We start from the raw sequence: 132,470 nt of genomic DNA on the forward strand, positions 1-132,470 counted from the left end.
TTGTACAATTAAATCGTAGCAACTCTATAATTCTTACTTCACGAGTCACAGGAATGTAAAAGCAGTCTTTTTTAACAGGCTATCTGAGATTATTTCAGATTATGATTTTTACATAAATAGGCTAATGAAAAATTAAATGCGGGAAAATGTAATTTGGTCATTTTTGAGTACTCTATTGTATGAATTATTGTACGTACATAACTCAAAAGCTATAGAAGTTTTTAACCTAATTTCTGTTTGGGTGTGTTGAAGTACCGAACAGTCAAAGTAATGTTGCCATATCTGGGAATTAAGAATTAAGGGGGAGGGAGGAAAGATTAAAAATATTTGGTTGGAGAGTTCATAATTGAGGTAAGAAAATTCTGAAGGTGTCAATAGAACCACAATTGTCAGCACTAACTACCTTCTTAAGTTACCGGAGGCATTCCAGCCCAAAAATTCCGGCAAAATTGACATATCCAAATTTTGGGCACTGGTCGCCATATCTGGTATTTTAAAGTTAGAGTGAGGCAGGCAAGAGTTTTAGATTATTTGTTAGGAACCTTGCAGCATATCAGCTCTATAGATTCCAGAACTAAAGTAAGAAAATTCTAAAGGTGCCCATAGGAAAGCAATGGCCAGCACTATCTACCTGTTAAAGGTGCAGAGGCATTAATTCTAGAGCGCATTATCTAGTCCATAATTATTTCGTCGAAGGTTGTTAACATGCATAAACTCATTCCCTGAAACTAACGATCAGGGTTAATAGTACGGACGTTTTGCCTAACCATAATTGTAGAAAAGGCCCGCATTTGCCATACAGGGGAGGGGGAATATGTAAAATGAAAGGATGGAAGGGGGTATTACTCCTTTTGGTCGATGACAAATTAATGCCACGCTGTATCATGGGATGGGGGCGTGATTTAAATGTGTAGTATACTCCTTTGATTAAACTCAATTTACGGGTTTTTATATAATTGCAACGTAGTTATAAGACTTTTGGTAGCAATAAATTGAGACGTTGGGTATCCCTCTAACTGAACCGATTTTTGATTAGTCAACGGTCTAAATTTGTCTCGGCCAGGATATGATTAAAAGCCTAAATCGGCCAAGGAATAGCCGAGTACAATATTTTTAGACTTAAAAAATTAAAAATAAAGAGCTAAATGATTTATTGCGTCTTTCTCTTTTTATCGACAGACGCACTTGGATATATTATTTTCATAATTAATTATATGTATTTCCCATGTTAACGTCACCTTATGTGTAAATTTGGTGAGCTACATTATTGAATAGCGTTGTTAAGTTAGGATGGAAGAATTTTGTAATGAAAGCAAAAGTGGGGTAGAGGATAAGGGATGGGGTAAAACGGGTTATCATAATGTTTTATTTTCTTGACTTTAAGTTAAACTCTATCCTCCTGGTTTTAGGTTAATTTAAGGGTGTACCGCTAATGAAGTTTGTAATTACAATGTTCACGCAAATTTTAAAAAGGAATGTGAAAGTCAACTGATAAAAAAGGAAATATAACATAATAATACAAAATATATGATGCCAGCACAGTTTATTTAGTTAATTATTTAAATCACAAGCAATATCACAACAAAACGATTCAATTTATTAATTTCACATTTTAATATTCGCCGAGAGTTGTCTGATAGTGACAAATAATTATTCCAGATATTTTGCCAATATTTGTTTGCATGATCTAAATAGAATTTATTTCTACTGTTGTCACTTTTGGCATTTAGGCGGGTATTACCATTTTTTGGAATAAGAAATCTTTGATACAAAGTGAATAATAAGATCTCGGTAACCACTGAACCGATCGGATTCTACTCTTCAGGGTTTATACCCATCGGTCCTGTGGTGGTTTTACCCCAACCCCCCAAAAAACGAAAATTTCCCCCCCCCATAAAAAAAAAAAAATTCTGGGGAAACTACACTGTTAAAAATAAATTTTTTTAGCATCAGATAATACCATATACACGGTTAAAAATAATTTTTTCATTTAGTATCAATTGATACGCTGGGGAGTATTGGACCTGTAAGTATGCTGTAATTACATAATTAATATATAACACTATGTGTAACAATATAACACAATAATTATCACTATACAGAATCATTACATTTTTTAGTATCAATTCATATCTTCTAGCCACATATCATTTTCGGAAAGTATATACTTTCCGGAAGCCAATCTTTATGAGGAAGGTATTTTTAGAAAGGGGAAAATGTGTAGAAAACACCCATGTAAATTAGAAAATCCGCAGAAATCATTTTTAAAAGTTATTGGCAAACATTTGCAATGTTAATTTGCAAAATTAATTTTATGCCCTAAATGACATATTCTGAAATAAATCTTTTATGAAAGTTTATTATCTTTGAGTTTAGGACATGCTTAAGACGTAAAAAATATTTTCAGTGTTACTTTTTTCGCCCTACATGTGAAAAAAGGCATTTCTCACATTTTATTATAGAAAATTGCATATAAACAAAATAATTATTTTTTTCTACAGTCAACACAAAAATTGGCATAAAATCTTTCATTTTAAATGTAAAAGTCAGATAAAGAATCTGTTTTAGAGCAAATATAGTGCAAAAAGTAACCAAGACGTTTTAGCAAAGTATGAATATCTAATGAAATAGATACTTTTAAATTTTGATATACATATCAGATAAAAATATATAAACAAGGATGACAACATCCATAAGTAGCGAAGCACAAAATTTCGTGGATGGGAATGACCGTCATGGTTGTTTTCTTCAAACAACGGGAAATTTAATTTTGATATCTAAAACAGAAAAAATTTTGAAAATCGGATCATAAACACCAAAGATATGGGAAAAATGTAAAAAATTGAAAATAGCCAAAACCCTGCAAAAAGGCAGTCTGACCATTATTGTTGTTTTCTTCAAACGACGGGGAATTTAATTTTAACATCTTTAACTGAAAAAATTTGAAAATTGGACTAAAAACACCAAAGATATGGGGGAAAATGTAAAAAAATATAAAATAGCCAAAAACCTGCAAAAAAGGCAGTCTGACCTTCATAGTTGTTTTCTTCAAACGACGGGCAATTTGATTTTGATATCTATAACTGAAAATTTTTTGAAAATCGGTTCATAAACACCAAAGATATGGTGGAAAATGTAAAAATAGCTAAAAACCTGCAAAAAGGCAGTCTGACCGTTATTGTTGTTTTCTCCAAACGACGGAAAATTTAATTTTGATATCTTTAACTGAAAGAATTTTGAAAATCGGACCATAAACACCAAAGATATGGGGGAAAATGTGGAAAATCTAAAAATAGCCTAAAACCTGCTAAAAAGCCGTCCGACCGCCAGTGATGTTTTATAGTTAATTGTGCTCCTTAATAATGGGAATGTTGTCAAAAAATTTCAGAATTCTATCTTTTATAGGAGCTGAGTAAATCCCATTTCCCCCATAGCGTTACGGACTGACGCACTGACGGACTGACTGACTGACTGACTGACTGACGGACGGACAAAGTGAATTATAGAGTAGCTTCGCTACTAAAAAAGAGATCAAAAGCTATAAAACAAGGTATATATTTTTTTCACTCTGTCACTGAATAAAGAGCACTTGTAGGTTTGATTTTAACCAATGCAGCACTTAAACACTCATTTTTCAAGGTAAATAAACAAAATAAATGCAATTATACAATTAAGTCAGTTTAATAATACAGTAAGCCTTTTTGTAGCAATTTTTTTTTGTTGAAATTATTCTTTATTTCTATAATAAATTGTATTAAAATCTAATGATTTGAAAATTCGTAATTAAGAACTTCATTTTTACACTGTTTTGACATATAAATTACAAAGAAAAAGATTAAATCCTTCAAGTTTGAATAATACTATATATATTTACATAATAAAAACATTAAAATTGTTAAAGATTAAAAAAAAAGATAAAATAAGTAATTTTTAAAATCATTTTGTGTCGTCTTCATAAACTATTTCCACTTTTATATTTTAGTCTGGTAGAATTCATAATTATAAATAACCTTTCTTGAGCATATATATGTTTTATTGAAATTAATTATAAGAATGTAAAACATTTTTTGATTGATTTAATATTAACAATTCACCTTACATTTTGTTATTTTACTTTTTTTTGAAACTCTTTTATTCTTATTAATAATTCTATTTAACACAAAAAGCTCATAGGGAGTTGATAACCTTTATTTCTTGCTTTGTATTCGAATCAGGTATTTTATTTGACTTATTTTTTAAAAACTATACAGCATGCATGTTTGTGTCAATAATGAAGACATTACGGGTTTTTATGTACAAAAAGTTGTTTTAAAGCAAGAAAAAAAATATAATCTTTCTAGTAACTAATCTTCGTAGTTTTATGTATGTCTGTATTTTGGTTTCTAAAAAAAAGTACTATACCAACAAACATGCATGCCTGAAAATTAGTTTCAATATTCGTATTAAACAGGAAAAAGAAACTAAGTCGTCGTTATAATTATTGTTTGTCATTTTTGGTGTAAGGTTTTTTTTTAATGAAACTTTTTTGGATCTCGTGAATTCAATTTCTGCGGATTTTCTGGTTGCCAGAAATGAAATCTATGCATCTTTTTTAGCTAGATGGCATTTGTCTGGTTAAGATTGGATAAAAAATTCTTTGGTTGGTTAAATTTAATAAGTGTGTAGCATATTGATCAATACTATACATACAGATTAGTTTATTAATATAGTAATATTTCATACCCTCTAGAGTATGGATTAATACTATACAGATTAGTTTATTAATATAGTAAAATTTCATACCCTGTTGAGTATGGAGTATGGATCAATACTTTACAGATTAGTTTATTATTATAGTATCAATTCATATCTTATAGAGTATGAATCTATAGTATATATTTATACTACACAAGTGTAATTAAAACAGACACCAAGTGTGCACACCTCTCATAGAAGTGTTATAAGCAATGGCTTGGTCATTTTAGACAAAGATAAAAAGGTACCTTTTATGGTTAAATTTATAGTTTTGATTTGTATAAGTATGTTTGACCATACTTTTAATTTTTAAGGATCAGTGTAAGCCCTAAATATTTTTACATTTTAATTAATGTTAAAATACAGAATTTTAATTTATATATTACTCCCCAAAACACTAAGTAATACTCAAATCGGAGTCAATACCCATTAAAAAAATTAGGGGGGGGGGGGAGATAAAAACACTCATTTTGGAAATAATCTACCAAAAATTTACCTAATATGTAAAACTGATTTTAAATATTTCTTTACTGTATGACAATAAGGATGACAACATCTATAAGTAGCAAAGCACAAAAAATAAAAAAGTAATATGTCCTTTCATCTACAGATAAAAAAATCTCTTAGAAATATGGAAAACTTAGGGGTATAGTCTCTTTCGTTGCAACGCCTCTTAAGGGGCATTTCGTCGTATTTTCACAGTAGCTTTTAATAAGTTATTCTAAGTTAAGTTAGGTCAGGTGATTTCCCCGCAGGGTTAGGCAATTGGCCCCGCAGGAGCTATAAATAAAGGAAAAGCTACTATGAAAATATGATTAAACGCCCCTTAAGAGGCAATGTCATGAAAGAGACTATACCCAAAATTTGATTTTGATACCCTTATCTACAAAAATTTTGTATATTGGACTAAACACTGGGGGAATTGTGAAAGATACAAAAAAAAGAAATAAAGCCAAAAACGTCCTGAAAAGAAGTCTGACCTCCATGAATTTTTAATAGTTAATAATTATACTCCATAATGATGGGAATGTTAACATTAAGTTTTAGCCTTCTATCTTTAATTGCAGTTGAGAAAATCACATTTCCCCCTTAGCATTACAAACTGACAGCCATAGTGAATTATAGAGAAGCTTAAAAGTTATATCAACATATCCTACACTCTTCAAATGGCACTTTAAAAATCCGTCAATTTTTCATGAAGTGGTGTTTTTAAGGATTTATTAGGGCGGTGCGCGAAGCGCACCTAAAAATATTTACTCCCCCTTTGAACTAAAATCAATTAAAGACAACAAGACTGGCGTATTTTATCAAGTTAGGAATATTGAGTGTAGTTAGTTTTAACGGTTTTTAATGAAAATTGCCATAAAAAAAAACATATCTTTTTGTAAGGGTATGTACACAAAAAAATGATAAACTTATCCTGAAAATCATATGACATCATATATAGTTATTCATTTAGACAGACATACAGTGTTGAGAAAAAGGCTTAGATAAATATCAACGCTGTTTTTTTTTATATAAAATAACTTTTTGATTCAATATTTGATGTTTACAAATGTTTTTATAGAATTAACAACAAAATATACAATGTGATAAAAAGCAGAAACCATTTGGAAGGGTGTTGCTTCATAAGTCCTACGCTCATAAATCCTACACTCATTAGTCCTACACTCATAAGTCCTACATTCATAAGTCCTACACTGACATTAGACCTACACTTATAAGACCTACACTGACATTTGACCTACACTCGTAAGTCCTACACTGACATAAGACCTACACTCATAAGTCCTACACTCTTAACTTGAATGGAGGCCAAAATGTGTTTTAAAAAATTAACAAAATTAATGTGTAAATAAATTGACAAAAAAATCTTCCAATTGAATTGTAAAAAATCAATGAATATTTTTGTAAAAAATCAACGATTTTAATAACCCAATCATTCGATTCTTGTCCATGAGCTTAAGCAGACCTGAGAATATTGTAGAATGGAAGCAGCTTTACTGCAAGCTGTTTTCATTAGTTCAAACAGAGGAGGAGAGATACTGGTGGATAATCATCAGTACCATTACCTGAAGCAACGTGAGAGAGCAGAATTTACCTACTGGACCTGCAGGCTTGGGAAAAGTCATAAATGTCCTGCACGTGCTGTGGTGCATGGACGGTACCTTTAAGGTAATAAAATGTTTATTTTTTAAAGCTGCTTTTACAAACACCTCGCTCTCACATCAGATTAATAAAACATGCTATTCTGAAACCATTTTTACTACATATCTTTACATATCTAAACATGCTTTACCTATAACATGTATAATAGTGTATCATGTAATTTTATGTTGCAGGCTGTCCCGGCTCAATTTGCACATATGTATGTAATACTTGGATCTGGTGGAAAAGCTAATGGTAAATTGTATCCAGCTGCCTCAATGATGTTACCAAGCAAAACTGCTGCTGTCTACAAACATGCATTCCAAACGTCACCTGTTTCTATAAGTATTGACTTTGAGCAGGCAGTAATAAAGTCAGCACGAGAGTTTTTCACAAACCTTAAAACTATAGTCAACTGCCAATTTCACAGGAAGAAAAACCTCCATTTTCAGATGGGCCAGAAGGGCTGCCTACCCTTCTATCATGATAATGCAGCCTTCCAAGTAGGATTAGATTTAATTTATGCGATGGACAAACTGCCTGTTGGAGACATGATCCTTGGATGGGAAACAGTGATAGTTCCTCACTTTGAAGAACATTTCAACAGTGATGATAATGAAGAGATTGAGGACTTTCTAGGATATGTTGAACGGAGTTATGTTGGCAAACTAAATCACAGGAGTGGACAAAGAAATAAGGCAGTATTTCCTCCAGAGATTTGGAGTAACTTTCAGCGCATCCTGAATAATGAACCAACCACCAACAATGCTGTTGAAGCTTGGAACAGCACCTGGAACAAATCTGTTGGCACCAACCATAATGTGCTAAGGGTTATCAACCCTTAGAAATCAGAGGACTCCCTGGCAAGGACAAAGTTCCAGCAGGTCATTAGTGGCAACAATCCTGACCGCAATCCTTGAAGAACTGACCGTTTGTCAGCAAGGATGGCCAACCTCAAGATTGCTGCAACCAATTACAACCCTGCCTTCATGAAGGAGTACCTGTACAGCTTGTGTGGATTTGACATCTAAATATTATCCTAATAAATTCTTTCATTGTTAGATTGTTTAAGTTGTTTTATAATAAAATATATGTCATATTAGGTCTTATGAGTGTAGGTCTTATGTCAGTGTAGGTCTTATGAGTGTAGGTCTTATGTCAGTGTAGGTCTTGTGAGTGTAGGTCTTTTGTGAGTGTAGGTCTTTTGAGTGTAGGTCTTATATTAATTAGGACTTATGAGTGTAGGACTAATGAGTGTAAATCTTATGAATGTAGGTCTTATGAAGCAACACCTTTGGAAGGGTGCGAAGCGAAAATTTTTTTCTTCAAATAAGCAGGGAGGGAGGGGTTTTGGGCTATTTATTACACTAGTCCCCAATATTTCATAGAAAATTTTCTTTTTCGTTGGCTCAACAACTTTGGGGACTTTAATGGAATTTTGATTGGTTGGTTAATTAAGTTCAGTTTCCATAAGTTTCATCCACTAATTGTAATCTATATAAGGGGTAATTTTGTGTATCATCATTGGAAATGTAGAAAATTTCTTTGGTAAAAAGTTTATGTTATACAAAATATAATACTTCCTATTACCTGGTTTGTTATGTTCATTGAAAAGAGATTATAACCTAATTTCTACACTAATTAAAAAATTTGGTAGGGCTAAATGAATAATAACTGTCTGTTTTTTTTGTGTGAGTATTTCTTGATCTTTTTTTTTGGAAACTGGGATAGTTTTTTTTTTTGTAGGGAAGGGGGCAAAAAGGGGCATTTTTCAATATTTAGGGGGGGGGGCGTTTTGGTCGCTAGGGGGGGGGGTGCGATTGCCCCATGCCCCCCTTCGGTTCGCACGCCACTGGAAGAGATAGAGGAGAAGAGATAGGGATGTGGTAGAAGCTGGATAGAGGGATTAGAAGGCACGTAATCAAGTAATCCGAATCCCACCCCCTTAAAACGGACTTATTTGAAATTGGTACATATAATCAAAATGCCCCCCCCCCTAAAATTTGCAAAATGTGAAAAATGCCCCCCCCCCCCAACAAAGTGGTTTGCACGCCTTTGCGGTTTAGCGAATTCCATCCGTACAGACAGACACAAACATCACAGACTTACTTTTTTTATAACGCAATTTTTATTATTAACATATCTATAGCTGTTAACCAGATGGGCCACAAAATAAAAGTAGGTTTCGTGCTTATTTTTGTATTGAGGTTTTGTGATTCTAAAATTTTAAAAACTTTGTTCTCTTAATTTATTCTTCTACATTTCCACTGAATTATTACTTGATTATTAGAATAGTTTTATTAATAAATTTCCAAGATCATATTTGATTCTTTTAACGTTGATTTAATATAACTTATCTTGTTTCTTTCTTCTTGTTACAATTCACCCCAACAAGAGTTATCGACGATGAATATTGTATATTTACCATTAAGTATCAAAATTAATTTATTCAATTAATTAAACATACAAAATGTAATGATGGTTTAAATCTAAATGAGAAAAAAAATAATAATGATCCTTTTTATATTATATGGAAACAACAAATAGAAACTAGTTTTTCATTGGTTTCAAAGAGTACAAACTGTGTACTATTGCAACACTTTCATATTTTCCAGTTTTCACCAGTTATTCAATGATACAGTTTACATATGCTTAATATTTACAAGTTTAACTTCTTATTGCCGTTACTAATCTTCTAGGTATGACGTGGTCTAAGATTAATATTTGATTATTAATTTAATGGAATTCTAATTGAAGCTTTATTATTTTTATAATCGTTACGTCCACGATATATCGCTCTTGTTAATTAGTCTTTTTATAATTGAAGATCCATCGTATTCGATCTTTAATGTGTTTTTCTGTAAACGTTGGGTACAATTTTTGTAAAGCTTTGCAACATTATTATTTTTACGTACCTAAATCCCGTACATTTATTTAAAACCTACTTATAAATTTTAAATATCATACATTCTCCAATTTGTCTTTAGTATGGAATAAAGTATTTCATGGATGATCAGGCATTACTTTATTGACGTATGTATAATTTATTTTTTTTGTACTGGATATTGAATGAATTGTATTTTTTGTTTCACTCAGGTAGTTTGTCTGATTTATTGAGATTCTTAGTATGGATTTTTCAACTATGTTGTATCAAGATACATTTGTATTAATCTAGTGAGGTTTGTTTGTGTGAATCTTATAATTTCTGAAATTGCAGGTCTGAGAGATAGCATCTTTCAGGGAAGCGTTACAATTTTCCTAGTTGGTTTAGGCCATATATCCTAACCATACATGCAGTACTTTTCAGCTCCTCAGTTCCACTAGGTGGCCCCTCTCCTCCTTATAGAAAAATATCCTCTTATAGGTCTGCTGTTAGGTGTTAAAAAAAATTTTTGGCGCTTCGCGCCATAATAACACTAATACAACGGTAATTAATTTTTATTAGAATTAGATATTATGCTGAAGACAGTCAAAGAATCCCCTTCTTAACAATCTTAAAGCAATTTTATAGTTTTTTGTGAGAAAGAAATATTTACAATTTTTTTTAAAAACTGAATTTTGATCAATTTGATTGGTTAATTAAAATGATTGATATTTTTTACTTATTATTACTTAGGTAGTTATTTTTTAGACTTCAAGAAATATTTTTGTATAATGAATTTTAAAGGGGGATGTAACTGAAGCTTTTTTGATGCAGGGGGGGGGGGGTTCTCAGGAACCACTTGATGAACCGTGTAAATTTTTTGGACTTAAGCTTTTATGGGTATGAACATCTTATAGTTTCAAAGTCAACCCCCTACCCCCACCCCCTAGCCCCCCAGGGCTCAAAAACCCCCTAAAAATGAACCTAACCTTAATTTTCTCAGAAACCATTTGACCAATAGGGATGATTTCTTAAACTTAAGCTGTTATGGTTATAAACTAACTTCTATTTTAAAAGTTACTCCCATGCCGCCAACTTCTAGCCCTCCCTGGCTCCAAAAAACCCTAAAATGAACCTATCCTTAATTTTCTCAGAAACCATTTGACCTAAAGAGATGATTTCTTTAACTTAAGTTTTTATGGTTATAATCTAGCTTTTAGCCTAGAAGTCACCCCCCAGCCGCCAACCACTAGCCCTCTGGGGCTCCAAAAAACCCTAAAAATGAACCTAACCTTTATTTTCTCAAAAACCATTTGACCAATAGAGATGATTTCTTAAACTTAAGCTTTTATGGTTATAAACTAAATTCTAGTTTAGAAGTCACCCCCCTGCTGCCAACCCCTAGCCCTCCGGGGCTCCAAAAAACCCTAAAAATGAACCTAACCTTTATTTTCTCAGAAACCATTTGACCAATAGAGATGATTTCTTAAACTTAAGCTTTTATGGTTATAAACTAACTTCTAGTTTAGAAGTTACTCCCCTGCTGCCAACCCCTAGCCCTCCAGGGCTCAAAAAAAACCCTAAAAATGAATCTAACCTTAATTTTCTCAGAAACCATTTGATCAATAGAGATAATTGCTTAAACTTAATCTATAATGCTAATAAACTAAATTTTAAACTAAACTTAAGCTTTTATGCTTATAAACTAACTTTTAGTATAGAAGTCACCCCACCTGCGCCAACCTATAGCCCTCCGGGGCTCAAAAAAACCTAAAATTTGACCTAACCTTATTTTTTTCAGAAACTATTTAATCAAGAGAGATGATTTCTTAAACTTAAGCTTTTATGCTTATAAACTAACTTATAGTTTAGAAGTCACTCCCCTGCCGCAAACCCCTAGCCCTCCGGGGCTCAAATAACCCTACAAATGAACTTCATTTTCTTAGAAACCATTTGATCAATAGAGTTGATTTCTTAAACTTATGCTTTTATGCTTATAAACTTACTTTTAGTTTAGAAGTCAACCCCCTGCCGCCAACCCTTAGCCCTCCGGGGCTCAAAAACCCTAAAAATGAACCTAACTTTAATTTTCTCAGAAACTATTTGATCAAAAGAGATGATTTCTTAAGCTTTTATGCTTATAAACTAACTTATAGTTTAGAAGTCACCCCACTGCCGCCAACCCCTAGCCCTGCGGAGCTCAAAAAAAACCCTATAAATAACCTAACCTTAATTTTAAAAATAAGCATGTTTTAAATGGACATTTGGACTTTCTGTTAATGATTATAGAGTAGCTACGTTTTTTAAATTATACCTAAATGCTATAGAAAGGGGGTTTTTTTTAATGCAACCATCTCGTAATCAATGTATAAATGGCACTTAAAATTCGAATTTTGATCTGAAATTTTGCATGAGTAATCCTTGGTAGGTCTATTTTCCCTAAATCAAACAAAAAGTTGGAAAAGTAGCGGCTAACGGCTGGCGGCTCATCCGTTTAGCCATTTGTTGGGTATTTTCAAGCGAAATCCATCACAAAACCTCTCTCACGAAACTTTGCATGATAAGGGGGGGTTTTTTAATGCAACCATCTCGTAATCAATGTATAAATGGCACTTAAAATTCGAATTTTGATCTGAAATTTTGCATGAGTAATCCTTGGTAGGTCTATTTTCCCTAAATCAAACAAAAAGTTGGAAAAGTAGCGGCTAACGGCTGGCAGCTCATCCGTTTAGCCATTTGTTGGGTATTTTCAAGCGAAATCCATCACGAAACCTCTCTCCACATAATGCTCTTTTCCGATCCAAAACGTTTTCAAACGGTTCTAGCCGGTAGTTGCTGGTACTAGATATCTAAAAAATGTTTTTTTTTGTATCACTTCACATGATTTAAAGCAAAAATATGTTTCAAAAAGTTGATTTCTCTGTAATTTATGACAGATTTGCCCTAAAAATAGCCAAAAAACGGCTAAACTGCTGAGCCGTTAGCCGTTACTTTTTCAACTTTTTTTTCGATTTAGGGAAAATAGACCTACCAAGGATTACTCATGCAAAATTTCAGATCAAAATACGAACTTTAAGTGCCATTTATACATTGATTACGAGATGGTTGCATTAAAACCCCCCCCCTTATCATGCAAAGTTTAAAATCAATAGGACAATTATAATATGTCTAAATTAACGAAAAAAAGCTAACCCTCACAGACCAAACCTTATTAAAGAAAAGCTTTCCTTTAACAAAATTTTTAATTAACAAAGTATAGAGTCCCAACTCTTTTTCCCATAACAGCTGAAGTCCAAAATTTCTGCATTTAATAATGCGGTTCCTGAGAAAACTGAGTTTAGGTTATTCCTCTGAAAGCCTACTAAAAAAAATTTACTAGAAATTTAAGCTAAAGTATATTTTTTTAGGGGGTTTTTGAGCCCAGGGTGGCTATTGGGTGGGTGACTTCTAACATAAAATTAAGTTCATAACCATATTTCTGCCAAACAAAGTAGTTTATACACATAAAAATTTATCTCTATTGATCAAATGGTTTCTGAGAAATTAAGGTTAGGTTCATTTTTAGGGGTTTTGAGCCCCGGAGGGCTAAGGGTAGGGGGGTGACTTCTAACCTAAAAGTTAATTTATCAGCATAAAAGCTTAAGTTTAAGAAATCATATCTATTGATCAAATGGTTTCTGAGAAAATTAAGGTTAGGTTCAATTTAGGGTTTTTTGAGCCCTGAAGGGCTAGGGATTGGCGGCAGGGAGGTGACCAATTAAACTAGAAGTTAATTTATTTGCATTATAGCTTAAGTTTAAGCAATAATCTCTCTTGATTAAATAGTTTCCGAAAAAAATAAGGTTAGGTCAATTTTTAGGGTTTTTGAGCCCAAAAGGGCTAGGTGTCGGAGGCAGGCTGGTGACTTCTAAACTATAAGTTAGTTTGTAAGCATAAAAGTTTCAGTTTAAACTTTAAGAAATTTGAGAATCTGAGAAAATAAAGGTTAGGTTCATTTTATGGGTTTTTTTTTATCCCCGGAGGGCTAGGTGGTGGCGGCAGGGGGGTAGCTTTGCTTTAACAAAATTTTTAATTAACAAAGTATAGAGTCCCAACTTTTTTTTCCCATAACAACTGAAGTCCAAAATATCTGCACATTTAATAATGCTGTTCCTGAGAAAACTGAGGTTAGGTTATTCCTCTGAAATCCTACTAAAAAAAATTTACTAGAAATTTAAGCTAAAGTATATTTTTTAGGGGGTTTTTGAGCCCAGGGTGGCTATGGGGTGGTTGACTTCTAAAATAGAATTTAGTTTATAACCATATATCTGCCAAACAAAGTAGTTTATACACATAAAAAAAAATCATCTCTATTGATCAAATGGTTTCTGAGAAATTAAGGTTAGGTTCATTTTTAGGGTTTTTGAGCCCCGGAGGGCTAAGGGTTGGCGGCAGGGGGGTGACTTCTAAACCAAAAGTTAGTTTATAACCATAAAAGCTTAAGTTTGAAAAATCATCTCTATTGATCAAATGGTTTCTGAGAAAACTAAGGTTAGGTTCATTTTTAGGGTTTTTTTTTGAGCCCCGCAGGGCTAGGGGTTGGCGGCAGTGGGGTGACTTCTAAACTAGAAGTTAGTTTATTAGCTTTATAGATTAAGTTTATAGGACGCCTGCAAGAAATAACATGCTTTAACTACTGAAAGACTGCCACAAGAAGACCCAATACTTCAAATTTAAAGCCTTCAGCTTCAATAACCATAAAGTTCTAGGCATTTCAAAATAGCATTTTATGTACAATGGAATTTTTGAAAGATTTCCAATGCTCATGAAAGAAAAAACAATATTAAATTACGTCGCCTAGTCATAAAATTATAACCTTATCTTTGTCAGAAACTTTGATTGCCTGTAACTGATTACATTTTTACAATACAAACACCACATTTCATAGTCAAAATCTATAAAAAAAATTCGATTTAAATTGCATTTTTAAACGAAAATCATAGCGGAAACAAAGGGGTAAACTAATACAATCTTAGCTGTGATTGGTTGTTAAGCTGATTCAGCCTTCTGATTGGCTACAGTACATTCGGTACAACGCAAGTAAAACTTAATTTTTTAAAATTATTTTGACTATAAAAATGGGTATATTTATTGTAAAGATATAATTAGTTACTGGAAACCTAAATTTATGACAAAAATAAGCTTATAATTTTGTTTCTAGGCCACGTAGTTTAATTTCAAAGTTTTCAACATGAGCATTGCAATTCTTTCAAAATTTCCATTGTACATAAAATGTCATTTTAAAATGCCTAGAACTTTTTTGTTATAGAAGCTGAAGGCTTCAAATTTGGGGTATTTTGTCTACTTGTGGCAGTCTTTCAGCAGTTGAAGCGTGGTATTTCTTGCAGGCTTCCTTTAAGCAATTATCTCTTTTGATCAAATGGTTTCTGAGAAAATTAAGGTTAGGTTCATTTTTAGGTTTTTTTTTGAGCCCCGGAGGGCTAGGGGTTGGCGGCAGTGGGATGACTTCTAAACTAGAAGTTAGTTTATTAGCTTTTTAGATTAGGTTTAAGCAATTATCTCTATTGATCAAATGGTTTCTGAGAAAATTAAGGTTAGGTTCAATTTAGGGGTTTTTTGAGCCCCGGAGAGCTAGGGGTTGGAGGCAGGGGAGTGACCTATAAACTATAAGTTAGTTTATAAGCATAAAAGCTTAAGTTTAAGAAATCATCTCTATTGATCAAATAGTTTCTGAGAAAATAAAGGTTAGGTTCATTTTATAGGTTTTTTTTTATCCCCGGAGGGCTAGGGGTTGGCGGCAGGGGGGTGACTTCTAGACCAAAATTTTGTTTATAACCATAAAAGCTTAAGTTTAAGAAATCATCTCAATTGGTCGAATGGTTTCTGAGAAAATTAAGGTTAGGTTAATTTTTAGGGTTTTTTTGGAGCCCCGGAGGGCTAGGGATTGGCGGCAGGGGGGTGACTTCTAGACCAAAAGCTAGTTTATACCCATAAAAGCTTAAGTTAAAGAAATCATCTCTATTGGTCAAATGGTTTCTGAGAAAATAAAGGTTAGGTTCATTTTATAGGTTTTTTTTGATTCCCGGAGGGCTAGGGGTTGGCGGCAGAGGGGTGATTCTAAACCAAAATTTAGTTTATAACAATAAAAGCTTAAGTTTATGAAATCATCTCTATTGGTCGAATGGTTTCAGAGAAAATTAAGGTTAGGTTCATTTTTAGGGTTTTTTTGAGTCCCTTAGGGCTAGGGGTTGGCGGCATGGGAGTAACTTTTAAACTAGAAGTTAGTTTATAACCATAACAGCTTAAGTTTAAGAAATCATCTCTATTGGTCGAATGGTTTCTGAGAAAAATAAGGTTAGGTCAATTTCTAGGGTTTTTGAGCCCCGGAGGGCAAGGGGTTGGCGCAGGTGGGGTGACTTCTATACTAAAAGTTAGTTTATAAGCATAAAAGCTTAAGTTTAAGAAATCATCTCTATTGATTAAATGGTTTCTGAGAAAATAAAGGTTAGGTTCATTTTTATGGGTTTTTTTATCCCAGGAGGCCTAGTGGTTGGCGGCAGGGGGATAACTACAAAACTAGAAGAAGACTTTGAAACCATAAGATGATCATACCCATAAAAGCTTATAGCCTAGTTCACAAAAGACATAGGTCGGTCTATGGAAATATTAGGTCGACCTCAAGAAGCTTTAGGTTGAACGATTTTATAAAGGCATTTGTTAGTTGGACTTGTTTAGGTTGACCTACAGAATAAATCGGTTGACCTCTAAAAGTTGTTTGTGAACTGGGCATAAGTACAAAAAATTTACACGGTTCATCAAGTGGTTCCTGATAACCCCCCCCCCCCCCTGCATCAAAAAAGCTTCAGTTACGTCCCCCTTTTACTCATATTAGCAACTATTGAAGCTTCATGAAGAAATATGTAAAAAAAAATCGTAAAAAGTTAGCTTTTTTGTGTAACACAAGAGAAATAAATTGTTAAAAGTTAGCTTTTTTGTTTAACACAAGAGAGAAAAAATACATGATGTCAAGTTCTTATTTCTGTATACAAACTTTAAATGAAGATAGCTAGACTTTGAATAAAGGTAATAACACAAAATCAAAATTTTTTTTTGAAAATTAGGTTATTGTTGTTTATATCTGTAAAAAAGGGGGGAGGCGGATGTGCCACTTTTTGAAACCAAAAGTAAAACATGCATGATCTCAGCCCATAAAAGAGTTACAGCTCTAAAATTCAGCTCAGCAGTTGCTTTTGTGGAGAACAATATTGAATTGTGAAGAAACGGCGGCGGAACCGCCGCTCCCGCCGATTTTTTTGCATTTTTTCGCCAAATTAGACAGTTCTCAATCATCTGAGATAAACTTTTTCTCATAAAGTGTAAAATCTTTTAAGTGTCAAGGCAAAAGAAATTTCGGCGGGAAACAGCGGTTTTTGGAGGGAGCGGCTGTTCCGCCGCCGTTTCTTTACAGTTCCATTTTGTTCTCCACAAAAGCAACTGCTGTGCCGAATTTTAGAGCTGTAACTCTTTTATGGGCTGAGATAATGCACGTTTTACTTTTGGTTTCAAAAAGTGTCACATCCGCCTCCCCCCTTTAAAACATGCATTATAAGTGTCCTATTTTACTTATACTAGGCCTACCTAAAAATACTGGGACTCGAACTGGGCGCACCTGACGCTATATTCTTTAACACAAACTTTGTTTGCATATAAGAAATATTTACATAGACGTTGATTTTGCTAAAATATTCCTATCCTAACTAAAATTATGATAATTTATAGATTTTTTTAAAAATAGGGTAGCTTTGCTCCTCCAAAACAGCCAGACGTGCTTACCAAATGCACATTAGAAGATAACAGAAGCAAATTTAAGTTATTTCCGAGCTTAAGCAAAAAAATTACATCATTTCTTCAAATACAAGCCTAGATATTGTAGTTTACTTTTGTCTAAAGATCGCAATGTGTAGTATAGAGAACTAAAATTAAAGAGGTTGCTCCTCTTTTTTGGAGGTTGGCCCCTCCTTTTTAATGTGGTGGCCCCTCCTTTTCAAGATTATAACACCTTAAAATAGAACATAATTCTAATCTATAATACAAATTAGAACGATGTCTGTCTGTTTGTCTGTCTGTCTGTTTGTTTGTAGAGAAGGATCTCGCTAACCGCTGAACCGATCGGGTATTCCTTTACAGGGTAGCTTCTCATAGGTCCTGGGAAGGTTTATAACTATTTTCTTGGGGGGTAAGACACCCCCAACCCCCCCAAAAATAGTGGGGTCGACCCCCCCCCAAAAAAAAGTCTCCCCCCCCCCCAAATTTTTTTTTTAAAATTTTCTTTAAATCTAAAATACAAAAAATTGGTTTGATCTAACCGCTTGGGGCAAAGCCCCTAGAGGCTAGGGGCGAAGCCGCTAGTTATTTAATAAAGAATCATAATATTAAGAACTAAAATAAGAGGTTGCTCCTCTTTTTTAGAGGTTGGCCCCTCATTTTAGGGGGGTGGCCCCTCCTTTTTAATGGAGTGGCCCCACCTTTTCAGGGTTAAAACACCTCAAAATAGAACATAATTCTGATTATTTAATAAAGAATCATAATATAAAGAACTAAAATAAGAGGTTGCTCCTCTTTTTTAGAGGTTGGCCCCTCATTTTAGGGGGGTGGCCCCTCCTTTTTAGGGGATTGCCCCACCTTTTTAGGGGGGTTGCCCCTCCTTTTTAAAGGGGTGGCCCCTCCTTTTCAGGGTTATAACACCTTAAAATAGAACATAATTCTGATTATTTAATTAGGAATCATAAAAAGAACTAAAATAAGAGGTTGCTCCTCTTTTTTAGAGGTTTAGCCCTCATTTTAGGGGGGTGGCCCCTCCTTTTTAGGGGATGGCCCCTCTTTTTTTGGGGGGTGGCCCCTCCTTTTTGGGGTTGGCCCCTCCTTGCGAAGAGGTTGGCCCCTCCTTTTACTAGGGTGGCCCTTCATAAGGAGGAGAAAAGTTGGGTTCCAGTTGGGTTCCAAGAACCCAACTACTGCATGTATGATCCTAACCCTTCCCCCCCGGTCAGAGTCCAGATTGATAAAGTAACTCGTTATCAATAATATACATGATATTTTCAGAAGAGAATAAATATGGTTTTAAGTGTACGGGCAGAATCTGCCAGCGACGGCAATCGGAAGCTGACCTGGCCTCTTTTCAAGCCAGCTAATAAAGATCCAGTTCTAGGTAAATATTAACTTAAATATTTGTACAATAACCTACATTTATCAGTGGAAAAACAATGCATACATGATATTGGGTAGAAATGTGTTCAGATTTTGGTACTCCAAGGAATACTTTTTTTATTGAGTTTGCAGGAGTCTGCTTTAACTAGTTGCATTTTGAGGATAGTTTTGGTAAATTTTATTGTGTAAAAATTTCTTCCCACGTATAATGTAGAGCATTATTACCAAACATAACGTGTTCGTTATGATTATTTAAATTTCTTCTGATATATATAAAGTTAGCTTTCTAGGAATTAAACTAAATTAGGGTTGGCAATCCGAATCCGGAATCAGTTTTTTAATAGCGGATTTGGATTCTTAATTTGTATGCCAAAATTAGCGTCTTGAGTTTTTTCTTTCAACTCCGCCTTTTTGAAGGCAAAGACTATCATCATTATATATCTTTTAAAATCTGATTCGATTCTTGGAAGTGAATGATAGAGAACACAAAAAATATTAATTTTAAGACATATGTAGCACTTATTTTTTTATTTTCAAAGAAAGTCTTTAAAATATTGCTAGAATCCGAATCCGGAATCTGCGGGAATCCCTTCTTTTTAGTAGCGAAGCTACTCTATAATTCACTTTGTCCGTCAGTCCGTCCGTCCGTAATGCTATGGGGGAAATGGGATAAAAGATAGAATGCTAAAATTTTTTGACAACATTCCCATCATTAAGGAGCACAATTAACTATAAAATCTCCATGGCGACCGGCGGCTTTTTAGCAGGTTTTAGGCTATTTTTTTACTTTCTACATTTTTCCTCATACATTTGGTGTTTAAGGTCCGATTTTCAATAAATTTTCAGTTAGATATATCAAATTTAAATTTCGGCGTTTGGAGAACCAACAATGATGGTCAGACTGCCTTTTTGCAGGTTTTTGGCTATTTTTATATTTTTTACATTTTCCTCCATATCTTTAGTGTTTATGGACCGATTTTCTAAATTTTTCAGTTAAAGATACCAAAATAAAATTTCCTGTCATTTGAAGAAATCAACAATGACGATCAGACTGCCTTTTTGTAGGTTTTTGGCTATTTTTATTTTTTTTTACTTTTTCCCCCATATCTTTGGTGTTTATGGATCGATTTTCAAAAGGGGGGGGGGGGGGTAAAATGTGGTGACTCGTGCCACGGCATACCAGCAATTTTATTTTGGGTGCTACTCCCTTAGTTTTAGAGATAATTGGATGAAATCTTTTGGGCTGGGTCACTAATTACCCTAACTACAGGTATCCTAAAAAAAAAAAATTTTTTATTGCATTTCTCGCCAAATTAGGCAATTTGGAATCATTTGAGACCATGTTATTTTTTTCAACAATTTTTCCCCTTACAAGCACCCCTTGGTCATTTTTTTCAAATTCTCGTTTATCAAGGCATATCTTAAATTCAGTGCTACTCCTGTGCTTTTAAAGATATTGAAACAAAATCTTTTTAGGTATTAGGTATTTAAGTTAATGGCTTTTAGAAACAAGTGTAAGCTTGTTAAGATTTACTTTAATAAAAAATTTGAATTATGAGGCTAGAGTAACCATCTTGATGTACTAGCCTATGTCACTTGGAATATCTAAAGCCTTTGATGTTTTGACACAGGGTTTCATTAACAATTTAAGTCTAAAATGTATTTTTAGGTATTAAGGAGATGACTCCAGAGCAGACGCTTATAGAATTTATCTGTACATCTGCCAGTTTACATGGAGTTAAGAGACAGTCTATTCGTCAACTGGAATGGGACATTTTAAAGGTTATACATACATAAATGAATTAATTAATATTAAAACTTGGAATTACTGGAAGGAGGGTATATTAATGATTTTATTTAAGAATATGTTTTTGAGAGTTATTTTTTGGATTATTTTAAACGAAGGCGTGTATAAGGGGTTGTGGTGTGGATACACCCCCATTAAATGTTTCTACTCTACATCCCTCTAAAAAGCTAGTATTGTTAAAAGGTGAAAAGTAGAATCCCATATCCGCCACTGATTTTAAAATAGTGTGAAAAAAATTGTGAGCTTGGCGCGTCATTTTATTATCAAGTGTCGTTTTTTCCTTCGAGTAAGTGGACATCTAACAGCCCTTAAAAAATGCATGAAAATAATGTAATATGCAAGTTCTGTAACTGGCATTTATCTTTATTGTTTATTATAAATTAAAAATACTTTCAGTATTGCCTTATATTTAATCTATTAGGTGTTTCCCTACAACATCATGCCCGCTAATGCAGCTGCTTGGTACATGGCAAAGCGTAAGTTCTATGCCAACCAACCACAAGACAACCAGCTACTTCCATTTACCCTTAAGAAGTATCCCGAAAAGTTTAGAGTTCAAGGGATGCAGGTATGTAGTTTCTTTAAAAGTTAAGTCAATTATTAACTTTTTACGGGCAGGGGAAAAAGTAAAGCTTTAGGTTCACAACCTGATAAACCCCTGTTTTTCATATTCCATACAATGTACGGAAGAACTAAAGTTGGTGGGAGTAAAACATTTTTTGTGGTTGAGGAGCTGGATTTTTTCACCTAAGGGTTTATTATGCAACCATCTAACTTGTAATCAATAAGCAGATTGTACTTGGAAACTGAATTTAGCCTTTTTTTTGGCTTTTTAGGGAAAATTACTTAGGGACCAACATATTGAAAGATGTGTTCGATAAAAGGTTCGGGGGGGGGGGGTAAAATGTGGTGAATCTTAACATGACCTCTGCAATTTTATTTTGGGCGCTACTCCCATAGATAATTGGGTGAAATCTTTTGTTTTGTGTCGCTAATTACCCCAAGTTTTCAACATAAAAATCTGCGGCGGGACCGCGCTCCCGCCGTTCGCTGTCATTTTCCGCAGACAAAAAAATATATTGTCTCAAATGATTACAAATCACCAATTCAAAATGCAAAAAAAAAACTTTGGCTGCGGCTGAAAACTGCGGCGAACAGCGGGAGCGGCAGTCAAATCTTCTTTTAGATTTTTTTTACTTACTCATAATAAAAGATTTGGTTCCAATATCTTCACAAGCAGAAAAGAAGTACTGAATTTAAGATATACCTTGATAAACAAGAATTTTAAAATGTCTGATTCAGCGAGAAATAGAATGAAAAAGATTTGGTTCCAATATCTTTAAAGCACAGGAGAAGTACTGAATTTAAGATATACCTTTATTAACGAGAATTTGAAAAAAAAGTCCCCCCCGCAGAATTGGTCAAAAGAGGAAAAATTTTTGAAAATGGGCGGAAAATGGCTGTTAACGGCGGGAGTGGTGGTTACGCCGCCGATTGTTTTGAAAGATAACAAAACTTGGTAATTGTTGACACAACCTAAACGAGTTTTCCCAATTATCTCTAAAACTTTGGGAATAGCGCCCAAAATAAAATTGCTGGTATGTCGTGTTACAAGTCACCACATTTTACCTCCCCTCTAGGGGCGTCTAAGCTTTTTATTTTGGGGGGGGTAAAATTTTTTTAAGGGGGGGGTAATTCGGTTTTGGGGGGGTAAAATGGCACGTGAAGCGCGCCGCATATTTTTTTAACCCTCCTAACATTTTTACCCTAGGGGTAAAATTTGCTTGGGGGGTAATTACCCCCCCTGAAATCTGTTGGCAGGGGTAAAATTTGTTTACCCCCCCCGAAATTTACCCCCGGGGTAAAATTTTTTTGGGGGGGGTAAGTTAAATTTTATCAAAAATTTAGTATTAAAAATGCGCGCAAAGCGTACCAAAATTTTTTTGTTAGAGATTTTCTATTTTGGGGGGGTATTTACCCCCCCAAAATTGTTTGGGTGGGGTAAATACCCCCTCCTAAATAGTTGAGGTATTTACCCCCCCAAAATTGTTTGGGGGGGGTAAATACCCTTCCTAAATGGTTGAGGTATTTACCCCCCCAAAATTTTTGGGGGGGGTAAATACCCCCTCCTAAATGGTTGAGGGTGCCTACGGCACCTCAAGGGTAGGGGTAAATTTTAAATGGGGGGGGTAAAATGAAAAAAAATTTTGGGGGTGCCTACGGCACCCCCAAATTCGTTTGGGGGGGGGGTAATCGCCCCATTACCCCCCCCCCCCCCTTGGACGCCTATGCTCCCCTCCCCCCCTTTATGTTAAATAACTCAAATAAACTTCACAACTTTTCTAGTACCATCGGCTAAAACCATCTGGCAGTGGCTATTAAAAGTCTAAATTAGGATTTTTAGACATGGCTTGTGATGTGTCTAGGGATATTTTTTAAACGGTTGAGATCAAAAACCCTATGCAACATAGTGGGGGCCCAACCATTCCATATGTAGGTCTATGGGTAGGTTTACATAAGTGCTGAGCTCAAATACTCCCATAAGTTATGGTTCATCCATTTAGCAGCTGGCTAATAGCCGCAGCTCAGCTATTTTATGGGATTATTAAATATCCAAAGCATTGCATTAAAATTTCGGTAGATTTACTTATATTGACATGTTAATTGTTAAAAAAAGGCTAATAGTTGAGCTGCGTTATAACCTAGCTGCTATATAGATAGGACTCTAATGTTAATGATGGTTTTGTTTAGCTTAGAAGTCATAACTACGCATCACTTAGGTTTTAACTTTTCATAGCTATGGCAAATTTTTGGCTGGTTTTATCAGTCGAGCAGCTGGTACTAGGAATAATGTGCATAGGTATTTTCTTATGAATTAATGCAAAAACATCTTAAACTTTTAAACTTCATTAATAAAGTAAGGTTTTGCCCTGCCTGGGAATTTAGATCTACCAAGGCCGGATCAGTCCACCTAAATTTCAAGAAATTCCATGGATTTACTACCCCCCCCCCCCTCTCTCCTCATCCTCATAAATTTTCTTTCAATTCGGATGAATTTTAGGTTCTATGAAATCTTTTTATAAGAGATATTTATCTGTGGCTCGTTCTAGGTTGATTTTTTGGAGAAGTACAACCAGCAAGTAGCCAGATCAAAGCTTAATTATATGGTTCACTATGGCCTCAATGCTTATTTCTCCCATAAGGTAAATTTTAACGCAACATGTATCTTGATTAAAAGCAACTGCTAATGCCTGATTGCTTAGTTTCATATTTTATCTAACTAAACTGCTAAAATTGCGCGTACACATTGATCTGCCGAATGGTTAACGCCTACATATATTATTAAATAAATGAAAATTTGTTCATACTTTTCCAGTATGTCTTCAAAACCGATTCATATCCGCTGGATTATAACTTGTTCTCAGCCATACTAAAAAACTATATCGTATTATATAAAAATTTACAATAATATTTGAATCATTTTTGACAGCCCGTGCCTTCGGCATCTTGGGGCTAATGAAACCATGCCTAATCCTGTGGGATGCCTTATCTTAAATATTCATTACTACAAAGTACATATTGCCTTTTTATGTGTTAAATAAAAAACATTAGTCATAGTTTAAATGCTAGAATTTAAATACCTCACCTCTTTCCCTTTTTTATTATGCAAAATTACCCCCCCCCCCACTCGTTCCTTACCTCCACTGCAAGAAAAAAATCATCTTTTGTTTTTAATAAACAGTATAGAATTTATGCTCATTAAAGCATCATGTATTTTTATTTATCTAACTGAAGATTGTTCTTGACATGAAACACTGTGTATTGGACTTATCAAATAAAAATAACATGTTTAATTAAACTGTGTTGATCACTCTATGTTATAAGCTCTATTAAGTGATTAAATATCGAGCACTCTAGTTATTCTTGTGATCATTTATACACATTGCTCCTCATAATTCTGGGTGGAGCTCTCTTATCAACAAGAAACTTATCAAGCACAGTAACAACAATGGCCATGGACAGGATCATCCTTGATTATTCTTTAAAGAATATACCTGTTCCCTCAAGGTTTAAGTACGAGAAGGAAGTAGCTTTTAGACTGCAGAACTTTGCCAAAAATCTTTCTTTTAACCACTGGGCCAGATGCACAAACCAAACAAATATACATAAACCTTCTTTTGGCCTTAAATCAAACTTTTCTATTCCATTGTATAAGGAGGCCTTCGAATTAAAACCATTCAAAGAAGACCTTGTTAAGTTAATTTCAAACATAAAATATCGTCCACAAACAAATGAGTTTCAAAAACGCCTCAAAAATGACTGCAATATAATAAGAAACTCACCCGACATAATAGTTAGTGCAGACAAAACAGCTAATTTATACAAGATGAATTTAGCCCAGTATAAGAACCAACTTCTGAACAACATAACTAAGGATTACAAGAAAGTAAATATAAATGAGGTGAACAACACTAACCTAGAGGCAAAAACTTTAGCCAATAAATTTGATGTGGCTAAAAAAGCTGAAATTCTTTCAGACACTTCAAGCTTTATAACAATCAAAGACCATAAAGAAGACTTTCCTGGTCGTATCAAATGCAGACTTATTAATCCTTCAAAAACTGAGATTGGAAAAATAAGCAAACACATCCTGGCAAAAGTCAACAAAGAAATCAAAGCCAAAACCGGTTCAAACCAATGGTCTAGCACAAAAGAGGCTCTAAATTGGTTTAAAGAACTAAACAACAAACAAAGCCTTACATTCTTTCAATTTGATATTGAATCATTCTATCCAAGTATTTCAAAAGAAACCCTCTTAAAAGCAATTAATTTTGCTAAACAACATACCTGTATCAACCAAGATGAAGTAGATATCATCATGCATTCTAGACAAACATTCTTATTTTCTGATGGTGAAGCATGGGTTAAAAAGAAAAACGAAAAATTTGATGTTGCTATGGGCAGTTATGATTCAGCAGAGGTTGCTGAACTTGTTGGCCTTTTCCTTCTCAATGGCCTAGAAAACCTCATACCCCAACAATATATTGGCCTATACAGGGATGATGGACTAGCAGTGACAAATTTGAGTGGCCCAGGCGCCGAAAGTTTGAAGAAAAAAGTCACCCAACATTTTAAATCACTTGGCTTTCAAATAACCACAAACATTTGCATAAAAGTTGTGAATTTTTTAGACACAACTTTAAACCTTAACAATGGAACACACAAACCATTCAGGAAAGAAACAAATCCTCCATGTTACATTAACACAAAGTCATGTCACCCTGCTAATGTAATCAAACAACTTCCCAATATGATAGAAAACAGAATTTCTGAGCTATCAAGTAATCAAACGATTTTTGAATCAGAGAAAGCCAAGTATGAAAAAGCTTTAAAAGCCTCAGGTTACAAGCATACTTTAACATACAAACAACAACAACAAAATCGAAACACTTTGCCAAAGAACAGAAAAAGGAAAGTAATTTGGTTCAATCCTCCATACAACTCTGCAGTAAAAACTAACATTGCCAAGGAGTTCTTAAAGCTAGTTGACAAACACTTCCCAAAAAACTCACCACTTCATAAATACTACAACAGAAACACATTGAAAGTTTCATATTCAACAATGGCTAACATGGGAAGTATAATCCAAAGCCATAACAAAAAACTACTGGGTGAATCAAACCTACCTACAGAAAAGGGTTGCAACTGTAGGAATCCACAAGATTGCCCACTGGATGGAAAATGCCTTACAGAAAGTTTAGTATACAAAGCCCTTGTCACAGATGAAACAAATCAAACTAAATACCAATATATAGGGCTGTCATCTGGACCTTTTAAAAACAGATACTACAAACACTTACACTCATTTAGACACAACAACAATGGCACCAAGCTTTCTGACTGCATTTCAAAGCTTAAAGGACAGAACAAGCCACACAGCCTAAAATGGTCAATAAAAGCCCTTGCAACGACTTACAACCAAAACTTCAAGAAATGCCAATTATGCCTGACAGAATGTGTTTCCATTGCCCATGCTTCAAAATCAACCACAACATCACTCAACATGAGAAATGAAGTCTTCAACCACTGCATACATCGAAAAAAGTACTTACTGGACCAAACTTAACCTTATATGGCCATATCAAAGCAATTTTTTTATATATATCATGCATAATATTCATTACTACAAAGTACATATTGCCTTTTTATGTGTTAAATAAAAAACATTAGTCATAGTTTAAATGCTAGAATTTAAATACCTCACCTCTTTCCCTTTTTTATTATGCAAAATTACCCCCCCCCCACTCGTTCCTTACCTCCACTGCAAGAAAAAAATCATCTTTTGTTTTTAATAAACAGTATAGAATTTATGCTCATTAAAGCATCATGTATTTTTATTTATCTAACTGAAGATTGTTCTTGACATGAAACACTGTGTATTGGACTTATCAAATAAAAATAACATGTTTAATTAAACTGTGTTGATCACTCTATCTAATAGACTTTAGTAATATTCCAGGTTGATGAATATGGAGTTTACTTTTTTGATCCTAACTACTACGAGAAGACTGAACCTTTCCATAGCTCTCTTGAACTTTGTGCTAAGGGTAGAAGGTAATTTTTAAGAAATTATCTCTTCTATAAAAGCGAAGCTTAACCTACTTATTAGGCTACTTTATATTCTTGCATTTAACTCTTTATCATAGATATTTCGTGTACAACATAATACTTCATGGTTCTAAGAAATTCATTTTCTAAAAATAAAGTATGGAATGTTTATAAGAAAAATCAGATTCTAGGTGGTTATATGTATAGACAAAAAGATAGAAATAAATCATATTTAGGGTCAACATGCTTGGACACTATTTTGGCTGGAATGAAGGATTTATATTCAAACAGCATTCATCATCTCTGGCTTCCATCACCAGAAATAAAAATATTAAGGTAAGGAATTAGTAAAAGGGGATGTAACTGGATTGGTGGGGGGAGGGGGGGGGGGGAACCAATCAATGAACCGTGCACCTTTTTTGGGAATTAAGCTTTTTTTGGGTCTAAACTAACTTTTAGTTTTAAAGTCATCCTCTTAGCCCTGCTGGGGCCTAAAACCCCCCTTAAACTGAACCTTTTCTTAACTATCTTACAAACCATTTTTCACTGAAGCAGATTTGGACAAAGGCTATTAGAGGTATGAGCTTTAGTTCAAGCAAGAAGCCACACTCCGGCCCCTACCCTTTAGCCCTCCGGGGCTCTATAGAACCCTAAAAAATTGCCTAACCTTAGCTATATTTAGAACTACTTAATTAGCCGTGCAAAGGGGGGGGGGAAATGTGGTGACTCGTCACACGACATACCAGCAATTTTATTTTGGGTGCTACTCCCTTAGTTTTAGAGATAATTGGATGAAATCTTTTGGGCTGGGTCACTAATTACCCCAACTACTGGTATCTTTAAAAAAAAAACGGCGGCGGGACCGCCGCCCGCCGCCGTTTTCCGCCGCCACCAAAAAAAAATTTTTATTGCATTTCTCGCCGAATTAGGCAATTTGGAATCATTTGTGACCATGTTATTTTTTTCAACAATTTTTCCCCTTACAAGCACCCCTTTTTTTAAATTATCGTTTATCAAGGTATATCTTAAATTCAGTGCTACTCCTGTTCTTTTAAAGATATTGAAACAAAATCTTTTTAGGTATGTCAGTAAAAAAATATTTGAATAAAAAATGGCGGCGGGACCGCCGCTCCCGCCGTCCGCCGCCGTTTTCCGCCGCCACCAAAATGTTTTTTATTGCATTTCTCGCCGAATTAGGCAATTTGGAATCATTTGAGACCATGTTATTTTTTTCAAAAATTTTTCCCCTTAAAAGCAATTCTGCGGGGGGACTTCATTTTTTTCAAATTCTCGTTTATCAAGGTATATCTTAAATATAGTAATTCTCCTGTGATTTTGAAGATATCAGTTGTGTATATTCTGCACAAGATTTATTTTTTCCCCTGCTACAAATTTTTTTTATTTTTCTTCCCCCCCTAGTTTTTTCTCACCAAGTAGGGAGAAAATGGAAAAATATTTAAAGAACTCTATATTTTATTTATTTTATCCCTCCTACCACACATTTTTAAAAGTTTTTTTTTACCAAGGAGGGGGGGAAATGGAAAAAATGTTTTCAGTATTCTTAATTTTTTCATTTTTTTTCCCTCCAACCACTTATTTTTTTATTTCCCCCCCCCCCCCCTGAGCAGGGGATCCCATGTAGAATATACACCCCTGGAAGATATTTAAACAAAATCTTTTTAGGTTAATAAGTAAAAAAAATTTGAATTAAGAAAACGGCGGCGGGACCGCCGTCCGCCGCCATTTTCCGCAGTGACCGCCGTTTTCCGCCGCCACCTAAAATTTTTCGCTGAATTAGGCAATTTGGAATCATTTGAGACAATGTTATTTTTTTCAAAAATTTTTCCCCTTACAAGCACCCCTGCGGGGGGACTTAGTCATTTTTTTAAAATTCTCGTTTATCAAGGTATATCTTAAATATTCTTGGGTTAATCTATTTTACTGATCCACCTACAAAAGATTTTGTTCCAATATCTTCAAAAGCACAGTTGAAGCACTGAATAAAGATTTACCTAAGAAAACAAGAATTTTAAAACATGATTGATGACAGGTTATATATATGGCCTAAAAATTTAGAAAAAAAATTACATAGATTTGAAGGAAAAATTTTGGGCAGCGGCGGAAAACGGCGGTGAAAAGTGGAGGTGGATGTTTTTTTTATGTTAATATTATTTTAATGACCCTTCAAAAAGATTTTGTCCCGCCGCCGTTCTTTGTTTTAGTATTTTTTTACTGAGCCATAAAAAAAGATTTGTTATAATATCTAAAAAAGCAAAGGAGAAGCCATGAATTTAAGATATACCATGATAAACGAGAATTTGAAAAAAAAGTTCTCCCGCAGGGTTAAGGGGAAAATTTTTGAAAAAAAAAACATGGTCTCAAATGATTCTAAATCGCCTAATTCGGCGAGAAATACAATAAAAAAAATTTTGGGTGGCGGCGGTGAACGGCGGAATTAAAGAATATAAATCATGTAAAGGGGGGAGGCGGATGTGCCACTTTTTGAAACCAAAAGTAAAACGTGCATGATCTCAGCCCACAAAAGAGTTACAGCTCTAAAATTCTGCACAAGCAGTTGCTTTTGTGGTGAACAATATGGAACTGAAGAAACAGCGGTGGAACTGCCGCTCTCGCCAAAAACTGCTGTTTCCCGCCGAAATTTTTTGCTTTATCTCACCATAATAGACAATTTTCAATCATCTGAGTTAAACTTTTTTTCATAAAGATTTCACTTTACACTTGCAATTATTTTAATACTGATATGTTTGAAATATTACAAGTGTCGCGTGAAAATATAAGGGAAATTTTTATGAATAAAAAAGTTTATCTTAGATGATTGAGAACTGTCTAATTTGGTGAAAAAAGGGGGGAAAATATTCGGCGGCAAACGAAGGTTTTCAGTGGGAGTGGCGGTTCCGCCGCCGTTTTTTCACAGCTCCATATTGTTCTCTACAAAAGCAACTACTGTGCCGAATTTTAGAGTTGTAACTCTATTATCATGCACAAAAGGAAGTGTCGCCACAATCGAATGCTTTTAAAACTGAGTTTTCTTACATTTACTATATTAAAAATTTTAATTTTCTTTAATGATTAGAAATTAAATACTTTAATATAATGTAAATAGCAACATGAAATGAAAAAATGAATTTATTTTTATTAAAGTAAAATAATGGGTCTCATCGTTCTGGCCAATGGATCCAAGAATCATTTAAACATTTGATCCTTGGAAAACTTGAGCTGATTTATAGACATCTATTTAATATAGATCTGACATTGATCTTGAAGCAATAAAGCAGGCTGTTTTGTAAATATTAAAAATTGGAAGAATCTATTAAATAAAAGTTATCGCAAATATACATAGTAAATAAGATATCCATTTATTTTAAATGTTCAGGTGATGACCAATGCTGTTGGAGTTGTAATCTCTGTTGCGAAGAATGGCCAATATGGATTCCTTAAATTTGGCAGTGGTGAAAAGGCCATTTTTAATACCAAGGCTCTCTTCAAGTTAGTTTGAATTATTATGATCTTGAAAAAGCGGGATGAAATAATTCTATTTTATCAAATACAATTTTTTTAAAAATATTTTTAAAAAATTAAAGGAGACAATGCACGATGAGACCAAGTGTTTCTAAGCACCTTCCAGCACTGATCCTTAGTATTTTTTGTAAATATATTTGGTTTATCAACTAAAGTTAGGTTTCACTCTGGTTTTATGTGAGATTTTCTTAGAAATGTTAAGCTTTTTAGGTGCAATATCATTTAATGCTTTGTTAAGTTCAACAAAAATAAATTACACGGCAAAAAATCTTTAAATGTTGTAAATTGCAAAATTACATTAATTAAACTGTTTATAATATTACAACTTACCAACACTTTATCTAAATATACATTTTATATCTAAATAGTACTATTGTCAAAGCTTTTGAAACAACAGTTTGAACTCAACAAAACCTTTGATATTTAATTAAATGCTTGAAATTTAATTTTTCATATAAAACCATAGTGAAACTTAAATTTTAAATCCATAAACCTAGTATGTTAACTAAAAAATACTAGGGATCAAAGCTGGAAATCACTTGGTCTTGTTTGTATTGTCCCCTTTAACCCTAAGGAAGCTTTTATCCTAAGATAGAACTTTCTAGCAGAATGTTCATTCAGACAATTGGGACGAATTCAATTAGTATTTTTGTTTGTTAATAATTTATTATTTAGGAAGTGTGGTTCTAGTACAGACCCCTTAAAGCTAATTATAAATTGAAACAAATATTTTTTTCTCTTTAGGGATGGATATCCGTACACTGGTGATCCTCAACGACTTCCTGCTATCTATTTTGATGCATATCAGGTTTTGCTAGAAATATTTTGGTCGTTTTAGGGAATTATTTTATTCTTTTTACAAAGTTCTTTCTAATCAATTCCTTCCTTACGTATTTCAGGTCCCAGATTGTAAGAAGGCAGATGATGGATTATGTAACTGGTTTGCTACAGCTGTCTGGATTGGTAAGAGGCCAGCAGCTAAGTTTTACTGCACTCTGGCGGATTTTAGGCTAACTCCAGGTAAAAAATTTGTCTATTTCCGATCCCATTGAGCTGTTCTTTGCTACAAATTCTTGATCGACCTTTTAGCTCATATAAACTTTATTTTCCAATTTGTTACATCCATTATTTTCTTTATAGCTATGTTGAATCCAGCTGACCAGGGTAATAAGCAGAATACAGAAGAAAGGAGACTTAGACAGCCTTCCAGCAGCATGATGATTGGACAGGTGAGCAAAGTTTATCAGTAAAACCTGAATTTAGGTCATTATGATTTTGAATACTGAGAAGATTATTTAATGCATCTCACAAAGCCCATATACGTGTCCATTTTGTCAATCATTGACCAAAACAATTAGATATGGTAAAAGTGTAGAATATTAAAGCAGTTTGACGCTTAATTTTTGATAATGCTCCGCACAATTTGAATGCCGACAAATTTAAGCAGTCCTAATTAGATGAAAAAGTTTCCCTATTCCGTTTATTACGGAAAAACAGACCGACCTTTCTAATTATACAGGAGCCTCTAGTAAAAAGAAAGGCGCAAATTCTCCGACTATTTTTTCTTAATATATGCTTTTAATTTTCAGGTTGTAGAAATTCGCCGTAATGGAGCTGTTGTATCCGTAAGAGATGACAGCAAGGAAAGAGTCTTCATCCCAGGATGGAGCAAGCAGAATCATACCAGGTATGTCTATTATCTATTTTAGCAGGTATTATTAAGCTTTCATATTTAATACCTAATTAGATTTTAAAAATTTCTGACTTTTTTTAGACATGGTCAGTGGTTGACTACTCTGACTGGAGATAGTATTGGAATGAGGGATCTAATTGCCTACTATCTGGATACAAATATTACTATGCCAGGATTTACTGCTGTAGGCAAGAACATCATGGTTCTCAAGGAATACGAGGTATTTAATGTTTGAATTAATGAGTTTATACAGGGGAGTCTGAAAATGTAATGTTCTATTGATTAATTTAAGAGTTGTATATTAATGCAGCTGATAAATCTTATTGAGCGTTAATGACAAATATATATATTAGGAGGTTGAGAACACAAAACGTCGTCGCAGTGGTGGATCAATGAGCCTCAGTTCTGGAGCTAGGTAAACTATAAATTTTTTTTTTGTGAAACTAAAAAAGGATTTTAGTTGAAAAATATTTTTTTAGGTATGATACAGAGACTGGCTTGAGTACTGACAATACGGACTATGATAGTACTTCCTCAACTGATGAGTCTGAAGGGGAGGAAGTAGGTTTTTACTTTAATTATCCTCAAACTAATTAACTAAGTTTCAAATGCATAGTTCTGGAAAGTAATTTTTCTGAACTATTCTAAATCTATCAGTTAGGTCTCGATCGACTTCAAAGAGGGGTGGGTAATAATATATCCCTTATGCTTAGAATTAAAATGTACAAGGTGAATTGTTTTATTTGGATTAATTTTAATACAAACTTTGGTCTTGAGAAAAGCAGGCACTTTTAAAACCTATTTAAGTCTTTTATTTTTGCTAAATTCATTACCTGTTTTTAAAAAACAGGTAGACAATGAAAGTAACTTCATTGATATTGAAGGTAACTGATGGTGAGCTGGAGTGGTTGGAGAAGGATGTTGATGAGCTTATTAGTGCCGAGAGAGCTCCAGATATGGTAACTTTTCTTGTCAGGACTCGCGAAGAGTTGGCACAAGTTAGAGCTGCAATTGCTAAGAAGGTATTTTGAATGTTTTTACCTTTTTTATTGAATTAAAAACTCGTTAAATATGAATAGTTATTTTTTGACATTTCAGTCTCCTAAATCTACCCGTGAGAGAAAGGACAGTGGTCTGGGCAGCAAACCGACAACTCCAGTGCACATGAAAACTCTGCAGGTTAAAATGACTTATTTTGTCTTCTATGTAGTAGTACTTAAAACTGAAATAATTTTGTTTTATTTCTTAGCGAATCAGTCCTGTGAAGAAAGCATTTTCAAGGACAAAGGCTGCCTTAGCTACTATTAATGAAGAATATAGGTATATTACGATTAAATAATTTAAGGGACAATGACAATGCAGTTTTTTTGACAAAAGTTTTTAGATGAATGAATGATACTTATGTTTCCCCTATTCTCCTGGGGGCTTAAAACTCAAAGGTCCCACCCTTATTTAACATCTTTGTTAAAACCAAATTTTTTTCATATGATTAAGGGGGGGGATTAATGTAACTATCTTGTAATCAATGTATAAATGGCATTTAGAATTCTAATTTTTATCTGTAATTTTGCATGAGTAATCCTTGGTAGGTTTATCTTCCCTAAATCGAACAAAAAGTTGAAAATAACTTAATGGTTCAGCCGTTTAGCCATTTATTTGGCTATTTTCAGGGCAAATCTGTCATAAATTTTTGAAACATATTTTTGCTTTAAATCATGTGAAATGATACATAAAACCATTTATTAGATTTTTAGCACCAGCAACTACCGGCTAAAACTGTTTAAAAACGTTATGGAGCAGCAAAGAGTATTATATGGATTGGTTTTGTGATGGATTTGCCTTAAAAATAGCCAAAAATTGGCTAAATGGCTAAACCGCCAGCCATTAGCAGTTACTATTCCAACCTTTTGTTCAATTTAGGGAAAATAGACCTATCAATGATAACTCCTGCAAAATTTCAGATCTAAAATCGAATTCTTATTGCTTTTACACATTAATTATGAGATGGTTGTATCAAACCCCCCCCCCCCCTTTTTAATGATGATTTGCCATGGAATTGGGCTTTATTTTTTTATTTTACAAAATAGGAAACCTTTTTTTCTATTAGAAGCAGTGATGATGAGGATTACGAGACAGGGGATGAGATTCTTAGCTTTGATGGAGGTGCTGCTAGAACGAAGGTAGACTCTATTTTCTTAATGCACAATTATCTGAAATACATTACTATACACTTTGGCGTACAATATTTCCATAGTCTTGTTTTAATATAAGCATTTTTAACTGATTTAACTTTTTTCTTCTAGGATAAAAAAAGAAATAAGAAAATTTCTTACTCTGATAGTGTCGATATCGAAAAAGCTTTAAGAAAGAAGGTATGTTAAACCTCTACATTAAAAAGTAGATGCGACACAAGGACTCTGATAGGAAATTGACAACTTATTCATACGTACTGTAATAAATCAATCATTACTTGGACTAATTTAACCAAATTAGGTTTTTTTTAAGTTTTTGATAATTCATACAACCCCCTTAAGTAATTAAAAATAAAATACAATTTTAAAATTTATTTACTGTGTAAATATGCATAAATATGACGTTTTTACTGACAATTATGTTTATTTTTACTCGAAGCATATTTCTTGTATACAATAAAATGATTATAACTTTCGTTCTATTTAAGATAAATTGATGAAATAAAAAGTACATTCAATTTTATTAAGCTGAAAAGTCGCTTATTGATTTTAAGAAATAATATACCCCTTTGAGTGGGGGAGGGGGGGGGGCATTGAGTATCGAAATAAGAAACTAATGTAAATTTCTTTTCTACGGTGGGTTTTAATGATTCATATAGCAGCCAAACTGTTTTAGGCAATACCCATTTGTCTGTCTGTCCCTCTGTCTGTCCTTTTGTCTGTCTGTCCCTCTGTCTGTCCTTTTGTCTGTCTGTCCCACCACTTGTCTATCTGTCTAACTGCCTCTCTTTTGGATTTCAATGAATCATCTAGCATAGCCGAATTGTAATTTGTTAATGCCTCAAAGACTGTCTGTTACTATTTACCTGTCTGTCTGTCTGTCCCTCTGTCGGACCATTCACAGGTTCTCTATTGGATTTTATCTAATTAATTGTCTATTTTAGTAAAACTTTGATAATTCTTCTTGCCCATCTGTATCTGCTGAGTTTCTACTCTTGGTCTAACAGACTTATTCACTTAATTTATAAAAAATTAGATATATCTAATAATATGGTGGTATCTTGTACCAAGAGATACACAAATAACCTTGTGTTGAAAAAAAACTAATAAAAAATGATTCAATTTCTTTTATGAAGAAAAGTGTAATACATGTTCTCTTTCTACATCAAAAATATTTTTCAAATTTATAGGTAATATCAGGTTATATTCCATTAATTTATTAACAACTAAATTTTTTTACACCCCACTTATGACTTTTAACAGCCCCCTTTAACTAAAATCAAGGGTGATTTTATTAAGATTTTACCAAAACTACTTTACATAAGAAATTTATTACATTTTAAATTTTTTTATATAAAGAGGATTGGGATATCTCCCTCCCAACATTAACTTTAAAAACTATTGTAAAATACATTAAAAGTTATAAACATATATCTATCAATATCATTAAAGGAATTAACTCAAGTTTAAGGGGGGGGGGGGGCTTAATGCAACCATCTCGTAATCAATGCACAAATTGCACTTAGAATTCGAATTTCGTTACAAAACTTGGCATGAGTAATCCTTGGTACATCTATTTTCCCAAAATGGAACATAAAGTTGGAAAAGTGACTGCTAACAGCTGGCAGCTCAGTCATTTAGCCGTTTTTGGGCTATATTCAGGGCGAAACTATCATTAATTGCATAGGAATCAACTTTTTGAAACCTATTTTGCTTTAAATATCTATTTTTATAATTTCTTCTCCAGCTGCTAGAACTGGCTGAAAATGGCTGGGAGTGGCTAAGAGTATGCACACCCTGCCTTAACCAAATAAAGGATAAACAAAAATTACCATGAAAACGGACAATGCAGCGTTCAAATAGGACCTAGAGACAAGTAGAATCCATTGAGCATAAATCCTAGCTGTTCCTTCTTGCCAGATATTTCAATTTTAAGATTTAAAGTGAAAATCACTAAATTTGCCAAATATAAAAGGCACATCTACTTTTAATACAGGAAGATGAGATACTTTTTTTTGTAAATCATGCTTCTGAGACACTTTATATATCAAATAAAATCTTAGTAATGTAAAATAAATAAAGCAGTTGTGATTTGACTTGAATCTGGTTAACTTGTCTTTGTGTTTTACTTGTTTTCTTAATCATCTCAAACATGAGGACAAAGAATTCTCTTCACAATTTGTATACTCAAAGAATAGAGATGTCTAGTGACACCCTCTGTAAATCAGTCAATAGGATGACAGGGGAAGAACAATCTTGCTATGTTATTGGTAGAGATTAGGGTTGGGCCGGATAACCGGCCAAATTACCAGATATTCAAGTAGTAAAAAAAAATTTCTTCAGAAATCTTATATAAATTTACATAAAGTTAAACTTATTCAGAAAAAATGTTCTTCTAGCTTCAATAATAAGAAAATTATAGCCATTTAAGATTTTAAAAAGCAGAGATTTTTGGTGTAAAGTATAAAGAATTATAGAGCCGGATATCCGGCCGGATAGTTTCAATATCCGGTATCCGGCCGGATATTGAAAATGGCCGGATATCCGGACGGATATCCGGCCACACCGGATATCCGGCCCAACCCTAGTAGAGATGTGTACAGATTTTGGCTCAAAAGGGCAAAATGTTTCCATTTTGTTTGCATAATGAGTCACCTATAAATAGATGCATTCCCTAGGTTAAAGCTTTGCTTGAGTAAATCATATCTTGTAAAAAAGTATTCTCTCATATAATGTGAAACATATGATAAAACATATAGTAATTCACCTACGAATAGTTTTATTTCTTAGGATAAAGTTAGCTTTCTATAGATTATTTTGTAGAAATATTTTGTTGCTGTATTATTTGAATGGCGTGTACATAATAAATAAAAAAAAGTGTTTGTAAGCTAGAATTTTTAAAAAAAGTTTGACTGATTATGGGTCCAGTTGAATCATCTAGATATACTATATCTATTGGTCTAAGATATGATTATACATATTATTTGGTTCCTCAACTGTATGATTATCCAGGCTTCATATATTTAATATTGTGTTTTGAAGTATTTATATAATAATATAAATTCAATCTGTTTCTTTTAGAAGGTTTTCTAAATTAATATTGTTTAACATAATGGAAGACTAAGGGAGGGGGGGGTTAATGCAACCATCTTGTAATAAAGGTATAAATGGCACTTAGTATTCAAATTTTGATCTGAAATTTTGCATGAGTAATCCTTGGTAGGTCTATTTTCCCAAAATCAAACAAAAGGTTGAAAAAGTAATGGCTAACAGCTCCGCCGTTTAGCTGTTTTTTGGCTATTTTTCGGGCAAATCTGTCATCAGTTACATAGGAATCAACTTTTTGAAACATATTTTTGCTTTAAATCATGTGAAATGATACAAAAAGACAGTTTTTAGATTTCTAGTGCCAGCAAATTCTAGCTAGAACCATTTGAAAATGTTTTGGAGTGGAAAAGAGTATTATGTGTAGATAGGTTTCATGATGAATTTCCCTTGAAAATAGCCCAAAATGGCTAAACAGCTGAGCCGCCAGCCATTAGCTGCTACTTTTCCAACTTTTTGTTCGATTTAGGGAAATAGACCTACCAAGGATTACTCATGCAAAATTTCAGATCATAATTCGAATTCTTAGTGCCATTTATAAATTGATTATGATTTGGTTGCATTAACCCCCCCCCCCCCCCCCCCATATGATTGTACCAAACATACCTTTGCTCCTTATAAATTAAAGTATGTCTACAACTCTGTTGCAATAAGGTTTCCTTCAAATTATTGTTTTTTCTATTATGGTATCTTCTGCTTTGAGCTGTTGTATAGCTTTATACTTAATTAAAACTTGATGCCTTGGTGGAACCTAAGGTCTGTGCTGAGTGGGAATATGATCATAACTATAGATGGAGGAAGGGATTACCTTAGTTCTCAAGACATCCAAAAATTCATTTCCCTGTTCTAACTGTTTGGTACCAATCAGAGATTTTGAAGATTAACTCCTTATGGTTGATGAATATAAGCCAAGACCTGAAGATCTCAAGCTTGCTAAACATAGTGCTAAATCCTAAGCTTCCCTGTAAGCAAGGACTAGGACAAGGTATATCTAGATGGTTAAACAGAACCCATAATCTTATTTATAGAATGCTAACTCTATCCTAAGAAATACAGCAATAACACAATATTCATAGTTGACTTATTACTATATATTAGGATATATTTCACATTATATGCGGAATTATATTTTTACAGGATATGATGTACCCAAGCAAAGCTTTATCCTAAGGAATGCTTCTATTTATAGGTGACACATTATGACAACAAAATGAAAACATTTAGCCCTTTTGATCCAACTCCTGTACACATCTCTACCAATAACATAGCCAGATTGTTCATCCAGTGTCATTCTATTGACTGATTTACAGAGGGTGTCTCTAGACATCTCTATTCTTAGTGTATACACATTGTGTAAAGAATAATATGCCCTAATGTTTGAGATGATAAAGAAAACAAGTAAAACACAAAGACAAGTTAACCAGATTCAAGTCAAATCACAACTGCATCATTGATTTTACATGATTAAGATTTATTTGATATAAAAAGTGTCTAAGGATGATTTACAAAAAAAAAGTGTCTTATCTTCCTGTATTAACAGTAGAGTTGCCTTGTATATATGGCAAATTTAGTGATTTTCACTTTAAATATTAAAATTGAAATATCTGGCAAGAAGGAACAGCTAGGATTTTATGCTCAATGGATTCTACTTGTCTCTAGGTCCTATTTGAACGCTGCATTGTCTGTTTTCATGGTAATTTTTGTTTATCCTTTATTTGGTTATGGCAGGGTGTGTATGAAGAGTATATAGGGCTTGTGACATGTCTAGGGGTAGGTTTTTATTGGTACTGAGCTCAAAAATACTACTATAAATAGTGGGGGTCCATCCATTTGGCAGCTGGGGCTGTTACAGAGACTGTTAAAAACCTACCTAGAGACACGTCACAAGCCCTATCTACTCATTCTACTCTTAGCCGCTCCCAGCTGAGCTGCGACAATTAGCAAGCTGCCAAATGAATTTTTGTGGTATTTTTGAACTCAGCACCCATAAATACCTACCCTTAAATACATCAAAAGCCCTATCTACTTATCATACTCTTGGCAACTCCCAGCTGTTTTCAGCCAGTTCTAGCTGGGAAGTGGGTGGAACTGAAAATTAAAATATGGTTATTGGTATAATTTAACATACATTAAAGCAAAAGTATGTTTTTGAAAAAACCTACCTTTACATGTCACATCTTCCAAATTTAAAATTGCATACATAAATAATACAATATTTGAGGCCATAATTTACTATAAATATGAACACTATCTGTGTAAAAACTTTGAGGGAAACTCCAAATAAAATTAATCAGACTTTGGGTACTGGCTTGAAGGGAATGTGCAAGAATTTAGCAGTTTCTGACTGACTTTAGTTACTAGCGTTTAAAATGCTGCTGACTTGTTAGTTTTGTTTATTGCAGACAAGTATCAATAAACTTAATTTGTTTTGATGTGGCTGGTTTTAACAATTTTTTTCTCTCCAGATATATAACATTTCATAGATAAAAATTTTATTGTGATATTTGTTTAATAATAATCTAAGAATCCAATTAAATTTTGGGTTATGGGGCTATGGGTTGAATGGGTTTGAGGGAGATTTTTCTAGTTATTAATTACTGAATGGTTATGTCAGTCTGATGTGCTGGTACTATAATTTTTAAATGAAAGACTTTTTTGGAACTTTCTTTTTATTTTATTGTTTTCTGTATTGTTTTAACTCTCCCTTTAAAATTTCCTCCATATTTTCTGGATTAATCTGGATTTTTAGGTCTTTTAGCAAATACTCTCGAATTAATTCCCCATTGTCCCCTCCCTGGGTCTAAATCCATCCTGATTAGGTCTTAGCTTTTCATTAACCTTCTTTATTCTATTAAGAAGAATCTTACTAAGGATACGGCCAGGTTCTGAAAGAAGCATCATCCCTCTGTAGTTTCCACATTGGGTCAAGTCTTCTTTTTAGGCCAGTATTGAGATATGTCCTGTCTTCAAGTCCTCTGGGCATAACTCATCATTCCATAACTTAGTGATCAAAGGTAGGAATGCCTCATCAGATGAATCTAGGTCTGCTTTTATGACACCAGCTGGGTTGTTATCAGGTCCAGTAGCCTTGTTATTTTTCAAACTTTTAATGGCATCTTTGATTTTCAATAGATTTGGCGCTCTACAGTCAATGTCAAGTGTATCTGAGGGTGGAATCTCGGTTTCTTCCTCTGGGACTGGAAGATTCAGCAGTTCAGTGAAGAACTCTCTCCATCTATTTAGAATATTTTTATCAGTTTAAAGGAGTGTACCATCCTTGTCCCTGATGTGTTATCCTGATTTGTGTACTTTACCTGCAATGCTCTTAGTAATCTTATACATCTTTCATTCTATATTGATTAGCAGCATTATCTGCTTGCATAGCAAGGTTTTTCAAGTGTTCTTTTTTTGTTAATTCTGACACTTCTTTGGGATTCCCTGCTGAGCATCTTATACAGGTCTTTATCTTCTGGAGAGTTTCTAGAGTGTTTGACTTACCTCTCTTCTTTGATCCATGAGATAAATGGATCTTTGTGTGATCCACGGCATTTGGTTAGCCTTTTTGAAACCTATTTTTTCTTGGCTAGTATTATTATATACTTTTTTGATACCTTGCCAAATTCTTCAACTCCATCCAGAGTCAGCAACTCAAAACGGTTTTTTAGAGTGAGCCTAAAATTGTGTAGCATTTCAGAGTTTTGAAGAGTTGTTAAATTATATTTCTTCCTGGGGTTAGTGTCCTGCTTTTTAAATCTAAGCCAAACTTTTGAAGATAAAAGATAATGGTCTGAATTAACATCAGGTCCTCTTTCAACCCTGATATCAAGGAGAGAACCTTTAAAACGTCTATATATACAGATGTGGTCTATCTGGTTGAAGGTTCTTTGATCTGGTGATCTACAAGTGGCTGTATAAATCCTTTTGTGTTTAAAGATGGTTCCACCAATGACAAGTTTGGTGATAAACTTTTAAGTTTTTGTACTGATAACATTGTCATTTTCCTAGCCTAAGCCTAGGCCATATATGCCCATGACTTCTTCTAAATTTTCATTATTACTCCTCACTTGAGCATTGAAATCTCCTAGGAGCATGGTCAGGTCCTTATCTTTATGGCGATTCTTAAATACAGAGTCAAGCTGGTTTAATAAATCGTTTTTGACCTCTGCATCTGCTTGTTCTGTATGAGCATATGCTACTACAATTCCCAGTTTGATGATTTTATCTGAGGTTTTGAAATAAGCCTCCATTATTCTAGGATTATGGGGTTGTTAACTGATCATGGCCTGCTCTGCTTGCTTGGTCAGCATAAGAGCCATCTCTTGGTTATGTCTAGATCCTCATTCATATGGCCAGAGTATAGTATTTTCAAGCCAGAATGATGTTTAAACTCCAATGTTTGTCCACCTTAATTCGGTAATAGCCAGGATATCAACCTTGGCCTTTAGCATATCTCGGTAAATGTTTTGTCTGACCTGACTGAAACCTTGTCCGACCTATAAATTTATGTATGACAACTAAAAATGCACTTAACCACTGCGGGCCACCCACCTAGCCTGCTGGGGTCTTAAATCTATAATAATGTTCTAATAGATAGACACAGTTTATTCCAGAAAAAATCCTAAAAAAACAAGTAAGGTTCTTGGTTAAGTAAAATGCACTTAAGACTTGCAGGCAACCCACCTAGCCCGCTGGGGCTAGCTTCAGATTAGTCTGATGCTTTTATTAGCTGTAAATTTGAGTTTCTTGACCTTAACCTATAGTTGGATGTATGACAATACATACTTTTTAATAAAATGCATTTAATCCCTGAGGGACACGCACCTAACCCGCTGGGGTCTGTCTTCGACTTGCTGGATCATCTGAAATTAGGTCCTCATGAATGGACAGTTTATTTGAAAAAAACCTATAAAAAATATAAAATGTAAGTTGTTAGGTTAGGTAAAATGCACTTAAGCCCTGTGGGCTACATATCTAGCCCGCTGGAGTTAGCTTCAGATTAGTCTAATGCTTATTTCAGCTATGAATTTGAGTTCTTTGACCTAAACAACAACACATATATATTGGGGAAAATGCATTTAATCCCTGCAGGCCACCCACCTAGCCCGCTGGGGTCGGTCTTCGACTTGCTGAATCATCTGAAATAAGGTCCTCATGAATGGACAGTTTATTCAAGAAAAAAAAACTGTATAAATATAAGTAAGTTTCTAGGTTAGGTTAGGTAAATGCTCTTAAGCCCTGCAGAAAACCAACCTAGCCCGGGGGGGGTTAGCTTCAGGTCAGTCTAATGCTAATTTTCGCACAGAATTTGAGTTTCTTGACCTAAATAACCTATAGTTTGATATATAACAAGATATATATTAGAAAAAATGCACTTAACTCCTGCGGGCCACCAACCTAGCCCGCTGGGGCTAGCTTCAGATTAGTCTAATGCTTATTTTAGTTCTGAATTTGAGTTCCTTGGCCTAAAAAACCTATAATTTGATGTATCCCAACAAATATATTGAGAAAAATGATCTTAACCCCTGCGGGCCACCCACCTAGCCCCCTGGGGTCGGTCTCCGACTTGCTGAATCATCTTAAATGTCCGTATGAATAGATACAGTGTATTTAAGTTAAAACCCTAAGAAAAAACAATTTAAGGCAAGTTTCCACATCAAAATAGACCAAAAAAGCCTAAGAACTTCTTTTCCGCATGGTTTTTCTTACCTAACCTAACCTAACCTAAAAATAAATATTTTTGGATTTTTTTGCCATTTAGATGTAATACCTATAGGACAAGGCTTATATACGAAGTTTGAAGGGTCAAGCTCAATATTTAGACCATTTTGCTTACGGTTTAAGAGCTTATGTCATCACGCCCCGCCCCCCCCCCCCTTACGTAGGAATTAACTTTTAAAAACATATTTTTGGTTTTATTCATGTTAAATGATAGCAATAACCATTTTAAATTTCTAGTACCAACAGCCACCAGCTAGAACCGTTTGATAAAGTTTTGAAGTGGCAAAGAATTTTATGTGGAGATAGGTTTCGTGACTAATTTGCTATGAAGATAGCCCAAAAATGGCAAAACGGATGAGCTGCCAGCCGTTAGCCGTTACTTTTTCAACTTTTTGTTTGATTTAGGGAAAATAAACCTACCAAGAGATGGTTTCATTAAAAAAACCTTTTAAGTCAGTCAAAAATTGCAGTTTCAGAAGCCTTTTAATGATTTCTGGAAGACCTTTAGGGTTAGGACCTGGAACCTGAAAACGACTTTATTTAAGGATTTACTTCTTCAGGATATTTTGGTAATGAAAAATGCATGCTTTTAATTAAAACCTATATTTTTTTTAAAAAATCCCAGAATCTATTTCAATAATAAAGAATATAAACACTCAAAATTTACTATTTAATTTAAACTTTACATCTACTGGACTGTTTTTCTTAATTTTCTGAGTGATCGCTTTTATGGATGTCTGTCACCATGTTGCACATATAATTATAGTTTACACTGGCTTAGATAGCTTTTAAAAGCAGACTAGACTGTTGTATTGAAAGTATTCTTTAAATTCTAGCATATGTTGCTTCTAGTTTTCACAAAATTCTAAATTATTGATTTAGTAGTCTAGGATTTGTTGCATCTACTGTTTGACAATATCTATGGTTTGATGTAATACTGTTAAATCGTTCACTTGCTATCATATTACTTGCTTAATACGCACTAATTCTGGCAGGTTAGCTGAAAATATTTTTGGCTTATTTTATTATTAAAATATAAGTTCAGTTTGCCTTTATGAGTTTTGTTTTAGTAGTTTATTTTTCCCTAGGACGTAGAAGTTAGAGTACAGCCCACCTGGGTAAGAGCAATTTCTATGCCAGAAGAGTATGACGAAGCTACTGGAATGTTCAGCCCTGTCGACAAGCAAGTCTTTTTTTTTTTTTTTTTTTTTTTTTTTTTTTTTGCATCTAGATAAAATTTTAATATCTTATCTTCAGATTTAACTTTCATTTTTACAGGTATTACAGAGAGACTAGAGATAATGATTATGTTGCTCCATTTGGATTAGAATATACAGAGAAAGAAGTCGTTGATGGTTGTGTCAAATATCATTTTGAAGAATTATCTGATGTCGAGGTTATATGAACTTTTAGAATAGTTTAAACTTACTTATCAAAGTATATAGGACTTCATATGTAAACATATTTTTTTCTAGTTTTATCCTTTTACAAAAAAAATGTATTTCTGTCTGTAGGCTAAACCGATATTTTCTCATTACATTGTAGCTGCTCAATTTCATATATCTTGAGAAAGTTAAACTCTTTTGGTGGATAGTAAAACTAAACTTAAGAGTAATTAAAAAAAATATTTAAAACAGAGTTAGGCTAATTAACAACTTCTTATATTAACTTAGTCATTGAACCCTCATAATTTGGTGCGAAATAGAAATAAGATGCAGGATTAAAGTTATTAGGGCAAATTTTTGTTATAAATAACAGAAAAAGTTGGGGTTTTATTGCAACCATCTCGTAATCGGTGCCTAAATGGCATTTAGAATCCGAATTTTGTATGAAACTTTACAGGAGTAATACTAAATAAATTCCTAATTTAAGTAGATTATTTGTTGCGTGACTCAAGCCGCCTCCCCCCCCCCCCTAGCCTACCCCTCTTATATTAAATTAAGTCAAAATTGTCAAATCTTCTTTTTTCTCAATTATAATAAAGTATGCCCTTGTAAAATTGATTTTACTTTGTACTAAATAAATTGTCTGTTGTCTTCTATCCCCAGGTATCTTAACTTAATTTATTTATGTAGGAGAATGAGGAGGGTGAGGAGGTTGAAGAGGAAAATTTGGATGAAGAACTGAAGGCTCTTTTGGAGGAATCTACATCTGATATTCCTCAAGATCTTTTAGATGGAAAGCACAGATTCAGGTTATTATTTTTTTTAGAAATTTTATATATTTGGTTAGTTTATGATTTTAATAAAAGGGTAATGCATCCATCCCATTTTAATGTGCAAATGGCACCTAGAATCCTAATTTTAAGCTATGAGTAATTCATGGTAGGTTTATTAATCTTAAATTGAACAAAAATATGAAAAGTAATTGTCAACGGGTGTGGCTCAGCTGTTATTTTACAATTTTAAGGCAAATCCGTCACAATTCTACACATAATACTCTTTGCTTTTCAGTTTTTTTCTTGCGTACAAGCGGCTGGTACTAGAAATCTAAAAATATGTTTATTGGTATTGCTACGTAAATTATAGCATAAATGTTTTTCAAAGGTGATTATTACGTAATTAATGGATGAGCTATTAGCCGTTACTTTTCCAACTTTTTGTTAGATTAAGGGAAAAAACCTGAGGATTACTAATGCGAATAATTAGTTTGAAGCTATACTGAGAATATTTCTTACAGCCCTGAGAGTTCAGAGGAAGGAAACGAGACTGACCCTAAGGGATCTCTAGAATCTGATACTAAAGAAGAGAAATCTGAAACTGATGATTCTAAAAGTTCTGAGCAATCTAGGGTGAGTATCTATAAAGTCTGTTAGTCTTTTTATATGTTCTATCATAACATTACACATATTTGGCCATAACTCGGTCAAATAGGCCCTTTTCGATCTAAGATACTGAAACAGTTTATTTACAATCCTAATTATCAGTTTTTTTTTTTTTTAATTTCGTGGAAGACTAATGAATATACTAAGGATTTTTTAAAAGAAAATTTCTATGATTCTACACATAAGGTATATTTTAGTATGGCTCTGCTAGAACAGTTTGAATTCCAGTGGATATTTGTTTCAATCTCATACTTGAAAATGATACTTTTATATCTTGCATTATTGGATAATTAGAATTAATATTTCCTACCTTATCCTAGCACAAAGTGATTATTTTTGGCTTATTTTCCATAGTTATGTGTTTTAAGACTTTAAAAAACCAGTAGAATTATTAATTGCTTCTTTAAAAAAACTAAATCCTATAAAATTAATCAAATGTTTTGTTTTTGTTAAACAGACAATAATTCATTTAATATATCCTAGTAAAATTAAAACTATAGTGGATATTTTTTTAAAAATCTCTCCTCCCTCATTGCCATTCAGGGCTCCAAATAATTTTAAATTTGAAAAATTACATATTGTCAAAGAAAGTAGTTTTTTCTTTCAACTCTTGCTTTTTGAAGGCAAAGATTATCATTATATATTAAGCTATAAAAATTGGAAAGAATTTTAATGAATATAATAGATTTGAAATCTGCATAAAATTTTAAGGATTTTTTATAAAATTCGTTTTTTATATAATTCATTATTTAAAAGCGCAAATCCAATTTAAGTTAATAAATTTTGACCAATAGGATAGGTGGATTGGAAACTACCTGCGCTCTAATTGGTTGAATGGTGTAAGTAAGTCACTTAAGCTTCTCCAATCAGGGCGCAGATAGTTTTTAATCCACCAATCACAGATGTCAAAATTATTGAACCTTATTTGTATTTGCGCCTTAAGATAAATAATTATACAAAAAACGAATTTATAAAATTTCCTTAAAATTTTATGCAGATTTCAAATCTAATATATACATTAAAATTCTTTCCAATTTTTTATAGCTTATTATATATAAAATCTTTTAATATCTGGTTCGATTCTCGAAAGTGAATTATAGTAAAGACCAAGAACATTTATTTTTAGGACATATAAATCACTTAATTTTTTTAAAAAGCTTTTTAAAATACTGCTAGAATCCGGAATCCGCCAAAATTAAGAATCTGGAATCCGCAAGAAATCTGCCACTTTTTTTGACGGATTCTTTTAAGAATCCGGAATCCGAATCTGGCCCAAAAATTCGACGGATTGCTATCATTAATATAATTACACTAAAAATTGAAAGAAGAGTAAAGTTTGTTTCAGGTTATTTAGTGAATAGTTATTTACTAGAAGGAACAGCTCTGATCTTTTTCTCAACTTATTTTAACTACCACTAGTTTCTATTTTAACGCCCAATTGTCCGAATGTTTGGGATATTTTTTTTAATCTAAAGATTGGTTAAGGAAGGGTGTGATAGGAAACTACTTTTTTATGCATATTTTACTTTATCTCATGCTAAATGATATAAATTACCATTTTTTCATTTTCTAGTACCAGCCACTACCGGCTAGAACCGGCAGTAAGCTGCTGGAAGAGGCCAAGAGTATGCTGTGTAGATAGAACTTGTGACATCTCTATGGCCAAACAGCTGAGCTGCCAGCCGTTAGTCGTTACGTTTCCATCTTTTAGATCAATTAGGGGAAAATAGACACATGCCAAGTTTCGTAACGAAATTCTGATTTTAAGTGCTATTTGAGCATTGATCACGAAATGGTTTCATTAACTCAATCCCCCTCCTAAAAAAAAAATTTTAAGGTGTTCAGAGAAAGAAAGATTTGGTATGATTATTTCTACCTAAAGTTCATAGAGAATTTGCAGGTTATTTTAATTAAGTTTTTTTAAGAAGGAATTTATTGCACCATATTTTATGTCCTCTGCAAGTGATTCTTGCGGCTGCTTAAATAACTACCCGCCTCCACTCCATTTACTCCTCTTCTCTCCTACTTGATGAACCAACTGAATAAATGAGGTCCATATTATCAAGCTAAACTACTAATTTTCCCTGTCCATAATCTACGAATATCCTATACAAATTTCATTAGGATCGGTTTAATATTTTTGTAAATATAGCTTCATAGTTCAATTTTATTATTCTAAATCCCAAAATGAATACTTAAAATTAATTCTTTGCAGCGCATTAATTGTTTTGGTTAGGTTGACGAGCTAGAAACTGAAGATTATTCAGAATACTACCCAGCTGCAGTCATAACTGATCCAGATTTAGATTATGATGAGGTGTCCTCCGATTGGGAAATTGATGCAGAAGAGATAAAAGGATTGCAGGTTCGAATTACATATCAAAAATACAATATTTGTTAAACCAAAGCTTATATTAGTTTGATTCTTAGTGCCATTGCGCATTCCGACTGAGGTTAAAATAGCTTTTTTATGTAGTTCAAATTTTTTTCGTGAGAATATTATCAAAAATTTCTAAAATCTTTAACGTTTGTGTTTTGTAGGAAGATTTGAAACAAGAAGTTTTTAAATTTGCTAATTATGTTCCGATCTGGGTACATGTCGAATCTGTTCAGGTTTGTTAATAATTAAAGTAGGCAGTTAAAAGTTCATAGAATGTTTCCGAGCTTATTATATTATTACAGAGTGTTTTATAGATCTAGTCCTTTAAGCTTAAAATTTTCAAAGCTTATAATTAAATTTTAAAACAGTTGTTGCCAGAACAGTGCACTCTACGTCGTTAAAAACGAAAACTATTTTGCTGTACAGTTATTTTTTTTCGACTTTTACTTGGTATGCTACCCTGTTAAACCTAATTTAACAACCTTTTTAAAAAGGGGGGGGGGGGTGTTAATGCAACCATCTCGTAATCAATGATTAAATGGCACTTAGAATTCGAATTTCGATCTGAAATTTTTCATCTGTAATCCTTGGTAGGTCTATTTTCCCTAAATCGAACAAAAAGTTTGAAAAGTAACGGCTGGCGGCTCAGCCGTTTTTTGCCTATTTTCAGGGCAAGTTCATCACTAATTACGTATGAATAAACTTTTAATACATATTTTTGGTTTAATTCTTGTTAAATGATAGCAATAACCATTTTTAAATTTTTTCTAGTACCAACAGCTACCGGCTAGAACCGTTTGATAAGGTTTTTGAGCGACAAAAAGTATTGTGTGGAGATAGGTTTCGTGACTATATGGCAAAAATTGGCAAAACGGCTAAGCCGTTAACCGTTACTTATCCGACTTTTTGGTCGATTTAGGGAAAATAGACCTACCAAGGATTATTCATGCAAAATTTCAGATCGAAATTCGAAATTTAAGTGCCATTTAATCACTGATTACAAGATGGTTGCATTAACCCCCCCCCCCCTTTAGTCAAGAAAAGATGTGGCTAAACAGTTACTTGAAGACAAGCAGAAATTGTTGACGGAAAAAGCTGCAAATGATACTAAAAAGCTAGCAGACGAGGCTGCAGCAGCTACTGATAGTGAAAGTGCTTTAAAGGCTAAATTAGAAGAGGTTGATCTTGAACCGTTGTCTTTAAAGGTTAATTTTCTTTTTATTAAATTTGTTTCCACAAGGCAAAAGGTATTATAATTTTAATTAAGCCGTTGCTACAAAAATCTAAAAGACCCAACTCGACAAAAGATTGTTTGATTAGTTAATTTATCCTTAGAGTTTGAACCTTAGACTCCCTGGAGTATGCCGATACACTTATGTATAGCCACGAGAGCTAGCTCAAGCTCTACGTAAAAACTTTACATTATTATTTTTTAACAGTTGGGTACGAATTAAAAAGCGTAGTAACTCTAAGTGTGGGGGGAAGGGATGGCACATTTGCGTAAACGGTGAGTATAGGCTGTATCTTTGGAATGAGAGGATAGGTTATTAGGGATAAAATTGTTCTTATATGATAACTTCTTCTAAGTTGTAAGATTTTTTGGATAGGCTTTCAGGTTCAGGTGCTGCAGGACTTCTGGTGGTCTCTGGACAGGTAAAAATCTAAAATAAAGACTTGGGTCATTGTCAGGGTGGCCACTGTGTACTATATGTACTATATTGTCAAAATTTCTGTACTATATGGACTAAATGTACTATATGAGTTGAAATTTTGGTACTAAGAAAAATTTTTATTATTTTAAAACTAATTAAGAATGATAATACCTATTGTTTGTAATATTACATTGTACTTACAAAATAAAATTTGTAGAAATAGTATTTATTTTAACTGTTTTTTATATTATTATTATGAGTATTATTTATTCTTTCTTTGACATTACAATTAATCTACTCAGGATAAAAATTCATCAACATACTAAAAAAGAGAAAAGTGATTTGGGTATGTAAAATAAAATTATAAACCTAAGCAAGCTAACATAAGCTCTGAGATATGCAATGACTCTTAAAATCACCTTTATCATACATATTTTTGATTCAATGATTTTTATTTCTTATCTATAATACAAAGTAGAACAATGTCTGTCTGTCTGTCCGTCTGAAGCTTAAGATCTCAGTAACCACTGAACTGATCGGATTCTACTCTTCAGGGTATATACCTATTGGTCCTGCAGTGGTTTTAAGCTATTTTCTTGGGGGGTGGGACACCCCCAACCCCCCAAAGAACAAAAAATCCCCCCCCCCATTTTTTTTACAAATTTTACGAATTTTATGAATTTTACGAATTTAATCGCAAAATGTTTTCCTGCTGGGTAGGTGCGAAAATTTGTGATCCGTTCTGCTGGGTAAGTAATAGAAGATTTAATTATACCTTTTGGGGCAAAGCCCCTAGGGGCGAGATCACTAGTATTATATAAAACTCTTGTTCTTTTTTTTGGGATTGCTTTAGCGGCTCAATACATAATCTAAATTTTTAATTGGTGCTTTTCTGTATACTAGCGGGTACGCACCTAGAAGCCTCTAGGGGCACTTAAGGTTGGAGGGAAAAAGTCGACATCATCCCATTTTAAATTTGAGTTTTAGAAGGGTAAAAAAATAATTTTTTGGGGGGGAGGAGGGTGAAGACACCCTCCCCAAAAATAATTAAAAACGTTCTTAAGACCTATAAGAAGCTTCACTGTAAAGAACAATATCGGTTCAGCGATTAGCGAGATCCTTTGTGACAGACAAAAAACCGCTTACAGACAAAGAACGCTTATAATGATTGCTAGATGACCAAATTAGGTTAAGTAAAGAATGCTCGGCTGGGTTAAGGTAGGACATTAGAGTTGTTAATATAGTATACCGTCTCAAAATACCTAAAATGTAGGCGCATTATTTTAACCCATTTCTGTTATGATATTACAATTGACACCAAAAAAAGTGTTCTGGTAGCTTTTTTCAGCTTTTTTTATGTCAATTTTGATTTTAATAAAAAAAATATTTTTTTTTTTATGGCTTTATATAAATTCCTGAATTTTCGCTTTGAAGAGTATATTAAAGAATTTAAATAAAAAACCTGTTTTTAAGATTTTGATCATGCATAGCAAGGGCTATCCTCAAAAGACTGACATTTTTGGACGTTTTAGCAAAATCGGAAATTTTGACAGTTATTTAAGGATAACTTTTCAAGGGTCAACATTTTTATAAACAGTTTTTTAATTCTTAATCTGCTCTTCAGGAAGGTAATTAAAGCCATACTTTAAAAGAAGAAAAAATTTTCTCCCTCAGAGGGAACTCTTCCCCTTTTTATGGAAATCAAAACTGACATTTTTCTGAAAAAAATCGACCAGAACACTTTTTTGGGTATCAATGGTCATTATATCTTAAAAGGAATTGGTTGGAACAGCACGCCTATTTAATTATAAAAATTGGTAATTCTTAGTCGATGAAATGTATAAGCTTTGATTAATACCTTTCTGTGCGACATCTTTAATCAAGCAATAAATGTTCATTTTTAGGACTTTTTTTGAAAAAAAGTCTTCTAGTGTTCGGTTCTTCCACCAATAAAAAAAATGTTTAATGCTCCCTCATCATTTGTATCACCTTTTTAAAAGCGAAGCTTTTTTATAATTAGGGTCGGCCCGTCCGTCTGTTACAGTAAGCTTTTTTTGGTTAATTGAAACAGGTTAGAATTGTCCTATCAGGTACTACTTTGAAAGCGCAGCAACTCTATAGGCGTTACCAGAATGTCCCTACGTCTATTTAAATCCTGCTGATTATTTACGTTTTTGACAACAAATTTTTGTATGTTAAAATTATCAGATTCATCTGATTTTTGGTATACTGATTTCTATTGCAACAAGCTTATGCATTATAAGCAAAGCATCTCTATAATAAAGTCCTAAAAACGTCAGTATGTCCTTAAACAGTTTTGCAACAAATTTACTTATTTTGTTTAGATATTTGCATTAATATTTAGTTTCTTCAGCTCTGACACTCAACAAGTGTTAATGTTCGTGTGTCCTTCCATTTCAGTGCTTCACTTTTAAGAATGTTGTCATCCTTGTTTTACCCTAAAATATTCGTACTTAAAAAGTTTGTGTGTTTTTTACACTTAAATGTACTTAATATAGAAGTAGATGCTCAAGTCTAAGTTTTTAAAATCTGCAAAAAAAACTATTTTTATGGCTTTTTTGGGCTTTTGTACCATCCCAATTTTAAACAGTTTTACAAAATTTCAATTCAAGTGTGTTGATATATACCTGAAATTTACCAAAAAAATGGGGGCAGTCTCAATTATAACATATGAAGGTGTAGCAAGTAATCTTCCAAATACAAAATTGTCAAATTGCATACATATATAATAGGATTGGGCCGGATACTTTTTGGACTAATACTGGATATCTGGCTGATTTATAATGCCGGATATTTGGCAAATGTATGTTATTTGGCCGGATATCCAGTAATTCGACTGGATATCCGGTTATTTGGCCGATGTTCTTTCATTCGGCCAGATATCCAGTAATTTGCCAAATAACGATTATCTGTCATTAGAAATCAACGGGATAGCCGGTATCGGCCCAACCCTATTATATATGTATGCAATTGTTTCTTCTTTACAGTAAAGTTTCTGATAGATCTAGGGAATGTTTCAGTTATTACCACTTAAATAAAGTTAGAGGAACGACTCTTCTCTCAGGTGCCCAAGAGTCCTTTAGGCGCGTTACCGCTAGAAAGTACTATAGAGAAGCTCTTGTGAAAATTAGATAATTGTTAATATTATCTTTTTTTGTGTCATTATTCATTGTTTATCTCTGTTAATTTTGTATTGACTTAATGGAAAGAGATGTTCGGTGCTTTCCCTCTAAAGTGTCTTTTGATCACTGAAACCCCTCCCTCCTCATATTAACTTGCAAGGGTCCCTGGTACCCAATATAAACTATCCTAACCTGACCTTATATAATTAAGAAACAAACTAGAAAGTATCTCTTCCTTTTTTCAAGGTCGGGAGATGGGGGGGGGGGGGGGGTATGTGCTCAACTTGGCACTTGGGAAACTGGCAATAATTTGCATTAAACTTACGTCTTCAATATATTAAACTAAAGCTATAAAGCAGAAGTACCGATTGCAGAGTTGCTACACTTTGTAAACCCTTATTGTTACAGGAATCTTCAACCAAAGTTTTCAATCAAAAAAATTCAACTTGCTTAGATTAAATAAAAGAGCTAACCTTTACAGACTCATATTATTGAAAAGATTTGCATTTAATAAGTATCAGAAATAGATTGGATAAAATAGGCAGTTTATTACACTAGTCCCAAAAGTTTGAAAATAACCTTTTCTTATTCGTAGACTTAATAACTTTGGGGACTTTCAATAAATTTTGATGGATTGGTTTATTAATTTGAGTGTTCATCGTTTCTACCACTAATTTTAATCTACAGAATGGGTTAATTTTGTGTATTTGTATTGGAAGTATAATAGTGTGATGCGTTTGTGAACTCGCACCTTTATCCCTTTTGTTTTCCTTATCATTAATGGCAGTTTAGAAAGTGCCCAAGTTTAAATAAAGTTCAAAATTGAACGTTGTAATCAAAACAACGCTTGCGCAAACCAAAACAAAGCTAGCGCAGCCATCTTTAATCTTTCTTTCAAGATGTGCGGAATATCTGTGTGATAAAGAAACCATGTATAGTCAAAATTGTGGTGTTATCCGTACTGAAAAATACCTTTGAGTGCTTCCCGGCTTGACAAGATCAATGACCTCTGTAAGAATTCTTTCTTTAAGCATTTATAATAGAGTGGAGTGATTTTTTTTAAGACGGCAAATTAATCTTTTCATTTTCACTAAAATTAGACCAAGTAATTAATTTATTTTCGTACCAGAATATTTTAATAGTAGTCTATGATGATTTTATTTATGAATTTCAAACTCGCATTCAATTTTGATTAATTTTAAGCAAAAAATAACCCTAGCTTCTTTATACATTTTGAAATATAATTTCGAAGTCACGCAACCTTTTATAAGGAATAGATGTTTGTTCCAAATAAGAAAAAGATTTATTTTCTTTTACAAGATTTATTTTATAATGTATTTAACATTTTGATATTTGATTATTAATTTTGTTATTTTCTATTTCAGCATGACCGTTTTCATACAATAAATTGTATTAGTAACTATGCTGGTTTTGATTCTTGTGGGAAGTAGCAGGTTTCGTACGTTTGTACGTAAAGATCTGGTAAACGGCCAGCCAAATGCTGTTAAACTGAAACAGTATTATTAATGGGGATGTACATCAATTCATTAGCCATAGTCTTAGATCCTTCAGTAACATGTTATTTCTTGTTCTGTAATAAAAATGTAAGTGTTCCAGTTACTATTAGACTTTGGGTACAGACTGACCCTTTTTTGTTGATTACATAGTGGTTGAAACGTTTGATCACTAAACCTAATGAACCAACCAATTAAAATTCAATTAAAGTTTCCAAATTTAATGAGCCAAAAAATAAAAAATTTATTATAAACCTTCCGGGACTAGTGTATTAAACAGCCCAATGTCTCCTTCCTCCCTAGTTTGACTTGTGATACACTCTTCTATAGTTCAGGAAGGTAGGGGACATTGAGCTGTTTATTAAATTAGTCCCCAAAGTGTTATAATGGTGTTTTCTTACATTTGGGTTAAAACATTGGGGAAATTCAGTAAATTTTATTTGGTTTATGTATTAAGTTGAGTGTTTAAAAGTTTCAACTTCTAGTCTTAATCTACAGAAGGGATATTTTTTTGTATCATTATTGGGGATGTACATCAATTTATTAGACATTGTCTTATCCCTTTAGATTCTTGAATAACATGTTATTTCTTGTTATGTAATAAAAAAAAAGTGTTATAGTTATTGTTAGACTTTGGGTACATGGATCTAGATAGAGAAGACAATGTCTGATAAATGAACGTGTATACCCCATGATTATACACAAACTTACTCTTTCTGTTGATTACAATAGGTGGTTGGAACGGCTTATTAAACCAATTAACAGCCCATTGTGCTCTGCCTCCCTAGTTATTATTAGACTTTTGGTTCACTTTGGTATAATTCAGAGATGGAGGGGAAATTGGACTGTTTATTTCACTTGTCCCTAAAGTTTTATAATTATTTTTCTAATCCATTAGGCTAACAACTTTTGAGAATTTTATTGAATTTTGATTACTTGGTTTATCAAGTTAATTGTATAAACGTTTCAACCGCTAAGTTTAATTTACAGAAGGGATAGTTATGATTATCAAATAAATTTCATACTTATGTAATAGAGGTGGCCGGATACTGGATATTCGGATGATTTATAATGCAACATATTTGGTATCCAGCAAATTACCGGATATCCGGCCGAATAACCAGATATCTGGCCAAATTACCGGATATTTGCTAGATATCTGGCCAGATGTCGGATATCCGGCATTATAAATCAGCCTGATATCCAATATCCGTCCAAAAAAGTATCCGGTCCAACCCTATCATATATGTATGCAATTTGACAATTTTGTATTTGGAAGATTACTTGCTACACCTTCATATGTTATAATTGAGCTTGCCCCACTTTTTTTGGTAAATTTCAGGTATATATATCAACACTTAAATCGAAATTTTGTAAAAAAATTTAAAATTGGGATTGTACAAAAGCTCCAAAAAAGCCATAAAAACTTTGCAGTGCTTGTACCGTCGCAATATTTGCATTACAGAAAAAATATTTTGCATGGGTCATTTTTATGCATAAATCAACCATATTTTGGCTGGGGGCAAAACTTTTAACAAAATTTTTCAAATCCGGGACGGGGAACTCTATGGTATGACGAGACATAATTATATGTTTTGTGATTTCTTTCTGAATTAAGGGGGGGGGGGTTCAATGCAACCATCTCGTAATCAGTTAGCAAATGGTACTTAGAATTCGAATTTTGATCTCAACTTTTGCATGAGTAATCTTTGGTAGGTCTATTTTCCCTATATCGAACAAAAAGTTGGAAAAGTAACGGCTGGCGGCTCAGCCGTTTAGCCTTTTTTTTGCCTATTTTCAGGGTAAATCCATAATCAATTACGTAGGAATAAACTTTTTAAAACATATTTTTGGTTTAATTCATGTTAAATGATAGCAATAACCAGTTTTAAAACTTCAAGTACTAACAGCTACCGTCTAGAACCGTTTGATAGCGTTTTGGAGTGGCAAAGAGTATTATGTGGAGACAGGTTTCGTGACTAATTTCCACTGCATAGATACAAAAAAAATGGCAAAACGGCTTAGCTGCCAGCCGTTAGCCGTTACTTTTCCAACTTTTTGTTCGATTTAGGGAAAATAGACCTACCAAGAAATACTCGTGCAAAATTTCAGATGGATATTTAAATATGATAAATAATATCAGTTTATAGCATTATCAAGAGAATCTAAACTTTTTTGGGGGGAGGGGGGAGTGTTCCACCCCCAATAAATTGCTTGAAACCATACTCAGACCAGTACATATATTCCTAGATGGGTACCGCCCAATCTGCTTTCTTTTATTACCCATCCTCTCAGTTCAAAGATAAAGCCTATACGCAAATGTATCAAAACTTGAACGTCTGTACGTCCATTTAAAACCTACTTTTTAAATTATTGATTAAATTTATTTTCTAGAATATTGAAGAAGCAGCTAAACAAGTCATTGACTCAAAAGATGCAGCAGATTCTTCTGATGCTAAGCCCTTGAGAAAGTTATCTGTAAGTAATAATTTTAAATAGACTTTAAATCTTTTATTTTGAAAGTTTTATCAAAAGTTTACAAAGATTATACTTATGTGATTTTTGAAATGTATTTTTGTTATTTTCTCATTAACTAGGTTATTTTTATTTAAAAATAGAGTTGTTACATTTGTACTCAATGATAATTTTTTTTAGGCCAAAGGAAGTCCTAAGAAAAAGTCTCCAAAAAAAGAAGGTAGTAAATCTGAAGTTAGTCCTCAAAAAGAAAATTCACCAAAATCCTCTTGTGGCACTAACTAAAGTAAGCCAAGCTCAAGTCTAAAACCTTAAAAATTGATTTTTTGTAGTTTTTTTTTTAAAGGAGCATAATAAATGTTTGTATATCGTATTGGTAACCTAATAATATTGTAATAATATGGCACCTAGTAATGTTTTTGAAATTCTTAAAGCATTTATTTGCTTAGGAATTTGTATAATATAAAAGAACTTTATTCAAGTTTTTAATCCTCGTGTTCTACTGTCTGAATTGTTAAGGAAAATAAATAACAATTATAACAATCGTAAAAATTATAAATAAAATCTTTGTTATTTTTTTTAAGTTGTTCTATGTTTTCACCAGTTTATCATCTATTGTGATGTTTGTTTGTAAAATACTTAATTTTATTTTAGTTGTAAGTCATTACGTATATGTATCCTAGAATAAGATCAAATAAAGTATTATTTTTAAAAATTGTTGCTAGGCTTACTTTATGTCCTTCCTTATATACTTTTTGTATCCATAAATGTTTTTTAAGACATAAAACATTTTTTACAGTTGATAGTTAAATGGACTCTTACAAGAAAATTAAATTTAGATTTTTAAAAAGCTAACCTGAAACTATCTCTCTGTTCAATTTTAGGCATTTGTTATTTTAGCATCGTGATCTAAGTCTGTTGTAATTTTTGACCTCCTTTAAGTGAATCTTTTGGTCATTTTATTTGTGCTCCTTTATTGAGTTTTGGCTGCTATTTTTGCCGCCCTAATCGCTGCTATCTCTGTACATCGCGTTACGTCGCTGGTATATAGCGTTACATCGCTTGACAATACATGCTGCCCTCCTCCTTCACAGCTATCTTTAACATTTAAGCGAAATAAAAAAAAACGCGCTCCAAGCGGTTAATGGATACTAAAAATAGAATTTTAATTTCTAAATTATACCATTATAAATGTAAATATAATGGAGGGATAAAGTAAAGAGCAAAAATATTTTTTGACTAAAAAGAAGCATATTATCATACCAAAATACTAAAATATCCTCTGATATGAAATATAGGTGTTTAAGTCCCTTTTAGGTTCTAGGTATGGTCCTGCAGGTTCTGATCCTCCAGGTCTCTAGAAATTTTTAAAAGGCTTCTGTGGCCGCAATTTTTGATTTTAAATTTTAAACTTGAGCCTTTCTTACATGTCTACATAACGCATTAAAATTTCATAAGGTTGCGGCGGCTGCTGACGCTGAAATTTATATTTTGATATTTTTAATTTAAAATATACATAAAGATTTTCTAAAAAATTACAGCTGTTTGAAATTTTTTAAGTAACAAATGCCTAAAAATGAAGGTTGTTAAATAAAAGGGTGAAGGAAATGAAAATTGACCTAAACTTATAAAAGCTCGGAAATTTATTATCAAACAGCGGATTTGCACAAAAAATTGTAGCTTTCTAGCTTTAATAGGAACTGAGAAGTGTTCAAAAATTAAAAGCCAACAAATTAGAAAACACTATTATAACTTTTGCTACTAGTGTAATGAACAGTCCAATGTCCTCTTTCCCTTGTAGGGGGAATGCTTTGGCCCAAAAAAAAACAATTGTAATTTATTACCATGCACATAAGGTTGGTTGTCTGTTGAATGTTACATAACAGAATATCAAACAGTGGGCATTATAGCACCCCATTACATTAAAATGATGCCTTTTTTGATCATCTAAAATCAAAGAAGAATCCCGCCCCAATTAGGTAATATTTTGCTACTAAAAACTTAAACGCAGATGTATTTATGTTAAAGGGACTGTAAACGAAAAAATTTCTCATCAGATTATCAAACTTAACAGTATTTTATTTACATTTTCTCAAAGTTAGATCAAAACGGGCTTTCATTTTTTTAATGGCTTTTTCCTCCGATATAGTCCAAGATTAGGGAAAAAATTTTGTTCTATATAAATGTGCAGTTAATTGTCTTTTTTTACCTTCTATAGCTAAAACTAAACCTTTTGACATAATTCTCGATTTTTCCTAACAATAAAGCCTACTTTTACCATAATCTTTTCTTTAAACTAATGCATGTATAGTTACTTAGAAATTGATAAAATAAGCAATATTTTTTATTGAAAACCAAATACAATAACATAGCTAGAAACAGGTTTTTTTAGTATCCAAGTAACTTTAGATGGCCTATCTCTCGCCCACTTTTAATTACAAAGAAAGCTAGTCGGTGTTTTTAGTAAGTAATAAATGTAAAATGGGTAATAAAATTTAAATATATATGCAATCGTTTTTTGTAGATTTATTATTTTGGAAGTAATTTAGATTTTTTAAAAAATAATTAAGTCGGTTAAAAGGTACTAAAAAGCAACAAAATAAAAGAAGTAAATTGCTAGTATGAACAAAAATAGTAAGATCTTTAATTTGACACCTTACTTTTTAAATTCTGTTGAGTAATTATTAAAAAAAACAAGGATGACAACATCCATAAGTAGCGAAGCACAAAAAATCATGGATGGAAATACGTAAAAGTAGATTTAAAGTTTATTTATTAAAATCAGGAATAGATTTATTGGAGAAAATAAACACAAAACCTTGTTTTATTTTGTATAACGATGTCGGTCAAAGTAAAAGATGCTCATAACAATGGGAAAAATTATTTTGATACTGATATCCCAAAATGCATCAGAGATATGGAAAAATAAGGGAAAATTTAAAAATAGCCAAAAACCTGCAAAAATGCAGTCTGACCGTCATGGTTGTTTTCTCTAAACAACAGGGAAATTTGAGTTTGATATGTATAACTGAAAAAATTTTGGAAATCGGACCATAAATACAAAAGATATGGAGAAAAAACAAAAATAGCCTAAAACCTGCTGAAAGCCAGTCTGACCGTTATAGTTGTTTTCTTTAAAGGACAGAAAATTTAATTTTGATATGTTTAACTGAAAAAATTTTGGAAATCGGACCATAAATACAAAAGATATGGAGAAAAAACAAAAATAGCCTAAAACCTGCTGAAAGCCAGTCTGACTGTCATAGTTGTTTTCTTTAAAGGACAGAAAATTTAATTTTGATATGTATAACTGAAAAAATTTTGGAAATCGGACCATAAACACCAAAGATATGGAGAAAAATGTGAAAAATACAAAAATAGCCTAAAACCTGCTTAAAGGCAGTCTGACTCTCATAGTTGTTTTCTTTAAACGACAGGAAATTTAATTTTGATATCTATAACTGAAAAAATTTTGAAAATCGGACCATAAACACTGAAGATATGGAGAAAAATGTAAAAAATACAAAAATAGCCTAAAACCTGCTTAATACTTAATTGTGCTCTTTAATGATGGGAATGTTGTCAAAAAATTTCAGCATTCTATCTTTTATAGGAGCTGAGTAAATCCCATTTCCCCCATAGCGTTACGGACTGACTGACTGACGGACTGACTGACGGACAAAGTGAATTATAGAGTAGCTTCGCTACTAAAAAATTTTTAAACCTCGGTTTAATCAAAACTTTAAACAAAAATAATTTCTTACACAAGCATAAAAAATATATGTTTATATATGACTTTAGAATGAAAATAGTTATTTCTCGCATCGTATTATAAACGGCTTTCCGCGGATATAGAATGTACAATCATAAGATTAAAACATGATTGTACATTTTTATATTCGTAGAAAGCTGGATATAATACGATGCTAGACATGGTTTTTTCGTATGGCTGAGAACCGGTTCCTATCCACCGGATTCGAATGAATACGAGAAAAAATATTACAAATCCAATCTAAGCAAAATTGAAAAAGTTTTATAAAACTATAATAAAAAAAGTTTAATTTAAAAATCATAATTTTTGGCTTTACAGGATTGACTTGAACAAAACCTAAACAAATGTACATACACTGTAATAGATATTTTTAACTGCATTGTTTTGAAGTTTATAAACAGACTGAAGCATATTTGTTCATAATTTTTTATTCTTAACATGTTATATAAGTATCACTATTTTTATTGTAGTATCTATTGTATATACTGTATAAACAATATCTTTTTTTTGTCAACTCTATTGGTTAAGTTTTGAAGGAAAGCTTCCTAAATTGTCAATTTTTGACATTTTTGATTGGCTAGTTTAATCGTTACAATTAAGTGTGGTAATAAGCAGCAGACGGACGGGTATTTTACAGAGTTGCTACGCAGTGGCTTATCAAGTCAAGCCTTCTGCACTAATCCTATTATATCACCATTCACCTCATGACCGCAGATGACCCCGTCGGCAGCGGTCAGATTGGACTGGCTAAATAGGGGAGGGGCACAGACACTTAGCAACCCCGCGCCCCTCAGGCAACTATTCAACCAGGAGATGGTGCCTTCCCTTTTACTGCAGCTTACCCCACAGATGTCTACCGCCTCGGGCTACGCCCTTGTCTCCCACACCCCCTTCAAACCTAACTCATTGTTATAATCTATTTTGTATATATATAGTAACCACCCATTGTAAATGTATTCAGTTTAAATATAATTTCTGTATGAGTAAATCCTGCTAGTTTGTTTTGGTAGAATACTTCAAGGCTAGGGGCTTGTTGGATTCGAACTCGCAACCGGTGAGCTGAAACGCTTCGGCTTACCACAACTTGGTGTCAGCGTGTTTCAATCGAGCCCTACAGAAACTAGCCAATTCTACCTCTGATTGGACCCTTTTGCAAGTAAGGGGACAGTCAGCTGCCAACTGAGAAGCCAACTGACCCGCGAGACGGCCTTTTTAGGTCGATTTTCCATCATTTTGAACGCATTATGTAGGCCTCTGGCCTACGGCAAGCAGATTTAGCCTGCTAAAAGCGCCAGTTTACGGCGTTTTTTCCGTACCGTGTGGGAGTAGCGCTAGGTGCGCAGCCACGGTAATCGGATAATTTAGCTCAGACGGCTACAGAACTGAGTCTAAATTGGCAAGTGTAGCTGGGACAAGCCCCAGGACACCCAGGCCAACCCTACGAGACGGACAGCTGAGTGCTGGTCTCCCTGAGAAGGCAATGTGTGGCTGCGAAGCTTCAGCACACAAGTAAGGCCTACCTAGGGATAGCAGAATTTGAGCCAAAGGTACGGCAGGACGGGACATTCCCTGCCGTTACCTCCCAGGATTCGAACCCGAGGCGCTGCAGGAAGGGCCATTCCCTGCCGCCATCTTTCGGGATTCGAACCAGCGGCGCTGCAGGACGGGACATTCCCTGCCGCCGCCAGCCATCGACCCTTGCAGGACGGACATTCCCTGCTGCCATCGCTTCCAGAATCACACCTAGAGCTCCTAGTGATAACTACACATAAGTGTTTATAAATGTCAACCAAGTGATAAAAAGAAATATAAAATTGTTGACCCAGTGATAATTGATAAGCTCTAGTGATTCGAAGCTACAGTATAAGCCACCACCAGCGGTCTACACACACCATGGCACACTGGTCCGGAGGGGTCAACAATTCAATTTTTCCTACCCATCAATTTAGACAAAAGTTGACCTGCCAGCCTTCAAAGACATCCTGGGCCACCTATATTTTAAATATCAACCCATGTTGATAATATGTTTTTTGAAATAATTTGGGGCCAAAGCTGCAGAACTCTAAAATCTAAGAACGTATTATTGCATTGTTAAATTGGCTATACTTGCTTAAATCTGATAAAATCAAATATCCGCATGTTGGAAATTGTCCAACTAAAATAAGTCCTATATAAGTTCAAAAATTATTTATAACACAAAAAATGGTACAAAATGCAAAAATGTGTTTTTTTTCTTAGTTTTTAAGATAAGGGTAAGTTTGGCAAAATTTTCTTATTGAGTACTCTCTGAGCTTTTCGCATGTTTATTAAAGAGAATTTGTTGGTATTGCAATTAGCTTCTTATTTCACGATATATATGGCATCCGGTTTTGTTCGTTTTTGCATTATCTTAAAAACTAATAGATCGATTAAATTTCATCGATGTTGTAATTTAGAATTATTCCGACGCACGTAGAGGGGGGAAGGATCTATTTTTGCGGAGTAATATCTAATAAACAAAATGAAAACATACGAAATAGCTAAATAGTATAAAAATCTGTTATATTTCATGTAGGTTAGTTAAAATAAATTTTTAAATGTCAATTTTATTGTTTTATATTCATATAATTGATATTATTCTTTCAGCCTACTCTTTATGTTTCTTCGTGTGTGTGTGTGTGTGTGTGTGTGTGTTTCGCGCCTTGTTATTTCGTAGCGTAGAGTGAGGAGAAACAAGAATACACACACACACACATTCAAACACACAAACAAATGCATATCCTTATAAAAATATGCCATAATTTTATTAGCCTCTAGTAAGATGAAATAACAATGATTTAAAATATTTTCTAAATGGATAAAATCAAGAAAATTTAGATAAAATAATCAAGATATTAAAAATTAAAAACGCGCAAATTTGAAATTTGAAGCTGGTGAAAAACTGGTTATACTTACAAAAATTTTTACTTCACATGATATTTAGCCAATGCAATTGTCTACAAAAAAGTATTTCAGAGTCTTCTTGATTTGACAACTCCTTCCCGCCCTAAATGTCCAATAAAACCTCGGGAACGGCAAAAATCAGACTTTAAAGGTCAATTTAGCAATGGGCGTGCAGCGTATGTTGGTTCCAGACAACACCCAAATCCTGACTGCTAATGAGGAAGGGCAACCCCTTCAGGTAATTGGAAAATTATATGAATTATATATGGCAGTCTCACACACTCTTATACTCCATCTGTACCACGTGACTGTGGTACGGAATCTCTCACACCCTCTGAACTTAGGAGGGTACTTTCTCAAGGAGTTCGGAACTAGGCTCTGTTTCGACATGCAACCCCCCTGCTTGTGGGTGCGTGGGGAGTTTATCCCACTCCGTGGCGTCCCCATAGACCGGGAGACAGCCGAGAGAGAGTTGAGTTACGAGGGGCCTCTGCCAGGCCCACTGCCAGAGCAGCCGCGTGTAGTCGAGAAAGGCACGCACTGGGTGGATGCTGCGCTGAACGCCCACAGGGGGACCAACCTGCTAGCCATGGGAGTGCCCCCAGTGCCCAAGGTGCCTCTGGAGAGCCTGCCAACGACGTTTCCCGAGATTTCCAGCCCTCCAGAGCCTATCTTCTCCGCCGATACCTTTATCAACGGCCAGCCATGTCCACCTGGCCCCCTCTACCTGGGGCCCCCAGCAATCCAACCGGCCAAGTCCGAGCCCAGGCCCGTCAAGTCGCGGTCTGATGCACTCGGAGCCTCGCCCAGCCCCCAGGAGTCAGCCTCTCCCGGTGCCGTGCCCGTCAAGTCGTGGCCGGACGCCCTCAGAGCCATGCATGGCTCCGATGCCTCAGCCTCTCCCGGCGCCGAGCCCGTTAAGTCGCGGCCGAACGCCCCCGGAGCCAAGGCTGGCCCCGACAACCCAACCTCTCCTAGCGCCAAGCCCGTCAAATCGTGGCCGAGCGCCCTCGGAGCCACGCATGGCTCCGACACCTCAGCCCCTCCCGGCGCCGAGCCCGTCAAATCGCGGCCGTTGGCTCCCGGAGCCAAAGCTGACCCAGTGCCAGCCACTTACAGGCTAAGTGCTGTCACTCCAACCAATGGCCAACCACCCCAATTCCGTACGGCCAAGCAGGTGGTCTTACCTGGACGCGGCGTCATGGCTGTCCCTGTTGAGCTAGTGGGACACCGCACCAAGGATGCCATCCAGCTGTCTGCCCCAGAACAGAGGTTTGGGGAGTATCTTGTCATACCAGAAGGCCTGTATGCGCACAGGCCTGGCTCCGCCAGCGTGTTCCGAGTGCTGGTGGTAAATGAGGGGGAGATGCCTCTCCTGCTGAACGCCGGCCTCCCCGTGGCTGGGGAGCTGGTGAAGCCCGACATTCTGGAGGTCTCCGACAAGCCTCCCCCTCGCATCCATTCGTTCCAAGAGCCTGTTGAGCCCCCAGATATGCAGCAGCTGTGGGCAGCCCTTGAGATGGAGGAGAACGAATTTCTGCGCAAGGACCCCCTGCTCAAGAAGGAGGTCTGGACCCTGCTGTCAGAGTACAGGGACGTCTTCTCCAACTCTACCCCAGGCTGCACTGACGTAGTAGAGCTACAGTTGCGCCTCAAGCCAGGGACCCAGCCGATCTGCCAGAGATTTCGTGATCTGAACCCGCGGCAGGAGGCTGAGCTGGAAAAACAACTGGACACATGGTTGCAAGAAGGAGTCATAGAGCCTTCGGACTCAGCCTGGAGCAGCCCCCTGGTGCCTATCAAGAAGAAGGACGGGAGCACCCGCTGGGCTGTCGACTACAGGGCCCTCAACAAGTGTCTTGAGCTAGACAGCTACCCCTTGCCCAGGATCCAGCAGCTGGTAGAACGAGCTGGGGGACACCGCGTCTACAGTGCCTTAGACGCAGTGGCTGCGTACTACACCATCCGAGTGTCCGAGGATAGCCGGCCCTGCACCGCCTTCACCACCCCCAGAGGCTTGTACCAATGGAAAAGGATGCCCTTTGGCCTAGCTACCGCACCATCTGTCTACTCCAGATTTATTGCAGGGGTCCTGAACCCATTGGGCACGGCCAACCTCCAGTCATATCTTGATGACGTCCTGACCTTTCACCAAGACACCTGGGCCCACCTGGCTAGGCTCCGGGAGGTCTTGGAAGCCCACCGCAGGGGAGGAATCCGCCTCAAGCCAGCCAAGACCAAGCTGTTCCGAGCCAAGGTAGACTATCTGGGTCACACCCTCAGCCGTGAGGGGATAGCCATGCAAGAGGACTATATTGACCGCATCCTTGACTGGCCGGCCCCCATCACCCCCAAGGACCTGCTGGCGCTCCTGGGGTTCTTTGGCTACTACCGTTTGTTCATCCCCGAGTATGCCGACCTCACCTACGAGATGAATCGGCAGAAAACGGCCAGGACACTGACCTGGACAGCCGAGATGGAAGCCCAGCTGGTGCAGCTCAAGGACAAGTTTCGCCAAGCCCCCATCCGAGCGCCACCCAGGTTTGACTTACCAGCCGTGTTCCAGCTCACCACAGACTTCAGCAGCTGTGCCATCTCTGCCATACTCAGCCAATGCCAGGACGGCAAGGAGAGGCTCATTGCCGCCGTGGGGCGCAAGACAACCGACCCCGAGACCCGCTATCCGTCCTGGAAGGGAGAGATGGCCGCCATCATGTATGGGATCCGGAAATTTCACGGCATCTTGTCCTACTGTAGCTTCCAGATCAACACTGATACACTGAACACATCCACAGGGATGGTGGCCCGCTGGCAGGAGGAGCTAGCGGCCCTAGACTTCACTGTCTGCCATCGTCCTGGCACCCAGAACACCAATGCTGACGCCCTCAGCTGCCGGGAGGATGACAATATGCCGGCAGCGTCCGCCGAAGAATTAGCAGAACAGGCTGAATACCTCCACCACCTTTGCCAGCTAGGGGAGCCCGCAGCTGGCAGACCCTCCGCAGCACGGCTGGATCCAGCCCGAGTCTTAAAAGCCCAGACCCAGGATCCTCTCCTGCTCCGTGTCCGCCAGTGGGTAGCCGACGGAAAGGCCCCAACTAAGGCTGAGCTACGAGGCAAGGACCGGAACGAGCAGCAGTATGCCAGCCGCTTCGCAGCCCTGGGACTCGACGAGCATGGCTGCCTCACCACCACCGACCAGACCCTGACAGGGGAGAGGACAAGATACCTACTGCCTTCGGCCCTCCAGCAGGACGCGTTCTTCCTGGCCCATGGAGCCCCCATGGCTGGGCACTTTGGGATGGACGCCACTATCGCCCGCGTCGCCATGCATTTCTGGTGGCCCAACCTGTCCCCTGACGTCCGCCTGATGGTCCAGACTTGCCCTGAGTGTGTACAGAAGGTCACCAAGGAGAGGCTGAAGTTAGGAATACACGTGCCCTCCCGACAGGGGTATCCACAGCAAGTCCTGTACATTGACCTGGTGGGGCCCCTACCAGAGACGCCAGCCGGGAACTGCTACATCCTCACCTGTCAGGATGGGTTCAGCCGGTTTGTCAGCCTCTACGCCATCCCCAACAAGCGCACCCTCACGGTGGCTGAAACCCTACTGCACCGCCACCTGGCCACGTTCGGATGCCCCCTGAAGATCCACTCCAACAATGGGATGGAGTTCACTGGCCAGGTATTCAAGGAACTGGCCTCCAAGCTCGAGATTGGCCTGACACATCCACCGCCCTACAACCCGCAGTCCAACCGGGTTGAGAGGTTCCATCGGACGCTCAACACAGGCATGCGGCTGTTCCTGGATAGAGATGACAACAACTGGGAGCCACATTTGCCTGCTATCGCCTTCGCCTACAACACCAAGGCCTGCTGATCCACGGGCGTGACCCCTTTTCTGGCCTACTTTGGGAGAGAGGCCAAGCTGCCGGTGGACTTGGTACTCCGGCTGCCAGACACTGAATATGCTTCAGTCCCACGCTACCACGCCGTGTACGACGCAATCCAGCAGCGAGAGGAGGGAACCATCCGAAGGAGCGCGGCCGCTTACGAAGGCACGGCCAAATACGAAGTTGGAGACCTGGTCTGGTATCTGGCCCCCCACCTGGTGCCAGGGAAGTCAGCCAAGATTACCAAGAGATGGACTGGCCCCTGGAAGGTAGTGAGACGGGCCACGGACGTCCACTACGTCATCAGACCCGCCTCTCCAACAGCCAAGATCTCGGAAATCACCGCGCATGTCGGCCGACTGCGCAAATACACAGGAGATATCACCGCCCAGCAGATTCCAACGGACATCCAAGGCGATCTGGACGGCGACGAGGACGCCACTGAGCTGCCGGCCGGAGCTGCGGCGTTGCCAGCTAGTGAACCAGGACAGTTTCCAGTGTACCAGCCGGCAGCCGCCGCCCCACAGCTTAGCGGCCAGGATCGTGACCCGGTAGAAGAGAACCTGCAGCACCAACCCAACGAACCACCGCTGGCGCCGCCAGCCCCAGAACCACCTAGGGATGCAGTCTGGAACCCTGATGCGGACATGGAGCCCTTGCCTGCCAGCAGCGAGCCTACAGGAGAAGAAGCGGCCACTGAGATGGAAGTGGCGGCCCCAGAGGGTGAAGCCGAAGCGATGTGTCCCCTCCAGATGACAGCCATCCCCATCCGGGTGGGAGCTAAGAGGCCGAGCAACCTGGACAAGGTGGGCGCCCCTATGGAATTCTACGCGCCTTCCTCCATCGTTGTTCCCCCCTTGGGAGCCTCTAGAGTGAGCCTAGGCCTCCCTGTTCAGTTGCCAGCCGAGACAGAGCTAGTCCTGCAAACAAGGCCAAATTTCCAACGACGGGGCCTGGCTCGCCAACCCTCAGCTGGAAGCCAACCGGGAGTTGACAATGCTGATATCCAACCACAGTCAGACCGAGCAGCGAGTATCCCGCGGAGCCTGTATAGCCAGGGCTGTCCTGCACCGAGCTGTGCCCCAGGAAGAGGTTGTTGTTCGCAGGCAGAGGCTGCCGTATCCCCAGGTTCAAGGCCTGGTGGCTCGGGAGCCCCGCAGCCCTTGAAGGGGAAGTTGTGGTAATACGGCAGCAGACGGACGGGTATTTTACAGAGTTGCTACGCAGTGGCTTATCAAGTCAAGCCTTCTGCACTAATCCTATTATATCACCATTCACCTCATGACCGCAGATGACCCCGTCGGCAGCGGTCAGATTGGACTGGCTAAATAGGGGAGGGGCACGGACACTTAGCAACCCCGCGCCCCTCAGGCAACTATTCAACCGGGAGATGGTGCCTTCCCTTTTACTGCAGCTTACCCCACAGATGTCTACCGCCGCGGGCTACGCCCTTGTCTCCCACACCCACTTCAAACCTAACTCATTGGTATAATCTATTTTGTATATATATAGTAACCACCCATTGTAAATGTATTCAGTTTAAATATAATTTCTGTATGAGTAAATCCTGCTAGTTTGTTTTGGTAGAATACTTCAAGGCTAGGGGCTCGTTGGATTCGAACTCGCAACCGGGGTGTCAGACAAGGATGCCTTCTCTCTCCCTTCCTTTTCCTCCTTGTCATTGACTAAATCATGAAGAACTGTGAAAGCAATGATGGGATTTGCTGGCAGTTATTTGGCAATCCCAAATATTTGGGAGATCTGGACTTTGCTGATGATATTGGTTTTTTTAACAAGCAATAGAAGTCAAATGCAAAGAAGGACTAACATGATATCTGAAACTTCCAAGAAAGTTGGACTTGAAATAAATGTTCCAAAAACTAAAATACTCAAATTAAATGCAAACTCCCAAGAACCAATAACTATTGGAAACCAATTGAATGGTAACTGCTTTGAGTATCTTGGAAGTAAAATTGATGAAGCTGGAGGCACTTTGACAGATGTTAAAGCTAGAATTAACAAATCTAGAACAGCCTTTGCCAGCTTGAACAAATTTGGAATTCCAACAACATCTCCATAAAGACCAAGTTAAGACTTTTTAAGTCAAATATTCTTTCTGTCTTGCTGTATGGGGCCGAAACTTGGTTCCTAAACACAGCTGTAATCTCCGAGCTACAGACATATGTCAACAAATGTCTTAGGAGAATCCACAAGATCACACTTTTCCTCAACAGTTTAGCGGATTTAAGACCAACACGCAACAAGCGGTCAATGGATCCTATAAATAGACATATTTGCAAAATCAAAACTGGTTTTAGCTAAATTGTATCTGCTCCTTCTTCCGGATTATAGAATTTTTAAGAATTTGACTAAAAATGTGTGATAATTTGACTTTAAAATAGCATTTGATGTAAAATGTATATGACCTCTAACACATGAAAGCAGTAGTTGTTTTAAAAACTTTTTTTGTAGATTAATTATAACTCATGAAAATGTCGACGGCGGTACCTTCTGGTTTTAATTAATGCTTTTTTTCTTCAATTTACCTTGAAATCTTAAACTTAGAAAGTAAAAACAGTAATGAAAAATCAACATATTATTTAACTAAACAATTATGACAACATCCATAAAAGCGAAGCACTGAAACGGTAGGACAAACGGACATTAACACTTATATAGTGTCAGAACTGAATAATCAGAAAATAAATGTATAAGAGTCGAAGCAAAATTGTAAGTAAATTTGTTGAAAACTGCTTGATTCAGGATAATGTTTATGGACATACTTACATTTTTATGACTTGATTATGCTTGCCATGCTTTCTAAATCGTACCTAATTACTAAAGGAATTACCATGCAAAGTTTGAAATTAACGAAAAAAGCTATCCGTTTATGAAGGACGTACGGACGGACCGACCCTAATTAAAAATGTAATTATGTCCTTAAACATTAACTTGTTTTTAAACAGTTTTTAAAAAATTTACTCATAATTTTGTTTAGACTTTAATAAATTTATATTCTGATTATTCAGTTCTGAAACTTTACAATTGATAATGTTCGTTTGTCCTACGGTTTCATAGCTTGGTTTTATGGATGTTTTCATCCTTGTTAATATAGAAACAATAAGCAATTTAACACTCGAATTTTGTATGAAAGACACAATAGTATAAGTTATCAAACACATAAACAATAGATTGTTGAAGAAATTAGGCATTTAATTGATTATATCAAAGGAAAGTTATTAATAAGTATAGTCTAATTAGTTAAAAACTTAATAGTTCATTATACATTAAATGGTTTTACTATTAAGTAAATTTGTTGCAAAATACAACATACTGTTTAAGGACATTCCTACATTTTGAGGACTTTATTATAGATGTGCCTCGTTTATAACGTTGTACCTTGTTGTAGTATTTATTACAAAAAGGTTTAAAACTTTTTGTAGAATTGCTATGCTTTCTAAATCGTACCTTACTACTAAAGGAATAACCATGCCAAATATGAAATCAATAGGACAATTATAAAAGGCCTAAATTAATGATAAGAGCTATCCGTTATGGACAGACAGACCAACCCTTAATAAGAAAAGCTTTACTATTAAAATCAAGCATCAGAAAAAGTCTGTTTTTTTTTAAATCATAATTATAGATCCACAACGACCAAAATCTTTGACCTATGTAGATTATGATCACATTTGAAAAAGGTTTTGCCATGTCTTAAATAAGATACAAAATTAAATAAAAATTGTTTTCAATTGCTAAATAATCTTTAATACACCAGACATTAATTTGATGTTAAATTAAAATATACTATATATATCTCTATATAAAAAAATAGCGATTGTGTCTGGTGTATTAAAGATTATTTAGCAATTTAAAACAATTTTTATTTAATTTTGTATCTTATTTAAGACATGGCAAAACCTTTTTCAAATGTGATCATAATCTACATAGGTCAAAGATTTTGGTCGTTGTGGATCTATAATTATGATTTTAAAAAAAAACAGACTTTTTCTGATGCTTGATTTTAATAGTAAAGCTTTTCTTATTAAGGGTTGGTCTGTCTGTCCATAACGGATAGCTCTTATCATTAATTTAGGCCTTTTATAATTGTCCTATTGATTTCATACTTGGCATGGTTATTCCTTTAGTAGTAAGGTACGATTTAGAAAGCATAGCAATTCTACAAAAAGTTTTAAACCTTTTTGTAATAAATACTACAACAAGGTACAACGTTATAAACGAGGCACATCTATAATAAAGTCCTCAAAATGTAGGAATGTCCTTAAACAGTATGTTGTATTTTGCAACAAATTTACTTAATAGTAAAACCATTTAATGTATAATGAACTATTAAGTTTTTAACTAATTAGACTATACTTATTAATAACTTTCCTTTGATATAATCAATTAAATGCCTAATTTCTTCAACAATCTATTGTTTATGTGTTTGATAACTTATACTATTGTGTCTTTCATACAAAATTCGAGTGTTAAATTGCTTATTGTTTCTATATTAACAAGGATGAAAACATCCATAAAACCAAGCTATGAAACCGTAGGACAAACGAACATTATCAATTGTAAAGTTTCAGAACTGAATAATCAGAATATAAATTTATTAAAGTCTAAACAAAATTATGAGTAAATTTTTTAAAAACTGTTTAAAAACAAGTTAATGTTTAAGGACATAATTACATTTTTAATTAGGGTCGGTCCGTCCGTACGTCCTTCATAAACGGATAGCTTTTTTCGTTAATTTCAAACTTTGCATGGTAATTCCTTTAGTAATTAGGTACGATTTAGAAAGCATGGCAAGCATAATCAAGTCATAAAAATGTAAGTATGTCCATAAACATTATCCTGAATCAAGCAGTTTTCAACAAATTTACTTACAATTTTGCTTCGACTCTTATACATTTATTTTCTGATTATTCAGTTCTGACACTATATAAGTGTTAATGTCCGTTTGTCCTACCGTTTCAGTGCTTCGCTTTTATGGATGTTGTCATAATTGTTTAGTTAAATAATATGTTGATTTTTCATTACTGTTTTTACTTTCTAAGTTTAAGATTTCAAGGTAAATTGAAGAAAAAAAGCATTAATTAAAACCAGAAGGTACCGCCGTCGACATTTTCATGAGTTATAATTAATCTACAAAAAAAGTTTTTAAAACAACTACTGCTTTCATGTGTTAGAGGTCATATACATTTTACATCAAATGCTATTTTAAAGTCAAATTATCACACATTTTTAGTCAAATTCTTAAAAATTCTATAATCCGGAAGAAGGAGCAGATACAATTTAGCTAAAACCAGTTTTGATTTTGCAAATATGTCTATTTATAGGATCCATTGACCGCTTGTTGCGTGTTGGTCTTAAATCCGCTAAACTGTTGAGGAAAAGTGTGATCTTGTGGATTCTCCTAAGACATTTGTTGACATATGTCTGTAGCTCGGAGATTACAGCTGTGTTTAGGAACCAAGTTTCGGCCCCATACAGCAAGACAGAAAGAATATTTGACTTAAAAAGTCTTAACTTGGTCTTTATGGAGATGTTGTTGGAATTCCAAATTTGTTCAAGCTGGCAAAGGCTGTTCTAGATTTGTTAATTCTAGCTTTAACATCTGTCAAAGTGCCTCCAGCTTCATCAATTTTACTTCCAAGATACTCAAAGCAGTTACCATTCAATTGGTTTCCAATAGTTATTGGTTCTTGGGAGTTTGCATTTAATTTGAGTATTTTAGTTTTTGGAACATTTATTTCAAGTCCAACTTTCTTGGAAGTTTCAGATATCATGTTAGTCCTTCTTTGCATTTGACTTCTATTGCTTGTTAAAAAAACCAATATCATCAGCAAAGTCCAGATCTCCCAAATATTTGGGATTGCCAAATAACTGCCAGCAAATCCCATCATTGCTTTCACAGTTCTTCATGATTTAGTCAATGACAAGGAGGAAAAGGAAGGGAGAGAGAAGGCATCCTTGTCTGACACCTGTTACAATCTCAAAAAAGGTTAATAGTTTACCTTCATACATAACATTTCCACCTCTTTTATGATAGATAGCTTTAATACTATTGATTATCTTTTCTGGAATGCCATATGACATCTTTCATTCTATTTTGATTAGCAGCATTTTCTGCTTGCAAGACAAGGTTTTCCAAGTGTTCTTTTTTGTCAATTTTGACACTTTTTTGGATTTCCCTGCTGAGCCTCTTATACAGGTCTTTATCTTCTGGAGAGTTTCTGGAGAGTCTTACCTCTCTTCTTTAATCCATAAGATTAATGGATCTTTGAGTGATTTACGGCTTTTGGTTAGCATTTTTGAAACCTAATTTTTCTTGGCTAGTATAAACTTTTTTGATATCTTGCCAAATATCTTCAACTTCATCCTTCTCTTGAAGAGTCAGCAACTCAAATCTATTCTTTAGAGTGAGCTTAAACTCTTGTAACTTTTCAGAATTTTAAAGGGTTGTTAAATTATATTTCTTTTTGGGGTAAGGATTTGTGTCCTGCTTTTTAAATCTAAGCCGAACTTAAGAAGATAGAAGATAATGGTCTGAATTAACATCAGGTCCTCTTTTAACCCTGACATCAAGGAGAGAACCTTTAAAGCGTCTAGATATACATATGTGGTATATCTGTTTAAAAAGTTCTTTGATCTGGTGATCTCCAGGTGGCAGTATGAATCTTTTTGTGTTTAAAGATGGTTCTACAAATAACAAGTTTGTTTTCTGTACAAAAACTTACAAGTCTATCACCAATGTCATTTTCCTTGCCATTTCTTAAGCCTAGGCTATATCTGCCCATGACTTCTTCTAAATTTTCATTATTACTCCCCACTTGAGCATTGAAATCTCCTAGGAGCATAGTCAGATCCTTTTCTTTATGACTATTTTTAAATACAGAGTCAAGTTGGTCATAAAATTCGTTTTTAACCTCTGTATCTGCTTGTTCTGTAGGAGCATATGCTACTATAATTCTCAGTTTGATGTTTTTAGCTGAGGATTTGAAATAAGCCTCCATAATTCTAGGACCATGGGGTTGCAAACTGATCATGGCCTGCTCTGCTTGCTTGGTCAACATAAGAGCCACCTCTTGATTATGGCCAGGATCATCATTCATATGACCTAAGTATATTTTTAAGCCAGAATGATGTTTAAACTCTCCATTGTTTGTCCATTTTGATTCGGTGATAGCCAGGATGTCAAACTTGGCTTTTAGCATTTTTTTGGCAAAAGTTTTCTGTCTGGCCTGACTGAAACATTGTCCGAACATTTCAGGTGCAAATTTTTGCTAGTCTGCGGGAATTTAGAATCATCCGCCTGACTGGTCCGTTAGCGGTTTCCCATCCAAACATCATATTGTTGTTTCCAACCTCTACTTCGTTCCCGAGCCCAAAGTTAAACTGGTCATTACTTTGTGCGGGTTGAACATAAGCAGGTTTTTTCTAGGGAAGGATTGTTAGCCCCACTAAAACCCCCTGGACTGGGGAAAATGACCAGAATTCAGTCTGGCATCTACTCTGGGACCTTTCCACCAATAGAAATAGAAGAATAGAAGCATATTCTGAACCCTTTTTTCGTCAAATCTAAGAAGGAACATTTCTAGCAGACAAAAGTATTGTTTACTTTCGACTCAAGCTGATGTGGATTCTTAAGAAATTATAGACTCGCTACTCGATAGTGAGGCAAAATTATTTTTGTGAAAAATCACCCAAAAGCACATTAAAAATCTACAAAAATTAAACAAAATCATATGTTAATAACCCTTTAAGATTTTATTTAATTTTTGTAAATTTTTTTATTCGATTTTGGAGGATTTTTCACAAAAATAATTTTGCCTCACCAGCGAGTAGCCAGCCTAACTTTTTTTTAAGAATCCACCTCGTTACTAAGCTTTCAAATTTAAACGAAATTTTTGGGCAATTAATTCTGATTCCGCAAAGCTTTCTACTAAGAAAATGTACTGTTTACAGCTGACTTTTATGTATGTATGAAATGAAAAAAAAAACATGCCTTCGTAGCAAAATGTGTACACAATTTCAACCAATGAGATCCAATGTAAATTCCGATGCGATTCTCCTATTGGCTCAATCAGACATTCCCTCTCTTTCTTAGTACCTTTATTTTTCCACCACAGTAGGACTCTTCTGGTGTAGCTATTATAAATTTTAGCATAGCAGGAATATTTGAAAAAAAAAAAATTTTGAACCTAAAAAAAGTATAATGAAAACATTTGACATAATTTTTAAACTTCTTTAAGGAATATATATTTTTTACATTTATAGAGGTTAAAAAGCAGCTTGTCTTTTTTTAATATAATAAAAATTATCCTAAAAATTAATATAAATTAAAATTTAAAGTAAAAAAAAAATTATGACTAAAAAACAACTTTACAACTATTTATTTTAAATGCACTGGAAAAAAAATGGAATTAAAAAGAAATATTTTCATGGTATCTGCAATTCTTTTGTCAAAATACACATTATGTGAAAAAAAAATTAAAATGTAATGTAAATTTAAACTTATTATTTCATAATTTGATAACTTTTTTTCTTAATATAAATTTAGTGCATTACAGAATAACTAAAAAACTCTCTTTTGCAAAATTTAAGGTTATCGCATTATTTTAATTACTTTAAAGGGTACACCGACAAACGTCCTAATACGACAAACGTTTTAATGCGACAAACCTCCTAAACGACAAACATCCTAAACAACAAACGTCCTAATGCGACATCTCTTATGTAAAACGTCCTAATTTTTTTTCTTAAAAATAAATTTTCCAAATTTAATTTTGAAATGTTCTAAAATAAAAGGAAATAGATATATATTTTTTTAATTTAGAAAATTAATGCATGGTTATATTGGGTTCAAAACCATTCCTTTTGTGATAACCAACACAGACTTTGGAAAAACTGTCGGACAGATTTGTAAAAATTTATTCTATGGTTAAAGTTATTTGATTAAAAAAATACTTTTTCCTGTGTTTTATCGCCATTTTGAATTTGATATTGTTAAATATTTTTATAATTAGAGGATTTTGTCCTTCAACTGGAAGATTTTTTTATTTCATAATTTTTGAAAAATTTTAGGACGTTTTACTAAAGAGATGTCGCATTAGGACGTTTGTCCTTTTAGGACGTTTGTCGTTTAGGAGGTTTGTCGTTTAGGAGGTTTGTCGCATTAGGACGTTTGTCGCGGTAGGACGTTTGTCAGTGTACCCTTAAAAGACAGCTAATATTATACTTTATGGCATCTGCAACAAAAGTTTTTTTGTTTTGTTTTGTTTTTAACCTAACCTATATGTTTAATGTACATTAATTTATTTATAGTTAAGAATATTGTGGGTTTTACAAAAAGTAGATTTTTTTCAAATTTTTATTTACAATATTTAGGTAAGGTTAGGTTCGGTTATAGGCAAGGAAGCCGAGCAATTGCGGCTAGGCAGGCCAGGAAGCTGAGCGCTGCGGTCATGTATTGATTATGTAATACATTATTAATAAATTTAATGTTTATTTAACAATATATATGTAATGGTCTTTTGTAGGCGTTGGTCTTTTGTAGAATTGGTCTTTTGTAGGCGTTAATCTTTTGTAGAGTTAGTCTTTTGTAGGCGTTGGTCTTTCGTAGAGTTTGTCTTTTGTAGCAACGCCCTTTTAAATTCCTGTTAAGATTAAAATTGGCTATGGAAACACTATTATTAATCAATAAACCACAATAAACTAAAGAAGTTGTATCAACTTTTTTGCTTTTTATTTAAGATAGCTAGCCGGTTCTTTCAGTAAGTAGTAGATGTAAAAATTTTCATAGAATTCAGATATGCAATCGGTTTTTTTGTAGACCTCTTATTTTTTAAGTAATTTAAGTTTTTAAAAAAATAATTAAGTCGGTTTTAAGGTACTAAAACGCAACAAAATAAAAGAAGAAAATAGCCAGTATGAACAAAAATAGTAAGATCTTTAATTTGACATCTTACTTTTAAAATTCTGTTGAGTAATTGTTGAAAAAATCTATTTTTTAACCTTGGTTTAATCAAAACATTAAACCTAAATATTTTCTCATACAAACATAAAAATATGGGTTCATATTTACCATTAGAATGAGAAAAATAATATGAATCCATTCTAAGCAAAATTGAAAAAGTTAAAAAAAATTGTAATAAAAAATAGAAAAAATAAAAAGTTTTTTTTAAGAATTGTAACTACTAAACTAGCCAATTACGAATCGCAAAAATTGAAGAATCGGGAAGCTTAACCTATAAAAGTAACCTATAAAATTGCCAGAAAAAAAAGGAGAACGTTCATACAATATATACAATAGATACTACAATAAATATAGTGATATTAAAGAACATGTAAAGAATGAAAAATTATGAAAAAATATGCATCAGTCTGTTTATAAACTTCAAAACAATGCAGTTAAAAATACATTATTGTTTCTTGTGTTTAAAAAATATCTGCTACATTGCATTGTCTTTTGTTTAGGTTTAGTTCAAGCTAACCCTTTAAAGCCGAAAATTATAATTCTTAAAATAAACTTATTTTTTTTTATTATAGTTTTATAAAACTTTTTCAATTTTGCTTAGAATAGATTCGTAATATTTTTCTGATTCTAAAGGTATATATAAACCCATGTTTTTTATGTCTGTTTGAGAAAATATTTAGGTCTAAAGTTTTTATTAAACCGAGGTTAAAAAAATAGTTTTTTTCAAAATTTACTCAACAGAATTTTAAAAGTAAGGTGTCAAATTTAAGATTCATACTAGCCATTTTCTTCTTATATTTTGTTGCGTTTTAGTACCTTAAAACCGACTTAATTATTTTTTAAAAAAACTTAAATTACTTTTAAAAAAAGAGGTCTACAAAAAAACCGATTGCATATCTGAATTCTATGAAAAATTTTACATCTACTACTTACTGAAAGAACCGGCTAGCTATCTTAAATAAAAAGCAAAAAAGTTGATACAACTTCTTTCAAAATTATTATTAAAACATTCTTAGAATATGTAGGAAAAGTCATACTTTTAAAGGAATAAGACAATGATAAAAAATTTAGTGTTCATCCCCCCCCAAAAAAATTATCTTTTTGTTTAATATTTATGGTTAAAACTTTTGAACTTTTAACTTAATTAAATAATAAATTTAAATCCACTTAAGTCCCCAAACATGATAATTTAACAAAAAATCCTTATTATAAAACTTTTAAAACTAATAAAATAAACAGTTTATTGTCCTCGGAAAAGTTGAAATCTGTGCTAAACGTGATTTTTTTATTAAAGACAAATAAGATAAAAGGCTGAAACCTCTAGATAAAATAATTATCATTATAAGGCATAGATAACTTTAAAACATACTTGCCAGTCTGACTGCTTTTTAGCAGGTTTTTAGGCAATTTATATATATTTTTCCATTTACCTTATTTAAGGGGCGTCGTAGCTCAGTGATACCTCACTGAGTTACGTGATAAGAGTTCGAGTTCTAGTTTCCATGTGGCGTAACTCGAATTTCTCAGTTATAAACATCCACACGACTTCCCCTGGTTGTGTAAGAATTATTTAAAAAGTTTGGATACTTAATAGTCACGTACATAATATCAGTACTAATCTTAATTTAGGCTCCTCTGCGGTAAACGTCATTCAATACGGTGACTTAATTTGGGACACCTGCCATGAGATAACGGGTCAAGTAATAATATGCTTAAACAAGTAGCTTTTTAGCCTCAGTGGCTATTTAAAAGTGTTTTGTCCTTCTGCATGACTATTTAGGTCCAAACCCTAAGAGACTATGGCTTTTCAATCAATTAACCTTTTTAAAGAATAAGAAATTTTTCAACCAATAATTTAAATCTGTGGAAGGAGTAATTTTGTTCATTATCATTAAGGATGGATTACACTTTTCGTTCATTATCTTATCCCATTAGATCTTTTTTAATTCTTTTTTTTTATTATATTTATGGATATTATCTAATTATCAAAATAGACATGTTAGAAAAGTCCTATAGATTTCAAACTTTGCATTATAATTTCTCTAACAAGTACGTACAATTTAGAAAGAATAAAAACTCAATAATTATACCAGAAAGTCCAGAATATCTGCTAAATTTAAACATATTGATATCTATAATACAAAGTAGCTTGATGTCTGTCCGTCTGACCGTCTGTCCGTCTGTCTGTCCGTCTGTCTGTTCGTCTGTCCGTATGTCTGTCTGTCTGTCCCTTAAAATCTTGGTAACCACTGAACCAATCGGATTCTACTCTTCAGGGTTTATACCTATTAATCCTGTAATGGTTTTAGGCTATTTTTTGGGGGGGTTGGATACCCTCAACCCCCTAAAAAACTAGAAAAAAACACCCTCAAAAAAAATTTATTTACATTTTTTGTAAAATCTCAGTAACTGCTAAACAAATTGGGCTTTACTCTTCTAGAAATACTGGTCCTCTGGTGGTTTTTAGCTATTTTCTTGGGTGGTGGGAACCCCCTCCTCCCCCCCCCCCCAAAAAAAATATTTTTTTTACAAATTTTAATTTTTGTGTATACGGCAAGCAACCTGGATTAAATTTTTACAAATTTAAATTTTTGTGCATAAAACGCACAACATGGGTTTAATTTTACCACAGAGTAATTAAACAAAGAGTATTTTTTTAAATATTTCTATTTAGGAGGGTTAACTTCCCATTACTTCATAAAGCGAAGCCCCTAGCATGGCAAAGCCGCTAGTTTTTTATACAGTATGATTATCCTATTTATCTGAGTTTTAAAATAATGACAACAAGGAACAAGTTATTATAAGCAAGGTATTTAAATACTTAAATCCTATAAATAAAAGAATGCCTATACTGTATTTACCACTTTTGCAACAAATTTTTGTACAATTTTGTTAAAAAATTTATGTCCTGCTGTTTAAGTTCTGATACATTTTGTCCTTTCATCCTTTTGGTTTTAGCTTTTATGGATGTTATCAGCCTTGATATGATTATATTTAATAAGATTGTAAACTTTTATCCTAATATAAAAGTAGCAGTTTGTTTCTCTGTGCATGCGTAATAAATTATCTTATCATTGATCCAATTTAGTTACCCTTTGCAGTGAATTTTCTTACAGGTTCTTGTCCTTTTTTTTACTTCTTTAAGCTACGTTCTCATATTTTTTATTTGGAGCATGAGGGGAAAAATGTTTGAAATTTTTATATGAATTTATAAATTGTATCACCTGGAGAGAAAATAAAAGATTTTGCGTATAAGAATGCATAGGGAGCGGCACAAAAAATCTCTAAAACGGATCAAGAATTGTTTAGTGGCGAACATATTCTATGTGAAGGTAAAGTTTAGTATGTTTTGTTATAGCGGGAGTACAATTAAGCGAAGGATAAAATTGATCGCAATTTAAAAAAATTAAAAATGCGTAAATGTAACACAGAAAATTTTTATTAGATCTAAATTTTATTTTATTGTAGAAAGTTATATTAAATCTCTAACATTTTTATTGATTTCCTTGTTTTAACGTAGAAGAATGTTAAAGACTTTAGATGCATCATGTATAGAGAAGTGGACAAATTTAGTCGGTACTGCATATATAAGGGGAGTGGGACAAAACACCTAATTTAAAAATACCTAATTTAAAAATGCCTAATTTTATAAATGTCTTATGTGACAAAACCCCTAATTTATAAATACCTAATTTAAAAATGTCTAATTTAAAAATATCTATAATCATTACCAGAATGTCCGTACGTCCATTTTAAACATGTTGATTTTTTTTACATTTTTAACAACAAATTTGTATGTGACCTAATTATTTGATTGGTCCGATTTTTGGTATACTGATTTCTGGGACAACAAAGTACAATATCAAAAGCGAAGCAACTCTAGTCCTAAAAATGTAAGTATGTCCATAATCATTATCCTGTATCAAGCAGGTTTTCAACAAATTTACTTACAATTTTGCTTTGACTCTTATACATTCGTATTTTGATTATTTAGTTCTGACATTAAACAAGTGTTAATGTCCGTTTGTCCTACCGTTTCAGAGCTTCGCTTTTATGAATGTTGTCATCCTTGTTAAATCATTTTTAAATTAGGTGTTTTGTCCCCACTCCATATAAGGCATGAAAACTTACAAAACAGGAGTAAATTTCACAATTTAATTGTTTAGTCTAATGTAGAAAAATTGTTCGATTTAAAAAAAATTCTCCTATTAAGGAAAAAATCATTGTTTTTTACATACCAAAAATGCTTAATTTAAGTATATTTTAAGGTTTTTTTTAACACTTAATAATTTTTACTCTTAACTTAGGCTAAAATAGATTCTTTTAAAAAATACATTTGCTACTCGATGGTGAGGCAAATTATTTTTGTAAAAAATAATATAAAAGTTTATAAAAAATCTACAAAATTTTTTTACAAAATTATATGTTAAGAACCATTTTATGATTTTATTGGTTTTTTAATGCGATTTTAAAGAATCTTTCACAAAAAAAATTTTTGCTTCAGCGAGTAGCTAGCTAATTTTTTTTAAGGAATGTGTCCCTGTTAAAAACTTTTTCATTATTGACGGAATTTTTTTTATTAGAAGTAAGTTTAAATTAGTAATGCTTTGTACTAAGAAATGATATTGTTTACAGCTGACTTTTATCTATGTATTAAATAAAATAAAAACTTGCGTTTGTAATAAAATGTTTATACAATTTTAACTAATGAGATTTAATGTAGGTTTGATTAGATTCTTTTAATAGCTTAATCAGACTTGTATTCTCTTGTGTTATTTTTTTATTCAGAAACCTTAAGAAAAAAAGATTTTAGAGGCTTAAAGCGAGGCGGCTAGAATTATATAAAGAAATTTTTACAAACATTTAATTAAGCAGTATTAAAACTTTTTATTTTTTATTTCCTAATTTTTAATAAAATTTTTTTTTTACTTTGGCATTATTTGCTTATCAATTAGGGTTATTTACTTATTTAAACAGTTTAAAATTAGAAAATAATTACTATTAAAAAAAATAAAACTGCGCTTTTTTTTCTTATAAAATTTGTTACCATTTTTTAAATAAAACGGATATTGTTTTAACGATTAAATACAATATAGTTTTCCAATATGACAAAAGTTCTAAATTATGATGATACAAAAATTTTTTAGTATACAATTTTTAGGTACACAATGCACTTATTTTGTGTGTCTTAATAATGTCTTTTTTATATAAAAAAAAGCAATGTAAAGTAAAAAATAATAGTAATAAAATTATTTTTTTACTTATGTTTCTATAAAAATATAAGTTCTTTACAAACAGTCGTTAGGTTTAGTTATTTTAGGTCATATTAAGTTAACATGCAGTGTCAGCATTTTCGGCATAATTTAAAGTAGGTTTGTTTATGTAATATTAGTAATATCTTTAAATTTAAAGCAGGAGATAGGCTTTGTTTAGTAAGTTTATCTTAAGTATTTAAGGTCAGACCTAGTTAAATAATTAGGTTTGTTTAATTATTAATAAGTTTGTTAAATTAATTTAATGTTTTTGAAGAAATAAAGGAAGTATATTATGTTTAATTAGCTAAAGTAGCTTGATTTACTGCATGACATAAATCTGTTAGTTATTTAAGTCTGTTAGGTTTTATGTTTTTTTGGTGGAAAAATGTTTTAAATATTTTATAAAACTTTATAGTTTTTGATCTTTAAAAACAAACTGATTTTCTGAAGTAAATTACTTTAGAGATTAAAAAAAACACTATGAATAATTTTAGCTATTATCTAGAGTTGACAGACTAAACTAATTAAAAGAACTTTAATTTTGTAGTTTTAATTTTTGTTCGAAAAAAATATCAAATAAATTCTAAATTTTAATTCTTTGTAATAAGATTTATCCAAATATTATTAAGCTAATAGTATTTTTACATTTTTTTATATAACAAAATTTTTTTTCTTTTAAAATATCTTTTCTTTCTATAAACTTTGTTTTATTCAAGTTTAAAATTTGTCAAAAACTATCTTCTTATTCAAAGTAGAAGCCCTAAAAAGCTAAAGAAATTAAAAAAAAAAAAAGGTTTTAAAATATATAAATACATAAAAAAAGTTATAAAAAGTTAAAAAAAAAGTTGTAAAAGTTATCAAATGTTATGAAATACTAAAAATATCTAAAAAAAATAAAAACAAATTTAAAAACTTCTTCCTTGAAACAATAGACTTATATTTTTTTCAAATCTTAAAAAGAACATTTTAAACAAACGATATTATTGGAGTAGGGACAAAACACCTAATTTAAAAATGCCGAACTAAAAACACCTAAGTTTAAAAATACCTAATGTTAAAAACACCTACGATAAAAACACTTAATTTATAACTGCCTAATTTAAAAACGCCTAACTAAAAATGCCTAACTAAAAATACCTAATTTTAAAAATGTCTAATTTTAAAAAAATTTAATCTAATTCTAAACTAGCGCCTAATTTAACAATGCCTAATTCTAAAATTTTAGGTATTTTTTTCACTAAAATACTTAAAATTTTGATAACATTAATCCAATTGGCTAATTGTTCTTGCTGAAGGATCTCGCTAGTTAGAATTGTCCTATCAAACTTATTAAACTTCGCATGGTGACTCCTAATATTAGTTAGGTACAATTTCAAAAGCGTAGCAAATCTATAAAAATAACCAGAATGTCTGTACGTCTACTTTTAACATGACAATTTTTAACTGTTAGAAGGAACACATACACATTTAGAAAAAATGCACAGCTTTATTATTTCATAATAATCATTGTATATATTTTTTCAGTAAATCCCATAATATTAAAGTACTAAGCTTTTTTTGTTTGTAGCGAAGGATCTTGCGAAACCTGGGTATTGTTTTAAGGTATTTTATGCCCTTTTATATCCCTTCGAATATAGAGATCCTAGATGTTAGGATCGCAGACGCAAGTTTTATATAGAGTGGATTACCATTGATGAGGTAAATCTGTATCTTCCTCCAAAAATTTCAGCGAAGCTTTTCTTTAATCAGGGTCGGCCCGTCCGTTTATATGTACGTTTCTGCTTCTGTAACATTAGCTTTTTTGTTAATTTAGGCATGTTAGAAATGTTTTATTGATTTCTAAAGTAGTTCTGTACGATTTAGAAAGCGTATTAACCCTATAATCATTACCAGAATGTCCGTACGTTTATTTGAAAATGTTGATGTTTAACTTGTATTTTAAGCAAAGCATCTCTATAATCAATTTTTAACATTGTCAGTATACCTTTAATCAGTATTTTATATTCGAGAACTTTTTAGGAACAAATTTACGTTTAATTTTGTCAAAACTTAATCATTTATATTTTACATGTTCATGCTATACAAAAGTTAATGTTTATCTGTAACCCAGTAACAGAACTTTACTTTTATTGATGTTGTCATCCTTGTTTAAATATAAATTATTTGGCTGTTAGATAAAAATCAAATCTGGATGCTTCTTAGTATAACAATATAGTACCTTCAAAACCAGCCAAGAATTTCACGTTTTCCCTTAATACTGTTTCTAACGGAAAAATGTACTGACGGACGATCGTACCATTTACAGAATAGCTTTGCTTTAAAAAAAAGGTAACTGTAAGATTAAATATGTGTGTTATTAAATTATATCAATTTTAAGTAGTTTGACTTCATAATAATATTTAATTTATATTAATAAAACTTCACAGTGCAGTGTCTGTTTTCTAATCTGAATTTCTAATTTGAGGCTACGAGGTGCAAAGAGTTTGAAACTAATCAGGAAATATGAATACTTCAATTTAATCAGGGCCTAAATAACTTTTAACACCTCGTAGCCCCAAGTTAGAAAAACCTTAAAATGTAAAAATACATGTTATTTTAAGATGCAATTTGAGGTGTTCTTAGATTTTAAATACAGATTTATGACAATTTTTCTTATTTTTTTTTGCATTTTAAAGTAGAAACATCTTCTATATCAACAAAATATTGTTACACATCATTTAATTATATTTTTACACTAATTTATTCTAGGAAAAAGTAGAAAAAGCAATGTATGATGATTTAAATAAAAAAAATTTACTTTTTACAAATATTTCTTTGACCACGTTCAGCAAAACGGCTGTATTTTGCCTATTTTTGTAGCATATCAAAAAATCGATTATTTAGCAATTTTTAAATAGTAATACTAGCTTTTAGGACATTCAATTTAAAATTAAGGAAATTTTAAAAATAATTCAAAATTTTGTAAATGTCTAAAGTGACAAAACACCTAATTTGTACAAGCCAAAAATATTTAAGGTAAAACTGTCGATTAAAATTAAATCTTTATAATTTTTGTTAGTAAAAACACAAACCTATACAATTTTTTGACATTTTAAACATATTTACACTTGCGTTACATTTTTATTAGTGGTCTAATCAATACAAAACAAACAAACAAAATCAGCTGAAAGAAAGAGTTAAAAATTTTGAATACAAAAAAGAGGAAATTGTGGTAAAATTGTTGTTTTTATTACTTATTTTCCTTAAAAATAATAACAACAAAAAGTTAATTGTATATTTTAGAAATTTTAGCATTAAAAATACCTATTACACTCAAAAGACGTGAAAACAATACTTAGAATTTTGATGTAAAGAAAGAAGTTGATTATTTGTATGATATTTTTATAAGAGAACCAAACGATTAAGAATGTCTTTAATAATTGTATAATTTTAATATACCCCAAAAAACTGTCTTATTATTGCTGCGCATAGGCGTCCAAGGGGGGGGTAATGGGCCATTTGGCACCCCCAAAATTTTTTGAATAATACCCCCCCCCCCCCAAAAAAAAATTACCCCGATTTTGGGGGGGGGGTATATACCCTCCCTTAAACCATTTTGGGGGGGGTAATTACCTTTCCCCCCCAAAAAATAAATGTTCTTTAAAAAAAAATTTTTTTGGGGGGTATTTACCCCCCCCAAATTGAATGTTCTTTAAAAAAAAAATTTTTTGAGGGGTATTTACCCCCCCCAAATTGAATGTTCTTAAAACTAAAAATTTTTTTTTGGGGGGGGGATCTATGATTCAATTGTAAAGCACTGAAGATTCCATAAAATAGATACCTAACTAAATTAAATATTTCATTTAATAATGAAAAAGAATTTCTATAGGCGATTTCTTTTGGGAGGATGTCAGGGTGTCTCAAAACTAGTTATAAAACTTACCAGGACCTATAAGACGCTTCACTTTAAAGTATAATCATATTGGTTCATTGGTTAGTGAGTTAATTATTGTATTTTTATGTTCTAAAGAATGAGATACTACTATATATTTGAATAGTAGTGGCGCCCTTAGCATCTATGAACTCGTGTTTTCTAAAGGGTAAAAAGAGAGGAGAAAAATAGCCTAAAACCACTCAAAGGATTGACCTATAATAGTGTGGAACCATCATGGGATCTATGTGAAGCTTTCCTAAAAAGGAGAACTCAGTATTAAAAGTAATGAAATCTGAAGCTATAGTCAAATAAACCTTACTTACTACTTTATGTTATAGGATAGTACTTAAAAAGTAACTTAATAGATTAGGTAGGTGCTTTTTTTAACATAATTAAATCACCCCCCCCAAAAATTTTACCCCCGGGGTAAATTAGTTTGGGGGGGGTAATTACCCCCCCCAACAGATTTAAGGGGAGTATTTACCCCCCCCCCCCCCCAACAGACTTTAGGGGGGGTAATTACCCCCCCCAATCAAATTTTACCCCCGGGGTAAAAATTTGGGGGGGGGGTAAAAAAAAATTTCAGTGCGCTTCGCGCGCCATTTTACCCCCCCCCCCCAAACACGAATTACCCCCCCCCCCCTAAAATTTTTTACCCCCCCCAAAAAAAAAAACTTGGACGCCCCTGTTGCTGCGCTACTTTAAAATATGTTTATCCTTGTTTATTTGCTGTAAGAGGGCTAAAAATTTGTATTAATTAAATTTAGTAACAAATCTAAGAAAGTTTTTTATTTTTTTTCATGTTTGTCTGTAAATATCTTTGCAACCACTTAACTGATTGAGTTCTCCATTTAAAGAAGCCTAACGTAATTTTTAAGGCTATAACAAATGTCATATATATGTAGTTTTTTGGTTAGTTTTAGGCTACTTTACCTAATCTGTCTGTTTGTCCTTTTTTTAGTAACAATGGCCAAACCAATAGCTTTAGAGAAAGAAAAAGACATAGAAAGAGAGAGATACATTATAAAAGAAAGAAAACAGAAAAAAAAGACATTGACATAAATAGTTAGATAATGCCAATACAAAAATTAACAGAATATTAATAATTTGTCTGTTTGTGTATACTAAAAGATCTTTCTAACTGGTAATTTTGCTTTTTTATAAGCCCTGGGAAGATTTTCATCTATAAAACATTGGTTAAAATAGATTTTTTGGAACATTAAAATCTATTTAAAAATTATCGTTCTATATTGTACGATCCCAATATATTACACAAATTTATAAATCGTTCAATAGTGCTTGAACCGAATCGTTTATTATAGTATAATAATTAAGTATAAAAAATGCATTTTAAAATACCTATGTCATGTATTATACTCTAGTCATGTATTAAAAAACCATTTTTAATAAAAGCTATCTTTTTTGGTTAAAAAATATTGTGTAAATCAATTTTTTTTCAAAGCGAGACAATTATAGTAAATCTTTCATTTTATCATTGCATTTTTATAATATACATAGAAAAAAATATAAGCAACATGCCTTAAGTATTAAAACAAAGAAAAAAGATAATTTTTATTTTACAGATCTTAAAAGTTTTAAAAACAGTTATTAAAAATTTGGTCATTATTAAATTGGAGTTTAAACTGACACTCCAAAAATAAAAATTTTTGAAATTAAAAGCACATTAAAGCTTTTAAAGAAACATCAATAAAAATATTTTTTGCAGTTTAAAACTTTACAGTTTTTGTGTCGTAATAAATTTTGCATTACAGAAAAAATTTTAGCAAAAGAATTTTTTTTGCATTAATAAACCACATTTTGGCTAAGAGCAAAAATTTTTTGAATATTTTTTCAAAAAGGGAATATTTTATTGATAAAAAAGCAGTGTTTACTCTAATCATGTGTTATAAAACTATTTCTAATAAAAGCTATCTTTTTTTAGTTAAAAAATATAATGTAAATCAATAATTTTTAATGGCGATACAATTACAGCATATTTTCTTTTTTTTTTTGCATTTAAAATATGAGCAACATGCCCAAAGTATTGAAACAAGAAAAAAGGTAATTTTTATTTTCCAGATCCTAAAAGTTTTAAAAACAGTTTAAAAAAGTAATAACAATTACCCAAAGTTTTTGAGCCATCAAACACAAAATTGAAGACCAGTCTAATTTACAGTCCAAGATTCCCTCCCCCTATAATATTCAATATTTCTTTCTGTGTTACAATTTATTAAAGCTTTGTATAAACATGCAAAGGAGGGAGGGGACATTGGACTGGAAATTATACTTGTCCAAAAAACTTATCTGTTGTTTGTTGGCTTAAAAACTTTTTTTTGGTTTGTACAAACCAAGTGTCCTAACCGCCCAACTAAAAAGTAAAACCTACAAAAAAATATTTATTGTAATTAAGGTGCTTGAATAAATTTATCATCCGTTGTCCTAGATTCCTTGTAAGATCGAAAATTTAGTCTATAATGAAAATAAGGATAGTTCAATCCATTAAAGGTAGAAAGTGGACCATAAGCTGTTTTATACACTAGTTTCCATAGATTTATGATAATGTTTTCATATTCGTTGGCCTAACAACTTTGGGGATTGGTTGATTTATTAACTTGAGTGTCCAAAAGTTTCAATCACTAATTGTAATGGAAGATTTCTGTTCTATCATTTGGGATGTAAATTAATATATTGGCCTTTGTCTTATCCCTTTAAGTCCCTGCATTTAAGCAATAATAAATAAGTGCAAGCCCATAATCTTAAGCTACTAAAGACACAATTTAGTTAATTTTGATTTCGTCTTTTGTCACATCCCTTTCAACAATCCATACAATTCTCAACTCTGATGGGCCTTCACGTGGTGGTGGGCATATTGTCATATTTAAAACAAATTGTTTTGCATATTAGTAGAAGACCATACATATTTAAATAGAATTTTGTTTGATGAAGATAAATATAAATGGGAAGATTAAGTAATAAACTAAGGTTCCGAATATTCTATCATTTTGACGAAGGTGATGATGCACTATCTTATCATATAAAGTAGGAGCGTTCTTTGTCTATCCCGAAGGATCTCGCTAACCACTGAACCTATATTAGTCTCCTTTACAATGAAACTTCTTATAGGTCCTGGGAAGGTTTTAAACTATTTTTGAGAAGGGTATCTTCACGCCCCCTAAAACAAAAAATATTTTTTTACTCTTTTGAAACTCAAATTCAAAATAGGCTGAGGTTATTTTTTCCCCCTCCTACCCCTAGATGCTTCTATGACAGATGATAAAACTTTGGTGTTTATAATCTAATTTAAAAAAAATTTTTTGTTATAGATATTTAAATTAAATTTCTTGCTGTTTAATGAAACATCTATGAAGGTTAGACTGCCTATTAGCAGGTTTTTGGCTATTTTTGTATTTTTACAGATTTCTTCATATCTTTGCTGATTATAGTTTGATTTTCAAAATTTTTGTAGATAAGTATATCAATTAATTTTCCAGTTGTTTTAAAAAAAATCCATGGTGATTGGACTGCATTTGAGCAGGTTTTTGGCTATTTTTACATATTTCCATATTCTTTGGTGTTTTTGGTCCAATTTTCAAACTTTTTTAAGATGACATAATAATTTTTCCAATTGTTCTGAGCATCCAGTATGTAATTTACTTTGAGCATTTGTATGTCAGTCATTATACAAAATAAAAAAAAGTTTTGTGTTTATTTTCTTCAATTAATTCAATCTATTCTTGATTTTAAAGAATACTCTTTCTTTCTACTTGTAGGTATTCCCATCTACAATTTTTGTGGTTCGCTACTTACAGATATTGTCATCCTTGTTCAATTTTTTACTTGCACTTCTGTATTTCTTCTTGTAAGTCTGTGTGTAAATCCCATATGTCTGGACTAGCTAAATGTCCGTATGTTCATATGTTTATCTGTATGTCCGAAAATCTGTCTGCATTTCTGTATGTCAGACTGTTGTCAGTCTGTCTGTCTGTCTGTCTATATGTTCAACCATCTCTCTGTCCATCTGACTATCTGTCTATTACTCTATCCATTTTTCTGTCTGTCTATCCATCTATCTTGAAGTCTTTCTAAATGTCCATCTGTTTGCTTTTCCATCTGTCTGTCCATCTATCTATTTGTCCATCTGTCTGTCCATCTATCTATTTGTATTTGATCTGTTTTTCTGTCTGTCTGTTAGTCTTCTGTCAAGATTAATTATTTTTTAAGTAGTGCAACAATAACAATTTACAGCTTTGTAAACAAAGATAATTATATCAATAAGCAGCACAAAAAAAGCATTGTATACTTTTTAAACAAGAATAATTATTTTATAAGTAGTACAAAATAACATTCTAAAGAATGATTATTTTATAAGTAGCGCAGCAATACCAAAGTATACAATAAGTAGCACAAAATAACATTCTATACTTTCTTAAACAAGAACAATTATTTTATAAGTAGTGCAGCAATACCAAGCTATACCTTCCAATACAAGAATAATTAGAATATAAGTAGGGCAACATAACAAGCATACCTTCTTAAACAAGAATATTAACCCTAATAAATTGGGGGTTTTACTATCTGTTTTACTATCTGTTTGACAGTCTATCTAAATGTCTGTTAATATGTTTGTCTATATTTACATCTGCCTGTTTGACTGTCTGTTTTTCTTTCTGTGAAAGGTAAATAAATATTTTTTTAATGTTTAGAATAAAAGGCATCAAGTTTTCAACTCCACAAATTTAAAATATTTTTTCAATGCTCTCATGTCATTTTGTCTAATCTTTGGGACATTATGTTGTTCATTATGTTTTTTAGAGTGGGTTCATATTGGAAATATATCTGACACCAAAGCAGGAACTTACATTTTAAAGCAAAAATATTTCAAAAGATGCGTATGATGCTTTTTTCTAATAGAATTTGGTGCCTTAAGGTTGGTTTTAAAAAACTTATTTACTTAAAAACAACATCTTAATACGGCCAATTACACTAAAAATTTCATTTAAAATTCCCTCACTGAAAACAATTATTAAGTTTTTTTTTGTATACTTAAGAAATATGACCTTAAAAATTGCTCATGTTCGTAAATATCCACCCCTTATTTATTCCTATAATCCTTTAATTTGATTAAAAGGTTAAGATAAAAACTCATAATTTATCCATAATTTGTAGTTAAATGCTTTAATAAAAAAAAATTTAAACTTCAATAACTTTTTTGTCTTTAGAGATTTTTTTGTTAAATAAAAAGGTTTTTTTTTACTATAACCTACGTTACTAAAGAAGATTCTTTTACAGCAAATGCATCACAATCAAGAAATGTGAAAAAATGACAAATTGCAGTTTCTTAAAAATGCTTTTGTGAAGAGCTAAAAAGCATTTCACCTTTAATAGTTATTTATCATATTTTCGTAATATTGTGAATGCTAGAAAGGATATTAAAATTATTTCAACAATTTTGGTCATGTGATCAAAATTTGAATTTTCCTTCTACTATTGCCCCCTCTGGGGGCGAAGTAGGTGGAAATTTGAATTTTTGTCACTTGACCTTAATATTGGTGAAATAATTTTGAATGACCTTTCTTGTATAAGCAATATTAATAAAATATGATACTTGGTTTTGTCTCATTCTCTATCTTTTTCTTCAATTCAAAAAAGTCTATCAAAAAATTTACATCATCTAAGGGTGAACAATAAATATCTCTGTCTATTTTTCTCTATATTTCTTCCCCCTCCCCCCTCCCTCACTTTTCTGTCTATTTCCTTCTCTCTCTCCTCCTCTTTTGTACGTTCATTTATACAATAGAGATAACCTAGAGACAGCACAAGGGAATTTTGTTTACATTATGTATCAGCTATAAATTGTTGAATATCTTAGGTTAAAGCTTTCCTTGGGTGAAATATTTGAAGAAAATATTTCTTCCATCATATAATGTGAAGCGTATGACACAACATATAATAAGTTAGTTATAAATAATTTAATTTCTTATAATAAAGTTATCTTTCTAAAAATTATATCATTGCAAAATTTAGTTGCAAATAATGTTGCCTATAGGGCTGTATTTCATATACAACAAGTGAAAAAAATGGGGTCAGATTTACCATCTATGTCTAATGTTTATACCCACATCAAATATTAAATTATAACAATGTACAGTAGAGTGGATCAATTTTGGACATTTAATTTGTAATCAACATCTACAGTTTAAACGTCATATAAGAAACCTAAATATAAAAAATTGATTTTGTCCTTGAGGGGAAATGGGGGGAAGGTGTTTCCATGCATTAAAAATTTTAGAAGTTTATTCTGGAGGTGCAACTTTTTTTCTTTCAAAGTATTGCTTTATGCATCTTTTTGAATTTTTCTTGTTGATTAATATAAGAATATCAAATTGGTTTTAAAAAATATTCATCCAAGCATGAAAAATCTTAAATTAAATGTAAAATCTCTTAATTTTTTAAATTTATTTATGGATTTTTCTCGCTAGGATCAATAGTTTTAAAAACAGATTTTTTATTCTTATTCTACTCTTCAAGACAAAATTGGGAAGGTGCATAAAGCTATACTTTGAAAGAAAAATAATTGTCCCCCCCCCCCCAAAAAAAAAAAAAAAAATTCTCCCCACAAGTGTCTTTCTTAAAGTTTACATGCATCAGCGAGCCTCCCCATTATTCAAAATATTTTCTTTTCATTTTTTGGTCTCTTATATGATGTTCAGACAGAAAGTGTAGTAGCACATTTAAAATTAGAAAATCATTAAAAATCAAGCCACTTTAATGTACAGCATTTATTTCTTGAATTCCACAGTACAAAATTATTCCTGTATTTAAATTTAACATATCATATAGGAAAAAATATTCTTGTATTTAAAATTAAAAATCATGTTGGAATTTTTTTTACAATTTTTAAATTTTTTAATAATGTACAGCAAATTATTTCCTTTTTATCTCATGTTTTGAAATTTATAAGATAGTTAGAATAAATTACAGAAATAATGAAAGATTTAAAGAAGAGAGCGTCAGGGGGGGGGTCAAGGGGGGTTTCCCCCCTCAGGAGAGGGGGGGTTGAGGGGGGTCTCCCCCCTCAGAAAAAGCTTGGGCTTAAATCTTCAACAAATAAAGAAAACAAAATTATTTTAAAAATTTCTTTTTTATGTTAAACAGTTAGGGAGTTGAATCCATTTTTATAGAAGCAGAAATATAATCTATGATTATGGTTTGGACCCTCTAAAACTGTAATCTACCCTTCCACTTTCCCCTCTCTTAATGAAGATATCTTCAACGCCGATACGATTTTTGAAATATAAGATTCCACTTTTGTCTCTCTTGTTGAAGATATCTTCACCAAGAGAGGCAAAAGTGGAATCTTAAATTTCAAAAATCGTATCAGCGTTGAAGATATCTTCACCAAGAGAGGGGAAAGTGGAATCTTAAATTTCAAAAATCGTATCGGCGTTGAAGATATCTTCACCAAGAGAAGGGAAAGTAGAATCTTACATTTCAAAAATCGTATCGACGTTGAAGATATCTTCACCAAGAGAGGGGAAAGTGGAAAGGTAGATTACAGTTTTAGAGGGTCCAAACCATAATCATAGATTATATTTCTGCTTCTATAAAAATGGATTCAACTCCCTAACTGTTAAATATTATTATTTTTGTGACACTTAATTTTGAATGACAAAAAATGTTGAAATAAATATTACCCACTGTATGAAATGTTAAATTAGAAATCAATAATGATGTTGGAAAATTTATTCTCATTTTATTTTCTGAAAAAAGGAATTGACAAAAAATAATAATTTTTATTCCAAACTTTTAAAACAGCATGCCTATTTCTTATTGGTTGACACTCGAATTAAAAAAAAATAATGAATATTATTTCAAGACCAGAAATAAATTTGAAATAAATAATTTTCTTTCCCCTATATTTTTTATTCCAAAATGCCAAGAATTAATTTTGAAATAAAATAATTTTCTTTCCAATATTTTTATTCCTTTTCCTTATTGGACGTCATTTTGTGTCCAATAAGAGACTAGTGTTTAATTATTTTAAAGCTTATTACAGCATTTATTTTGAATATGATAATAGCAACATTCTCACATTAAATGTGATAAAACTCATTAAGGTACTTTTCTTTTACCTTTTTCTAAATTAATATTGAAATTCTACGATTTTTTTATACATAAAAGAAGAGTTATTTTAATTTTTCTTGCACAACATTTTTACATAAAGCATTTTTGGAAACTATGTACCTATCATCAAGGCCGTATTTTTAGAGATAATGAAAAACACCTTTAATAAATTTGATTTACTTTTTTACAGAGAATAAGGACATATAATTGTTTTTTCTGTATTCCTTCTAGTTGTGTCAAAAAAACGGAAAACGTAGTTTTTTCTGAAACACCGTGTATAACTACAATACACCTCTGGATGAATTTGATTCATCTTAAGTCTAAAAACTGTTGGTTACCACACATTTAATTAAATAGCTATTTGTGAATTGTCATAAGCTCTAGTTTTTGGATATGTAAGAACAATTTCTGAGCTAAGTTTAGTATAGGAGCTACATAGTAAAATGTTCCACCTTACTAAAAACTTTTAAACTTTTTTCTCACATTTTCAATGTAGCTTCTAAATTACAAATAGCTGAAAAAACTAGTATTTAAAGCACAATAATAATCAAAATGTTTTAAAGTTTTCTTATAAAAGTTTTACCCTAAATTAAAATACTTTTCTTGAAATTTATTCAGGTTTATAAACAAACAGGCATTGGAATATTATTTGTTTTTATATTTGATGTATTTTATTAGTATTTATTGTTATTAAATGTTGATAAAAATTCTTGAATGTTTAATTGTAAATTGTTAAGAAATATTTTTATGGAATCCTATTTAGTACATTTGAATATATTCAGTCTGTTGTTAGAGTGGTTTTGCTAGACTCCTATAGACTTCATTTCATCAGAAACATTAAATTAATTTGTATCAACTTAAATAAATTTTCATCAGAGTCTTTTGTATTATAAATAAATATATAAAATAATTTTTAAAAATGTTTAAGCAAGTTTTTGTGAGGTTTTAGTAGCTCAAAAGAAAGGTATGTAAACATAAGATTGCTGGTGTTTAAGCACATATTTTACAATAAAAAGGTTAAATTAAAGAAAGCATAAAATAAATAAATGGATGATTTAAGTAAGTACTTAATTCCAAAAATATTTTTTTTTGCAGTTAAAAACTTTACAGTTTTTGTGTCGTAATAAATTTTGCATTACAGAAAAAAATTTTAGCAAAAGAATTTTTTTTGCATAAATAAACCACATTTTGGCTAAAAGCAAAAATTTTTGAATATTATTCCAAAAAGGAATATTTTATTGATAAAAAAGCAGTGTTTACTCTGGTCATGTGTTATAAAACTATTTCTGATAAAAGCTATCTTTTTTGGTTAAAAAATATAATGTCAATCAAAAATTTTTTATGGCGATACAATTATAGCATATCTTTTTTTTATTGCATTTAAAATATAAGCAACATGTTTAAAATATTAAAACATAGAAAAAAGATATTTTTTATTTTCCAGATCCTAAAAGTTTTAAAAACAGTTTAAAAAAGTAATAACAATACCTTTATTTTTGCATAATAAATCTTTCTTGTTCTTAAACTAAGAGCTGCGTGATTTTAACCATTTTTATCTATTGAAAGTCAGATTCTTTGTGCATACTTTTTACTGTAGTATTTTCACAATAAAAAAAGCATTTTTTTGTAATTTTTAAAATAAAAATTTTTAAAATATTTTCAACTTACATACATATTTTTAAAATAAATTAATCCGTCAGATAAAAAATATAGAATTTGTAGAGGCATTATAATAGGCATTATTGGTAAAAAGGCGTTGATTTTATAAAATAACTTTACAATATTTTTATTTAAGTAATTTAATTTACTTAATTTTATGTGTAATATAGGAAACATAAATCACATCTATTTGAAATTCCTTTTGACAAAAAAACTTACTTCACATAAAATTTTGTAAATTCAATTACCTAAATTAAAGTATATTATAAATTAACACTATCTTATTATAAATGCTTATTAACACCTCAGGAAACATCTAAAATTCCGTTTTTAGTAGTGAAATACGGCAAAAAAATTCGCTAGAGGCAGTTGATGTATAAAAAAAACAAATGATGTGCTGTAAAAAGTTTTATACAAAAAAAAAATACTCTATGGTTCTAAAAAAAAGACAAAAAACACCATAAAAAAAAACTTACACAAAGTGTTTTAAAAGTGTAAAAAATAGTAAAATAGGCAAAAATGTTTGTTGTTAGTCAAAATCTGAATCTATATAATAGTTTAAGGCAACTTAAAAATAAAAAAGATCAGAAAAAATTAAAAAAACTATAAAAATTTAAATCTTGTCAGAAAACACTATAATCTAACATACTTATATATACTTTGTAAACTAATTTGAAAAAAATTACTTTTACAACACGTAAGCGTAGACGTTCAAGAAGGTGGGAGGAAGGTAAAATTTCTTAGGTGTCTGAATGTGCCTACGCCAAATTCATTTGCGTTTACTAAAGTCAAAAAATGACATTCTAATTTATGATTTTTGTGACTTTAAATACAAATTCATATTGTTCTTTTTCTAGAAAATAATTTCTACTTTGAAAATTATTGTAAAAATTTTAAACTTAAAAATCACATAAAAAATGCCTTTTTTTATTAATTTAAGTTGATTAATAAATTTTAAAATTATCTTTTTGACCTAATAAAAAAGACTGAAAGTTTTTTATTTAAAATCTGAGACCTTATGCAGAAAAATCTTTTTTTTTTCGTAAATAATGACCCAAATGTTATGTAGAATTAACAACTGAACATGCTATTTTTCATTGTTACACTGCTAATTTGTAAAATATAATATTCATAATTTTGCAATATTTTTTAGACCAAAAATATAACAATGGGAATCCTAAATTTATTTTTTTTAAAGAAAACTTTTTCCTTTTTGACATCATTTTCTTTCAAAGATAAAGATTTTAAATTTAAACAATCATTTTAGTAACTATAGACAGAAAAACCCATAAGAATCTACACTGTTAGGTAAAACCTGATCGTTTTAGCAGTTAGCGAGATCCTTTGGTACAAACACACATACAAACAAACATACAAACATCCTGTTACTTTAGTATAATGATTCATAAAATCTATTGTAATCATATTATATTAGTAGACACTACTTTACTATAGTTATAAAGAAAATATAGCGTAGATAGTTAACAAACATGCAGTGTTAAATATATAAACAGAATATATAAACATTAACATATCTTTATTTAAAAGGAACATAGAGTGTAGATGGTTGATAAAAAGACTTGTCTACTCTAGACATTATATACCTATGACAATAGAGACACAACTTCTACAATTAGTTAAAAAAAAGGTTATTTATAAAAAATGAAGTAGCAAAATCGTTTTAAAAATAATATCAACTAGTGATTGAAATAAAAAAAAATTACCAATTAATGTTTCATGTTTTAAAATAATTAAATAATTCTTTAATAATTAAGCGATATCATATGTTTTGAGTGGGATCTTTTGAAAAAAAACATGACATCCAAAAAAGTAAAAATTGACTTTTATCTATCCTAGGAATTAATAATAGCTGTAAGTAGACAGCTAGAAAAAAATTTTTTATAACTATTAATTTTTGGCAGATTTATGTCATTTTTAAAAAAGTTAATGAAAAATTTCTTTTCAGCTTTGATGATTTTCTAGATTTTATACATAATTTTTTTAAAGCAACAAAAAATACATTTATGTTCATCTTATGAAAATAATTTTTGATTTAGGTACTTTTTAGATACCTGTACTAATGTCTAATTAAAGAAAATTAAAAAACAAATTTTTTTTTGGTAATGTAAATTGACATTTTGTGAGAAAATTTCACCAAAAATATTAAGATTTTTAACCCAAAAAAATTGCATTGAAGAAATATTTACATAGACGTTGATTATGTTAAAATATTCCTTTCCTAGCTAAAGTTTTTTTTAAAAATAGGGTATCTTTGCTTCTCTAAAACAGCAAGACGTACTTATCAAATGCACTTTAGAAAATAACAGGAGCAAAATTTAAGTTAATTTTGAGTAAAAAAGAAAAGAAATTACATCATTTTTTCAAATACAAGTTTATTTATTAAAGTTTATTTTTGCCTACTTCTAATATCCCGATGTTTGTTAAAAGATCCCACTGTGTTATGCCAGGGCAGAAAAGATTTTAACAATCCTATTTTATAAAGTAGTAGGCCTTTTTTTTGTCTGTAGCAATGGATTTTACTAACCGCTCAATTAATATGTTCTTCTATACAATAAAGCTTTTTTTAGGTCCAGGAAAGGTTTTTAACTATTTTTGGGGAAGGTACCACTACCTTTTAAAGAGAAATTGTCCCTAGATATTACGACTTTCTCAAAATTTTTTACCTTTTTTAAAATTGAAAGTGGGGTTGAATTCTTGAAGTCTAAAAATTTGTATGTGGTTTCCCTAATTAACAAAAAATATTCTAATTTTTTATGTTTAACATTATCTACTCCATTTACCCTTTTATTGAGCAACCTTTTACAAAGATTAATTAAGATAGAAAATGTTTCCTTTAAAATAAATAAAAATAAAAATTAGAGTCTTACATATCTATGATCTAAAGAAATAAGACAATGGTAGGTAAACTAATGTACATCTTCAATGGTAATAAACAAAATTGCCCCTTCTATAAATTACAATTAGTTGTTGAAATGTTTGGACACTCAACTAATAAACCAACCAATCAAATTCAAAACCCTTGTTATGCCTACAAATAAGAAAAAACTATTATAAAATTTTGTGGACTAGTATAATAAACAGTCCATTGTTCCCTTCCTCCCTGCTTAAATATACACACAGAAAATGAGTACGAAATTTACTCATCTGTAATTATTAGAAATCTCAAAATATAAATTTCAGCGACGGCAGTCGGCAGGAAAATAGCGACAGATTTTAATGAAATTTTAGTTAGTCGTTTTTATAGTTAACTTGCATTCTAATTTATTATTTCTGTGCCTTAAAATACAAATTTATATTGTTCTTTTTCTAGAAAAAAATTTATATATCAAAAATTATTGTAAAAATTTTAAACTTAAAAATCACATAAAAAATGCCTTTTTTTTTATTAATTTAAGTTGTTTTATAAATTTAAAAATCATCTTTTTGACCTAATGAAAAAGACCAAAGTTTTTTTTTAAAAATCCGAGACTTCATGCAGAAAAATGATTTTTTTTTCGTGAATAATGACCGAAATATAATATAGAATTAACAACTGAACATGCTATTTTTCATTGTTACACTGCTTAGTAAAATATAATATTCATAATTTTGCAATATTTTTTAGATCAAAAATATAACGATGGAATCCTAAATTCATTTTTAAAAAAAAAATCTTTTCCTTTTTGACATCATTTATCCTTCAAAGATAAATGATCTACTAAATACTGTCTATTTATATATTTTTAAAAGCGAAGCTTTTCTATAATTAGGGTCGGTCCGTCCGTCCGTCCGTACGTCCGTCCGTCCGAGATAGATAGCTTTTATTCGTTAATTTATGCATGTTAGAATTGTCCTATCGATTTCAAACTTTGCATGATGATTCCTGTAGTAGTTGGGCACGATTTAGAAAGCGTAGCAACTCTATAATCATTACCAGAATGTCCGTACGTCCATTTTAAAAATGTTGATTTTTCTACTTTTTTAACAAAAAATTTTCAAGTGTTTAAATTATCCGTTTGATCTGATTTTTGGTATATTGATTCATGAAACAACAACGAACAATATTATAAGCGAAGCAACTCTATAATCAAGTCCAAAAATGTAAGTATGTCCATAAACATTATCCTGCTTCAAGCAGTTTTTTTCAACAAATCTACTTACAATTTTGCTTCTACTCTAATACTTTTAAATTCTTATTATTCAGTTCAGATACCATACAAGTGTTAATGTCCGTTTGTCCTACCGTTTCAGTGCTTCGCTTTTATGGATGTTGTCATCCTTGTTTTTTCTTTAACTTAAGAAACAGCATAATATAAAATCATTGTTTTAGATTTACATCATTTTTTAATTTATTGTTCAATAAATTTTTGTAAAAAAATATTTTTAAAATCTTATAAACATAAAAATGTTTCGCTTTTTATCTCAAAAGTGTAGGTAGTTTTTTTACAGCAAACCTATAAAACATCAAGTTTGTTTAACTAATAATTTTTGTAAAAAGTTGTATTTTTAACGAATACAAATCAGAAAAATTTTAAATTTATTTTACGTTTAATAACTAAAAAATAATTAAAATTCAACAAAGTGGCTAAGAAACAAATTTTGAATGTTTTTTGTTATAAATTTAGCCTGCTAGTAAATAATAAAAAATAAAAAAAACAAGGATGACAACATCCATAAGTAGCGAAGCACAAAAAATCGTAGATGGGAATACGTACAGGTAGATTTAAAAGGTTTTTACTAAAATCAAGAATAGATTTATTTGTAAAATAAATATGAAACCTTGTTTTATTTTGTATGATGACGATGGTCAAAGTAAATTATATTAAAGATGCTTATAACAATGGGAAAAATATTTTTGATACTGATATCCCATAAAAGTTTGAAAATTGGATCAAAATAAACAAAGATATTGGGAAATATGTAAAACATGTATGAGTAAATCCCATTTCCCCCATAGCGTTACGGACTGACTGACGGACTGACGGACGGACAAAGCGAATTATAGAGTAGCTTCGCTACTAAAAATTTTGACAATCAAATTCTTTTAAAATTAAGTTTAACTTAAGTTGAAAGTACAGTTACTTTTAAAGTCTACAAAAACCATAATCAGCTGAAAAACTAATGACAGCTAAATTTGTATTAAATTTATTTGTTTTTGTTAGTAGCGAAGCTACTCTATAATTCACTTTGTCCGTCCGTCCGTCAGTCAGTCCGTCAGTCAGTCCGTCAGTCCGTAACGCTATGGGGGAAATGGGATTTACTCAGCTCCTAAAAAGGTAGAATGCTGAAATTTTTTGAAAACATTCCCATTATTAAGGAGCACAATTGACTATAAAACATCATTTGCGGTCGGACTGATTTTTAGCAAGTTTTAGGCTATTTTTATATTTTTCACATTTTTTTCCATATCTTTAGTGTATGGTCCGATTTTCAAAATTTTTTCAGTTATAGATATCAAAATTAAATTTCCCATCTTTAAAGAAGACAACCATGACGGCCAGACTGCCATTTCAGCAGGTTTTAGGCTGTTTTTTTTTTTATATTTTTAACATTTTTCTCCATATCTTCAGTGTTTATAGTCCGATTTTCAAAATTTTTCAGTTATAGATATCAAAATTAAATTTCCCGCCTTTAAAGGAAATAACCATGACGGCCAGACTGCCTTTTTGGCAGGTTTTAGGCTATTTATAAATATATTTGACACTTTTTTCCATATCTTCAGTGTATATGGTCCGATTTTCCAAATTTTTAAAGTTTTTAAGGATTTAAAAATTAAATTTTTTGTCGTTTTAAGAAAACAACCATAGCGGCCAGACTGCCTTTTATCAGGTTTTTGGCTATTTTTATATGTTTTATATATTTCCCAAGATCTTTGTTTATTTTGATCCAATTTTCAAACTTTTATGGCATACCAGTATCAAAATAATTTTTCCCATTGTTATGAGCATCTTTAATATAATTTACTTTGACCATCGTCATCATACAAAATAAAACAAGGTTTCATATTTATTTTATCCAATAAATCTATTCTTGATTTTAGTAAAAACCTTTTAAATCTACCTGTACGTATTCCCATCTACGATTTTTTGTGCTTCGCTACTTATGGATGTTGTCATCCTTGTTAAAATTTAACGCTTACAAACGCTCTTTCAACTAATTTTTGAAAAAAAACGATGTTTTTTTAAATTTTTTTTTTATTCAAGCGACTTTTTTAATTATTGTAAAATCTAATTTGAACAATAAAAATTATTTAACAATAAATTGTAATGATGTAATTATTATCAATAAAAGATGTGTGTTAATTTTTTTACTTTCATTTTTTTGATTTTTGTTGATCTTATAATGGAATTTGAGGATTGTGCTGTTTTTGTGTAAAGATTATTTTTTTTTTTAGTCATAAATTCCAATTTTTTTGTTTTGCTCTAGTGGCGTGCACAGGAAAGTTGCAATCAAACCCGGTTTGGCGCAAGTAAAGAAACCGTTCGGCATAGGTAACCGTTTTTGGCGTTTTTTGGTGCTTTCCCCCGGCATTCAAGATCGGTTTTGTCCTAAATACCCGGTTTTTTGGCCCAAAAAATTAAAAATGTAATTTTTGAACGTCCAAAGTGAGTTGTAGAGTAGCTAATACCACGATACGATCTGCAATTGAAAACTACATAACCTCATGTAATTGATAGAGCTACAATTAAGATACAAAACGATTTATATCAAATTTAGTGTTTTGTTTATAAATTCCACCCTTTTCAGTTAAAAAAGCCCGTTTCCTAGAAGTTTTAAGATTTAATATTATATGTGGACGTGTATCTTTACTTGCGCCGAGTTGAACAATAAAAATGGCGGGTATCTTTACTTAAGCCGAGCCGGGCCTAAATAGAACGTAAAAAACGATAAAAAAAATCATATAAAAAAAATAATTTGAATAAAACGAATTTACTAATAAATGTAGTAAATCACTAACTTTACTTCATAAACAAAAAAGTTAGGAGAGGTATTTAAAATTACCTCGTTTTTCTTGGTTTTTAAATTTTGTTAAGCTATACCGGCAAACGGAAGTAAGCAAAACTGCCTGCTTCAGGGGGAAAAAAAACAGGGTAGTAGAGGGGGCTTCATACTGAGAATGATGCAATTCTGAAACTAAGAACCGGTTTTTTTCGGCAATTTCTGGAACCGGGCGTTAAAGTTGCGATATAAACGCTGTCTTAAAATTTCTTACTTCTTGTTTAAACAGCAAATGTCCATTACACAGTTTTTAATATTAAACAATCTTAAGTAAGATAAAAAACATGATGTTTTTTTTTAAATTAAAATAGTTAGGAATTTAAAGTGGGTATAAACACTAAATATAGACAGTCCTTTTGACCCTATTTTTTTGTCAAACCTAAAAAAAACATTGTTTGTATAATAAAAGGGCCTTACGGGCAACAACATTTGCAACAAAATTTTGCAACTATATATTTTTAGAAAAAAAAACTTTATTATAAAAAAATAAACTATGTTTTGTCACATGCTTCACACTTTATATAAAGAAAATGTGTCTTTAAACAGTAAATGTTGAACAAAATTAATGTCAATAATTGATCCACTCTATTGTACAATATTTTATTAAGCCTGCTTTTTTTTTAATAAGTCCACAACACAGTTTTTAAAATTAAAAAATCTTTAGTAAGATAAAAAACATGATGTTTTAATTATAAAATGATTTAGGAATTTAAACACTAGACATTTTAATCCTATTTTTTTGTCAAATTTAAAAAAACAAGGATGACAACATCCATAAAGCCAGGCACTGAAACGGTAGGACAAACGGACATTAATATTTGTTTAATTTATAAATTGAATAATCAGAATATAAATTGTAAAAGTCAAAGCAAAATTGTAAGTAAATTTGTTGAAAAACTGTTTGATACAGAATAATGTTTATGGACATACTTACATTTTTAAGACTTAAATATAGAGTTGCTTTGCTTATAGTATTTTTTTTTTATTGTCTTAGGAATCAATACACCAAAAATCAGATTAAACGAATAATTAGATCACATACAAACTTGTTGTTAAAAAAGTAGAAAAATTAATTTGTTTAAAATAGACGTACGGACATTCTGGTAATCTTTCTAAATCGTATCTAACTATTATTGCAAAGTTTAAAATCAATAGAACAATTCTAACATGCCTAAATTAACAAATAAAAGGTATCTATCTCGGCCCTAATTATAGAAAAGCTTTGCTTTTTTAAAACTATTGTTTGTATAAAAAACGGACAACAATATTTGCAACAAAATTTTGCAACGATATAATTTTTAGAAAAAAAACTATGTTTTGTCACATGTTTCACATTATATGATAAAAAAAATTTTACTTTTATTAATACATTAAAGAAAAGTTTTAACCTTAGATACGCTACAACTTATAATTGACTTCAAATATATACAAAATGCATTTGTGCTGTCTCTAGGTTATCTCTATTGTAAAAATAATTATAATTTTGGTTTTTGAAGAATATATTAATTAAAATAAAATTTTAAAATGAATCGTTATTATCACATTTCATATTTTTTAAAAAAGAATTCTTATTAAGTAATAGTTATTTATAGGAAATTAAAAATGTTTACTTACATTAGATTAAAAAAAGCAAAATTTAAAAAAATTTATAATATTTTAAAGTTAAAGTAAAAATAATGAGAAAAAATAAAGGATATTCAAAGTTATTTTATCAATCTAATTGTTAGGTGACAAAAAAATTATACTTTCACTTTAAGAAAACAATAGCAGAAAAAAATTAAAAATTTTAAACAAATGACTAAATAAGGACTAACTGTAGACTTATTTAAATCTTGATATTAAATTGAAAAAAAAAACATTCTACAATAAATTCTTATAAGCCTAAATTACTAAATTAGGGAAAAAATTTTCCAGTTTTAACAAAATTTTAAGTTTAATGCAATATAAAGAATGTTCGAAAGGCAAGAAATGCCAAGAATAAGAGAAAAATTAAACAGTGTTTGTTCTTGAAAATCTTGTGCAAATTAAGGAATTAACAGGTCTTTGTAATACTTGTAAAACATATTTTTAAAACATAATTTTAACAAGGATGACAACATCCATAAAAGCAAAGCTCTGAAATGGTACGACAAACGGACAATAACACTTGTATAATGTCAGAACTGAATAATCAGAATGCGAATGTATAAGAGTCAAAGCAAAATTGTAAGTAAATTTGTTGAAAAACTGCTTGATACAGGATAATGATTATGGACATACTTACATTTTTAGGACTTTACTATAGAGTTGCTTCGCTTATAATATTGTACTTTGTTGTCCCAGGAATCAGTATTTTAAAAATCAGACAAATTGGATAATTAGGTCACATACAAATTTGTTGTTAAAAATGTAAAAAAAAATCAACATGTTTAAAATGGACGTACGGACAATCTAGTAATGCTTATAGAGTTGCTACGCTTTCTAACTAGTACCTAACTATTACAGGAATCACCATGCAAAATTTGAAATCGATAGACAATTCTAACATGCCTAAATTAACGAAAAAAGCTATTTAAAAAAGTAAAAAAATCAACATGTTTAAAATGAACGTACGGACATTTTGGTAATGATTATAGAGTTGCTACGCTTTCTACCGTACCTAACCGTAAGGAATCACCATGCAAAATTTTAAATCAATAGGACAATTCTAACATGTCTAAATAAACGAAAAAAGCTATCCGTGACGGACGGACGGACGGACGTACGGACGGACCGACCCTAATTATAGAAAAGCTTCGCTTTTAATTATGAGTTATAAATTCAAAGTATTGTGTCTATCAAAAGCAAAAATGATCTAAAAATAGTGATGGTCCGTTCGCCCATTTATATAGTTTTTTACCTGTTAGAATGTTAGAATTGTTTTATTGATTTTAAACTTTGCATGGTGATTTTTTTAGTACTTAAGTATTTATTTAGAAAATGTAGCAGCTGTATAATCGTTATAATCGAAAATGTCCGTACTCAGTTTTTTAACAAATTTATTCCAATTTTGTTTTAATATTTAAAATATTTACATATATTATAATTATTAGTTTGTTCGTCCGAGTGACCTATTCCAGTATAAGAATCTGAATTTTTTTGAAATTTTTATATACTTTGAAAATTGTTTTAAATTTTGAATGTTATATTAGTTAATTAAATGTATTTCTATACAAAAAAAAACAAATATTATTGTGGCTTTAAAATAACTTTATATAAAATAAATGAATAAAACTTGTTAAAATGATGTTAGATTTTTGAAAAATAGAGGTTTTTATTAGGTATAAAATAAAAAATATATGAAAAAAATTAGGCTATGCACTTATGATTTAAATAAAGACGTAAGGTATTTAGGTATAAATAAATGATAACCTGTCGAATTTTTAGAGTATTTCTCTTTTTGGTTAAAAAACCTACATTTTACTAGTGTATCGTAAATTTGTATTTCAAGTATTTACATACGAAAAAAGTTTTTTTAACAAGATATGACAAGAAATTTCTTTTATCTTTGTCCCTAAAGTAACAGAAAAAAAAGTCGTTTTAGATCACTTAATTAAAATTAAACAAAATAATAATTGTAAAAAGCCTTAAACATTTATTAATAGTACAAAAATACAAAAAATAATAAAAACCTCTTTTAACTTTAAATAATGTACAAAATTTTACATCTCTTAGCAGATTCATAAGGATATTTATTCTTCAGCTTGCGTGGTCTTTAGCTGCCAGGAAAATGCACATAAGAATTTTATTTTTGACTTTTTCTGTGTTTTAGTCGGCTAAAACTATTTAAATTGTTGTAGTTAAGCTAAAAATAATTGGTAATTAAACATAAAAAAGTAGCGTGATGTATTTTGTCTGTTTGTTTGTCCGTTGTTCCCTAAGAATTCTATAACCACTTTAAGAAATAAACTTACTAGACTTTTGGTAATTTAAGGCTATTTTCTTTATAAATAAGACCATTTTTAACCCACAAAAAAACAAAAAATTCCCTTTTTTATATTTTAAAGAATTTTTGCGAAATTTTGTAAATTTGCATTTTTTTTATTTTTTATTTATTCGCATTTTTTTGTGCATTTGGTTCTTAAACTAAAAGCTCTGTGAGTTTTACTATTTTAAATCTATTTTAAGTCAGATTTTTTGCGCATTTTTTCACTTAAGTGTTTTACAAAAAAAAAAATTTTCGTGTCATTTAAGTTTATAAAATTTACATTAATTTTCAACTTAAATACATATATTAAAATTTATATATTAAAATAATCCCTCAGATAAAAAAATATTGAATTTGTAGAAGTTTTAATAAGCATTATTGGTAAGAAAGCGTTAAATTAAAAAAATAACTCTAAATGATTTTTTTTAGGTAATTTAATTTACTAAGTTTCATTTTGAGTAAAGTTTTTTGTGCAAGTAACTGTTTTTGTCAAGTTGGATTTTAAATGTTAAAACAAGAAAATGAAGTGAATAAAATCCTAATAATTGATAAAACATAAATAATAAAAAAAACATAGATCACATCTATTTGAAATTCCTTTTGACAAAAATAAGTTGGATAAACAAAAAAATTTTACTCTACATAAAATTTTATAAATTAAATTACCTAAATTAAAGTATATTAAAAATCAACGCTATCCTACCATAAATGCTTATTAAAACCTTAAAAAACATCCAAAATTCCGATTTTGGTAGTAAATTACGACAAAAAGGTTTGCCGTAAGCAGTTAATGCATAAAAAAAAACAAATAATGTGCTTAGAAAAGTTATACAAAAATAAAAATTGCTCTATGGTTCTAGAAGGGGCAAAAACCACCATTTTTGGAAAATACACACGCAAAGTGAAAAATTTTAAACTATATGAAGTAGACTGGAAATTTTAATTTTGTAAATAATAATTCAAATTTTCTAGATCAAAAATATAACAACGGAAACCCTAAATTTATTTTTAAAAAGGAAACTTTTTCCTTTTTGACATCATTTTTTCTTAATTTAAAGATAAAAATTTTAAATTTAAAATATCATTTTAGTAGTTATAGACAGAAGAACCCATAAAAATCTACATTGTTAAGGAAAACCTGATCCGTTTAGCAGTGATCTCTTGGCACAGACACACAGACAAACATCTTGTCACTTTAGTATAATGATTCACAAAATTTATTTCACAAAATCTATTGTCAATCATATTATATTAGTAGACACTAACTTAATATAGTTATATAGGAAAAGTGGGGTTATATCATTTACTTTCCCCCCTCAAGAGCTAATAGAAGCCTCCAAGGGCGTACCCGCTAGTAAAATTATAAGATATTATAAATTAATTTATTCTATATAATGAAAGAATGTTGCTATTTTCACATTCAAAATAATTGCTGGAATAAGCCTGAAAATATTTAAACACTAGTCTCTCATTGCACATGAAATGACGTTTAATAAGAAAAAGGAACAAAAATATTGGAAAGAAAATTATTTTTTCAAAATAAATTCTTTTTATTTTGGAATAAAAAATATATGGGAATAGTTATTTATCTTATTTTCGTAATATTTATAAATGTTTGAAACTTTTTTTACTAATTTATTTTTGCTTCGATTTTATCAAGTGATCTAGCAAGATGCTTCTCTCTCTCTTTCTCTGTCCCCATACATTTTTGGGACAGAGAAGGAAGAAATTTTTTGTTATATCATGTGATTTAAATGTAAGAAATAATTTTTTTAAATCTCTTTCCGTATGTTAAATATTACGTAAATTACAATAGCACCACGGGGCTAAAAAAACTAGTTTTATTCTTATAATTGTACATTCTATATCCGCAAAAAAACCGTTTATAATACGATACGAGAAATAACTATTCCAAAATTTATAACAGCATGCCTATTTCTTATTGGTTGACACTAGAATTGAAAAAAATAATATATATTATTTTATGACTAGAAAAAAATTATTTTCTTTCTCATATTATTATTCCTTTTTCTTATTGAACGTCATTTCATGTCCGATGAGAGACTAGTGGTTAAATTATTTTAAGGCTTATTTCAGCATTTATTTTAAATGTGATAATAGCAACATTATCTCACTAGATGAGATAAAGAAAATTATTTTTTTAAATTTATTTATAGTCAAAAAATAATATATAGTATTTTTTTTTCAATTCTAGTGTCAAACAATAAGATATAAGCATGCTAATATAAAAGTTTGAAATAAAAAATTATTTTTTTTTTGTCAAATCCTTTTTAAAGAATATAAAATAAGAATAAAACTTTCAACATTATGATTGATTTTAAATTTAACATTTCATACAGTAATATTTATTTTAACATTTTTTTGGCATTTAAAAACAAGTGTCATAAACATAACACAAAAAAAAAAATTTTAAATAATTTTTTTGTTGAAAACTTGAGCCAATGCTGTTTTAAGGGGATAGATTCCCCTAAACCCCTCTTTTTCTGATTTATTCTAATTATCTTATTTATTTTAAAACATACCTTTTTTAACTGTGTAGGCATTAGAAGATAAAAAAAGAAATAATTTGCTGTACATTATTAAAAAATTAAATAATTGTAATAGTTTTTTCTCGCATCTTCTCAAAAACGGCTTTTCGCGGATATAAAATGTACAATTATAAGATTAAAACCATCTCAGGGCTAAAAAAAACTGATTGTACATTTTTATATTCGTAGAAAACTGGTTATAATGCGATGCTAGACATAGTTTTTTGCATGGATAAGGACCGGTTTCTATTCACCGGATTCGAATGAATACGAGAATAGTTATTTCTCGCATCGTATTATAAACAGCTTTTTGCGGATATAGAATGTAAAATTATAAGATTAAAACCATATAATTTTTAGAAAGCTAACTTTATTATAAGAAATTAAATTATTTATACCTAACCTATTATATGTTGTGTCATGTGTTTCACATGGAAGAAATATTTTCTTTAAATATTTCACCTAAAGAAAGCTTTTACAATTTATAGCTGACTCATGATTGGGTTTTAAATATTGCCACGGTCGTAGCGGTCATGCGTTTTGCGTCATATTGGCTCGTTTTTCGCTGATTTTTCTTCATAAGATAAAAGCGATGCTTGCAAAATTATTTAATTCGCTAAAATATAAAAATAATTTTTAATCTAAATTGCGAAATCTGGGATCTGAAATTTGCGCCACCCTTCTTAACTGAAAGTGGAGAAGAACCGGTTATAATAATGACTTTAGATTAAACTTTACTCTGACTCATAATGTAAATAACCGTACAAAAGAGGAGGAAAGAGAGAGAGCAGACAGAGAAGTGAAGGAGGGGGGAAAGGGAAGAAAAAGAGAAAAAAATAGACATAGATATTCAGGTGGAATTTGATCCACTGACAAGAGTTCCAGGATTTATTGTAACCGGTTCCTACCCCATCCCCTATCCTCTACCCCACTTTTGCTTTCATTACAAAATTCTTCCATCCAAACTTAACATCGCTACTCAATAATGTAGCTCACCAAATTTACACATAAACTGACATTAAAATGCAAAATACATATCATTCATTATGAAAATGATATATCCAAGTGCGTCTGTCGATAAAAGAGAAAGACGCAATCACTCATTTAGCTCTTTATTTTTAATTTTTTGAGTTTAAAACTATTGTACTCAGCTAGTCCTTGGCTGATTTAGGCTTTTAATTATATCCTGGCTGAGACAAATTTAGATCCGTTGACTAATCAAAAATCGGTTCAGTTAGAGGGATACCCAACGTCTCATTTTATTGCTACCCATGTCTTATAACTACGTTGTAATAATATGTAACCCCCTAAATTGAGCTTAGATAAATGTGTACTATATATATTTAAATCACGCCCCTACCGCGTGGGTTAGTTTGGCAATCCTTTGTCAACAACCGATATTCAGTGGTAACCCTTAGATGATGAAAAATTTTTTAATAGACTTTTTTGAATTTAACAAAAAGATAAAAAATGAGACAAAACTAAGTATTGTATTATATTAATATTGTTTATGCAACAAAGGTTATTTAAAATTATTTTACTAATATTAAGGTCATGACAAAAATTTAAATTTCCACATACTTCGCCCCTAAAGGGAGCAACAGTAGAAATAAAATTAAAAATTTGATCACATGACCAAAAATTGCTGAATATTTTAATATCCTTTTCTCATTCATCAATATTACGAAATCAGTAAAATCCAGAAAGAAAATTTAAAAAAATTATAAAAAAAAGTCTAAATCTTTATTTAAACTGTTTTTAACCTATTTTTGAAAGGTACATATATCAAAAATATACTGACATCTGTAGAATCAAATTGCAGAGCTAAAAATGAAAGTAATAGCCCACATCGATTTTTATTAGAATTTTAAAGTGTATTTTTTACTATAGATGAAGTAATTTTCACTGAATCGAAAATTGTCTTTTCTTTTTGGATAAAATTTTTGCTTCAAAGCATTTTTTTTTATAATATTATAAAAAGATAATGATAGTAAAAAATAGCTCCTTTGATTTTATATCTATAATTATTCATTAAAAGTAAAAGATGTAGGATATATCTTTTGAATTTACATAAAAACTATGTGAATTTAGCATTATAACCAATAACAAAGCTAGAAATCTTTAAATTTTAGATATAGTATTTTCACAAATAAAACTTATTTCAAATATTATAGAATAATTTTTTTTTAATTTAAATAAAAAAATGAAAACTATACACATTAAACTGTTTTTGACCTATTAAAACATATATCAAAAATATACTATGACACCAGTAGAATCAAACTGCAGAGCCTAAATTTTTTGGGGGGAGGGGGGTAAAGACATTTAGCAGTTTAGCAGTTAGGGAGATCCTTCGGGACAGACAAAAACGCTTACTACTTTATATAATAGGATAGTATTCTGGCATAGAGTAAAGTTAGGCCTTTTGATTTCATCTAAATTAATTTATTATATATATATATAATTATTATATTTTGAACAAGAAGCTTTTCTCACATGTCTACATAACGTATTAAAATTTCATAAAGATCCGCCGCCGTTTTCCTGCCAACCGCCGACTGCAGCGACTGGCAGCTGCTAAGTACAGCTGTGGCCGCTGAAATTTATATTTTGATATTTATAAAGGTCGGAAATTCATTACCTCGACTGATTAAGGTGCAGCAAGGGTTAAAGAGTACCTGCTATCCACTGAAAATGATATTAATTTAATCCAAAGACTAAACCTACAAAACACTACATAAAACAAAATGTTAAACAGTATCTATTAGGTTTTGATACAAATTAAACTTTTTAAATTTTGTCCAACTAGTCATTGTGTTTTGTACTTTAGCATTATTGTCTTTACTGCGCAAGTCAAAGATTTCTTCAAATTTCCCAGAAATATTTAGGGTTTTCATTTCTATTCCTCCTTATTCTATGTAAAAGAACTAACTTTACTGTATACTAGCATACAATATCTATGAAACAAGACACTTTAAAAGATGAGTATTTTACCCACAAAGGAAAGAAACATCACAATTCAGTAAAATTTATTTAATCCATTTTAAAAAATAAACTTTAAATTCAAAATAAAAATCGATGTGGGCAATTGTTCTCATTTTTGGCTTTGCAGTATGATTCTACAGGTGTCAGAGTATATTTTTGATATACTTTTCAAAAACAGGTTGAAAACAGTTTAACAACCCATATAGAACTACTAAATTCACAGGTTTCAATATGATCAATAGACTCTGAAAACATTAGTTTATAGACAATATACATTGTGCTGGGCTCTAAGCGCTTCTTCAGTCTTTAAAGTCATGTCTTCATGAAAATCCCCATACTCGCTAATCCTTACATCAAAAAGGCAACAACGACGACCTTTCCTCAAAGTCTCCTCCCCAAAAACACGGCATCCAAGATGTGTTGTGTCGGCTCCAAGAAATTCTATAAATTTCTATCTCTTCCGGAACCTGCACAAGTTAAATATGATTTTAGTGATCGAAACAAAATGCATGTTTGCTACTAAAGATCTCCTATACGGCTGTTCTGCTTACATGGAATTAAAACCAGGTACGATTATAATTATGTGGACTTATTTAAAGCCAGTTATAGAGCAGTTTTCCTTAAATAAAACAAGTAACTGATTTTAAAACATTTATTGAAAATTAATTGTGTTATATTATGTATTAACAATCATATCATGTTATAATGTATTGATCTTGTAACTATGGATGTATTTTGTTCTTTATTACATAAGAATATTGAAGAATTCTGTAATTTATGTGGATTATGCGAATATCTTCATTATCATAATTTATTGCATTTATATGCATTCATCTAATAAGTAGTATATTTTCAGATGTTCGGTTTTCATCGCAAATAAACAATTTACAAACATCTGTGTTATCTCCTTTGAACAGTCAGTATTGGGACAATTGTGTAACAGCAACAAAATGCGTAATAAGATCTTGTACGACAAAACAATAAAAACCTACCACTGCACTGGTTGTGTGAGCTGGATAACAACTGAAGCAAACACAAGCCAACAGTGATAAAACCTCAGGGTCGAGATCTAATTGATTTTCTTTTGAAGTTGCAGCATGATGGACAAAGAAGATCACGTTGAACTGCAGAAGCTTTGTGACCAGGATTACAGGCTGATTAGTGGTATGAATGTAGCGACCAAATCAGCTCAATCTATACTTGAAGGCCATGAGGGACTGGATGTTGTTCCTGGTGTTAAGATGGAGCGCATCGCTGAGCTACACGTAGAATTGGAAGGTGTAGTCCGAAGTCTTCTCTGATAGGCATTTGGAAGCTCCTATTTGAGTTGTACAAGCCAGGAGTTCTTCGGCTACTGAGGCTGTATCAGACTTGGGTAGATAATCCAATGATTACCTCAAGGAAGTGCTCCACCTGCCGTATCAGGACTTCAATGCATGTCTTATCAAGCTTAGACGGGTTGTGCGGTTAGAACCCGCATATTCTACAAGGAACTGGTTCTCCTTGTTGTTTATCATCATTTTTGCTAAGAAATTACTGTCAAGTGTTCAGGATGCAATTAAAGGGACTGTGAACGTAAATTTTTCTCATCTTAATATCAAATCTTAACATTATCTCATTCATAATATCTCACAGATAGAGCAAAACGCGCTTTTGTTTGCTTAAAAAATGGCTTTTTCAGACGATTTCTATAAGGTAAAGGGAAAGGAAGAAATTTTCCGTATTATATAAAATGTGCATTAAATTGCTTTTTTCTCCCATTATAGCTAAAATTAAACTTTTTCACATAGTTCTGGATTTTTCCTAACGGTTAAGCTGACTTTTAACATAATCCTTGCTTTAAACCAATGTAAAGTTACTTAGAAATTGATAAAATAAGCAATATTTTTTATTGGAAACCAAATACAATAACAAAGCTAGAAACAGGTTATTTTATATGTATCCAATTAACTTTAGATGGCCCATCTCTCGCCCACCTTTAATTACAAATTTGTAAATAATAAAGACGCAATATTTCTTTATAAACAGTCTAAAAAAAGTGTAAACTCATTCTCGAAAGTGGGTTATTTATTGACCAACACAATAAAAAAGGATATTATTATTTTAAATAACCTATGAGATTCAACCCTTTGTAGACAGTGAGGTATTTTTTTGTCAATAATACGAATTCAAAATAGGTCTTTATTACCTAATTACTATATTATAAAAAATCTAATTAGCAATTTTATATCATAAAATAAATCCTTAACAGTAAGTAAATTGTTTCAACTATATATGACAAGTTAAATATCACTACAAACATTATAAGAAACAAAAACGTTCAGGTTTTCCCTGTTTTTTCCCTTTTCCCTCCCAAAATACCATAAAATTAAGGCATTATTCCTGGATATTTTTGTTAATAGGACGTTTTTGGTTGATCAGTGTAGTGAAATGTGCTTAGAAAATGTTAAGATTTGATAATCAGATGAGAAATATTTACGTTCACACTCCCTTTAATGCAGAGGTTGAATCATGAGAGAACCCAGATATAGTCAAGTTGACTGCTGTGTTGAATCAGAACCATCATGACAAAGAGAAATGATGAAGCTGCATTGTCAAAGCGTAGGAAGCCAACCATCCCAAGTGATGAGAATAACGTCGGTAGCGATGGTGGAGGCAGACTTGGTTTCAGCTGTGCTCTGGAAGGTTGTGCTAGGTTGCACTGTCTATATAAGCGCCCAAGATTCTTGGGGATGACTGTTAATCGGATACAAGTTGTGCAGACTAATAGGTTTTGTCTGTTGTGTCTCCAAGCAGGGCATCAAGTGGCAAGATGTTCACAAAGGAAAGTGATGGGATTATGCAAGTATTGAGGGTGCAGTGAACATCACTCTATTTTTCTACACAGTATGAGTGATCTGGTAATGGTGAGGATGCTACACAAATTGTCTGGAATGCCATCGTCACCACATACAACATTATGTCAGCAAGTGCAGATTATGGACCTGAAAGGTCAACGAGTTTCAGTCAGGTTAGCGTATGATGAGGGATCGAAGATGATCTTGATCTCAGAAACACTGTGTCACAAGTGTCGGGTAATTCTTATGGAAAGGAAGTCCAGTGTCCTTATGTCGGATGGAAGGGAGAGAGATTACTGCACTGCCAAGGTGACTTTGGTAGACAGAGATGCGATTGAGGCTGTGGTAGTACCGAGAATTACTTGCTGACTGGGAGTGATGGGATTGGAACCACGGGCTACTGATGGTGGTATTGGACGTGATCCCAGAGAGTTTGAAGAGATGTCGGAACCCCTGGACCTGTTGTTGGGTCAGAGTTGGCATGCTTGTTCCCTACGGCGGATGTAATGGTAGGGAGGTTTCAATTATATTGTACAACTTTGAGAGGGCAGCACTACTGGGGGGAGCATAGCTGCCGGCAAGGAAGTGGATAGGACGTCAGGGGTTTTCTAGCGGCGTGGACAAGAAGGTATTGCGGAACAGTTGCAGCTATTGTTCCGGATGCGTGAACTGCAAAGACATAGCAGGTGACATGATCTCCTCAGAAATAAGGTCGCAGCTAGGGGACAGTTCAGTTGTTCCGTTTGTGGATCCAACATCTGCTAGAGACAAGCGGGGAACGAGCTGACGACAAGGCTAAGCTAGCAGGCCTTCGGGTAACAGAGGAGACGGCGGCGCCAGAGCCTGGTGTTGATGGAATCTTGCCATGGATGACGCCCCCTTCTTGTCAAGAAGAACTGACTGCGTTGATGATGAGTTCGCAGCAAGGGTTTCTTAGAACACAGAACCTGTGATGTCGTGTAAGACTGTGATGTATGTGGACAACATTGTGTGCAAGCTCCGCAGTTGGAAGGATGGGATTCATCACACACAGCATTTTTGAGTTGATTGTTGAGCAGAGCGGAGAGCTAGGATTGGTCTGGAGATTGGAGGAGGATAAGCGCTTTAGCTGGGTATATGAACTCTTATGCTTGTTGCGAATACCCTTGGAAGCAGGCGAGGAAAGTGGCAAGGACAACATCGGTGTGGATAGTGTCAGCCAAAGAGTTCATGATGCTCATGACCCTGCTTAAGACTCTGGAGATAGAATGGCGGGAGGCAAAAAGGTAATCATGAAGGCGTGTTTATTTCAAAGGGTAAGGAGGATGCGTTATGTACCAAGAATATGGTGCTTGGAGAGGCTGTCTATGGAGAAAAGCGCAGGACCATATAGGACCTGTGGGAGGAGATGGATATTCTCCAGTTGCAGGATGTATCTGTCCTCTTGTCACAGTGGTATAAGCGTAGAGAATGGGATGATTGTCAACCCCATTATCTATGAGCGCAGCTGAGGGTGGCTAAAGTGATAGCTGGTCAGCTTTCCAGAATTCTGTGCATGTTGAAGCGAGGAAGGACACCTGATGCCCTAGTTTGGTATCAGGTGAGGAAGGTTTTGGGAGCCCCTTCTGATCGGAGAGTGTATTCTGTCCGCAAGAATTTCTTGTGAAGGATACAGGGGCCAGGAGGACGCCAGAGGATTGTCCAATGTTCAGGATCAGATGACTCCATCAGCAGCAGAGTTTTTCGCGGTTGACAGCTATCATTCGCAGAGTCTTGTTACGCTGAATTCGGTAGGGCAGGATGCTGTTACAAGTGGAGAAGTCCACAGGCCTGAGAGCTTTATCGTATCAGAAGATGTTAATCGTAAGGAGAATGTAGCTGCAACTGTATCCTCCAGAATCTGAACCGTGCGCATGCAGTTCCAGATCAGCAGGACTGTGGTGGCATATGAGGAGTGGAAGCTATGATCTAGAGACCGATTTCTCGTCAAACCTGTAAGAATTAAAATAGATGCCGTATTAAAGACCCTTGTAAAACATTAATGGTGAACTTTATATTAAATATTATGCACACAATCATTCATGAGTAAATATGCTAAAATAGTGAAACTTTGTATCCCCAACTCAATTTGGATGCAAATTAAAATAAAGATTAAAATGTGTCATCATAAGAAAAAGGTCACTTAAGGGGGGGGGGGGGGGGTAATGCAACCATCTTGTAATCAGTGAACAAATGGAACTTAGAATTCGAATTTTGATCTGGAATTTTGCATAAGTAATCCTTGGTAGGTCTATTTTCCCTAAATTGAACAAAAAGTTGGAAAAGTAACGGTTAACGGCTGGGGGCTCAGCAGTTTAGCTATTTTTAAAACTATTTTCAAGGGAAATCATCACAAAACCTATCTCCTCATAATACTCTATGCTGCTCCAAAACGTTTTCAAACGGTTCTAGCCGCTAGTTGCTGGTACTAGAAATCTAAAAAAAATTTTTTGTATCATTTCACATGATTTAAAGCAAAAATATGTTTCAAAAAGTTGATTCCTACATAATTTATGGCAGATTTGCCCTAAAAATAGCCACAAAACAGCTAAACGGCTGAGCCGTTAGCCATTACTTTTTCAACTTTTTGTTCGATTTAGGGAAAATAGGCCTACCAAGGATTACTCATGCAAAATTTCAGATCTAAATTCGAATTGTAAGTGCCATTTGCTCACTGATTACGAGATGGTTGCATTAAAAAAACCCCCTTAAAGGAAGCCTGCAAGAAATACCATGCTTTAACTGCTGAATGACTGCCACAAGCAGACCCAATACCCCAAATTTGAAGCCTTCAGCTTCTATAACGAAAAAGTTCTAGGTATTTTAAAATGACATTTTATGTACAATGAAAATTTTGAAAGAATTGCAATGCTCATGTTGAAAACTTTGAAATCAAACTACGTAGCCTAGAAACAAAATTATAAGCTTATTTTTGTCATAAATTTAGGTTTTCAGTAACTAATTATATTTTTACAATAAAAATACCCATTTTTATAGTCAAAATCATTAAAAATTAAGTTCAACTTGTGTTGTACCAAGTGTACTGTAGCCAATCAGAAGGCTGAATCAGCTTAACAACCAATCACAGATAAGATTGTATTAGTTTCCCCCTTTGTTTCCGCTATGATTTTTGTTTAAAAATGCAATTTAAATTGAATTTTTTTCATAGATTTTGACTATAAAATGTGATGTTTTTATTGTAAAAATGTAATCAGTTACCAGCAATCTAAGTTTCTGAAAAAGATAAGGTTATGATTTTGTGTCTAGGCGACGTAATTTAATATTGTTTTTTTCTTTTATGAGTATTAGAAATCTTTCAAAAATGTCATTGTACATAAAATGCTATTTTGAAATGCCTAGAATTTTTTTGTTATTGAAGCTAAAGGGTTTAAATTTTGGGTATTGGGTCTACTTGTGGCAGTCTTTCAGCAGTTAAAGCAAGGTATTTCTTACAGGCGTCCCTTAATTAATAAATTAAACCAAAGTTACCTAGCCATGTTGAGCCTCCTGGATCTTATTGAGAACTGGGTATTGATTTAAAGGACGCCTGCAAAAAATACCACGCTTTGACTGCTGAAATACTGCCACAAGTAGACCAAATACCCCAAATTTGAAGCCTGTAACTGATTACATTTTTACAATAAAAACACCACATTTCATAGTCAAAATTTATGAAAAAAAATTTGTTTAAATTGCAATTGTAAACGAAAATCATAGCGGAAACAAAGGGGAAAACTAACACAAGCAGAACTGTGATTGGTTGCTTAGCTAATTCAGCCTTCTGATTGGCTACAGTACAATCGGTACAATGCAAGTTAAACTTAATTTTTTGTAATGATTTTGACTATAAAAATTGGTATTTTTATTGGAAAAATATAATTAGTTACAGGCAACCTAAATTTATGACAAAAATAAGCTTATAATTTTGTTTCTAGGCTACATAGTTTAATTTCAAAATTTCTAACATTAGCATTGTAATTCTTTCAAAATTTTCATTGTACATAAAATGTCATTTTAAAATGCCTATAACTATTTTGTTATAGAAGCTGAAGGCTTCAAATTTGGGGTATTGGGTCTACTTGTGGCAGTCTTTTAGCAGTTAAAGCGTGGTATTTCTTGCAGGCTTCCTTTAAAATTAAGCTGCCTTGCAGTCCATGACTGTAGTGTTAATTTCTAAGAAAGCCTTTGGATTTTGCAAGCTGTTTTTTGTCAATAGATAAATTATGCATATTTAAGTATGTTATCGGAAAATATGATAATATTTTGCAAAAGAAAGTTACGTCCTTGAAATTGTTATATCATAAGCAAGAATTAGAATTTAATGCACTTTTGAAATTATAATTGTTCTTATACAGTTGCAGTAATTTATGTTTAATGTATTAATGAAATGGTTCCACGGATGTAAAACTAACCATGTAGCTATTTCACATCGTTATGTACTTAAAGGAAGCCTGCAAGAAATACCACGCTTTGACTGCTGAAAGACTGCTACAAATAGACCCATTACCCCAAATTTGAAACCTTCAGCTTCTATAACAAAAAAGTTCTAGGCATTTTAAAATGACATTTTATATACAATGAAAATTTTGAAAGAATTACAATGCTAATGTTAGAAATTTTGAAATTAAACTACGTGGCCTAGAAACAAAATTATAAGCTTATTTTTGTGATAAATTCAGGTTGCCCGTAACTAATTATATTTTTACAATAAAAATACCCATTTTTATAGTCAAAATCATTAAAAAAAATTAAGTTTAACTTGCGTTGTACCGAGTGTACTGTAGCCAATCAGAAGGCTGAATCAGGTTAACAACCAATCACAGCTGAGCTTTTATCTGTTTCCCTCTTTGTGTCCGCTATGATTTTTGTTCACAAATGCAATTTAAATCGAATTTTTTTCATAGATTTTGACTATGAAATGTGGTGTTTTTATTGTAAAAATGTAATCAGTTACCTGCAATCTAAGTTTCTGATAGAGATAAGGTTATAATTTAGTGTCTAGGCGACGTAATTTAATATTGTTTTTTCTTTTATGAGCATTGGAAATCTTTCAAAACATTCAGTGTACATAAAATGCTATTTTGAAATGCCCAGAACTTTTTTGTTATTTAAGCTAAAGGCTTCAAATTTGGGGTATTGGGTCTACTTGTGGCAGTCTTTCAGCAGTTAAAGCGTGGTAGTTCTTGCAGGCGTCCTTTAATAGAAAAGGTTTGATAATATCTTTTTGAAATCTTTTTTAAGTCGTTGATAAAAGATATTCAATTTGAGCAGATGGAATTTCTTCTAGTTTTGAGTAATCAAAACAAGCACAAACAATTTGCAATTGTAACAGCAATTTTACGGATATGGCCATTATGCGAATAACTAAATTACTAAATACTGGTTGAAATTTTGCTTCATATTCGTTGGATATTCCTGAATTTTAAACTGAAATTTTGTTAACCTATTTGTATTAACTTGTTATTATTGTTTGTTAGTTACCTATGTAATTATATACCTGTTCGTAGTAATCCGGCCTAAATAATAGCCTTGTTAATTGTCGAGTATTTAAACATTCCGGCATTCCGTTGAGGCATGAATAGTTGTATTTAGTAGATCGCATCCCAATTCCTTGTCTCCTGCAGATCTTGAGCCCTTGAATGAGCATCGGGCCATGTGCTTCCGTCAATACAAGCTAGGGTATTCACGTATGGGCCTTTTCATCTGTTTTCATGGGGGGGAGTGTGCAGGGCTTTAAGCGCTCCTTCAGTCCTTTAAACTGTTTTTAACCTATTTTTAAAACGTATATAAAAAATATGCTATGAAACTAGTAGAATGAGACTGCAGAGCCTAAATTTGAATTAAATCCCCAATAAACTTTTTTGGGGGGATTTAAATATTAATTTTTATTGTTGCCGTGATCATTTTGATCCGAGCAAAAGGTCTTTTTTTTATTTGGGTAAAATTCGTAGCCGTTAGAGTGTTTTGCTTCATAAATATTGTATTCTGGTATAGAGTAAAATTAGGCCTTATGATTTTACTATAAAAATTCACTAAAAAGTTAATTCTTTATAATATATCAATGAATTAACATTAACATGTTTGTGTTCTCTCACTTATTTTAAAAACATAAAAAATGGCTGTAAAGGGTTAAATGACAACAAATGTTTATGCAATACAACAAATTTATTTTTGTCACATATACAAATGTGTTATTAAATAAGATTATTCAAACTTATCTTTTAAAATAATTTTAAAAAGTATGTATCTTTTATATGTACGGTTTTCATTCTTTTCATTTTATTTAAATAAAAAATATTTAACTACATTGGAAATAAGTCACTTTGTGAAAACACTCTTTTTTTGAATTGTAAAGAATTATATAAAACAAGGCTTCTTATTGGTTAGATTTCAGAATTATTTGTTTTATTGTAAGTGTTAGATTTTTCAATGAAATTAATTGTTTTGGGAAAAAAAATTATTTCCAATGGACAGAGTAAGGTTTTTTTATTGTATCAATATAAAGTGAATTATATAAAAATGTTCTGTAAGCCACAATATTACCCGAAGTAAAAAAAAAGCTTTTGCTTCGGTCAAAATGATTACAGCAACACTAAAAATTAATTTTTAAATCCACCCAAAAAAGTTTACTGGGGACTTAATTCAAATTTGGGCTCTGCAGTCTAATTCTATAGGTGTCCTAGTATATTTTTGACCCCCCATTCAAAAATAGGTTAAAAACAGTTTAAGTTGTGTTTTAATGAAAATCCCCTAACTCGCTAATCCTTACATCAAAAAGGCAACGACGACAACCTTTCCTCAAAGTCTCCTCCCCAAAAACGCAGCATCCGAAATGTGTTGTGTCAGCTCCAACACACCCTGCCTTAACCAAATAAAAGATAAACAAAAATTACCATGAAATGGACAATGCAGCGTTCAAATAGGACCTAAAGGCAAGTAGAATCCATTCGGAATGAAATCTTAGCTGCTCCTTCTTAGCAGATATTCCAATTTTAAGATTTGAGGTGAAAATTACTAAATTCGCCTACTATACAAGGCAAGTCTACCTTTAATTCAGGAAGATTAGATACTTTTTTCTGTAAATTGTGCTCATGAGGACACTTTTTAAATCAAATAAAATCTTATTAATGTAAAATCAATGAACCAGTTGTTATTTGAATTGAATCTGGTTAACTTGTCTTTGTATTTTACTTGTTTTCTTAAACATTAGGGCATAGAATTCTTTAGACAATGTGTATAGACTTAGAATAGATATACCTAGAGAACACCTCTGTAAATCAGTTAATAAGATAACACTGGAAGACAAATCTGGCTATGTTATTTGTGAGATGTGTACAGATTTTGGCTCAAAGGAGCATAAAATTTTCAATTTGTCTGCACAATCTAGTCACCTATAAATAGTTACATTTCTTAATACAAAGCTTTGGGTTGGTCATATCTTGTAAAATGTATTATCTCATATAATGTGAAACATATGATAAAACATGTATAGTAAGCCAAATATGAATAGTTGAATTTCTTAGGATAAAGTTAGCTTTCTATAAATTATTTTGTTAAAATATTTCATTGTTGCATTATTCAATTGGATTGTACATAACACACAAAATAACAAAGGTGTTGTATGCTAGATTTTTTTTATTTTGACAGACTATGGGTCCTGTTTGACCATCTAGATATACTAGATCTATTGGTCTAAGATATGATTATACAGGTTATTTGATTCCTTGTCTTTATGATAATCCAGGCTTCATTTAATCTAATATTGTGTTTTGAAGTATTTCTATAATATAAAACTACTAGGTGATAATTTGGAATCAATCTGTTTCTTTTAGAAGATTTTGATAAACATAATGGAAGATTTATTATAATTGTACCAAATGTACCTTTGATCCCTATGAATTAAAGTATGTCTACTACTCTGTTGCTGTAAGGTTTCCTTCAAGCTATTGTTTCTTCTTTCATTTTCTCTTCTACTTTAAACTGTTTTTAAACTATTTTTAAAAGGTATATTAAAAATATACTTTGACATCTGTAGAATCATACTGCAAAGCCAAAAATGAGAACAATTGCCCACATCAATTTTTATTAGGATTTTAATGTTTATTTTTTACTATGGATTAAATAATTTTTACTGAATCGTGATGTTTCTTCCCTTTGTAGGTAAAATACTCAGCTTATACAGTGTCTTGCTTCATAAATATTGTATGCTAGTATACAGTTAAGTTAGGTCTTTTGATTTTATCTATTAATACTAATTAAAAATTAATTCTTTACAATATATCAATGAAGTAACATAAAAATGTTTCATGTCTATTATACATTAAAACACATAAAAATTGGCTGTAAAGGGTTAAATAAATTAAGATGATAACAAATGTTTATGCAATACAACAAATTTATTTTTGTCACATATACAAATATGATATAAAATAAGATTATTCAAACATATTTTTAAAAATATTTTTAAAAAGTATGTATCTTTTATGAGTAGGGTTTTCATTCTTGTCATTTTTATTAAATAAAATTATTTAACTACATTTGAAATAAGTCCCTTTGTGAAAACACTCTTTCGGAAATTCTAATTTCTAATTGGTTTAAATTCAGCATTATGTTTTTTATTGTATTATGTCAGATTTTTCAATGAAATTCATTGTTTTAGAAAAAAAAATATTTCCATTGAACAGAGTAATGTTTTTTTTATTTTATCAGTATAAAGTGAATTATATAAAATTGTTCACTAAGTTACAATATTACACGAAGTAAAAAAAGACCTTTTGATCTGGTAAAAATGACCAGAGCAACAGTAAAAATTAATTTTTAAATTCCCCAAAAAAAGTTTATTGGGGACTTAATTCAAATTTGGGCTCTGCAGTCTGACTCTATAGGTGTCCTAGTATATTTTTGACCCCCCATTCAAAAATAGTTTAAAAACAGTTTAAGCTGTTGTAAAGCTTTAAACTTAAAGGGCGAATATAGGTTCAATATGATATGAGCTTATATGAAAGGTGCCATTACATACTTTTAAAATAACTATGCTAAATTTGAAAATTCAAAAAAATTCTTAAAGGACGCCTGCAAGAAATACCACGCTTTAACTGCAGAAAGACTGCCACAAGTAGACCCAATACCCCAAATTTAAAGCCTTCAGCTTCAATAACAAAAAAGTTCTAGGCATTTCAAAATAGCATTTTATGTACAGTGAAATTTTTGAAAGATTTCCAATGCTCATAAAAGAAAAAAGCAATATCAAATTACGTCGCCTAGACACAAAATTATAACCTTATCTTTGTCAGAAACTTAGATTGCCGGTAACTGATTACATTTTTACAATAAAAACACCACATTTCATAGTCAAAATCTATGAAAAAAATCGATTTAGATTGCATTTTTAAACGAAAATCATAGCGGAAACAAAGGGGAAAACGAATATAAGCTCAGCTGTGATTGGTTGTTAAGCTGATTCAGCCTTCTGATTGGCTACAGTACACTCGGTACTATGCAAGTTAAACTTAATTTTTTTTTAATGATTTTGACTATAAAAATGAGTATTTTTATTGTAAAAATATAATTAGTTACTGGAAACCTAAATTTATGACAAAAATAAGCTTATAATTTTGTTTCTAGGCCATGTAGTTTAATTTCAAAGTTTTCAACATGAGCATTGCAATTCTTTCAAAATTTCCATTGTACATAAAATGTCATTTTAAAATGCCTAGAACTTTTTTGTTATAGAAGCTGAAGGCTTCAAATTTGGGGTATTTGGTCTACTTGTGGCAGTCTTTCAGCAGTTAAAGCGTGGTATTTCTTGCAGGCTTCCTTTAAGTAGATTTTACAATTTTTGCTTTCACTTCAACATATGATAAATCAGATAGTCAACAATATCGTTTTTTTTAACCATTATAAGACCTTTTTTTCACTTTTTTTCTTAAATTAATTTGATTATTATATTGGCATGTATCTTATATGATAATTTAAATGTTTATTTGTTTTAATTATATATTATTTTATTATTTTTTAATTTCCGTCAAAATATTTTATGCAAGAGTGCCTCAAATATAGTGTCAAGGGTAAATAATATGTTTTAAAATTTATTTTCTCTATGAGGATTTGTGATTAATTCCTTATGAAATATTCACCCTAATTACGATACGTAACACGAACACACACACACAAACCTGATGCAACTTTTAGCAAAAAAAATAATATTTTAATTTTGAAATATTTTTTTTAAATTAGTGGTTCAGCCCTTACTTTTTCAATGTACTTTTACAAAATTATTAAATGATAAATTTATTTGATCAAAAGTAAAAGTTGCAGCATCCAATGTCTGTCAAATCCTTTCCTCTTCATTATGACTATGATTGAACAGAAGCTTTATAATTCAACCCTCAGACACAGCCTTGTGTGATGCAGTGTTGTTTGGATTTCTTAGGGAACTACATTGGTTACGCAAAATGACGTAATTCTTTCGACGAATTGGATCGGTTTTTGGCTAGAAACAGACTTATACAGTTAAATATGTCAATGTCTTTGAGTTATTTATAATCTATATAATGGCACCTTTGAAATAAGCTCATATTATATCAAACCTATATTCGCCCTTTAATAAAAACTTGCTGCCTTGGTGGAACCTAAGGTTTGTGCTGAGTTAGAATATGATTATAACTATTGATGGAGGAGAAGGATTCTTCTTACCTTAATTCTTCAGACATCCATTTCCCTGTTCTGACTGTTTGGTACCAATCAGAGATTTTGAAGATTAACTTCTTAAGGTTGATGAAAATAAGCCAAGAACTTTTGGTCTGTTACACTAAGTTCACTGAAGATCTCAAGCTTGCTAAACATAGTGCCATATCCTAAGCTTCCCTATAAGCAAGGATTGGTACAAGGGGTTTGTACCAAACAGTATAGTATATCTAGATGGTCAAACTGCACCCAAATTCTGATTTATAGAAGGCTAAGAAATACAACAATAATAAAATATTCATAGTTCACTTATTATTATATATCCTTTGTCTATATTTCACATTACATGCGGTAATACACTCAAAGGACGCCTGCAAGAAATATCATGCTTTAACTACTGAAAGACTGCCACAAGTAGACCCAATACCCCAAATTAAAAGCCTTCAGCTTCAATAACAAAAAAGTTCTAGGCATTTCAAAATAGCATTTCATGTACACTGAAAATTTTGAAAGATTTACAATGCTCATAAAAGAAAAAACAATATTAAATTACGTTGCCTAGACATAAGATTATAACCTTATCTTTGGCAGAAATTAAGATTGCCAGTAACTGACTACATATTTACAATAAAAACAACACATTTCATAGTCAAAATCTATGAAAAAAATTCGATTTAAATTGCATTTGTAAACGAAAATCATAGCGGAAACAAAGGGGAAAACTAAAACAAGATCAGCTGTGATCAGTTGCTTAGCTGATTCAGCCTTCTGATTGGCTACAGTACACTCTGTACAACGCAAGTTAAACTTAATTTTTTTTAATGATTTTGACTATAAAAATGGGTATTTTTATTGTAAAAATATAATTAGTTACTGGCAACCGAAACTTATGGCAAAAATAAGCTTATAATTTTGTTTCTAGGCCACGTAGTTTAATTTCAAAATTTCTAACATTAGCATTGAGATTCTTTCAAAATTTCCATTGTACATAAAATGTCATTTTAAAATGCCTAGAACTTTTTTGTTATAGAAGCTAAAGGCTTCAAATTTGGGGTATTGGGTCTACTTGTGGCAGTCTTTCAGCAGTTAAAGCATGGTATTTCTTGCAGGCTTCCTTTAAATAGGATATAATTTACCCAAGCAATACTTTATCCTAAGAAATGCAACTATTTATAGGTGACTCATGTGCAAACAAAATGAAAACTTTTTGCTCCTTTGAGCCAAAATCTATACACATCTCTACCAATAACAAAGCCAGATTGTTCTTCCAGTGTTATCTTATTAAACTGTTTTAAAACTATTTTTGACAGGTATATCTAAAATATACTTTGACACCTGTAGAATCATACTGCAAAGCCAAAAATGAGAACAATTGCCCACATTCATTTTTATTAGGATTTTAAAGTTTATTTTTTACTATGGATTAAATAATTTTACTGAATCATGATGTTTCTTTCCTTTGTAGGTAAAATACTCAGCTTTTAGAGTGTCTTGCTTCGTAAATAATGTATGCTAGTATACAGTAAAGTTAGGTCTTTTGATTTTATCTATCAATACTAATTAAAAATTAATTCTTTACAATATATCAATGAATTAAGATAAAAATGTTTCATGTCTATTATACATTAAAACACATAAAAATTGGCTGTAAATGGTTAAATAAATTAAGATGACAACAAATGTTTATGCAATACAACAAATTTATTTTTGTCACATATTCAAATATGATATAAAATAAGATTATTCAAACATATTTTTTGAAATATTTTTAAAAAGTATGTATCTTTTATGAGTAGGGTTTTCATTCTTTTCATTTTTATTAAATAAAATTATTTAACTATGTTTGAAATAAGTCACTTTGTGAAAACACTCTTTCGGAAATTATAAAGAATTAAAATGAAAGAAGATTTCTTATTGGTTTAAATTCAGCATTATGTTTTTTATTGTATTATGTCAGATTTTTCAATGAAATTTATTGTTTTAGAAAAAAAAATTATTTCCATTGAACAGAGTTATGTTTTTTTTATTGTATCAGTATAAAGTGAATCATATAAAATTGTTCACTAAGTTACAATATTACACAAAGTAAAAAAAGACCTTTTGATCTGGTAAAAATGACCAGAGCAACAGTAAAAATTAATTTTTAAATCCCCCCAAAAAAGTTTTATTGCGGACCTAATTCAAATTTGGGCTCTGCAGTCTGATTCTATATGTGTCCTAGTATATTTTTGACCCCCCATTCAAAAATAGTTTAAAAACAGTTTAACTGATTTACAGAGGTGTTCTCTATATATATCTATTCTTTATACACATTGTGTAAAGAATTCTATGTTCTAATGTTTGAGATGAGTGATTTGTATGATGAGCTAGATAGTATCCTAGCTAGTTGTGATGAGTGACATGAAATTTAAAACAAACTATGATTAATTTTTGCCATACAACTTAGTTAGTGATGCTTCTGACAATATTTGTGATAGGTGTGTTGATGCTCTGAATGAGTTAAATGCACAATGGTTATACATAATATCACAGACTCTCAAAAACAACCCAAGACAGTAAAAACAACAGCTGTCAAAGTGCAAATGTAATGCTAATACCTTTAAAAGTTTTGGTGACAATATAAATTAATTTTGTGACAGTTAGGCTAACATTGAATTTGGTAAAGACCCATCTGTGAAGTCTTCTCGTGTATCAGGAAAGGGTACACGATGACATACACATCAATTCCCACACACAAAACTACAGGAAGGAAAAGGATTAGGATGAAATTACATTACACACTGACGACTTTCATATCAGATCATTAATATGGCACAGGAAATTACGAATAGGTACTTATGACAATATCATACGATTAAATAATTAGATTACAACAGTTCAATTTCAATTCCATGAATATCCCAAAATTTGAAGCAAAGTTTATCCAGTAAACTTAGTCAATTGCTTGAGGGTGCTCTTCGCGAAATATGGAGGCATGACCTCTGAATTGTTCTTGCATGTTTTTAGTTCAAAACGAGAAAAAAATTTGCACATTTTAACTGAACGTTTAGTATAATCAACACATAATTCAACTTGACATTTTTAAAATTCAGAGTGGGATTGTCATTACTTTAAGAATAATTAACATTCTTCATTCAAGAAATCCCAAGTAGTCCCAATACCCCAAATTTAAACTGTTTTTAACCTATTTTTTTAACCTGTTTAATCGTTTGTTGTCATCTTACACTATCTAACACTTTACAGCCAATTTTTATGTGTTTTAAATAAGTGATAGAAAACAAGCACATTAATGTTAATTCATTGATATATTGTAAAGAATTAAGTTTTTAATAAATTAATTTAGATGAAATCAAAAGGCCTAACTTTACTCTATACCAGAATACTATATTTATGAAGCAAAACACTCTAAAAGCTACGAATTTTACCCAAATAAAAAAAGACCTTTTGCTCTGATCAAAAAGGACCACAGCAACAGTAAAAATTAATTTTTAAATCCCCTCAAAAAAGTTTATTGGGGACTTAATTCAAATTTAAGCTCTGCAGTTTGATTCTACTGGTGTCATAGTATATTTTTGATATATGTTTTAAAAATAGGTTAAAAACAGTTTAAAGCCGTCAGGTTCAATAACAAAAAAGTTCTAGGCATTTCAAAATAGCATTTTATGTACAATGAAAATTTTGAAAGATTTCCAATGCTCATAAAAGAAAAAACAATATTAAATTACATTGCACAGACACAAAATTATAACCTTATCTTTGTCAGAAACTTAGATTGCCGGTAACTGATTACATTTTTACAATAAAACACCATATTTCATAGTCAAAATCTATGAAAAAAATTCTATTTAAATTGCATTTCTAAACAAAAATCATAGTGGAAACAAAGGGGGAAACTAATACAAGCTCAGCTGTGATTGGTTGCTAAGCTGATTAAGCTTTCTGTTTTTATGATTTTGACTATAAAAATGGGTATTTTTATTGTAAAAATATAATTAGTTACTAGCAACCAAAATTTATTGCAAAAATAAGCTTATAATTTTGTTTCTAGGCCATGTAGTTTAATTTCAAAACTTCTAACATTAGCACTGAAATTCTTTCAAAATTTTCATTGTACTTAAAATGTCATTTTAAAATGCCTAGAACTTTTTTGTTATAGAAGCTGAAGGCTTCAAATTTGTGGTTTTGGGTCTACTTGTGGCAGTCTTTCAGCAGTTAAAGCGTATATCACAACCACCTCAGCAATCAATTGCTTTTATAAAAATAAACTTTTAGTCATGTTATCATACTATTGCAAAATAAGATACTGAATTCTACCATACAGAGTTCATAACACAGCATACTTTTGTATTCAATCTCTCTGCTTATTCCAGTTTGTCACTTCCATCATCATCCTGATCTGGGCGTGTTGTCGGAACAACTGATGAGGTACTCGCTCCATCACCAGGCTCTGACGCCCTCCCATCAATCTCTTCAAAACTTCAATCTCTGCAGCCAACCGATTACGTGTCGCCATCATGGCTTGGAAATCCTTGCAACTCTTGCAGTGCAATTGCCCAATCTCTGGTAAGGTTGCCCTGACTGCCAACCCTTTACCTCCTGCTCTTCCAAGGGTGGTCCAAGTCCCAACTCCTGTATGATAATTAACCCAAAATACTTGATTTTGCATTCCACCATGACCTTCTTCTTGGTTAAAAGGCACAATCTTTCCCGCAACTCCACAGCGGTTATGGCCGTGATTTATTTTTGCCAGCCTAGGCCAAATTATCGGTGGTTCAGGGCATTGAGGAATGCTTTCTGCGGAAACTCTTCTCTTAGAAGCGGTGTTTTTAGACAGTTTGAGATCCCCTTCCATCTTTGATACCCCTTGGTCTCCTTCTACTGCAGCAGCATACTTAACGCTTTCTTAATCTTTAGCAAGTGGTTCTGGTCCTCCAGAGGTTTTCTTGTTCTCCATATCATCAACCTGCATATGATCTTCTATTGCGGGCTCAACCTGCATAGCAGTTCCTTCCATAACATCTAGCCGTTTTGTAAACATCATTTCCAAGGTCCTCAGCACCTACCTTGTCCAATCAAACTGTCCGACGTCTCAAGGACACCAGAACCGGCATAGGGCCCTAATTCCTTTCTTATCTCTAGATACCGATCCTTCTTGAGAGACAACGTATTCCACTTCTTTTACTGCTTGTCCGCTCTCATCCCAACAGTAAACACTAAACAGGACATCATTTACGCGCACTTATTTCCTGCTTTGATAACTGACTACCTCCATTGAACAACTTTTGTATGATGAGGTGAAAGGAGATTGTTGTCCCTCGTTGCT

The 132,470-nt window shown here is 32.3% G+C and overlaps 2 protein-coding genes across 6 annotated transcripts; both read left to right on the forward strand.

The window, feature by feature from the left end:
• Positions 1 to 18,812: 18,812 nt before the first annotated feature.
• LOC145332776 (uncharacterized) lies at positions 18,813 to 58,319 on the forward strand. Of its 5 annotated transcripts, none has more exons than XM_080177832.1 (29): positions 18,813 to 18,953; positions 20,622 to 20,734; positions 21,181 to 21,327; positions 23,870 to 23,962; positions 27,280 to 27,374; positions 27,605 to 27,704; positions 30,763 to 30,875; positions 31,653 to 31,716; positions 31,808 to 31,928; positions 32,049 to 32,137; positions 32,498 to 32,595; positions 32,683 to 32,821; positions 32,955 to 33,016; positions 33,081 to 33,162; positions 33,486 to 33,623; positions 33,700 to 33,780; positions 33,851 to 33,921; positions 34,709 to 34,781; positions 34,905 to 34,973; positions 44,705 to 44,799; positions 44,895 to 45,012; positions 45,692 to 45,810; positions 46,296 to 46,407; positions 48,278 to 48,340; positions 48,677 to 48,805; positions 48,982 to 49,053; positions 49,855 to 50,025; positions 57,524 to 57,607; positions 57,785 to 58,319. In XM_080177832.1, the coding sequence occupies exons 1-29, from the start codon at positions 18,860 to 18,862 to the stop codon at positions 57,887 to 57,889; spliced, it is 2,910 nt and encodes a 969-aa protein (XP_080033958.1). In that variant the 5' UTR covers positions 18,813 to 18,859; the 3' UTR covers positions 57,890 to 58,319. The 5 variants fall into 5 exon arrangements, with proteins under 5 accessions (XP_080033958.1, XP_080033959.1, XP_080033961.1 ...); XM_080177833.1 differs by having other exon boundaries at positions 45,701 to 45,810; XM_080177835.1 differs by lacking the exon at positions 49,855 to 50,025.
• Positions 58,320 to 64,461: 6,142 nt separating this feature from the next.
• LOC145331231 (uncharacterized) lies at positions 64,462 to 114,907 on the forward strand. Its single transcript, XM_080175848.1, has 8 exons — positions 64,462 to 64,536; positions 65,056 to 65,294; positions 65,418 to 66,555; positions 66,589 to 67,109; positions 67,188 to 67,436; positions 68,499 to 68,742; positions 68,845 to 69,326; positions 114,697 to 114,907. The coding sequence occupies exons 1-8, from the start codon at positions 64,462 to 64,464 to the stop codon at positions 114,905 to 114,907; spliced, it is 3,159 nt and encodes a 1,052-aa protein (XP_080031974.1).
• The last annotated feature ends 17,563 nt before the right edge of the window (positions 114,908 to 132,470 follow it).

This window comes from Acartia tonsa, chromosome 11 (assembly GCF_053477335.1).
Source record: "Acartia tonsa isolate MP-2025a chromosome 11, ASM5347733v1, whole genome shotgun sequence".
NCBI classification, from domain to species: domain Eukaryota; kingdom Metazoa; phylum Arthropoda; class Copepoda; order Calanoida; family Acartiidae; genus Acartia; species Acartia tonsa.

Bases quoted from the DNA above. Each gene is read 5' to 3' on its own strand.
- LOC145331231 (XM_080175848.1), top strand. From the start codon at position 64,462: ATGGGCGTGCAGCGTATGTTGGTTCCAGACAACACCCAAATCCTGACT. The intron at 66,556-66,588 runs GTAGACTATCTG...CTCAGCCGTGAG, and splicing joins CCAAGCTGTTCCGAGCCAAG to GGGATAGCCATGCAAGAGGA. The intron at 67,110-67,187 runs GCAGGAGGAGCT...TGACGCCCTCAG, and splicing joins ACAGGGATGGTGGCCCGCTG to CTGCCGGGAGGATGACAATA.
- LOC145332776 (XM_080177832.1), top strand. From the start codon at position 18,860: ATGGTTTTAAGTGTACGGGCAGAATCTGCCAGCGACGGCAATCGGAAG. The intron at 23,963-27,279 runs GTAAATTTTAAC...GTAATATTCCAG, and splicing joins ATGCTTATTTCTCCCATAAG to GTTGATGAATATGGAGTTTA. The intron at 30,876-31,652 runs GTTAGTTTGAAT...TTTTCTCTTTAG, and splicing joins AATACCAAGGCTCTCTTCAA to GGATGGATATCCGTACACTG.